The sequence below is a fragment of the Salvelinus fontinalis genome, chromosome 25 (genome assembly GCF_029448725.1).
Source record: "Salvelinus fontinalis isolate EN_2023a chromosome 25, ASM2944872v1, whole genome shotgun sequence".
NCBI lineage: Eukaryota > Metazoa > Chordata > Actinopteri > Salmoniformes > Salmonidae > Salvelinus > Salvelinus fontinalis.
Genome location: NC_074689.1, coordinates 19,778,752 through 19,922,930, shown reverse-complemented (window position 1 = coordinate 19,922,930; position 144,179 = coordinate 19,778,752). Strand labels below are relative to the sequence as shown.

General features: G+C 43.0%; 2 protein-coding genes across 3 annotated transcripts; one reads left to right on the top strand and one right to left on the bottom strand.

Annotated features, from left to right (window-relative positions):
* The first annotated feature begins 23,751 nt into the window (after nt 1-23,751).
* On the top strand, nt 23,752-118,679 carry pola1 (polymerase (DNA directed), alpha 1). Its single transcript, XM_055881541.1, has 37 exons — nt 23,752-23,904; nt 24,767-24,885; nt 25,060-25,156; nt 25,252-25,332; nt 25,410-25,525; nt 25,704-25,766; nt 26,087-26,185; nt 26,309-26,450; nt 36,329-36,488; nt 37,544-37,710; nt 37,922-38,034; nt 38,258-38,371; nt 38,658-38,732; nt 38,822-38,960; nt 39,075-39,229; nt 41,301-41,385; nt 41,507-41,568; nt 41,737-41,826; nt 46,279-46,395; nt 46,598-46,773; nt 46,867-46,996; nt 47,100-47,219; nt 47,579-47,666; nt 48,240-48,364; nt 48,463-48,612; nt 48,806-48,928; nt 82,620-82,652; nt 82,933-83,025; nt 83,208-83,413; nt 83,632-83,764; nt 83,892-84,023; nt 84,201-84,375; nt 87,601-87,782; nt 89,044-89,175; nt 92,269-92,385; nt 104,129-104,225; nt 117,446-118,679. The coding sequence occupies exons 1-37, from the start codon at nt 23,856-23,858 to the stop codon at nt 117,583-117,585; spliced, it is 4,395 nt and encodes a 1,464-aa protein (XP_055737516.1). The 5' UTR covers nt 23,752-23,855; the 3' UTR covers nt 117,586-118,679.
* Nucleotides 118,680-123,637: 4,958 nt separating this feature from the next.
* On the bottom strand, nt 123,638-135,239 carry arxa (aristaless related homeobox a). 2 transcript variants are annotated; one of them, XM_055881542.1, is made up of 5 exons: nt 134,781-135,239; nt 133,737-134,325; nt 131,440-131,485; nt 129,242-129,573; nt 123,638-124,497 (listed from the first exon to the last, which is right to left on the bottom strand). In XM_055881542.1, exons 1-5 carry the CDS (start codon nt 134,965-134,967, stop codon nt 124,236-124,238), a joined length of 1,416 nt encoding a protein of 471 aa, XP_055737517.1. In that variant the 5' UTR covers nt 134,968-135,239; the 3' UTR covers nt 123,638-124,235. The 2 variants fall into 2 exon arrangements, with proteins under 2 accessions (XP_055737517.1, XP_055737518.1); XM_055881543.1 differs by having other exon boundaries at nt 124,414-124,497; nt 129,230-129,573.
* Nucleotides 135,240-144,179: the final 8,940 nt, after the last annotated feature.

Genomic DNA, 144,179 nt, shown 5'->3' with positions numbered 1-144,179 from the left:
TCAAACGTTTTGGGTAGCCTTCCACAAGCTTCTCACAATAAGTTGGGGGAATTTTGGCCCATTCCTCCTGACAGAGCTGATGTAACTGAGTCAGGTTTGTAGACCTTGCTCACACGCGCTTTTTCAGTTCTGCCCACACATTTTGTATAGGATTAAGGTCAGGGCTTTGTGATGGCCACTTCAATACCTTGACTTTGTTGTCCTTAAGCCATTTTGCCACAACTTTGGAAGTATGCTTGGGGTCAATGTCCATTTGGAAGACCCATTTGCGACCAAGCTTTAACTTCCTGACTGATGTCTGGAGATGTTGCTTCAATATATCCACATAATTTTCCTCCCTCATGTAGCCATCAATTTTATGAAGTGCACTAGTCCCTCCTGCAGCAAAGCACCCCCACAACATGATGCTGCCACCCCCGTGCTTCACGGTTGGGATGGTGTCTTTGGCTTGCAAGCCTCCACCTTTTTCCTCCAAACATAACGATTATCATTATGGCCAAACAGTTCTATTTTTGTTTCATCAGAACAGAGGACATTTCTCCAAAAAGCATGATCGTTGTCCCTACGTGCAGTTGCAAACCGTAGTCTGGCTTTTTATGGAGGTTTTGGAGCAGTGGCTTCTTCCTTGCTGAGTGGCCTGTCAGGTTATGTCGATATAGGACTTGTTTTACTGTGGATATAGATACTTTTGTACCTGTTTCCTCCAGCATCTTCACAAGGTCCTTTGCGGTTGTTCTGGGATTGATTTGCACTTTTAGCACCAAAGTACGTTCATCTCTAGGAGACAGAATGCGTCTCCTTCCTGAGCGGTATGACGGATGCGTGGTCCCATGGTGTTTATATTTGCGTACTACTGTTTGTACAGATGAACCTGGTACCTTCAGGAGTTTGGAAATTGCTCCCAAGGATGAACCAGACTTCTGTTTGTGATACAATGAATTATAAGTGAAATAATCTGTCTGTAAACATTTGTTGGAAAAATTACTTGTCATGCACAAATTAGATGTCCTTACCGACTTGCCAAACTATAGTTTGTTAACAAGAAATTTGTGGAGTGGTTGAAAAACGAGTTTTAATGACTCCAACCTAAGTTTATGTAAACTTCCGACTTCAACTGTACTTCCATTTAAGAATGATAGAGGCCATTGTGTTCTTCGGGACCTTCAATGTTAGACATTTTTTGGTACCCTTCCCCAGATCTGTGCCTCGACACAATCCTGTCTCGGAGCTCTACGGACAATTCCTTCGACGTCATGGCTTGGTTTTTGCTCTGACATACACTGTCAACTGTGGGACCTTATATAGACAGGTGTGTGCCTTCCAAATCATGCCCAATAAATTACATTTACCACAGGTGGACTCCAATCAAGTTGCAGAAACATCTCAAGCATGATAAATGGAAACAGGATGCACCGGAGCAAAATTTGCAAAAATAAATCTAAAATGTTTTGTCATTATGGGGTATTGTGTGTAGATTGATGATGGGAAAAATGATTTAATCTATTTTAGAATAATGCTATAACATAACAAAATGTGGAAAAGGGAGGTGGTCTGAATATTTTAGAAGGAAGAAAAGGAAGAAAAGAGGCGACCCTCTGTGCTAATTAGCTTAGAACACTTGTGTGTAAGCATATCTCGGGAAATGCAGTGGGAGTGTAGTTGTGTCAGATGGAGGCTCCATAGCTGTATAGATCTGTGCAAAACTGCTACAGTTAAGTGTATGTTTTTCATTTGAAAGATTCTTTCCTGCTGATGAAAGATAAGGGCCATGTGTTTCGAAAGCCGTATCACAAGCGATGATTATTGGCGTTTCTAAACATTTAAACACAGCGTCGGCATTGTAGTTCACGTGAGGCAGTCGTGGGCGAAGCTAATGGCTGAGAACTGTAGGGAGAAAGCAGAATAGAGGGTGAGTTTCAAACAAACTTGTCTTAATGTCATTTGGTATTCCAATTAAACTTTACTTCATATTTGATTGTCAGATTTATTGTACAACATTTTTTGGGAAACATTTGATAAAAATCACTAACTAGCCTATAGCTAAAGTGGTTAGCTAGCTAGCTTGATTGACTCTTGCTCAATATTTTTCCCATGAAAGGCTTTTAGGCCAATGTCTGTGAGGGACATTATTAGCTAGCGAGCTAATGCTTATAAAATTATATGTAATTGATTTTGAGTGTTGTGCAGGTGTTCCATGCCAGCCACCACCTAGCGTTAGCTAGCTAGCTACTGTAGCTAGATGCTGTGCCGCCACGTACAGCTAGCTCTCGGCTGCTTAGCTAGCTAGCGGCTAACAACGACTGTGAACACCATTTTTTTGTGCTTAGCTAGCGAACAATTCCTGATACTAATGCTATGGGTTGTTCTTTCAATTTCATCTCCTTCTATGTGGCGGACTATTCTGATAAAGGAGAGTGAATAATTATAGACAACTTGCATAATGTTATCCTGCGATCACTGCGTCCAAAATACCAGAGTCGACTGCAGTTACTGCACTTTTACTGCAGTTTCAAAACGGCAATCTTTTTTTTTGTAAGGGGTTGGCTAATAATTCAGTTATTTTGGTCATTTTTCCCCATTTTTAGATTACTTGCATTTCATTGTTGGTGCGACAAAAGGTACATCAGCCAGCAAGCTTTTTAGGACTGGGGGTGAACTCATGGGGGTGTTTATTGACACATGGAACTGGTTGTTGGTTTGTTTGATACTACCCTCCTGCTTGAAGAGAATCAAAGCAATATCTGTAGCTACCAACAAGCGACAGCTGGGCGAATGGGAGAGCAAATGTTGAGTAGCTAGCGAGTTGTCACAGGTGTACCGGTAATCAATTGGATGGAAACGCAGCTGTGTCCGATTGATGCTCCATTTATATTACATCTGAGCAGTCAGTTGCGTTGCACCAGATGTCATTCATTTCAATTGGGACCGTCCGCAAAGGAGTGGTATCGCAGCTCCGTCGAAGGTTCCGTTTGAGAAATGGCTGACGCATACATTGCATTTCTTCAAACTTTGCGTCATCTTTAGTGCAGCCAGAGTCCATCAATTTTAACAGGAAGTTACCAAAGCACAGGACAAGTTGACAATTATGTGGTTTTCGGGATGGCTTTATGGGATAGCTTGCAACTTGTAAACAATTATCCATTCCTAAGTGAGAACTATTTTAATAGTAATGTTAAATAATAGACATTGGCTGTTTATAATTATATTATGACTGGTGCTTCCTTTTTTGTGATGGTAATGATGTTTGTTTTGATAAAAAATATTTGGTGGAGGTTGTAAAGGGTTGCGTCAATCAAATCTGGTATCAGGATAACATGTGATTCAGAGTCACCATATATACTTTAAGTATTTTTATTTAACACAAGCGATAAATGGTAAATGCAATTTTCGTATATACGGGTTCACTGTATCACCACGCAGGGTAAAGCAGAGAACTGACTGAAATAGTAGACATCTTCTTTTATACTGACATCTACTTTTATACTGGTAGTTCCAACTTTAGAGTTGGCCTGTCACAGTAGAGGCTTAGCGTGGTTTAAACTTGCTAGCCTATCGGTGGTGCCCAGGCAGGTCCCAGCCTCACAGCACACAGGATCCAGATATCCGGAAGTGTTTGTTGTGTAGATTGAGCTGAGTTGTCAGTTGCTACATTGCTCAGTTCCTGTTTTCTTGTTATTCATTAATTTTCCATCTTGCCTCAACCTTGTGATTAGCACAGTCGACACCCTAGATTAGCAACAGCTTTTCTGCAGTCCCGCTATGTTTCGTGATTAACATGTCCTATTTCTATAAGGCATATATTTTTGTTAAAAAGAGAACAAAACCATCATTCACAAGGTGGCTAACTAAAGTTACAGTACAGTATCTTCAACCTTGCTTTTAGCTCAGCCTGGTCACTAGAAAAAAAATCAATTTTGCCTTTATTCCAATGCACCACCCTGCATACCACTGCTGGCTTGCTTCTGAAGCTAAGCAGGGTTGGTCCTGGTCAGTCCCTGGATGGGAGACCAGATGCTGCTGGAAGTGGTGTTGGAGGGCCAGTAGGAGGCACTCTTTCCTCTGGTCTAAAAAAAATATCCCAATGCCCCACTGCAGTGATTGGGGACACTGCCCTGTGTAGGGTGCCGTCTTTCGGATGGGACGTTAAACGGGTGTCCTGACTCTCTGAGGTCATTAAAGATCCCATGGCACTTATCGTAAGAGTAGGGGTGTTAACCCCGGTGTCCTGGCTAAATTCCCAATCTGGCCCTCAAACCATCATGGTCACCTAGTAATCCCCAGTTTACAATTGGCTCATTCATCCCCCTCCTCTCCCCTGTAACTATTCCCCAGGTCGTTGCTGCAAATGAGAACGTGTTCTCAGTCAACTTACCTGGTAAAATAACGGTAAAATAAATAAAATAAAATAAAAATGCATTAGATTTATCTGTTGATTTATAATTATTTACTTGGCCAGAAAAAGTATACCATTTATTTAGCGTTATTGATCAGCTGATGATGGTCACCAATATCACTAGACAACTAGCCTACAGCTGACCAAACTGGAGAATACAGCCAACATTGTGCAGAGACTTGGAGAAGTTGCTGACACATTCGAAATCCCAGGGGGTAAAAGGGTCGCTGTGGTACATGAAAACACCGCAAACATGGTTTTGTGTGCAGATATACTGGGGCAGGAAGAGGAATGGGCAGATGTTAAAGGAGTCAGATATGCTGGGCAGCATAAATGGCAATCTTAAACAAGACCAAATCTGTCGCACTGTGGCTGCAGCCAGGCACCTTGTGGCACATTTTAAGAAGGGAGCAAAAGCCAGAAACAGGAACTACAAAAGTGGTTGAATATGCCTGGTATGGCAACTGGACCAAGCTTCCTGCCATCCAGGACCTCTATACCAGGCGGTGTCAGAGGAAGACCCTAAAAATTGTCAAAGACTCCAGCCACCCTAGTCATAGACTGCTCTCTCTGCTGCCACACGACAAACGGTACAGGAGCACCAAGTCTAGGTCCAAGAGGCTTCTAAACCGCTTCTACTCCCAAGCCATAAGACTCCTGAACATCTAGTCAAATGGCTACCCAGACTATTTGCATTGCACCTCTCCACAGCACTGCCACTCTCTGTTGTGTCACTTTGCATAGTCACTTTAATTAACTCTACCTACATGTACATACTACCTCAACTAACCGGTGCCCCTGCACATTGACTCTGTACCGGCACCCCCCTGTATACATTGTTATTTTTTTTACTGCTGCTCTTTAATTACTTGTTACTTTTATCTCTTATTCTTGTCCGTATTTTCTGAAACTGCACTGTTGGTTAGGGGCTCGTAAGTAAGCATTTTACTGTACGGTGTATTGTTGTATTCGGCGCGTGTGACTAATACGATTTGATATCTGATCCAACAGAAGTTTCCACATGGTGGAACTCTTCTCAGACCATGTTAGAGCGTCTGCTAGAACAGAGATGGCCCCTAACCCCAATCCTCTCTGACCCCAGCACTACACTGGGAAAAATGATGCATCCTTGGCAGAGGATATTTCGAATGTGCTGAAGCCTATGGTCACCCGGATTGAGCTGCATGCCGAGGAGGACCACGCATCCTTATCTGCAACCATGCCCATGCTGGCCAACCTCAAATGCCGTCACTTGGCCTCAGTGGAGGATGACAGCCCCACCACTAAGTCTTAAAACAAAGCTGGTGGAGGAAACTGACAAAAGATGGCAGCTCACCGCCGACTATTTTAGAATAGTCTATATGTCCAAGCAGCAGACGTAGACCCCCGCTTTTATGCTGCTTTAGTTCTTTGACGATGCAAAACGGTAGAAGCCTACATCAATGTTGACGCTGGACTGCTTGATGGGGGGAAATTAGGAGAGGTATCCGAAGCTGGCCAAAGCAGCAAGATACTTCCTCTCCATCCCGCCACCTCCACTCCATCAGAGCGGATCTTTTCCAAGGCAGCGTTTATAGTCAATAAAACGAGGAGCTGTCTTCTGCCGAAAATGTTGACAAGCTGATAATCCTGTCTCATAACTTGAAAAGATTGGGGAAGTAGGTGGCAGCCCAGGTCTATGTGAGTAAGCAGGCCAGTCCGATACAGTTGGCAGATAGAGAGAACATTAAGCTATAATGCAGGCTGCTGCTAAATGTGTGGAATGGTGCAATATGCATTGTTTCTTTTTGCCTAGGCCTATACAATACATTTTATGTTCAGCATTAGTTTCATAAGCTTCTTTAAATAGCCTAGTCTACTGTTGTCATAGGCTAAATCAAATAAAATGTATTTATATAGCCCTTCTTACATCAGCTGATATCTCAAAGTGCTGTACAGAAACCCAGCCTAAAACCCCAAACAGCAAGCAATGCAGGTGTAGAAGCACGGTGGCTAGGAAAAACTCCCAAGAAAGGCCAAAACCTAGAGAGGAACCAGGCTATGAGGGGTGGCCAGTCCTCTTCTGGCTGTGCCAGGTGGAGATTATAACAGAACATGGCCAAGATGTTCAAATGTTCATAAATGACCAGCATGGTCAAATAATAATAATCACAGTAGTTGTCGAGGGTGCAACAAGTCAGCACCTCAGGAGTAAATGTCAGTTGGCTTTTCATAGCCGATCATTAAGAGTATATCTACCGCTCCTGCTGTCTCTAGAGAGTTGAAAACAGCAGGTCTGGGACAGGTAGCACATCCGGTGAACAGGTCAGGGTTCCATAGCCGCAGGCAGAACAGTTAACTGGAGCAGCAGCACGGCCAGGTGGACTGGGGACAGCAAGGAGTCATCATGCCAGGTAGTCCTGAGGCATGGTCCTAGGGCTCAGGTCCTCCGAGAGAGAGAAAGAAAGAGAGAATTAGAGAGCATACTTAAATTCACACAGGACACCGGATAAGACAGGAGAAGTACTCCAGATATAACAGACTGACCCTAGCCCCCCGACACAAACTACTGCAGCATAAATACTGGAGGCTGAGACAGGAGGGGTCAGGAGACACTGTGGCCCCATCCGATGATACTCCCGGACAAGGCCAAACGGGAAGGATATAACCCCACCCACTTTGCCAAAGCACAGCCCCCACACCACTAGAGGGATATCTTCAACCACCAACTTACCATCCTGAGACAAGGCCGAGTATAGCCCACAAAGATCTCCGCCACGGCACAACCCAAGGGGGGGCGCCAACCCAGACAGGAAGGTCACGTCAGTGACTCAACCCACTCAAGTGACGCACCCCTCCTAGGGACGGCATGAAAGAGCACCAGTAAGCCAGTGACTCAGCACCTGTAATAGGGTTAGAGGCAGAGAATCCCAGTGGAGAGAGGGGAACCGGCCAGGCAGAGACAGCAAGGGCGGTTCGTTGCTCCAGAGCCTTTCCGTTCACCTTCACACTCCTGGGCCAGACTACACTCAATCATATGACCCACTGAAGAGACGAGGCTTCAGTAAAGACTTAAAAGTTGAGACCGAGTCTGCGTCTCTCACATAGGTAGGCAGACCATTCCATAAAAATGGAGCTCTATAGGAGAAAGCCCTGCCTCTAGCTGTTTGCTTAGAAATTCTAGGGACAATTAGGAGGCCTGCATCTTGTGACCGTAGCGTACGTGTAGGTATGTACGGCAGGACCAAATCGTAAAGATAGGTAGGAGCAAGCCCATGTAATGCTTTGTAGGTTAGCAGTAAAACCTTGAAATCAGCCCTTGCCTTAACAGGAAGCCTGTAGGGAGGCTAGCACTGGAGTAATATGATCAATTTTTTTTGTTCTAGTCAGGATTCTAGCAGCTGTATTTAGCACTAACTGAAGTTTATTTAGTGCTTTATCCGGGTAGCGGAAAAGTAGAGCATTGCAGTAGTCTAACCTAGAAGTAACAAAAGCATGGATTAATTTTTCTGCATCATTTTTGGACAGAACGTTTCTGATTTTTGCAATGTTACGTAGATGGAAAAAGCTGTCCTTGAAACAACTTCTTTCTTTTGTTATTCATTTATCCATTATTAAACACAATATATTTACTGTAATACTGTTCAACTATGTTGATTGAATACAAGGCCTACTGGCTGTAAGCCTACTGGCTGTAAATGCTATGTTCTTAATAAAAAAAATGTTTTTGTTGAAACTCCTCTTTATTTTTTAGCATATTGGATTTTTCCCATTCAGCAATATATCATATTTGAGAGACATTCGTGCTCGGGGTCAGTGATAAGCTTCGGCTGTTTTAGTTTAGGCTACTGTAGGTCTAATTCAGATTAACTACCACGATAAAGCGATTAGAAATTTGTTACCTGGTTGTTGTCAAATACAAGTATAGGCCTGTGGTGTATAATCAGCAGACTAGAAGCAAGATTGTGATGACAAAGTTTCGGGTTTATTCCCTATACATTTCCAATTACAACGTTTTGTGGAAATGGGAAGGGAACAAATCAGATGGCATTCTCTTGTCCGTCAGCCATCTCCTGCCACGCCAAACATCTCTGTCTCTGTAGCACACAGTTCCCCACTCTGCCACAGGTGTGTAGAACTGGCTCATTATGAGCGCTGCTGTAGGTGCGGAGTGCTGCTGCAGTGGCGCTCTCCAAGGTGCTAAACTGAATCTTGTGAGCACTTTCTCCCGCACTGGTTGCTGTCAGCGATTCTGAAACAATCTTCAGTGGTGCACTCTGCTGGTTTGCAGGTTAAACAACAATTCTTAATTTTTACTTAACCTTCTCAAATATAGTTACAAATATAATTACAACACTATTGTGAAGCCTATTACTGGCAACTTCAGGAGGTAATGGCAATCTGTGAAGGCCAGCCTGCAACGGGAGGAGGAGGGTCCGGTGGGGAAAAAAATGACTACAAAGTGTACATTGGATAATTATGGTTATAAAGTCAGTCACGCCCAAACTGAGTTTGTAAGTGAGTTGTTCACGACTTAGCCTACTGGGGGGTTGGGTATGGATTACTTACAGTACATGCCCACTTTTGGCAAAGATGCCCAATTGCACAGAGACAACACATTGTGATCTGCCATGTGGACATTTGTTGTCAAGTCTGCATATCGGTGCAATGCACATTTTGCTCGGCAAATGGAAGTGAAAATGGGCTTCATAAAGTTGGTGCAAAGTTCCAATGCATTTCAACAATTTTGCCAGGTGGCCAGGAATGTAACATCTGACCATAGAAATCCTAGAATTGACATGAACCTTCTTATGATGGTCCAAAGAACAGCCATATTGGTCAGGGAGTTGGTCAACCATGGTTTGACAGTGCTGTAATAAATTCATTGTTTTACACAATGTCTAATCTGCACTGTGTGTTAGCTATATAGCCAGACAGTTTAGGAAAGAATGAGTCCATTAAATTGTCAGATTAACTGCCAATTCAAACAATGCCATCAATCCACATCCATGCACTGGCTGAAATCATTTGATGACAGGACAGACAAGTGTAAATGCAACAAATACTGATGTATTGTATCACATAATGGCACTCACAGCTTTCCAAGAAAACAAAATCTGAGACATTTATTTTCTGTTTCCATATTTACATTTAAGTAATTTAGCAGACGCTCTTATCCAGAGCGACTTACAAATTGGAAAGTTCATACATATTCATCCTGGTCCCCCCGTGGGAATTGAACCCACAACCCTGGCGTTGCAAGCGCCATGCTCTACCAACTGAGCCACACGAGACCATATATTTTAGAGACTATTTATACAGAACATTGGCATAAAACCCGTATAAACTGTATTTATAATTATATGACATTATTTTAGGTCGACTATAATTCGATGACAAAATTTGTTACATCACATGCCTTACTTTTATTTTCCTGCATAAGTAAAAGCAGGAAATCTATCACCTATGCCTCTACTACCATTCATTCCAAATAGACTCATTTTGAATTTCTCCCTGACCAAGATGGCAGCCATTTTCTTCCTATTATGGAACTGAGGGTTTATGACAAAGTCCACTTTAGTAATTTCATAGGAGCTCTATGCATCTGACATGGTCACTCCTGCTGTATGTCAACCATCAAACCACTGGTGTTGGTGAGTATATTAGCTAAGTAGATAGCTGGTACTAGCTAGCTAGTAGCTACTTTTGGTTATACAACATAATATCATAATGCTAGCTAGCCAGGCTAGTTATGATAACACAGATGAAAGGGAAATAATACTGTAGCTAGCTTAATCAGGGAGAGTTCAAGATTGATGTAGGGAAATGCCTTAAACCGTCCATTGGGGCAACTGTGTGCATTATGTAGTGGAAATGTTTGTGTCCTCTGTGTCTCTGCAGATGCGTGACTACATGTAGCGTATTGTTTCTTGTAAATGTGTTCTGTGACTTTGCTCGTAAGAAGGGAACTGATAGAAAGAGAACAGAAAGAAGGGAACACATCACTGGTCACCATAGCAGTACCCACCCGCAGCATGCGCTCCAGCAGGTATATTTCACTGGTCACCCCCAAAGCCAATTCTTCCTTTGGCCGCCTTTCCTTCCAGTTCTCTGCTGCCAATGACTGGAACGAACTGCAAAAATCACTGAAGCTGGAGACTCATATCTCCCTCACTAACTTCAAGCACCAGCTGTCAGAGCAGCTCACAGATCATTGCACCTGTACATAGCCCATCTGTAAATAGCCCATCCAACTACCTCATCCCCATACTGTATTTATTTATTTATTTAGTTTGCTCCTTTGCACCCCAGTATCTCAACTTGCACATTCATCTTCTGCACATCTATCACTCCAGTGTTTAATTGCTATATTGTAATTACTTTGCCACTATGGCCTATGTTATTGCCTTACCTCCCTTATCTTACCTCATTTGCACACACTGTATATATACTTTTTCCCCTACTGTATGTTTGTTTATTCCATGTAACTCTGTGTTGTTATGTGTCGAACTGCTTTGCTTTATCTTGGCCAGGTCGCAGTTGTAAAGCTAGCGTACCTGGTTAAATAACGGCTAAATAAAATACAAAATAAAAAAGTAGTTCTGGGAACTACATGGAAGTTTTTGGAACTCTATGTTAAGGAATTTAAGAATATTAAGTGAGTGCAACGATTTTTGTATGATTGACAAATTTACTGAAAAGGGGAAATTAGTTCCCAGAATGATTGTGGTATGAGTGTGATAATTGTTAGAGCAAAGTAGATTGACAGGGTATAATCAAAATTTTATCATGGGGAAAGGGAACAGTAAAAGTAGATATGAAGACCCAGATTGGGCAACAAAGGGACCCAGTAAAGTGATGAAAAAAAGGTTTGTAAGGGTGTACTGTGCTAGACAGAAGATTGGACAGCATGAACTGGTGGTGATTTCCCTGAGGATGGCACCCTGAGCTCTGACAAACTGGATGGACTGATGGTGGTTTCCCTGAGGATGGCACCCTGAGCTCTGACAAACTGGATGGACTGATGGTGGTTTCCCTGAGGATGGCACCCTGAGCTCTGACAAACTGGATGGACTGATGGTGGTTTCCCTGAGGATGGCACCCTGAGCTCTGACAAACTGGATGGACTGATGGTATCACGTTTCAGGTATGACCCAGATGCAGACAGTGTCGAAGAAAAAAAGTTTATTTCTAATACAGGGGCAGGCAAACGGCAGGTCAAAGGCAGGCAGGGATTAGTAATCAAGAGAGGGTGCAAAAGGTCCAGAAGGCAGGCAGTCTCAGAATCAGGGCAGGCAAGGGTCAATAATCCAGTAAGGTGGGGCAAGGTATGGAACGGCAGGCCGGTTCAGGGTCAGGGCAGACAGAAAGGTCAAAACCGGGAAGGACTAGGAAACAGACAGGAGCAGGGGAACAAACGCTGGTAGGTTTCACAAACAAAATTAACTGGCAACAGACAGAACACAGGTATAAATACACAGGGGATAATGGTGAAGTTGTCTATCGATGAGACGGGTGGGTCTGGAAACAGGAGACAAAGGGATGTGAGACATGGTTTTAACTCTGGACACATGAAAGGTGGGATGTATACGGAGGGTACGGGGCAACAGAAGACAAACAGCAGAGGAGCTAATGACTTCGTAGATGGGAAAAGGGCCGATAAACTGGGGAGAGAGTTTGCGGGACTCCACCCGGGTGGACAACCATACCTTCTGCCCAAAACGATACCAGGGGAGCCGAGGTACGGTGCCGATCCTCTTGTCGTCGATATGTGGAGGTGGTCTTGAGGAGGGCCAACCGGGCTCTCCAGGTACGAAGACAGCAGTGGACAAATATCTGGGCCGAAGGTATGCTGACCTCTTCTTGCTCAGGGAAGAGTGGGGGCTGATACCACAGGGAATACTCAAAGGGTGATAGGCCCGTGGCAGAGCAGGGAAGGGTGTTGAGGGTGCAGAACGCCTTCCATGACCGGGACGAGAACTGAGGACCCCGGTCTGAGAAAATGTCTACTGGTAGTCCATGGATCTGGAAGACGTGCTGCACCCTGAGCTGGGCCGTCTCTTTGGCAGAGGGTAGCTTGGGGAGAGGAATGAAGTGGGCGGCTTTGGAAAACCGATACACCACGGTCAGGATGGCGGTGTTGCCATCAGACGGGGGGTGACCCTTGACAAAGTCCAGGGAGATATGAGACCAGGGACGGTGAGTGACAGGCAAAGGTTGGAGGAGATCAGCCGGAGCTTGCCGAGGAGTCTTGTTCTGTGCACAGACCATGCAAGCGGCGACAAATTCGGAGATGTCAGGAACCATGGTAGGCCACCAAAAGCGTTGTCGCACAAAAGCCAGGGTCCGACGGGAGCCTGGCAAGCCTGCCACAGGCAAGCCTGCCACTCCAGGACCGAGGAGCGAACCGCGTCAGGAACAAATATCCGGTTATCTTCCCCCACGCCCCGGCTGGGAACGCTGCGCCTCACGAACCTGCTTCCCTATCCCAGCTGAGTGCCATCGCCAGGCACGAGGTGGGTAGGATGGTCTCAGGTTCCGGGGTAGTAGCCATGGGGCTTTAGTGGCATGACAGCGCATCCGGCTTAACATTCTTGGATCCCGGCCGGTATGAGAGGGAGAAGTTGAACCGGGTGAACAGTAGGGCCCACCTAGCTTGCCTGGAATTGAGGCGCTTGGTGGTGCAGAGATATTCCAGGTTCTTGTGGTCGGTCCACACAATGAAAGGATGTTCCGCTCCCTCCATCCAGTGACTCCACTCCTCCAACGCTATCTTCACCGTGAGGAGCTTACGATTCCCCATATCGTAGTTCTCTCCGTGGCGTTGAGGCGGTGGGAGAAGAAGGCGCAGGGATGTAACTTGAGGTCGAGGGCAGACCGCTGGGACAGGACAGCCCCCACTCCGACATCCGAAGCATCGGCCTCCACCACGAACTGGCGGGATGGGTCAGGATGAACCAAGATGAGAGCTGTGTTGAAGCGGTGTTTGAGATCCCAGAACGCCTGGTCAGCTGCTGGGGACCACGTAAACAGACCTTGGGAGAGGTGAGTGCTGACAGGGGGGAAGCCAGGGTAGCTGTACTCAGCTGTACTCTGGACGTAGGCTGGGGCCAATCCACCACCGCTGTCACCTTCTCGGGATCAATCTGTATACTCCCTGCAGCGATGATGTAACCCAGAAGAGGGATGTGGAGAGATGGAATTCGCACTTCTCTGCTTTTACAAAAAGCTGGTTCTCCAGGAGGAGTTGGAGAACCTGTCGGACGTGGAGCACGTGTTCTTGGGTGGAGTGGGAGAAGACGAGGATGTCATTGAGGTAGACGAACCGGTTCAACAAGTCACGGAGAACATCATTAACCAGAGCCTGCCTGGAACACAGCTGGGGCATTGGTAAGGGGTCAGTAATCCAGAGAGGGTGCAAAAGGTCCAAAACGGCAGGCAGTTTCAGGGTCAGGGCAGGCAGGGGTCAATAATCCAGTGAGGTGCGGCAAGGTATAGAACGGTAGGCAGGCTCAGGGTCAGGGCAGGCAGAAGGGTCAAACCGGGAAGGACTAGGAAACAGGAGCAAGAAACAGACAGGAGCAGGGGAACAAACGCTGGTAGGTGTCACTAACAAAACGAAATGGCAACAGACAAACAGAGAACACAGGTATCAATACACAGGGGATAATGGGGAAGATGGGTGACACCTGGAGGGGGGTGGAGACAAGCAAAGACAGGTGAAACAGATCAGGGTGTGACAGATGGTGGTTTCCCTGAGGATGGCACCCTGAGCTCTGACAAACTGGATGGACTGATGGTGGTTTCCCTGAGGATGGCACCCCAAGCTCTGACAAATTGGTGGAAATAATAAAGCAGCTGGAAAAGCAAGAGAAAAGTAATAAGAAGATTAAAGTGAAGTGGGATGATTTTATAAAGCGGGAGAGAGAAGATTCACTGAAGGAGAAAACAGTAAAATGACTGATGGTAAAGCAAGTGGAAGACGAGAGAAGTAGAAGACTGACCTCTTGGTAATGGTAACCAACAGCCAGGCCCCGCCATCACCCCCTCCAGTTAACTCTGGGAAGACCTCTTGGAGGGGATGACCAACAGGCAGGCCAAAACCAACCCCTGGCTGCCGGACAAGTGAACCCTGGGTACGGGCCAGTTCCAGAACCATGGAACCTGCCGCACCGCAGCCACCCCCAGCCTATTATGGGCAGGGGGCGTGAGCCAAACTAAACCCAAAATAAGGCCAAAACCAAAGACTGACTTCGACCTTGGACAAAGATGAAGGGACAAAGCCGACATCCCTCCAGAATCCAGCTCTGATGATGATTAATACCGCAAAGGAGACGAGCGGACCCCACTCAAGAAGCTCTTCCTCCTGATATCATAACTAACCCTCAGGGGGGAGCTACTATGACTGTGGATTGACCCTGGGACGTGGATGAGATGAAAGCCATTGTAAAGGACGTGACTGACCCGCGAAAGATGCTGTGAAGTTTGAAGAAGAGGTGAGAGCAATCATTGCCATGTATAACCCCATCACCTGTGAAATTTAGGAAATACTCGTCAGTGTTTAAAGTTCAAGTGGAACCAGTGTAAGGGAGTTTGGAACAGTGATGCAACCAGAGCCAACCGTGCTGACCAACTCACTGCTGTGTTTGATAATGTAAAGACAACGTACCCAAAACACACAGACCGGCAGAAAATACACTGCTCAAAAAAATAAAGGGAACACTTAAACAACACAATGTAAGTCCAAGTCAATCACACTTCTGTGAAATCAAACTGTCCACTTAGGAAGCAACACTGATTGACAATAAATTTCACATGCTGTTGTGCAAATGGAAGAGACAAAAGGTGGAAATTATAGGCAATTAGCAAGACACCCCCCAAAACAGGAGTGATTCTGCAGGTGGTGACCACAGACCACTTCTCAGTTCCTATGCTTCCTGGCTGATGTATTGGTCACTTTTGAATGCTGGCGGTGCTCTCACTCTAGTGGTAGCATGAGACGGAGTCTACAACCCACACAAGTGGCTCAGGTAGTGCAGTTCATCCAGGATAGCACATCAATGCGAACTGTGGCAAAAAGGTTTGCTGTGTCTGTCAGCGTAGTGTCCAGAGCATGCAGGCGCTACCAGGAGACAGGCCAGTACATCAGGAGACGTGGAGGAGGCCGTAGGAGGGCAACAACCCAGCAGCAGGACCGGTACCTCCGCCTTAGTGCAAGGAGGTGCACTGCCAGAGCCCTGCAAAATGACCTCCAGCAGGCCACAAATGTGGTCTAATGATTTTTAGATTTTTCAAATTAACGTTACTACGACATACAGCGTGCGTTAAAGCGAGACTGCACCGAAATTAATGGCGGAATAGGAGTTTTACATTTTTCAACAGAACAACGAATTAACATCATAAATAGTTCTTACTTTTTGATAAGCTTTCATCAGAATCTTGGGCAAGTTGTCCTTTGGCCAAAAGAATCGTTGCTCGGTTGTAGATTGTCGCCTTCAACTTTGGAATTAGCAGTAAACATTAGCCATGTGGCCCAGACGTGCCCAACTCACTATAACGCAGCACAAAGAAATAACCCGAAAATCGCAATATACTGATATAAACTGATATAACTCGGTTTAAAATAACAACATTATGATGTCTTTAACACCTTTATCGAATAAAATCAGAGCCGGATATATCTAAGGCCTATAACGGGAGCTTTCCAGAACGCCATCCTGAGGTCTGTCTTGCGTCAAGGCGAATGTTGAAAAGAGTGCACCCCACGTTCCAAGCCCATTTATATGGCCTCAGATCTGCCTAGCAACTCCATTCCAATTCTCACTATTTGCTGACATCTAGGGGAAGGCGTATCCAGTGCATGTCGACCAATAGAAGACATGCAAATTAATAAACTGACCCCAGAACAGCCTGCCTGATTTCAGATTTCTCACTTCCTCACAGGAAGTTTGCTCCAACTTGAGTTCTGTTTTACTCACAGATATAATTCAAACGGTTTTAGAAACTAGAGAGTGTTTTCTATCCAATAGTAATAATAATATGCATATTGTACGAGCAAGAATTGAGTACGAGGCAGTTTAATTTGGGAACGAAATTTTTACAAAGTGAAAACAGCACCCCTCATCTGCTAACCATGTGTATGTGACAAATAAAATTTGATTTGAGCAGAGCAGAGCTACTGAGTTCGGACGTGACACATGTCCATATATGGCATTGCGTTGGTAGCCATATTGGATGGCGCAGGATAGTTGCTTGGCTTTGGAACGTTCTCAAGCACATTTAATTAAGGAACTTGACAACAACAAAAAAAATATATTTTAAAAGTTCAAACATGGTTACATTTTATTTAAATGTTGATAATGTTCAAATCAACACACATGTATTTTATAGTAGGCTAAGACTAATGAAAATAACAGAATAAAATACAAAATAATATTTTTCCCAAACAACTTGCGTCAAGGCAACGTGTGGAACTACTGTCATAAAAAAATGATAGGCTTAATTTGAAACTTTTTTCATTTCATCTCTTGTTAGGGAGCAGGGCCGGGGATTTTGGTAGTTTGAAGGCATGTATGGCAGAAAGAGTCCCTGGTTACCATGGAGATGACCTATTGCAACCAGAGGAAAGCAACATTCAACTCCACAAATGCTGTTTACATTGATATCCATACTGAATGAAGCACTTAAGGGAACTCATGGGGACCCTTAACTTTAAAATGTTTTGTGCAACTGACTTAAAGTTAAGGAAACTTTAAGGGAAAGATGCGGGGAAAATTGACTTAATATGTTTTATGCAACCAGGCCCAGGCTATAGTAACCAGGCGCTGCCTAGCAACAATCAATAGCCTATCCTATATTTGTATAGGTCACATTTTGAATGCGTTTGGATTTTGGATTGCATGTTACACAACTTGCAATTGTGGTCTGGGTAGGAGTGTTGAAATTTGTGAGCAAAATGTTGCTGTGACTTTTCCATTGTGTTTAGATTTGTTCTCCTTTTCTTCAAGGAACATTATTTTGACCCACGAACTGGAGATGGTTACTTGTCGTGGGAAATCAAAACCATCCAGAGGAATTCTGCTTCATCTGAGAAACAACCATCTAGCCAGTCATTCATTGGCGGTCCAACAACTGAGAGAGACTCCATCCAGTCCAGAGGTTACCCTGAGTAATGAACAGTGCAGGGAGGCCATTTTCCTAATGACGCCTTCTTTTGATCTGAGGTGGTAGGTGTTGTGAAGTTCTCGGAGTCAAAGACTTGCCCCGAGTCGGGTCAGGATAAAGATGGGTCTGTGACGGTAGGAGTGACATTTTGGGAAAATGTGGACTTTTGCCTTTTGGCTGATCCATTTGTGGTTTCAGGGTGAAAAAAAAGTTGAGTGCTGTGGAATCAGTGAAGGTAACCAGAAGTGGTCTGGTGATAATAGTTTGTGTTTCTGCTGGTTAGAGGGAGCAGCAGCTCCGCGTTAAATGAATGGGGACAGGAGAGGTGAATTGTTTTGCTCTCAAGAAAAGGGCTTCACTGAAAGGAATGATTACTGGGGTAGCAGTAAATGTGAAAGTTGACCAACTGAAGGGGAATATTTCTCGTGTTTGTGATGCTCGTCATTTGGTGCGATGCAGACAGGGTGGCATGAGTGCTGAAACAAAAGAGTTGTTCTGTTCTTTTGAGTCTTTGCCTGACAAAGTCATGTTAGGAGCTTTTGTGCCGTATACATTACGTTGTTACAGGTGTCAAGCTTATGGGCATGTGGCAGCAGTGTGTAGGAGGGAGATTCTTATGTCGGAGAAGTGTGCAGAAGGGCATGAGACAAAGGAATGTGTAGGATTGGGGAAAGTAGGGGTATAATGTTAATTGTAGGGGTGCCCATGGGGCTGGGGATTAGAAATGCCCGGTGCGAGAGAGACAGGTTGAGGTTTCCAGGGTTAGAGTAGTGCAGAAGTTGTCATATGCTGAGGCAGTGAAGAAAGTAGAGGACAATGGGTCAAGGGGGAGGGATCCTGAAAGGAGTGGTGTGAGTAGTAGATCTTTACTAGTGCAGAGGGATAGGCCAACAAGTGATATATGCTTCAGTAAGATTGGATTTTTAGCAATGGTTATTAACTGTACTGCAGGGATGGAACATAAGTCGCAGAAAATTGAGGCTGTGGTGGCAGCTGCAGAGGTATTTGGGTGTACGAGACTTGATATCAGAAGAGGTACAGGGTGTGTTGAGTGGTGGTGTTGAGTGGGATATCATATTCCAGAATCGATGTGTCTCTTGACATGACAGAATTCCTTATTACATTTATATTTAAGTCATTTAGCAGACGCTCTTATCCAGAGCGACTTACAAATTGGTGCATTCACCTAATGACATCCTTATGTTTTAAAATCTCAGCACATATACAAAACAATCTAATTTGATGTTTGAAGCATAGCACTGAAGAAATCATTTTTGGACATGATGCAACCGTTCTGTTTGAATTCATTGTAATTTTGTAATTCCAGGTGGCACTACATTTATACACCTGACAGAGTAACCAGAAATGTGAATGTTAAAAGTTTTGTTTAACACTAGGAGTTAACTCTAGATGAACACTAGTGTTGAATAGAAATAATTGTTAATCATCCCATAGTGTTAAATTTGAGTAACTCTGGCAAGTGTAATGCAGTGTTAATATATATATATATATTAATATACACTCAAAATGTAACACTATAATCAGAGTACTTCTTACACTCTAGAGTGGGACCATATGTTTTCTGAGGTAGTGCTAAAATGAACTCTAAGTATTTATTTAACACAAAATGTACTCTGTATCATGCCCTGAATATCTTGAAACAAAACTCTCACGCCCTAAATATATAAACTCTCAAGTAGCCATAGGCAAGATAAAATGTGCCACACCTCAGCTCTCTGACCATCTGTCCCTCATGAAAAAGCACTACTGAATTACTACACAAAACCTATTTGTGCAGTAGTGACTATGTAGAGATGTGTAGGGGTTGTGTATTGAATGTGTAGTTTATGCACTACTCAAGATAAACAAGTAGAGTTTTGTAGTGTTCAGTAGGAAACAGTGTTTCCAGTACTAATCAGGTAGAGCTTTTTACTACTTGACGTTGGTAGTAAATAAGTAGTCAAAACACTACAGCTTTACTGCACAGGCTTTTTGCAAGTGCAGAAAACAAAACAGGAAGTAGTTGGTTGTTGTTTGCTAGCTACTGTATTTGACAATACCGAATGTAATCATCTTCAATCCTTCGTCATCCTGTCTTTCATAGCCCTTATGCTGGCACCATCTGTAAGTTTAACTTTCCTTTATTGCTAGCCAAAAATTGTATTATGTTTAGCCTAACTGTTAATATGAGGCAATGTAGCCTCTGTTTTTGTCATGCTAGCTAGCTAATGCTAGCTAATGTTTGTTTGTATGCAAATGTACAGTAGCCTGTGTTCATATTGGTATACTTACCCATTCTACTTACCTATTTTGACCTGTTGCCAAAGAGGCCCTCGACATAAGAAAACTGGAGGCCACTGTTGGTAAGATTAACATTGTTTATCAAATGTTTTTGTCTTATGTGACCTCTGTTAGCAGATGATTGATAATGGCTTATAATTGGTTGTCACTTAAATGTTACATGGTGAAGAAATGTGGATCCAACAAAAAAAGAGGATCTGAAGATGGTTAAGTCAAAGCTGAATGAAGACCAGGCCTAAAAGAGATTAAAAAAATAATTTAAAAAAAAGTATAAATATGTAATTTTATAGGAGCAGATAGTGTGCTATAGGCTATTATTTTATTTTCTCAAGCTCAGATGGCCAGAAAGTGTCATCCTGGACCTGGACTTTGTTCTATAGAATAGGCCTAGGTGGCCCTATCAAACTTCTACAACTTTGTCTGTGTTACTTCCTTCAATAAGCCAAAAATAAGAACAAAGCTGGGCAGTAGAGTCTTGCATGGGCTACAATGGCAATTTTGTAGGATTGGTGGTTGAACGCACTGTAGTGTCACTGTGCCAATAATATTATGCGTTTGCGTGTCCCCCACGCCCAAGCACGCTTTCATCCTCCAATTTGGGACAGGAGAATCTTTGTGCGTGCCCAAGAGTCCAGCTAAGGTCACCCTGGAAACAAGCTTTATTGCGATAAAAAGGGGATACTTTCCGCAGTCAAATTATCTTTAGATAGGTTGTGACTAGAGGGAGTACAGATACGAGCTCAGTCAGAACCCTTTAGATAGGACTCGGCTCTCTTTTAGAAATGTGTCAGTAGCTCGCAGAGGTGGGACTAGTGGTCATGAACGGAGGTTGGACAGTGTGTGAATGAGTAATCTCCTGACAAATGTATGACCATATTAGAGACATAATTCCTTCAGATTACACAGACCCACAAAGAATTCAAAAATAAATAAAATTTTGATCAACTCCCATATAGAGGTCAACCGATTATGATTTTAACAACGATACGATTATTGGAGGACCAAAAAAGCCGATACCGATTAATCAGCCGATGTATATATATATATATGTTTCATTATTTATTTGAGACTAAATTGATTTTATTGATGTATTATATTAAGCTAAAATAAGTGTTCATTCAGTATTGTTGTAATTGTTAGTATTACAAACATATATATTTGTAATAATAACAATTACAACAATACTGAATGAACACTTATTTTAGCTTAATATAATACATCAATAAAATCAATTTAGTCTCAAATAAATAATGAAACATGTTCAATTTGGTTTAAATAATGCAAAAACAAAGTGTTGGAGAAGAAAGTAAAAGTGCCATGTAAAAAAGCTAACGTTTAAGTTCCTTGCTCAGAACATGAGAACATATGAAAGCTGGTGGTTCCTTTTAACACGAGTCTTCAATATTCCCAGGTAAGAAGTTTTAGGTTGTAGTTATTATAGAACTATTTCTCTCTATACCATTTGTATTTCATATACCTTTGATTATTGGATGTTCTAATAGGTACTTTAGTATTGCCAGCCTAATCTCGGGAGTTGATAGGCTTGAAGTCATAAACAGCGCAGTGCTTGATGCACAGCGAAGAGCTGCTGGCAAATGCAGGAAAGTGCTGTTTGAATGAATGCTTACGAGCCTGCTGCTGCCTTCCACCGCTCAGTCAGACTGCGCTATCGAATCATAGACTTAATTATAATATAATAACACACAGAAATACGAGCATTAATATGGTCAAATCCGGAAACTATCATTTCGAAAACAAAACGTTTATTCTTTCAGGGAAATACGGAACCGTTCCGTATTTTATCTAACGGGTGGCATCCATAAGTCTAAATATTGCTGTTACATTGCACAACCTTCAATGTTAAGTCCTAATTACCTAGAATTCTGGCAAATTAGTTCGCAACGAGCCAGGCGGCCCAAACTATTGCATATACCCTGACTCTGCATGCAATGGACTCAAGAGAAGTGACACAATTTCCCTAGTTTAATATTGCCTGCTAACATGAATTTCTTTGAACTAAATTTGCAGGTTTAAAAATATATACTTCTGTGTATTGATTTTAAGAAAGGCATTGATGTTTATGGTTAGGTACATTCGTGCAACATTTGTGCTTTTTTCGCAAATGTGCTTTTGTTAAATCATCACCTGTTTGGCGAAGTTGGCTTTCTTTGTTAGGAAGAAATAGTCTTCACACAGTTCGCAACGAGCCAGGCGGCCCAAACTGCTGCATATACCCTGACTCCGCTTGCACAGAACGCAAGAGAAGTGACACAATTTCCCTAGTTAAAAGAAATGCATGTTAGCAGGCAATATTAACTAAATATGCAGGTTTAAAAATATATACTTGTGTATTGATTTTAAGAAAGGTGTTGATGTTTATGGTTAGGTACACATTGGTGCAACGACAGTGCTTTTTTCACGAATGTCGAAGTAGACTGTGATTCAATGATAAATTAACAGGCACCGCATCGATTATATACAACGCAGGACAAGCTAGTTAACCTAGTAATATCATCAACCATGTGTAGTTAACTAGTGATTATGTTAAGATTGATTGTTTTTTATAAGATACGTTTAATGCTAGCTAGCACCTTACCTTAGCTCCTTGCTGCACTCGCATAACAGGTAGTCAGCCTGCCACGCAGTCTCCTCGTGGGAGTGCAATGTAATCGGCCATGATCGGTGTCCAAAAATGCAGATTACCGATTGTTATGAAAACTTGAAAGTGGCCCTAATTAATCGGCCATTCCGATTAATCAGTCAACTTCTACTCCCATATCTATTGGGTGAAATACCAGTGTGCCATCACAGCAGCAATTTTTGTGACCTGTTGCCACAAGAAAAGTGCAACCAGTGAAGAACAAACACCATTGTAAATACAACCCATATTTGTTTATTTATTTCCTCTTTTGTACTTTAACTATTTGCACATCATTACAACACTGTATATAGCCATAATATGACATGTGTAATGTCTCTATTCCTTTGGAACTTTTGTGAGTGTAATGTTTACTGTTCATTTATTGTTTAATTCACTTTTGTTTATCTATTTTATTTGCTTTGCCAATGTAAACATGTTTCCATGCCAATAAAGCCCTTTGAACTGAATTGAGAGACACCGAGAGCAGGAGTGTTCTTGATGAAGCAAGCAATAAACAAACTCACCATGAACAACATTCATTGGTGTAAAGTACTTAAGTAAACATACTTTAAAGTACTACTTAAGTCATTTCTGGGGGTATCTGTACCTTACATTGCTATTTATATTTTTGCCAACTTTTACTTCACTACATTCTATTATGTACTTTTTACTCCATACATTTTTCATGACACCCAAAAGTACTCGTTACATTTTGACAGAACAATGGTACAATTCACTCATTTATCAAGAGCACATCCCTGGTCATCCCTACTGCCTCTGAACTGGCGGACTCACTAAACACTTTGTTTGTAAATTATGTTGGAGAGTGCCCCTGGCTATCTATTTTATAAATTTGTGCCGTCTGGTTTGCTTAATATAAGGAATTTGAAATGATTTCTACTTTTGATACTTAACTATATTTTGGCAATTCTATTTATTTTTTATATTTAAAAGCAAACACTTTTAGACTTTTACTCAAGTAGTATTTTACTGGTTGACTTTCACTTTTACTTGAGTCATTTTCTATTAAGGTATCTTTACTTTTACTCAAGTATGACAATTGAGTACTTTTCCCACCATTGCTTATAGTCCCGACCCCAGCCCAGACTAATAACGTGATGAAGACATTGCAAACATTACTGTAGGCTACATGGACTATGAAACAACATCGCCATCAAGCGGACACTGAACCACATTTCCATGCCAAGACTCGAAACTCGGGCGATATTCTGATTGGCTAATTTCTTTTTGCGTCATTTCCTGCATATGACTTTCAACGGGAAGGAGCTTTGGCGCGAAATCTTCTGTTGTGTTGAACTGTGAAGCTAGCTACCAAAAGAGAGCTGAAGGTTATCAATACATTTGGAATAAATAGCAATGTCTCCGGTTTCTAAGCCAGAGAAGGACGTGGACAACACGGACGGCGGTGAGTCTGACCGGAATATAACTGCAAACAAGCTAGCTAGATAAACTAACTATCGCGCGCTAACAAAGCAAGCAACTAACGTTAATAGAATGACTGAATGTAGCTAGCTACATGCCATTAAATTAACACCGAATGTTTATAAATTGCATAATTACCCACAGTTAACTGGCCATTTAGCTACTGTGATGTTGACATTTTATACTTTAAGACATACTCCGCTGGTACTTTGGCGACTAAAAGTATTTTTTAAACCTCCCGCTTTGGGCTAAACGTGTCTCTGTAGTTCATACATGTATAATATATGCGCAGAACTACTGTTTTACCTCAATTAGCCACGAAATCCCTACTTTCCTTGGAGCTGTGTTGGACGCCATTTTCCCTTAATTCCCCACCCAGGTCAGCCCGTCCTCAGCAATTAAGAGTTCTAGCCAATGAGCTTCAGCCCCTCGCGTTTGACATCTAGCAAGAGGCCTACCCAGAGTAATCCACTGAGGTTGCAGAGCGGTCCCAACAGCTCAGTGGAAACAGCAGAGAGAGCGCAATGATGTGGTGTTCTTACTTTATCTGCAAATATGTGAAGTAGTAGACCATTTTCAGCGACCACTCCTGAGTGCTACTTTCTACTGGCAAAAAATATATACAACAGTACTAGAGAATCTCTTTAAAAGCTGTCAGTCGCTTGCCTGAAATGCCTGTAGGACATCAAGGAGAACAACTGGGTTTTGAACTCTCTTCTTTCTCTTTTTCTGCTTTCTCTCTCCCCCTTTCTTCCCCCAACTTTTATGCTCCCTCCATCTCAATCTCTCCCCTCACTCCATCTCTTTCTCTCACCCCTCACTCTCTTCCTGTTTTCTCTTTCCAGAGAATGACTGCGGCCTGGCAGTGGGTCGCTCCAGGAGGGAGAAGAAGGAGAAGACGGGGAGGAAGTCAGCTCTGGAACAGCTCAAGAGAGCCAAGAAGGGAGAGAAAGTGAAATATGAGGTGAGAGTTGTGTGTGTGTGTTGTCTAAGTCCTGATCTTACAGAGGTGTGTTTGTGTCCGCCCCTTTTAATCTGTGTGTTAAGTGAACAAGTTGTATAGTGTACGTTATAGTGTGGATGTTATAGCCAAGCCTTGTTTTAACTTGTGTGTTGAATCTGTGTGTGCTGTGTGTAGGTGGAGGATTTGACCAGTGTTTATGAGGAAGTGGACGAAGAGCAGTACTCTCGGATGGTGAGAGAAAGGCAGGATGATGACTGGATCATTGATGATGGTGAGTTGGTCTGAAATACTTTCAGAACCTTTCTGCTTCTCAGTCCCAAGTTATAGCAAGTTCTCTCTCTCTCTCTCTCTCTCTCTCTCTCTCAGATGGCACAGGGTATGTGGAGGATGGGAGAGAAATCTTTGATGAGGATTTGGCGGATGATGTGTTAGAGAAAGGTGCCAAAGGTAGGAACCCTGTGTGTGTCTGTGTGAAAACAAGCCTGTGTGTGTCTCCAGCCTAATTATTGTTTGTTTGTGTGTAGGTAAAGCGGGCGCTAAGGGAGCAGACTCTAAGAATAACATTAAGAAGGCAGCGGTGGCCAAACCCAACAGCATCAAAAATCTCTTCATGAACAGCAACGTCAAGAAACCTGCTGAGGTGAGTGTTTGTATTTGTGCACCTGTTTATCAAGAGTCGCTTCACTAATCATGGCTGTGTGTTTCTCACCCTCTGTGACCCTATACATGCAATCCAAAACACTCAATAGTTAGTGTTCTAGTCCATTTGTTTTTATTTTGAAATTGAACCAGGATTGTGTGTTTTGTGTCTCTTACAGAAAGATGTGGACCTGTCCAAAGATGACCTACTAGGGGACATTCTACAGGACCTGCACTCTGAGGTCAGTCTCTCCTGTCCTGTCAACCTCCACACCTTCTCACAGCGGTGAAAAAATAGTGCATGTCGGCTCACTCACACATGAAGTTTACTCCACAATTGGTTCAACAACGCTTCAGCCTTAATGTTTTTTTTGTCAGGTTGCTGTGTATGGTTTAGTCCAGCTCCTGTAATTCCCCTCTCTTAAACCAAATTCAGCTAGATTATTTGGAAGATGCTTAGATTTCAGCTTGTTGTTTGATTATTTTTCAACAAGACATGAACTCACTGGGGGAGAATACGATATCAGTGTGTCTGAGTGTCTCCATCTGCCCCCTCTTTCAGAGGCCGTCTCCCCTGACTCCTCCGGTCGTCACGCTGAAGAAGAAGAAGGCCCTCAGAACTACCATGAACCCCTTCTCCATCAAAACCCAACCCCCTAAGGTACACTTCTTCTCTCTCTCTCCATTGATCCCTGCCCCCTCTTATAATCCATTAAGGCCAAACGTTACTGAGTACACCCCTGGTCTTCTTCCTGTTGTAATCTGTCACTCGTCTCCATCGCAGGAGTCTCCCTCTGCCCAGGGTTCAAAGGTGAAACACCCTCCTCCTGGTGAGCTGACTCCCCGGGTGCCCTCCCGCCTCCCCACCTCCAGGCCCTCTGTCCTCGTGGAGAAGAAGAGAGTGAAGGTGGAAGAAATTGAGGAGGGTAAGAAATCAGACTAGGAGTTAATCTAGCACTCGCTGGGCTGGTTTCCTGGACCCAGATTAAGCCTAGTTCTAGACTAAAAATATAAATTGAAAGTGCTTTTTAATCAAGCATTAGGCTTTAAGCGGCAATCAAATCAAATTATATTTTATTTGTCACATGTGCCGAATACAACAGGTGTAGACCTTACTGTGAAATGCTTACTTACAAGCCCTTAACCAACAATGCAGTTTAAGAAATAAAGTTGAGAAAATATTTACTAAATAACATAGGTGGTGGTTGTCAATGTAAATAGTCCGGGTGGCCATTTGCTTAATTGTTCAGCAGTCTTATGTATAGTAGCTGTTAAGAAGTCTTTTGGGCCTAGACTTGGCGCTCCGGTACCGCTTTCCGTGCGGTAACAGAGAGAACAGTCTATGACTTGGGTGATTGGAGTCTGACAATTTCTGACACCGCCTCGTATATAGATCCTTCGATTGTTGAAGCTTGGCCCAGTGACTTACTAGGTTGTACGCAGTACCCTCTGTAGGGCCTTACGGTCGGTCGTATGATGAGCAGTTGCCATACCAGACGGTGATGCAACCGGTCAGGATGCTCTCGATGGTGCAGCTGTAGAACTGTTGAGGATCTGGGGACCCATGCCAAATCTTTTCAGTCTCCTGATGGTTAATGATAGTTTGTTGGTGATGTGGACACCAAGCAACTTGAAACTCGATGTGAATGGGGGTGTGTTCGTGTTCCCTCCTTTTCCTGATCTCCTCCTGTGTCTTGTTCACGTTGAGCTAGAGGTTGATGTCCTGGCACCACACTGCCAGGTCTGTGATCTCCTCCCTATAGGCTGTCTCATCGTTGTCGGTGATCAGGCCTACCACAATTGTCATCAGCAAACTTAATGATGGTGTTGGCATCGTGCTTGGCCGTGCAGTCGTGGGTGAATAGGGAGTACATGAGGGGACTAAGCACGCACCACTGAGGGGTCCGCGTGTTGAGGATCAGCATGGCAGATGTGTTGTTGCCTACCCTTATCACCTGGGGATGGCCCGCCAGGAAGTCCAGGATCCAGTTGCAGAGGGAGTTGTTTAGCCCCAGGGTCCTTAACTTAGTGATGAGCTTTGCGGGCACTATGGTGTTGAACGCTGAGCTGTAGTCAATGAACAGCATTCTCACGTAGGTGTTCTTTTTTTCAGGTGGGAAAGGGCAGTGTGGAGTGTGATTTGAGATTGTGTCATCTGTGGATATGTTGACGCGGTATTGGAGGGTTTCTGGGATGATGGTGTTGTGAGCCATGACCAGCCTTTCAAAGCACTTCATGTCTAACGACGTGTGTGCTACGGGGCGGTAGTCATTTAGGCAGGTTACCTTCGCTTTCTTGGCACAGGGACTATGGAGGTCTGCTTGAAATATGTAGGTATTCCAGACTCGGTCAGGGAGAGGTTGAAATTGTCAGTGAAGTCACTTGCCGGTTGGTCCGCCCGTGCTCTGAGTACACGTCCTGGTAATCTGTCTGGCCCTGCAGCCTTGTGAATGTTGACCTGTTTAAAGGTCTTGCTCACATCGGCTATGGAGAGCTTGATCACACAGTTGTCTGGAACAGCTGGTCCTCCCATGCATGCTTCAGTGTTGCTTGCCTCGAAGCGAGTATAAAAGGCATTTCGCTCGTCTGGTAGGCTCACGTCACTGGGCAGCTCGCAGCTGGGTTTCCCTTTAGTCCGTAATAGTTTTTAAGCCCTGCCACATCTGACGAGCGTCGGAGCCGGTGTAGTAGGAGTCAATCTTAGCCCTGCATTGATTCTTTGCCTGTTTGATGGTTCATCTGAGGGCATAAAGTGTCCTGAATAGTGTCCCACTCCTTGAAAGCGGCAGCTCTAGCCTTTAGCTCGATGCGTATGTTGCCTGTAATCCATGGCTTCTGGTTGGGATATGTACGTACGGTCACTGTGGGGACAACGTCGTTGATGCACTTATTGATGACGCCTGTGACTGAGGTGGTGTACTCCTCAATGCCATTGGATGTATTGAGCAAGTCACTGGTACATCCTGCTTTAGTTTTTGTTTGTAAGCAGGAATCAGGAGGATAGAATTATGGTCAGATTTTCCAAATGGGGGGCAAGGGAGCATTTTCTTGTTTGCTTATTTTTCGACTTCCGGCGCCGACCAAGATGGCCGCCTCGCTTCGCGTTCCTTGGAAAATATGCAGTATTTTGTTTTTTTATGTGTTATTCCTTACATTGGTACCCCAGGTAATCTTAGGTTTCATTACATACAGTCGGGAGGAACTACTGAATATAAGAGCAACGTCAACGCACCATCGTTCCAACCAGGAATATGACTTTCCCGAAACGGATCCAGTGTTTTGCCTTCCACCCAATACAATGGATCTGATCCCAGCCGGCGACCCTATGCGACGCCGTAAAAGGAGCAAACGTAGCGGTCTCCTGGTCAGGCTTCGGAGACGGGTACATCGCGCTCCACTCCCTAGCATACTACTCGCCAATGTCCAGTCTCTTGACAAAAAGGTTGATGAAATCCGAGCAAGGGTAGCTTTCCAGAGAGATATCAGAGACTGCAACGTTCTTTGCTTCACGGAAACATGGCTAACTCAAGAGACGCTAACGGAGTCGGTGCAGCCAGCTGGTTTCTTCACGCATCGCGCCGACAGAAACATACATCTTTCTGGTAAGAAGAGGGGCGGGGGGCTATGCCTTATGATTAACGAGACGTGGTGTGATCATAACAACATACAGGAACTCAAGTCATTCTGTTCACCTGATTTAGAATTCCTCACAATCAAATGTCGACCGCATTATCTACCAAGGGAATTCTCTTCGATTATAATCACAGCCGTATATATTCCCCCCCAAGCAGACACATCGATGGCCCTGAAAGAACTTTATCTGACTCTTTGTAAACAGGAAACCACACACCCTGAGGCTGCATTCATCGTAGCTGGGGATTTTAACAAAGCCAATCTGAAAACAAAACACCCTAAATTCTATCAAAATATCGATTGTGCTACCAGGGCTGGTAAAACCTTGGATCATTATTATACTAATTTCCGTGACGCATATAAGGCCCTCCCCCGCCCTCCTTTTGGAAAAGCTGACCACGACTCCATTTTGTTGCTTCCAGCCTACAAACAGAAACTAAAACAACAAGCTCGTGCGCTCAGGTCTGTTCAACGCTGGTCCGACCAATCTGATTCCACGCTTCAAGACTGCTTCGATCACGCGGATTGGAATATGTTCCGCATTGCGTCCAACAACAACATTGACGAATATGCTGATTCGGTGAGCGAGTTCATTAGAAAGTGCATTGACGATGTCGTACCCACAGCAACGATTAAAACATTCCCAAACCAGAAACCGTGGATTGACGGCAGCATTCGCGTGAAACTGAAAGCGCGAACCACTGCTTTTAACCAGGGCAAGGTGACCGGAAACATGACCGAATACAAACAGTGTAGCTATTCCCTCCGCAAGACAATCAAACAAGCTAAGTGCCAGTATAGAGACAAAGTAGAGTCGCAATTCAACAGCTCAGACACAAGAGGTATGTGTCAGGGTCTACAGTCAATCACGGATTACAAAAAGAAAACCAGCCCCGTCGCGGACCAGGATGTCTTGCTCCCAGACAGGCTTAATAACTTTTTTGCTCGCTTTGAGGACAATACAGTGCCACTGACACGGCCCGCTACCAAAACCTGCAGGCTCTCCTTCACTGCAGCCGGGGTGAGTAAAACATTTAAACGTGTTAACCCTCGCAAGGCTGCAGGCCCAGACAGCATTCCCAGCCGCGTCCTCAGAGCATGCGCAGACCAGCTGGCTGGTGTGTTTACGGACATATTCAATCAATCCTTATCCCAGTCTGCTGTTCCCACATGCTTCAAGAGGGCAACCATTGTTCCTGTTCCCAAGAAAGCTAAGGTAACTGAGCTAAACGACTACTTACTCACTTCCGTCATCATGAAGTGCTTTGAGAGACTAGTCAAGGACCATATCACCTCCACCCTACCGGACACCCTAGACCCACTCCAATTTGGTTACCGACCCAATAGGTCCACAGACGACGCAATCACAACCACACTTTATGTTTGTATACCCTACATTACTCATCTCATATGTATATACTGTTCTCTATACCATCTCCTGCATCTTGCCTATGCCGTTCTGTACCATCACTCATTCATATATCTTTATGCACATATTCTTTATCCCTTTACACTTGTGTGTGTATAAGGTAGTAGTTGTGGAATTGTTAGGTTAGATTACTTGTTGGTTATTACTGCATTGTCGGAACTACAAGCACAAGCATTTCGCTACACTCGCATTATCATCTGCTAACCAGGGCCTCCCGGGTGGCACAGTGGTCTAGGGCACTGCATCGCAGTGCTAACTGCGCCACCAGAGTCTCTGGGTTCGCCCCCAGGCTCTGTCGCAGCCGGCCGCGACCGGGAGGTCCGTGGGGCGACGCACAATTGGGCTAGCGTCGTCCGGGATAGGGAGGGTTTGGCCGGTAGGGATTTCCTTGTCTCATCGCACCTCCAGCGACTCCTGTGGCGGGCTGGGCGCAGTGCGCGCTAACCAAGGGGGCCAGGTGCACGGTGTTTCCTCCGACACATTGGTGTGGCTGGCTTCCGGGTTGGAGGCGCGCTGTGTCCTCGGAGGACGCATGGCTTTCGACCTTCGTCTCTCCCGAGCCCGTACGGGAGTTGTAGCGATGAGACAAGATAGTAATTACTAGCGATTGGATACCACGAAAATTGGGGAGAAAAGGGGATACAATAAAAAAAAAAAAACATCTGCTAACCATGTGTATGTGACAAATACGATTTGATTTGATTTTATGGCCTTATAGAGTAGGTTGAGAGCGGTCTTAGTGCCAGCATCGGTCTGTGGTGGTAAATAGACGGCTACAAATAATGTAGATGAGACCTCTCTTGGTAGATAGTGTGGTCTACAGCTTATCATGAAGTACTCTCCCTCAGGCGAGCAATACCTAGAGACTTCCTTTATATTAGGTATTGCACATCAGCTGTTGACAAATAGACACACACCCCCACCTCTCTTCTTACCAGACGTAGTTGATCTGTCCTGCCCATGCACGGAAAACCCAGCTAACTGTTTATTATCCGTGTCGTCGTTCAGCCACGACTCTGTGAAACATAAGATATTACATGTCTTGTTGGTAGGATACTCTCGAACGGAGATCATCCAGTTTATTCTCCAGTGATTGCATGTTGGCGAATAGAATGGATGGTAGAGGTGGATTGACCACTCGCCAACAAATTTTCACAAGGCACCTCGATCTCCGCCCCCTGTAGACAACATTTGGTGGATACAGATGCTTCTGAAGCTTAGAGAAATTGGTTGGCGTGTGGGATGAGTCTGACTTTCAGGAAATGTCAGTTAAAGATAAGTACACTGAATTAAGACTACCAAAAGCCTATTTAGACCCAATCACCGTCCCTTCAAAGTAAGTTACTAAATGTAGTCCAGTTTGTAACATTCTCTTTGAAATGGCCTTTGAAATTATGTAATTAAATGTAGTTAGCTTTGAAATGTTTGTATGTCCATTTTAAAGTGGTAAAAATTCATAACGTTGACAGTAGCATTTTAAACTAAAGTTTAAAATGAAATACTAATGTTAATGTACCAAAAATTGATAGGTAGATGCAAAACATTTGGGGACTGTATTAAGACCGGGTACCCCAGGCTGAAATTGCATTTTTGCATGTCAGTGAAATTTTCAAGAAGCAATGTGTCGCTTGCCACATCATGATGCATCTTTGATGTGGCATGTGACCCATTTTTGCTTCTTGAAAGTCCAATATCTTGAACACTTCACTGCTGACATGCAAAACATTTGGGACTGTATTAACAGTTTTCTAAGCAAGTAACTACTAAAATATAGTTTGTTTTTCCTTCAATCTCTTTGGTAAACTAGCTCTCGGCTAACCCTTTCAGTGTTTTCCCTATATTCTGCTAAATCGTGGATGCTACTCCAAAAGATATGATATAAAAACATTTTCAGTGTAAACTTAAACGACTAAAACCCAGATATAAAGTATGTAGAGAAGATAATGGAGCTATATATTTTTAAATAATATCACGTTTGAGATCTAACAACCATCAGAATAAAAACTTGACAGTCGGGAAAAATCGCAAATAAAAAAAATGGCATGGGTATTGATTTTATGTTTGAAACACTTGGATAGCATAGGAAAACGGCATAAGCAATGGAACAATGTGTAGATTTGTAGTAAATTAGTTTAAAGTAACTTTCCAGTGTTTCCAGGTTCCTATAAAATATGACCTATAATTACTTACAATATGAGTGAAATAGTTTTCCTTACAAAAAATTGTACACTGAACAAAAATATAAACGCAACGTGTAAATTGTTGGTCCCATGTTTCATGAGCTCAAATAAAAGATCCCAGAAATGTTCCATACCAGCCACCCTGACAGCTGATGAAACTGGGTTTGCACAACAGAAGAATTTCTGCACAAACTGTCAGAAACTGTATCAGGGAAGCTCATCGGCGTGTTCGTCGTCCTCACCAGGGTCTTGACCTGACTGCAGTTCTGTATCGAAATCGGCTTCAGTGGGCAAATGCTCACCTTCGATGGCCACTGGCACGTTGGAGAAGTGTGCTGTTCTCGGATGAATACGGTTTTCAACTGTACCGGGCAGATGGCAGACAACCTGTAAAGCGTTGTTGGTGAGCGGTTTGCTGATGTCAACGTTGTGAACAGAGTGCTTCGTGGTGGTGGGGTTATGGTGTGGGCAGGAAAAAGCTACGGACAACAAAGACAATTGCATTCAAATCTGTCAATTTGAAGGCACAGAGATAACGTGACGAGATCCTGAGGCCCGTTGTTGTGCCATTCATCCGTCGCCATCCCCTCATGTTTCAGCATGATAATGCACGGCCCCATGTCGCAAGGATCTATACACAATTATTGGACGCAGAAACTGTCCCAGTTCTTCTATGACCTGCATACTCACCAGACATGTCACCCATTGAGCATGTTTGGGATGCTCTGGATTAGAGGTCGACCGATTATGATTTTTCAATACCGATTATTGGAGGACAAAAAAAGCCGATACCGATTAATCGGACGATTTTATAAAAAATAAATATATATATATATCATACACACACACACATTTTTGTAATAATGACAATTGCAACAATACTGAATGAACAATGAACACTTTTTTTATTTTAACTTAATATAATACATAAATACACACACTGAAGCTCTGAAGTGACAATGATACTGAAGAGTCTGCTTAGGAGACAAATACTCTCAACTGTTTGAATAAAAATAGAGTTTAAGTTACCTGTGATGAATGTTGAAAACAAAAACTTTAATTTCTATATGCTGGAAATCCTATTCTAATAATGGGCATGGTAAGAATTGACAACCAAAGTGCGAGTCATAATTCCCATGACACCTAGCAAAATCTGAAAAGCGGTTCCTTCATTTATTCCATAGGATATTTTTAGATTCACTTAAAATAAGGTCTGTGTTTCGTGTGGGCTTACATCACCGTGACAATTTTATAACTGTGTAGATATCCATAGGACAAGGTAACTCTGATCAATATTGGCTAAATATAAGCGAAGATAAAAAAAAAAAATTGTAGAGTGGATTTATGAAAATATGTTGACAAACGTTACCTTATCCTAGTGAGATTTACACGGGTATCAAAACGTCAAGGTGGTTTAAGCCTGCACGAAACACAGGCCTTATTTGAAGTAGATCAAGACATTCTCTATGGAAGACATGAACGGTAAAATAACGAAGGAACCCCTTTCAAATTCAGCCGCAAGTTATTACAGGAATTATAACGCGTCGACTATTTCTCTCTAAACCATATACCTTTGACTAATCCTGAAACTATCACCTCGAAAACAAAACGTTTATTCAGTTCCGTATTTTATCTAACGGGTGGCATCCATGAGTCTAAATATTCCTGTTACATTGCACAACCTTCAATGTTGTCATAATTACGTAATGTTCTGGCAAATTAGTTCGCAAAGAGCCAGGCGGCCCAAACTGTTGCATATACCCTGACTCTGCATGCAATGAACGCAGAAGAAATGACACAATTTCACCTGGTTAATATTGCCTGCTAACCTGAATTTCTTTTAGCTAAATATGCAGGTTTAAAAATATATACTTGTGTATTGATTTTAAGAAAGGCATTGATGTTTATGGTTAAGTACACATTGGAGCAATGACAGTCATTGATAGATTTTTTTTTATAAGATAAGTTTAATGCTAGCTAGCAACTTACCTTAGCTTACAGCATTCGCTAACAGGCAGGCTCCTCGTGGAGTGCAATGTAATCAATGCAAGATCCTAGGCCGTCATTGAAAATAAGAATGTGTTCTTAACTGACTTGCCTAGTTAAATAAAGATTAAATAAAGGTGTAAAAAAAAAAAAAAAAAAAAAAAAAAAAAACGGCGCCCAAAAATACCGATTTCCGATTGTTATGAAAACTTGAAATCGGCCCCGATTTAATCGGCCATTCCGATTAATCGGTCGACCTCTACTCTGGATTGACGTGTAAGACAGCGTGTTCCAGTTCCCGCCAATATTCAGCAACTTCGCACAGCCATTGAAGAGGAGTGGGACAACATTCCACGGGCAACAATCAGCTGTCTGATCAACTCTTTACGAAGGAGATGTTGCGCTGCTTGAGTCAAATGGTAATCAATCAAATTTATTTAGAAAGCCCTTTTTTACATCAGCCGATGTCACAAAGTGCTGTACAGAAACCCAGCCTAAAACCCCAAACAGCAAGCAAAGCCAGGTGGCTAGGAAAAACTCAGTAGAAAGGCAGGAACCTAGGAAGAAACCTAGAGGAACCAGGCTCTGAGGGGTGGCCAGTCCTATTCTGGCTGTGCCGGGTTGAGATTATAACAGTACATGGCCTGGATGTTCAAACGTTCATAGATGACCAGCAGGGTCAAATAATAATAATAATAATCACAATGGTTGTAGAGGGTGCAACAGCTCAGCACCTCAGTAGTAATTGTCAGTTGGCTTTTCATAGTCGAGCATTCAGAGTTAGAGATAGCAGGTGCAGTAGAGAGTGATCACACCAGATACTGACTTGTTTTCTGATCCACGCCCCTACTTTAATTTTTTTATGTGACCAACCAATGCGTGTCTGTATTCCCAGTTGTGTGAAATCCATAGATTAGGGCCTGATTCATTTATTTAAATTGAGGGATTTCCTTAAAATCTTTAAAATTGTTGCATGTTGTGTTTATTTTTGTACAGTATAATTATATTAAAAAGCAGCCTTTTTTGTATGAATGGTGTGGGCGTAACCCTACAACAGAATATTGATATGAGTATATCGCTTATTGGCCAGCTCATCCTCTTCTAGACCGCAGATTTGCCAGCTCATCCTCCTCGGGAATTCTGTAAGGAAATAGCAAGTATTGAGATGGTCTGTTTAAGATACAAGTTTGTGGGGTTTTTAAGTGCTTTTTATTTTTTTCATCCCAATTTATGCATTGGCCACATACGGGTATAGGACAAAAACATTATTTGGGTTTGAGTTAACAGAATGTTAACTTTTAAAAGGGAAATTTTCACTGGACAGTTAATTTAAAACTGCACATTTTCTCTACGCCCCATGGCCAAATGTGTAGAATTGTGGGAAATTAGCTTTAAAACAGCCTAATTGTTTCCACAGCCAAGAGGAGGGCCAATATGAAGTCCCACCTAAAATGTTCAGTCGGAGAGTGCACCATTGGCCACACCAACGATCCAAGGGGAATCACTGCCTTTTCCCCAATGGCTGTCAGTCTGTCATCTCTCAATCAATCTCTCTCTCCATTCCCCTCTCTCCCAGAGGACAACTCTTTGCAGTTTGACGGGGTGGACTTTGATGAACCCATGGAGGTGGGGCTTGATCGGGAAAAGGAGGGGCCTGTAAATGAAGAGGAGGAGCCAGAGACCAAACCAGCTGTTAAAGTGGAACCCAAAGCAGAACCACAGGACCTGGTCCTACTGTGAGTGTGTGTCTGCTTGCTTGTCTTCTGTTAGTGGTTCTACCATAGACTTTTCTAGACATGGCATCATTTGTATCTGTCCCAATATGGTGTCTGTGAGAGCACAGGCAGTGCCATTGAGGCCATCTCCATTTTGAAGTAGTCAATTTTCTTCTCCTACTTTATGAGTTGGAAAACAAACTGAAAGGCTGCATACTGTTTGAACAGGTAAAAGTCACCGTTGGTGATTTACTGCCACCTGCATTTATGGAATGTTTGCTTACGTATAATTAATTGGCTGATCCCTCATGGTGAATTGAGTAGGAATTATGTGGTCCTTCCTTAACCCATATAAAGTCCCACCAAGTTGACTACTTTCGAAATGGTGAAAGTTCACAGTGGTGCTGCCAATGCTGAAATAGGCTTTTGGGCACTAGTCTTCTATCTCTATGGGTTATACTTTGAGTCAAGGCCAAATAACTTTGTGTGTGTGTTTACATCAGTGGTGGAAAAAGTACTCAATTGTCATACTTGAGTCATTTTCTATTAAGGTATCTTTACTTTTACTCAAGTAAAAGTGAGTCAACCAGTGAAATACTACTTGAGTAAAAGTATTTGGTTTTAAATATACTTAAGTATCAAAAGTAAATGTGATTTCTAAAATAAGTAAAAGTATAAATAATTTCAAAATCCTTATATTAGGCAAAACAGACTTTCTTTTATATTATGGATAGTCAGGGGAACACTCCAGCACTCAGACGTAATTGACCAATGAAGCATTGGTGTTTAGTGAGTCCGCCAGATCAGAGGCAGTAGGGATGACCATTTTCCTGTCCTGTTAAGCATTCAAAAAGTAACGAGTACTTTTGGGTATCAGGGGAAATGTATGGAGAAAAAAGTACATTATTTTCTTTAGGAATGTAGTGGAGTAAAAGTTGTCAAATATAAATAGTAAAGTACATATGCCCCAAAAAACTACTTAAGTAGTACTTTCAAGTATTTTTAGTACCACTGATTTACAGTAGGAACCATTGGATCTTGAGAACCTTTTTAGCCCCTCTATCCTGTTCCTCCAGGAGGGGCAAGCTGGGGGGGTCTTGGGGTCAGGAGGAGGGGGACAGTGAGGCCCCCGTGGAGGTGCAAGTCGACCCCAGCCGTCTCCCATTGACCGAGGGGCCAGAGGGAGAGCTCATGTTCCGCTTCTATTGGCTGGATGCCTTCGAGGACCAATACAGCCAACCAGGTGAGTTCTTACCAAACCCATGGACTAGAACAGCCAAACACGTGTGTTCTTACTTAACCCATAGACTATTACAGCCAACCGAGTTCATATTACCAATCAGATGTTCAGGAATCCTCACTAAAACAACCAAGAAAGTGAGCACTTCCTAAACAAAATGTGTCTAAACATGTTAAGATGTGGTCATTTTATGCTTATGTAATGTGTTTTCTAGGTGTGGTGTACCTATTTGGTAAGGTGTGGATCGAGTCAGCCAAGGCCCACGTCAGCTGCTGTGTGTCAGTGAAGAACATCGAGAGGACCATGCACTTCCTGCCCCGCGAACGCGTGAGTCCTGTTTCCTGTCACATGATCTACTCCAGAATATCCACGTTTTCACACCATGTTAGACTACTATTGGAATCAACTGTGACCCAAACTGTCTCTGATGAGCTTTATTATGGAAGGTTGACGTTTCCACTTAATACTGTCTTTTGTGTTTTGTGATTGCTCTTCTGGTAGGTTGTGTGTTTTATAATGGGTCTCCTTATTGGTTGTGTGTTATTGACAGAAGGTGAACCCAAAGACAGGCGAGGAGACAGACACTCCGGTGGGGATGATGGACGTCTACCAGGAGGTCAATGACCTCTCTGAGAAGTTTAAGATCATGAAGTTCAAGTCCAAGGTCTGTGCCGTCTCCCCTAGGACCAGATAGAGAAAGATTAGACTTACAGAATGATGTCAGAGGGGTTGGGTTAAATGCAGAAGACACATTTCAGTTGAATGCATTCAGTTGTACAACTGACTAGGTATCCTCCTTTCCCTTTCTTAGCAGAGACCAGGAATTAGCCTACACATGGGAACCAATGTTCATTTCATGACTTCCTGAGCATGTTTATTATGGACATGTTGACTGATTTGGTTGAATGATTAGTTGATAGACTGTCTGTGCTCTCTGTTTCCTTCTGTAGAAAGTGGAGAAGAGCTACGCCTTTGAGATCGCTGACGTCCCTACAGAGTCAGAGTACCTGGAAGTCAGATACTCTGTGAGTATTCTCGCTCACGCTCTCACCTCTCTCTCGCTCTCTCATACATATATATATCTTATCCATTGTTATTGTATTTTTTTGTGCAGGCTGAGTATCCGTCTCTGCCCTCGGACCTCAAGGGGACGACTTTCTCCAAGGTGTTTGGAACCAACACCTCCAGCATGGAACACTTCCTCCTCAGCAGGAAGATCAAAGGACCCTGCTGGCTGGACATCAAGACCCCACGTAAGACTACACACGTTCTGAGACACATAGAAGTTCACACGCACTCTCTCATAGTCACACACTCACACAAACAAGCAACACACACCTCTAACCCTCTCTCCTATCTCCCTGTAGAGTTGAGCAGCGTGCCTGTGAGCTGGTGTAAGGTGGAAGCAGTGGCGATGCGTAGTGACCTGGTCACCGTGGTCAAAGACCTGCCTCCTCCACCTCTCACTGTCATGTCCATCAGCCTGAAGACTGTACAGAACCCCAAGACACACCACAACGAGGTCTGTTTCTCTGTCATATGTTAAGATCAGGGGTTTTCAACCTTCTCTTGCCCAGGGACCCCCTCCCAGGCAAACCAGCGAGCCATAGACCCCCATCATACCTAAACGGGGGGGTGTAACGTCTTATCAGGTGAATGATAATGGCAAGGAGAAGTAATCATCATTTTTTAAATGAATAGATTTGGTAGATAGTTTTTCATTATTTTGACCCCTCCCACATTATAATTGGAAGAGGAAGTGTACACTCTAACATAGTCTTTTAGCTAGATAGGTAACTCCAAACACATTTTTGCAAAGAGCAGCTGTTTAGCTGGTAAACAAAGGTCAGACGTGTTGAATATTTTTTATTTCTGACAGTCCAAGTCAAGAAAGCTTACTTGCTGCACTGGTAGCCTATTCTCCTACTGTCGGTATGTCATTAAAAATGTATTTATTCTGTTCTTGTTGTATATATATTTTTGCGGACCCCCTGCAGTACCTCAGGGCCGCCAACCCCCGGTTGAACACCCCTGGTTTAGATATGTTAATGGCTGCACATCAAATCAAGTTTATTTTATATAGCCCTTCGTACATCAGCTAATATCTCGAAGTGCTGTACAGAAACCCAGCCTAAAACCCCAAACAGCAAGCAATGCAGGTGTAGAAGCACGGTGGCTAGGAAAAACTCCCTAGAAAGGATAGTCAGGGGATACAGTCCCCACATACAGTCCCCAACCTCAGCACTCTAGATGTGGCGTCACAGCCGTTTTTAGTCTAGGTGGAACTAGCAAGTGGAACAAGTACCCTTTAACTAATCCATAGAATTAGAATTCCGAGAACACATTCCCATTCAGACACTAGAACAGATATTCCCATTCTATGGCATTGACAAGGTCTGAGGAGACAATGTTCCCATTCTATGAGTTATATTGCTACACTCTCACTGTGAGTAATCTAGTAAATGACTAATTCTGTCATTCACTTGAACAATGGGCCCATCTCTTATCAACTCAATCAGCCCATAGATAGATAATGCACATTCCAATCAAAATGGATAGTGGATGTTATTGCATGTAGTGTAACACTTGTCTTAACAAGGTCACCTTTTTACTTTCCTTTTTATTGTAGGTAGGTAAATATGAAAGGATATGGCTTCAAATACGATAAGATAAAAAAAAAAAAATCAGATAGCAAATAATCCCTTTATTAGGATGCGACAACCCTGATGTTCTCCATTGGAATCCTGTTAGGGCTAGTGTAGGGATGGTTTGTTATGGTAGAAACCGTATGTTACTGTAATCTTTATATGTTTTTGGTGATCTGATGGCCTGTTAGGTTAGCTTTGGTTAGATCCTCTCCGTGGCACCACAGCCTTTACCTCTGTGTTTGCATGTTATTGTTCACATTTTCCAGCCACTGAGCAGCAAAAGAGCTGAAAAGCCATGGTTACACATTAACCCTACATGTCTGGAGTTTTCTGAAACCATCCACCTTCTCTCTCTTTCCAGGGTTTGCACAAAGTACTTCAATATGGCACTGTGAAATTCAAGTACTGGAATACCCTGAAAATCAGACATTTTCTCAAGTTGGTACTTGAAAAGTACTTGAATTAAATTGAGAGGAGAACAGATTATGAACAAATATGTTTATCAAAAATATTAGAAAAATGTATTGGTCTTGCAAATAAATTTCCAGGCAGACTACCGAGTTTTATTTCTTCATGTGTTTCGCGCTGTGGTTGCCAGGTGAGCTCGCTCATTCCACACACACTCGCACTCAGCCAGGCAGGTACAGAACTGAATGATTCTACGCCACCTAACGTCACCTTGAGCGCTAAAATGCTTGACAAATGTAGATTCAATCCTTCCTTTTGTGCGTATGGAAAATGTTGGATATTAGAATATTCGTGTTTAAGTCCTTAAATTTAACATGCCACTGTCTGTACGAACCCTGTTTCTCGCTCTCTCTCACTCTCTCTGTGTGGTGTGATTGCGTGTGATACTGACTCTGACTAATTAGACTTGGCTAAATAATTAGTGATGCAACTGGCTTGAACCTTACCTATTATTTCCTGCTTCTTGTCCATCCCTAGATTGTGTCCCTGGCTGCCCTGGTCCACCACATGTTCCACCTGGACAAGGCCCCCCCTCAACCCCCCTACCAGACACACTTCTGTGGTGAGTTGGCGTCACAACCTGCAAGGGAGGGAGGGATGGGAAGAGAGAGGAAGGATGTTGTGGCTTTTTTCACTGTCTCAAATGTTTGCTGACTCAGTGTTCTGTCCTTTGTGTGTTTTAGTGGTCAGTAAACCCAACGACTGTATCTTCCCCTATGACTTCATGGATGCCGTAAAGAAGAAGGTGAGTTATGACAGAACAACACCACACTGGTTTCTCTGAAATCCTGTCCGTTAGCAGGTGAACAGTCAGAGCCCTGTTCAAATACTTAAAAATGCGTCCCTCTCCTCCTTTGAATTGATCACTGACGCCCCCCCAACCCTCTCATTTCTCTCTCGCCCTCTCTGTCAGAATGGTAAGGTGGAGATAGCGGCCACTGAGAGAACTCTACTGGGATTCTTCCTGGCCAAGATGCACAAGCTTGACCCTGACATCGTGGTGGTGAGTAGGACGGGACATACCAGCTTCTTATGAGCTACATAGCAGAACCATAAAGATACAGACCAGCTTCATATGAGATACTTATGAGTGACGTAATAAGCTAATTGAGAATATGCGCTGCATAGGAGTTACTTTGATATGTCATTTTCATACATTGCATTCGGAAAGTATTCAGACCCCTTGACTTTTTCAAAATGTTACGTTACAGCCTTATTCTAAAATTGATTAAATTGTTTTTTTCCCCCCATCAATCCACACACAATACCCCATAATGAGAAAGCAAAAACAAGTTTTGCAAAATTTATACAAAAATAAGACATGGAAATTTCACATAAGAATTCAGACCCTTGACTCAGTACTTTGTTTTTTTATATATATATTTTTTTATTTACATTTTTTTTCTTTTTCCCCCTTTTTCTCCCCAATTTCGTGGTATCCAATTGTTAGTAGTTACTATCTTGTCTCATCGCTACAACTCCCGTACGGGCTCGGGAGAAAGCCATGGACGGTACTATGGTGTTAAATCCTGAGCTGTAGTCGATGAACAGCATTCTTACATAAGTATTCCTCTTGTCCAGATGGGTTAGGGCAGTGTGATTGCGATTGTGTTGTCTGTGGACCTATTGGGGCGGTAAGCAAATTGGAGTGGGTCTAGGGTGTCAGGTAGGGTGGAGGTGATATGATCTTTGACTAGTCTCTCAAAGCACTTCATGATGACGGCAGTGAGTGCTATGGGGTGATAGTCGTTTAGCTCAGTTACCTTAGCTTTCTTGGGAACAGGAACAATGGTGGCCCTCTTGAAGCATGTGGGAACAGCAGACTGGGATAGGGATTGATTGAATATGTCCATAAACACACCAGCCAGCTGGTCTGCGCATGCTCTGAGGACACTGCTAGGGATGCCGTCTGGGCCGGCAGCCTTGCGAGGGATAACACATTTAAATGTTTCACTCACGTTGGCTGCGGTGAAAGAGAGCCTGCAGGTTTTGGTAGCGGGCCGTATTGGTGGCACTGTATTGTTCTCAAAGCGAGCAAATAAGTTGTTTAGTTTGTCTGGGCGCAAGACCTCGGGGTCCGTGACGGGGCTGGTTTTCTTTTTGTAGACCCTGCCATATACCTCTCATGTCTGAGCCGTTGAATTGCGACTCTACTTTGTCTCTATACTGACGCTTGTCTTGTTTGATTGCCTTGCGGAGGGAATAGCTACACTGTTTGTTTGTATTCGGTCATGTTTCCGGTTGCCTTGCACTGATTAAAAGCAGGGGTTCGCGCTCTCGGTTTTGTGCGAATGCTGCCATCAATCCACGGTTTCTGGTTGCGGAAGGGGGGGGGGGGGGTGTACACGGCTGTGATTCTAATTGAAGAGAACTATCTTGGTAGATCATGTGGTCGGCATTTGATTGTAAGGAATTCTAGGTCAGGTGAACAAAAGGACTTGACTTCCTGTATGTTGTTATGATCACACCACGACTCGTTAATCATAAGGCACACACCCCCTTCTTCTTACCCTTGTATTTAATAACTGGTTGACCATCCTTTGGCAGCAATAACCTCAACCAAATGTTTTCCGTAGTTGCAGGAAGAATTTTGGACCTCTTTACAAAACTGTTTCAGTTCAGAAATATTCTTGGGATGTCTGGTGTGAACTGCTCTCTTGAGGTCATGCCACAGCATCTCAATCGGGTTGAGGTCAGGAGTCTGACTGGGCCTCTCCAGAAGGCGTATTTTCTTTTGTTGAAGCCATTCTGTTGTTGATTTACTTCTGTTTTGGGTCGTTGTCCTGTTGCATCACCCAACTTCTGTTGAGCTTCAATTGGGGGACAGATGGCCTAACCTTCTCCTGCAAAATTTCTTGATACACTTGGGAATTGATTTTTCCATCAATGATAGCAAGCTGTCCAGGCCCTGAGGCAGCAAAGCAGCCCCAAACCATGATGCTCCCTCCACCATGCTTTACAGTTGGGATGAGGTTTTGATGTTGGTGTGGTGTGCCTTTTTTTTCTCCATACATAGTGTTGTGTGTTCCTTCCAAACAACTCAACTGTAGTTTCATCTGTCCACAGAATATTGTGCCAATAGCACTGTGGAACATCCAGGTGCACTTTTGCAAACTTCAGATGTGCAGCAATGTTGTTGTTTTTTTAGACAGCAGTGGCTTCTTCCGTGGAGTCCTCCCATGAACACCATTCTTGTTTAGTGTTTTACGTATCGTAGACTCGTCAACAGAGATGTTAGCATGTTCCAGAGATTTCAGTAAGTCTTTAGCTGACACTCAAGGATTCTTCTTAACCTCAATGAGCATTCTGCGCTGTACTCTTGCAGTCATCTTTGCAGGACGGCCACTCTTAGGGAGAATAGCAACAGTGTTGAACTTCTCTCTATTTTATAGACAATTGGTCTTAATGTGGACTGATGAACAGAGATACTTTTGTAACCCTTTCCAGCTTTATGCAAGTCAACCATTCTTAATCTTCGGTCTTCTGAGATCTCTTTTGTTCGAGGCATGGTTCACATCAGGCAATGCTTCTTGTGAATAGCAAACTCGAATTTTGTTAGTTTTTTTTTATAGGGCAGGGCAGCTCTAACCAACATCTCTTATCTCGTCTCATTGATTGGACTCCAGGTGAGCTGACTCCTGACTCCAATTGGCTTTTGGAAAAGACATAAGCCTTGGGGTTCACATACTTTTCCCAACCTACACTGTGAATGTTTAAATTATGTATTCAGTATAGACAAGAAAAATACAATAGTTTGTGTGTTATTAGTTTAAGCACACTATATTGTCTATTGCTGTGACTTAGATGAAGATCAGATCAAATTTGATGACCAATTTATGCAGCAATCCAGGTAAGTCCAAACGGTTCACATACTGTTGACACTGTAGGGGTACAGAGGCCCATTATCAGCAACCATCACTCCTGTGTTCCAATGGCACATTGTTAGCTAATCCAAGTTTATAATTTTAAAAGGCTAATTGATCATTAGAAAACCCTTTTGCAATTGTTGGCACAGCTGAAAACTGTTGTACTGATTAAAGAATCAATAAAACTGGCCTTTGGACTTGTTGAGTATCTGGCGCATCAGCATTTGTGAGTTTGATTACAGGCTTAAAATGGCCAGAAACAAAGCACTTTCTTCTGAAACTCGTCAGTCTATTCTTGTTCTGAGAAATGAAGGCTATTCCATTCGAGAAATTGCCAAGAAGCTGACGATCTGGTACAACGCTGTGTACTACTCCCTTCACAGAACAGTGCAAATTGGCTCTAACCAGAATAGAAAGAGGAGTGGGAGGCCCCGGTGCACAACTAAACAAGAGGACAAGTACATTAGAGTGTCTAGTTTGAGAAACAGATGCCTCACAAGTCCTCAACTGGCAGCTTCATTAAATAGTACCCGCAAAACACCAGTCTCAATGTCAACAGTGAAGAGGCGACTCCGGGATTCTGGCCTTCTAGGCAGAGTTGCAAAGTAAAGCCATATCTCAGACTGGCCAATAAAAAGAAAAGATTAAGATGGGCAAAAGAACACAGACCCTGGACAGAGGAAAATTGGAAAAGGGTGTTATGGACAGACGAATCTAAATTTGAGGTGTTCGGTTTGTGAGACGCAGAAAAAATGAAAGGTGCTTGATGCCATCTGTCAAGCATGGTGGAGGCAATGTGATGGTCTGGGGGTGCTTTGGTGGTGTAAAGTGGGAGATTTGTACAAGGTAAAAGGGATCTTGAAGAAGGAAGGCCATCACTCCATTTTGCAACGCCATGCCATACCCTGTGGACGGCGCTTAATTTGAGCCAATTTCCTCCTTCAACAGGACAATGACCCAAAGCACAGCTCCAAACTATGCAATAACTATTTAGGGAAGAAGCAGTCAGCTGGTATTCTGTCTATAATTGAGTGGCCAGCACAGTCACTGGATCTCAACCCTATTGAGTTGTTGTGGGAGCAGCTTGACTGTATGGAACATAAGTGCCCATCAAGCCAATCCAACTTGTGGAAGGTGCTTCAGGAAGCATGGAGTGAAATCTCTTCAGATTAGAATGCCAAAGGTCTGCAAGGCTGTAATTGCTGAAAATTCTTTGACGGAAGCAAAGTTTGAAGGACACAATTTCAATTAAAAATCATTATTTCTAACCTTGTCAGTGTCTTGACTATATTTCCTATTCATTTTGCAACTCATTTAATGTATGTGTTGGAAATGTCTAAGTGACCCCAAACTTTTGTATAAGGTATTTTTATTTTATACATTTACAAAAAAAACGTCTTTTCACTTTGTTATTATTGGGTATTGTGTGTGTAGATTGAGTGAAAAATAATGTAATACAGTTTAGAATAAGGCTGTAACTTAAGAAAATGTGGAAGGGAAGGGGTCTAAATACTTTCAGAATCCACTGTGTATTACAGCTGTCTATGTTTACACCCCAGCTGACCTCTCTTCTCATCTATTTCCTGTAGGGTCATGATATATTTGGCTTTGACCTGGAAGTGCTCCTTCAGAGAATCACTGTGTGTAAGGTCCCCCACTGGTCCAAGATCGGACGCCTCAAGAGGTCCAACATGCCCAAACTAGGGGTGAGTATCAGGGACTCTAACCTGGGTCCTCAGAGCAACTCAATATCATGTTAGCCCACTGAGCTAAAGTCTCCTTCATTATGCTTGCACATGTCACATTCCTTTGCAGTGGCTTTGGTCCATATCTAGGCCTTACAGCAAAGGATAGTGGAGGTTAGAGTGGGTGTTAATGGTCTTCCTCTCTGGTGCCTGTGCTGCGTAGGGTCGCAGTGGCTTTGCAGAGAAGAGCGCCACCTGTGGCCGTCTGGTGTGTGACGTTGAGATCTCAGCCAAGGAGCTGATTCGCTGTAAGAGTTACCACCTGACTGAGCTGGCTGCTCAGGTGCTGAAGACTGAGCGAGCCACTATACCTGCTGAGAACATCAAAAACCTCTACAGGTGTGTGTGCCTCTACATATGAGTGCTTGGTCCCACAATAAAAATCTAAATTTCAGCTGTAAAGGTCCTGGTGTGTGTCTGTCCCTCCATCAGTGACTCCCCCCACCTGTTGTACCTGTTGGAGTTGACATGGACGGATGCCAAGCTGATCCTCCAGATCATGTGTGAGCTCAACGTGCTGCCTCTCGCCCTGCAGATCACAAACATAGCAGGCAACATATTGGTGAGAGAGACACACACACACGCACCGTTGAGTGAAATGCTGAGTAATTCTTAACACATGCACCCGCCCTCTCTTTTTCTCTCATCTCGTTCTCTCGCTCTAGTCTCGTACTCTGATGGGGGGTCGTTCTGAAAGGAATGAGTATCTACTGCTCCATGCCTTCCATGACAAGAACTACATCGTACCTGACAAACCCTCCTTCAAGAAGGCCCAACAAGAACTGGTATACACACTTGCATGAGGCCAATACTAGACACTTGATTGTATTTCCTTTGTGTCGTAGCCAGAGCCAGGGTAGAGAACTGCACTAAACTAAAGTCTAAACACACACATGTTTTTAGGGATTTTGAGGTCTGGCTTATTTAGGTTTTGGCACTGAAAGGAACAGGAAGCCCACCAATGTAATAAAACATTTTAGATTTGTCTCATCGCTCACTCACCGTATGGACCTACTGCAAGACGGACTTTCTTCCTTTCTCTCTTACGTCCACCTCTCCTTTTCTCACTTTCTCTGTTTCTCTCTACTTTTTTCTCGCTCTCCATCTCACTTTCTCCATTTTCCTCTCTCGTTCCCTCACTCAGGGAGAGGAGGAGGGGGATTCTGGGAAAGGGAAGAGTAGAAGAAAGAAAGCAGCATATGCAGGAGGACTGGTACTGGACCCCAAAGTGGGTGAGTCGGGGTGGGGGGGTCAATATGTGCATTATGAAGTCTCTGAAGTTTCTATTATGTTTTTGTAACATTCTGTGTGAAGTTCGCCCAAAAATGTCCATGCTGTAACAAAAGTAATATGTGGAGGCGTTCTCCTATCCTTACCTTAAGTGTTGTCTACACACCTCATCATTAGTACTGTAGCATGGATTGGATTGTTTTGAAGTGTTTTTAATCATTCCCGGAAATGTAATCCCCCTCCAAATAAAATGGTCTTTGTTTGAGGCTACTGTACTCGCTTCCTGCATACTGTCAGAAAAAGGTTTGTGTGTTCCATAAAACTGATAGTTCTGTTATGTTTCATATTGAACACGGTGTGTGTAGTAACTATTGTTTTGTTACAGACTTATTCGTATGATTCATATAAAACAATGTAAAAAAAAAATATTTACGCCATCAAAATGACAGACGTGTGTTTCTATGAAGTGCCCTGCTAGTCAGAATGCACCCTAGAGTGTGACATTCACCGGAGCAAAGATTTCTGAGTGGCACCGAGATGGTCTGTGAGGTGTAACTCCTATTCACTCCCCATAGGTTTCTATGATAAGTTTGTGTTGCTGCTGGACTTCAACAGTCTGTACCCGTCCATCATTCAAGAGTTCAACATCTGCTTCACCACCGTACAGAGAGAGGCTCACAGCACACGCAAGAAGACTGAGGTGTGTGTATGTGTGTCTTAGTCAGAGAGAGACTCACTGTGTGTGTGTGTGTGTGTGTGTTATTTGAACAGTACCATTTCTGGTTTCTGTACCAAAAGGAGCATGACCCTGATGAGATTCCAGAGGTTCCGGACGCTGACCTGGAGATGGGAATTCTGCCCAAAGAGATTCGCAAGCTGGTGGAACGACGTAAACAAGTGAAACAGCTGATGAAAGCACAAGACATCAACCCTGACCTTTACCTGCAGGTACATGCATAATGACTTCTACTGTCAGGTTTCTTTCTGTTGTGATTTTCAGTTTCAGAAACTGATTTGTTACTCATAACCCAGACCACACTTGCTTGAAGCTGAAATGCGTAGGTGGTGGTTTTTCTTGAATAACACAGGACTATTTGAACTCTATTTGCTTTTCTCTAAATCTCTCTGTCTCTTTGTGCAGTATGACATCCGTCAGAAGGCTCTGAAGCTGACGGCTAACAGTATGTACGGCTGTCTGGGCTTTAGTTTCAGCCGCTTCTACGCCAAGCCACTGGCCGCGCTCGTCACACACAAGGGCAGAGAGGTGAGTTACATCCTGCTGGGTATACTGTAGATGTGAACGACTGGTCAAGTATGAATGCTGGAGCAAATCCCACTAGAGGGCAGTCCAAGACCAGCCTCTCACACACCACTACTTTTACTTCCACATTTTTTTCTTCTTCTGTTGATATTGATAATCCCTTTTCATTTTTTGCATTGACAAATGTAATGTCTGATTCTGAATACATTTCGTCCATCTCGTTTCATCGTCTGTGGTTGGACTGTGAGGTAGCAACAGTGTGTACTTTTTCCTCTTAGCCTTAGGGACAGCAGGGGATGTTGAAGGGTGACATAAAGTTCTGATTTTAGTCAGGGGTTTACCTGTAGCTGGTCACCACACACACCACGCCTGTATTAATTTAATGAGCTCTAACAATACCCACACCTACCTCTGGTGTTCCAGTGATCCTCAGGGAGCTGTTTATTGGGATTCCCTTACAGCGCCATTGTGTTCCCTAATAGAGGTCAGGGCGTGTGCTTGTGTGTTTGGTTCAGCTCTGTGAGAGTGAGTGACTGATATCAACATTAACAGGTGTGCCATATCTGTATCTGTGTAGCCCTGAGCCTTGGGTTTGGTCTTAGCCCAGCTTAATTTCACACCTCATTCTGTGACAGTAGAATAGATAGGACTAGCATTAGCCCAGGGCTATCCTCCTGTATAGTACTGCTTCAGAGCTGAACTGCAACTTACTAAGTTATCAGTGATGTACACAGGATTCTCCCCATCTATAAAATTAGAGGAAGTTCTAATTCTATGGTTAATTCCATCCCTACTCAACGGTATAAACTCTGGAATAGAACACCTAAAATAAGCAGTTCTAAGAAGTCACTTTGAAAAGGAAAGACCTTGACTCAGATTAGACTTCTGACAGTTGAAAGCCAAGTAGCTCCAAGTTAGTTTCCAGTGATTGGGAGCCAAAAAGGGCAGCTGGGTGTTTGTAGTGTTTGTTTCTAGTGTATTTATACTTGTCTAAAACGGCATAGCTGTCCTGTATCACCATACACACTCACCGTACACGCACCTATCATTAATGGAATCTTCCCGTTTATGCTTTCCTTTTATGATCTGATTTTAGGGCTGTTTATAAATGAACATTACACGACACCACCACTGACCCAGAATGCTTTGCTTATAAAGGCCTTTTTGCGACTCCCTTTGTGGTCCCCTCTTTGTTTGTGTGTGGGATCTCGTCTTTCTCTCACTCTTGACTAAGCTGAGGCCTAACCCCTCTGGGAATAGCAGGTCAGGCCTGGGCCCACGGTGAGTTCTCAGTCCGGGGAGGGGTTAAGATGCCTGGGCTTAGGAGGTGATGACAGCCCCCTGGCTCTGGATGTTCTTGTCTGATTTACCAGGTTGGAAGGGAATTCTCCCTCCTTTATCTCCAGCCTTCTGCCAAGTTGCACCTGCATTAGTGTACACGTGTGTGAGGCAGAGAGACAACTCTACTGTTTGAACTCTGGCCTTTGTAGGGAAATATTTGTTGTGCACCTGTCTCCCCATCCCTGGTATGTGGGGTATTAGGGGATCGGGAGCATTAAGTGGAGGGTTTAGGGTTACACGGCTCAGGGTTCGGCACACATGAACCCAATGTGTTATTTTTGGTTCCTTTGTGTGGGAGCCAGGAGTAGAGGGGAGGGCATACACAGATGTAATGTACAATCACATTTGACACAATGGTTATTTTGAATAGGTTAGTGTTAAGGGGGTAACAAGGTGTGGTAGTGAGGAGATAACAGGCGCATGGTGTTATGTGAGTGCGCTTCTGCACTAATCGAGTGATGTTAATCACTTTAGTCTATGGGAGCTGTTGATGGTTGTGGAACGCTACTTAGTTTGAACTCTGACCCGTGTGTGTCAGGGTTTCCGGTAGTAGCTGGCTTTTGGCCAATTTAAAAAATAAATGAAACTGGCGCTGGACATTTGACCAGGAGAAGATGAAAAAATCCCATTGCAAAATAATGTTTTTTAGCCTATTCATTCAAGGAAATACATTTGACCGATCATGCTTATCGGTCTGTAGGATAATTTGCATCATTTAGTAGAATTAAATTGGCACGTGTATATTTTCCGTTAGTTATGTTTATCACATGCATTACAGATATAGAGCCTATGAGTGAAAATCGTTCAGATGGCAGGAGCTGCTGCTACAACTTCTCAAACATCCGCTCATTCGTTGCTGCTGGAGTGAAACGTGCGTTTATAAGCCCAATCGTTGCCTAACAATTCTAAATGCAATCCTGTGCTAACAGTTTTATGGCCACGATTTAAAAAGTGCTTCTATTTTTATTTCTCAACTGGTAGGCTAATTGAAGTGCTCTTCCCATTCGCCATTCAAGTGCATATGGGCAAAGGTCGGCAAGCTTCAGCGCGTCACACACCACTTTGCAATGAGCTGGAGGCAGTATGCATTTTGAAAACATATACTTAATTGTTTGAAACTTGAACATTTTACATTGAACAAAAATATAAATGCAACATGTAAAGTGTTGGTCCCATGTTTCATGAGCTGAAATAAAAGATCCCAGAAATGTATCATATACACAAAAAGCTTCTTTATCTTATTACATCCCTGTTACACGGAACCCAAACCGGCTGCGCGCGTGCGCTATCGTGCATATATTTATTTTGTCCCCCTACACCAAACGCGATCACGACACACAGGTTAAAATATCAAAACAAACTCTGAACCAATGACATTAATTTGGGGACAGGTCGAATAGCATTAAACATGTATGGCAATTTAGCTAGTTAGCTTGCACTTGCTAGCTAACGTTCATTTGTCCTATTTAGCTAGCATTGAGTTGTTATTTTACCTGAAATGCACAAGGACCTTTACTCCGACAATTAATCCACACATAAAACGGCGGCCAACCGAATCGTTTCTAGTCATCTCTGCTCCTTCCAGGCCTTTTCATTGTTTAACTTATATGGTGATCGCATCTAAACTCATTGTATTACCACGACTACCGGCAAAACAGTTTGTCTTTCAATCACCCACGTTGGTATAACCAATGAGGAGATGGCACGTGGGTACCTGCTTCTATAAAACAATGAGGAGATCTGCGTCAGAAATAGGAATGAGTTCTATTTTAGCCCTTGGCGTCACAGACACTTTTTAGCCCGCGCGAGCTGTGTGGGTGCAAAATTGAATAACATTGACTCCTAAATGTATTTTGCGACGCTCGTGCACGCGACGTGTCTGGTCTGGTCAGCATGTTAGTGAGCATTTCTCCTTTGCCAAGATAATCCATCCTGCTGACAGGTGTAGCATATCAAGAAACTGGGGACAATAAAAGGCCACTCTAAAATGTGCAGTTTTGTCACAACACGATGATGTCAAGTTTTGAGGGAGTGTGCAGTTGGCATGCAGACTGCAGGAATGTCCTCCAGAGCGGTTGCCTGATAATTTAATGTTAATTTCTCTACCATAAGCCGCCTCCCAAGGTTGTTTTAGAGAATTTAGCAGTACGTCCAACCGGCCTCACAACCGCAGACCACTTGTGTGGGTGAGCGGTTTGTTGATGTCAACGTTGTAAACAGAATGCCCCATGGTGACGGTATGGCTAAGCATAAGCTACGGACAACGAACACAGTTGCATTTTATCGATGTTAATTTAAATGCACCGAGATTTCCATTCATCATGGTTCAGCATGATAATGCACGACCCCATGTCACAAGGATCAGTACACATTTCCTGGAAGCTGAAAATGTCCCAATTCTTCCATGGTATGCATTCTCATCGACGTGTACGACTGCGTGTTCCAATTCCCGACAATATCCAGTTCCCGCCAATACCCACACAGCAGACATTGTGGGCTAGGATGGGTATGCAATGTTGCACGTGTAGCGCAAAATTTTATGTGCCGTCATTACGTAATTTACCTATGTTATATTGGTATGCACGTCAGCTTTGACATCGGTTTATCACATCGGCGTTAAACTAGACATCGGGCCAATACCAACGTTGGCATTTTTAGCTAATATCGTCCGATTCCGATATGTTCACCGACTATATCGTCCATCCCTAGTTAGAACTCAACCCTGCACCCACACTGGTCATCTGGATAAGAAGCAATGTAACGATGACCATAACACACACACAACTTTTAATGAATTATCTGAAATGTAATTTACATTTGCTGTACTGCTATTCTTGTTAATCTACTTGTCTCCCTAAATCCGATCTGAAGACAGTTTTTAATCTCTATGTATTAAAAAGATACCGGTGGTGGACCAAAAAAACAATCACCTGGATGAATGAAAGACAACAATAAGCCCCCACCCAAAAAGTGCATGAGTAGTCGCCCAATAGTCATCTTCTTGTCCCTCCATTTTGTTAGCATTTTTATCCACCACTTTATAGGTATTTTGTCCCTGATATCCCTCCAACCCTGATCTAGTTCTTCTCTCTCTGCATCAACGACTACTTGTTCACTCCAAACGTCTTGGAGAGGGTACAAATGTTTATAATTGATTCTAATCTTGGTAAAGGCACCATAGCTAGATGCACAATATGCATGACTAGTTTGTGTGTGTTTTAATCAGTTTAAATCTGAAAAAATATATATATATATTTTTGCTCATGTTTATTGATTATTAGGCATATCAACACACCTATCCCCATGTGTTTCAATGCCAACCGGGCTTATTAGGATCATACTGGCCTTAATTGTAACAAAAGTGATTTATGGTGAGAAAGATGTAATAGCAAAGTCTACTCATAACATAATGGAAACCAATGGTTTGGGGTATAAATATACTTTATAAACTACAATATTGTGATAAGGTAGTATTGAGGATATTGAACAATAATGCTTCATTGTCATTTACATTATGTACAGAGGGAGTGCTTTTTGTGCTACTGTACCCTTTAAGCCCACCTGAGATGAATGTCAAATTTACGAAAATGGAATCTACACTACATTACCAAAAGAATGTGGACACCTGCTCCTCAAACATCTCTGGTCTGAATACTTAGGTAAATAAGATATTTTTGTTTTTCATTTTTAATACATTTGCGAACATTTCTAAACCGGTTTTCGCTTTGTCATTATGGGGTATTGTGTGTACATTTATGAAAAAAATTATTGAATCAATTTTAGAATAAGGCTGGAACGTAACAAAATGTGAAAAGGGAAGGGGTCTAAGCATTTTCCGAATGCACTGTAAAACAATGCAAGGTTCATTTAACTGCAAAATAAGACAAAATGCATTGAAAAATGTAAGCTGTGAATACTTGGAAGTCTAACTTGTAGTTAGTTAATCAAGTTATGTTGCTACAGTGAGACTGTGACATACAGGCAGGCACAACTGCTAGCATGAAAAACCCATATATTCAATTGGTAAGAAATGGCAATGAATGCTCATGAAATAGGCTATCGTGCACATTAGTCTCAATTTTAGATAAAGTATGATCACTTTTCTGAAAACGTACTAAAAACATATTTTAAGTGTTTATCTGAGGGTAGCCTCAAAGCCAATGTTTTTTTTGTTTTTTTTTTCACCTTTGAGACTGGCCACGAGTGGGAACTTACACATTGTCAATAACTTAATAATAAAACATGTGAATTGGTTTATAATAAAATAATGAATATAACAACCAGATGAATTAGTTGAAACATTAAATAACAAAACATTTTTGATTTCAATCCACAGATGCAAGTTGGCTTAACGAGTATGCTTACCCTAAACTTTTTTACTATGGGGGATTTTAGATTGACATAGGCTAGTGATTTTGCTGTTTGTTACTCGTCTTCTTGGCTTCTTCTGAAGATGTGCTTTGGAATTTGGTTAGAAGGACGCACGCAGTTGCATGTTCTGTTAAGACAAAGAACCATAATATAAATGTGTTTTCTGTCGTTCTGAGCACCGTGGGTGGACACCTCAATCATGCACCCAATGCATATGGGTCCATTAAATTAAAATGCTGCTGGTCAAATGTCCGGTGCTGCGTGTGTGTGCGTGGTGAGGGTAGGGCCATATTTCAGGACTGCGGAGGACACCTCAAACACTTTGTTGTTATTGAGTCTCTGACTGTCCTTGTGTTTAAAACCCGACAGACACCTGTAACTAGATGATAGGCTATAAAGGCCTGGGTGAAGTTGTGCAATTTTAAATAAAACCTGAGAAAAATGTGAACTTTAGGCTACTTTCGTGAATTTGCGAGTCAAGACATTGAGAGATTCAGATGACCGAGACACGTGCGCATCATGTTTTTTTGTTGTTGCCTGCCCCCTCTCCCTCGCTCTGGCTCGCCTGGGGGCATATTCATATGTGACCGACCGGCTCGATTCGGTCTTATGTAGCAAAATTTAAAATTGTGGTTTTTACTTTTGATGAAAGTCGAGACTTAGACATAGAAAATGGTACAGTGCTTTTTGGAAACTATTCAGACCCCTTGACTTTTACGGCATTTAGTTACGTTGCAGCCTTATTCTGAAACTGATTTTTTCCCCTCAGCTATCTACACACAATACCCCATCATGACAAATCAAAAACAGGTTTTTAAGAACATTTTTCAAATGTATTAAAAATAAAAAACACACCTTATTTATATAAGTATTCAGACCCTTTGCTATGAGACTTGAAATTGAGATCAGGTGCATCCTGTTTCCATTGATCATCATTAAGATGTTATTACAACTAGATTGGAGTCCACCTGTGGTAAATTCAATTGATTGGACATGATTTGGGAAGGCACACACCTGTCTATATAAAATCCCACAGTTGACAGTGCATGTCAGAGCAAAAACATAGCCGTGAGGTTGGAGGAATTCCCCGTAGAACTCCGAGACAGGATTATGTTGAGGCACAGTTCTGGGGAAGGGTACCAAAACATTTCTGCAGCATTGAAGGTCCCCAAGAACACAGTGGCTTCCATCGTTTTTAAATGGATGAAGTTTGGAACCACCAAGACTCTTCCGAGATCGAGAGAAAGATGAACGGCGCAAATTACAGAGATCCTTGAAGGATCCTTGATGAAAACCTGCTTCGGAAAGTATTCAGACCCCTTGACTTTTTCCACATTTTGTTAAGTTACAGCCTTATTCTAAAACTGATTAAATGTTTTTTCCCCTCATCAATCTACTCTCAATACCCCATAATGACAGAGCAAAAAAAAAGAAGGGAAATCACATTTACGTAAGTATTCAGACCCTTTACGCAGTACTTTGTTGAAGCACCTTTGGAATCGATTACAGCGTCGAGTCTTCTTGGTATGATGCTACAAGCTTGGCATACCTGTATTTGGAGTTTCTCCCATTATTCTCTGCAGATCCTCTCAAGCGCTGTCAGGTTGGATGGGGAGCGTTGCTGAACAGTTATTTTCATGTCTCTCCAAAGATGTTTGATGGGGTTCAAGTCTTGCTCTTGCTGGGCCACTCAAGGACATTCAGAGACTTGTCTCGAAGCTACTTCTGCTTTGTCTTGGCTGTGGGCTTAGGGTCGTTGTCCTGTTGGGAGGTGAGCCTTCGCCTCAGCCTAAGGTCCTAAGCACTCTGGAGCAGGTTTTCATCAAGGATCTCTCTAATTTGTTCCGTTCATCTTTTCCTCCATCCTGACTAGTCTCCCAGTCCCTGCCCATGAAAAACATTCCCACAGCATGATGCTACCACCATCATGCTACACTGTAGGGATGGTGACAGATTTTCCTCAAAACGTGATGCTTAGCATTCACACCCGCTAATAACGTGGGTGTGCGTTCAGTCTTCAGTCTGTTGCATGTTGAAGGGCCCTGCTTTACTGAAGTTGCTAGATATTGTATGCCAAGAAATTGCCAGATACAGCATTCCATTGCCAGATACAGCTTTGATTGCTGATAGATTAACAGCTGAACCTAGATCCTTTACAAGAATGAAAGAAAAAAAACTGTTGGAGGTTGTCTTCTGCAGTGTTCAACAAATCCAGTAAAATTTGAGGAGTTAAGATGGAGTGTCTCCTTCGTTACCCTTTAGACCCCAATAGAATTCTATAGGTTACTGAGAATTTTCAAGATAAAGTACATTTCCTCACACATTTTCAAACAAACACAGCTCAAAACAGTGAATAAATGACTATTACAAGGTAACTTAAATTTAAAGAGCACAACCTCTTCTTTAACCCCCTAGAGTCGATGTCTGCTCCCCTGCGGAAATCAAATTAGCATAATAAAAAAATCCCCATTAAAAAAATCTCAGTTTAAGCCAGATGCATCTGTTTTTTCACTGCATCCGCCGATGTCGCACTTCCGCATCTGCGGTGAAAGGTGACAGAGCTAGAGCGGTGTTTGTCAGACCATGAGACATCCAGAAAATCGTTCTTCTCATACAATCATCTGGAGTGTTCGAACGGTTTGGCCTGCAAACTAGTATGACTAAAGAGACTCACGAACACGATGGTGTTATCTGTTTTGCTCTACGACCCCCACAAGCGTCTTGGGACTCGGCACAGCCAATCTGCCAACTTCTGACTGTAGCATCCAAACAGTTTGGCCTACACACTAATATGACCCCTCTGTGGAAAGGTGAAAACGTACAGTACCAGTCAAAAGTTTGGACACACCTGCTCATTCAAAGGTTTTTCTTAATTTTTACTTTTTTATATATTGTAGAATAATAGTGAAGACATCAAAACTATGAAATAACACATATGGAATCATGAAGTAACCAAAAAAAGTGTTAAACAAATCAAAATATATTTTGTGTTTGAGATTCTTCAAAGTAGCCACCTTTTGCCTTGACTAGAGGTCGACCGATTGTGATTTTTCAATGCCGATACCGATTATTGGAGGACCAAAAATGCCGCTACTGATTTAATCGAACGGTTTTTATTTTTTATGACAATTACAACAATACTGAATGAACACTTATTTTAACTTAATATAATACATCAATAAAATCATTTTAGCCTCAAATAAATAATGAAACATGTTCAATTTGGTTTAAATAATGCAAAAACAAAGTGTTGGAGACGAAAGTAAAAGTGCAATATGTGCCATGTAAGAAAGCTAACGTTTAAGTTCCTTGCTCAGAACATGAGAACATATGAAAGAAGATGGTGGTTCCTTTTAACATGAGTCTTCAATAGTCCCAGGTAAGAAGTTTTAGGTTGTAGTTATTATAGGAATTATAGGACTATTTCTCTCTATACCATTTGTATTTCATTCACCTTTGACTATTGATTATTGTTCTTATAGGCACTTTAGTATTGCCAGTGTCACAGTATAGCTTCAGTCCCTCTCTTTGCGCCTATCTGGGCTCAAACCAGGAACACAACGACAACAACCACCCTCGAAGCAGCGTTACCCATCGCTCCACAAAAGCCGCGGCCCTTGCAGAGCAAGGGGAACAACTACTCCAAGTCTCAGAGCGAGTGACGTTTGAAACGCTATTAGCGCGCACCCCGCTAACTAACTAGCCATTTCACATCGGTTACACCAGCCTAATCTCGGGAGTTGATAGGCTTGAATTCATAATCAGCAGAGCTGCTGGCAAAACGCACAAAAGTGCTGTTTGAATGAATGCTTACGAGCCTGCTGCTGCCTACCATCGCTCAGTCAGACTGCACAATCAAATCATAGACTTAATTATAACATAATAACACACAGAAATAGGAGCCTTAAGTCATTAATATGGTCGAATCCGGAAACTATCATCTCGAAAACAAGACGTTTATTCTTTCAGTGAAATACAGAAACATTACGTATTTTATCTAACGGGTGGCATCCCTAAGTCTAAATATTCCTGTTACATTGCACAACCTTCAATGTTATGTCATAATTACGTAAATTTCTGGCAAATTAGGCGGCCCAAACTGTTGCATATACACTGACTCTGCATGCAATGAACGCAAGAGAAGTGACACAATTTCACCTGGTTAATATTGCCTGCTAACCTGGATTTCCTTTAGCTAAATATGCAGGTTTAAAAATATATACTTCTGTGCATTGATGTTTATGGTTAGGTACACATTGGAGCAACCATACACACTGCATCGATTATATGCAACGCAGTACACGCTAGATGATAAACTAGTAATATCATCAACCATGTGTAGTTAACTAGTGATTATGATTGATTGTTTTTTGTAAGATAAGTTTAATGCTAGATAGCAACTTACCGTGGCTTACTGCATTCGCGTAACAGGCAGGCTCCTCGTGGAGTGCAATGTAATCAGGTGGTTAGAGCGTTGGACTAGTTAACTGTAAGGTTGCCAGATTGAATCCCCCGAGCTGACAAGGTAAAAATCTGTCGTTCTGCCCCTGAACGAGGCAGTTAACCCACCGTTCCTAGGCCGTCATTGAAAATAAGAATGTGTTCTTAACTGACTTGCCTAGTTAAATAAAGATTCAATAAAGGTGTAAAAAAGTGTTTAAAAATACAGATTGTTATGAAAACCTGAAATCGGCCCTAATAATCGGCCGACCTCTAGCCTTGACAGCTTTGCACATGCTTGGAACTATAGACTCCCCTCTGGTGTGCTCTCCCTCTCAATGTTCCTCTTCCTTTCCATGTTCCTTTCCCTCCACTCCTCCCTCTTCCTACTCACTCCACATCTCTATCCCTCCAATCATCTTAACTCTTCCTCCCTGCCTTCTGCTGCTGAGCCCTAACTCTCCACATCTCTTCCCTTTCTTTCACTGAACTAGAGGAACAGTAACAGAGGGGGGAACAGAGGAACAAATAGTGTTCCATTGTGGTAGGGTTGGGTGATATCCAGATTTTCATATCGTCATACTGTCCTCTCACCCCTGGAATTACGTTATTACCGGCTTAGTACACAAGGGAGCGCCAGAAAACCCATTGGGCGTCTAGTACCAGAATGCTAACACAATTTGCACAAGTAATTGTGAATTTCCATGTAGGCTGCTAATTAAATATGCTAACGAGCCAAACGGAAATAAACAAATTACAAAGACGGGCAATCGTGCCCATAAAGTTATACATACAGTGGGGAGAAGAAGTATTTCATACACTGCCGATTTTGCAATAAAATGCAAATGAATTACTTAAAAATCATACAATGTGATTTTCTGGATTTTTGTTTTAGATTCCGTCTCTCAGTTGAAGTGTACCTATGATAAAAAATTACAGACCTCTACATGCTTTGTAAGTAGGAAACACTGCCGATTTTTGCAGGTTATCAAATACTTGTTCTCCCCACTGTATATATGGGTAGGAGCTACCGAATGTCATTTTTGGTGAGTTTTGACATTTACAAGCAGATGTGAACGAGAGACATTGTGCAAATGAACCGTTTTGAGGCATGCTTGTCTGAAGAAAGAACGGTACTGGCTCTCTAGCTGCTTATCTACAGCTATGTCTGTGTGGAGTCCTGAAGTCGCTAGGGCAACAGGCCTGCCTACTCTGCTCGGAGAATTGGGGGAGGAGCAGACAGGCCTTAGAACTGAGAGGAGAAAAAATGCAAGGAAATCAAAATAGCAGCTGTACAAATAACTAATCCAAGGGGGCTTTGATTTCTCAAACACAGCAGAAAGCTAACACAATATGATGCCCCGTCACCTTATCAATTTAGCCGCTTAGATAACACAAACCCCTAAGTTTAACTTGCTAACGCAGAATTCTGCATTTTTCATGCAGGGAAAAACATAAAACGCATAAGAAGTATCTTGCTGCGTTTTGTAAACGCAGATCTAAAATTCTCATTGTAATTTCTGCTCGGCATCAGAATAATTTTGTGCTTCAGTTGCACTTCTAAACTCGGATGAGATTTCAAAAATGGCATTCTATCATCACCATCAGGCATTATATCAGCAGACAGCACTCTGACTGATGTGTAGCTACTTTTCCCCGGTACTTTTCTAGGTGTAGCCAGCCTATTTTTCTCTGGTAAAATGCAAGATCAACTTTAAGCAAAACATTAGGAAATGTAGCTGACTACATTCTTTCTATGATAGGCCTAAACATTAAAATATGGTGGCCATGCATCGTTTTGAAAAAGATACTTGGCTTTTTCATTGTGTGGCTCCCAGCCAAGTAGTGTTGGACTTCTGTCATCTGATGAAAATGAAGCTATTTACTGCCAAATGTGTTGCACTAATGTATTTCCTGTGAAGGAAAACTATAGTTGCATCTCCCTGATCACTTGATTGAACCAAAAAAAAACACGGACTTTCAATATAAAATGCGACCCCCGTCAATACACAGCTGGACTCACCTGCTCCTGCGTTTACAAACAAACACGTGACTGGCTCAACTGTTCTGGGGAACTACTTGAGCTTCATAATGTAAAATAGTGTGACCTGTGAAATGAAGAACGCGATCTGCTTCATCTCCTAACGCATTGCACAAGTTGACTGCAGATATTTACCCCCAAAAAATAGATACAAATATGACAATGTTTTGAAAAATGTCAAAGAAATTGTTTCGACGGTATTGAAACACCCTCCTGTGGCTATTTCCAAATACCCCGGTATATACGGAATACCGCCCAAGCCTAAATTGTGGTCAGGGTGATAATATCTCTCTTTCACTAACACACACACACTCTCCCTTCCTCACTTTTCCTCAGCAATACACATACTATTCTAACAATCACCTCAGGGGTTTCCATAATAAATTGTCATAGTTACAACACGCCTCCCATTTTACACACACACACACACAGTATAATCATGTGGTACCCCAGGAAGAGTAGCAGCTGCATGAGAAACATTTAATGAGAATTCTAATAAACTAAATCATGATGCTATACAGCACTTTCAATCAATCACATTACACACACACACACACATACAGTATCGTCATAAAGCTTAATAGCACTTGTATTCAATCAGTCATCAATCAAAATTATTTTATAAATCACTTAGTGGCCAGATTGTTCTTGTTCGTTTGTGTGCATATACAGAGTGCACAAAAGATTAAGGACACCTGCTCTTTCCATGACATAGCTTTCACCTGGTCAGTCTATGATCCCTTATTGATGTCACTTGTTAAATCCACTTTAATCAGTGTAGATTATTGGGAGGATGTTTAAGCCTTGAGACAATTGAGACCTAACTAGATTGTTTGTTTGCCATTCAGAGGGTGAATGGGCAAGACAAAATATTGCCTTTGAATGTGGTATGGTAGTAGGTGCCAGCCGCACCAGTTTGTCAAGAACTGCAACGCTGCTGGGTTTTTCACACTCAACAATTTCCTATGTGTATCAAGGATGGGCCACCACCCAAAGGACATCCAGCCATCTTGACACAACTGTGGGAAGCATTCGAGTCAACATGGGCCGGCATCCCTGTGGAATGCTTTTGACACCTTGTGGAGTCCATGTCCTGACGAATTGAGGCTGTTCTGAGGGTATAAGGGTGGGTGCGCAACTCAACATTAAGGACACCTTCCTAATATTTTGTATGTTTGTCAGACTGATGGCTAATCAAACAGGATAGATCTATGGCTCGGTGCTATAGACAAATGTAATCACTTTTTGATGGTATGGCGGTAGTTGGGGGTATTTTATGTTTTTATATGAAAGTTCTAAATATGCTTTGAGTAGTTCATAACACTAGGGTGGCAACACAAATAAGTGATTTCAATGGGGCATTCTCCGTTCATACTGTTTAATCCTACTCCAAACAATAAATATTTTCTGCATTTTGATCAATTTCTAAATGTACTGAACGCTTACTGTATTGTCATTTCCACACTGCCACGCAGTATGATATGGGCAACAAAATATAGGCCTAGTTAATTGGTGAACTGTTGGAATCATGGAAATATAATGATTATTCTAAATCTGTAGTTGCAATATAGTGGCCAGCACCTTGAATATATTCTTTGACATGACAACGAATGGATAAACCAGGGAGATTGACAGGGTAGGAACCAAAGTGTTGGTCAGTGTTTCCAGGTGAACCTAATTAGATGTTAGAGCTTACTTCATCTAGCTAGCCAACATTATTCATGCTTTGCCTATTCCTCTCTGATAAAATCTCGTCGTAGAAACTCATCTAGGCCTAAATTAGCACTCGTACCAGGTAATAATAGCTAGCTAGCTACGTTTGCTCTGACTCAAGCTAGCTACGAGCAATTATCATTAGCGGCTAACACTAAGTATTTTAGCAACACCTTGCTAAGAAAAAACAAACTAGCAGACACTAGTTTGCAGACAGTAAGAGTCACAAACTAATAGTATATAGAATGCTTGCTTAAAGCAGCATGTCACAAACATTGTTGCATCCATCTGACAATGCAGAGTGAATGGCAAGACGATACTCGTGACTTCATGGTCGAGCAACTGCTCTCTCCTTGAGTGACGGGCAGGGCTTGGTGTGGGTAGAGACATGCAGCTGCAGGAGAGGGCGAGAGATGACTCAAGTAGCAAACTGAGTGAACTATAAGAATGTACGTACGCGCTGGAGTTGTGGATCACATTTAACAAACCAAACATTGAAATATTGATATAGTAGGTAAAGTAAAAACTCAAACCGATCTGTGCATCAATACCAGTATATAGTCAAATACGGTATACCGTCCAGCCCTAGATAGAGCACACAAAAATACCTTCATAAAAATGTTCATAGATGGGTTAGATTATAAGCTTAACGGCTATATATGGTACACACACTTCAAGACCCAGGTTCAGATGACTTAGTTAGCTGGTTGTCTTTGTAGGGTGGGAGTGAGAGCGGCAGTGTGGCAGCGTCCAGAGCAAAGCACAATGTTCCCACTCAACTCTTGATTTCTTGCCTAACAGACAACTATAGTTAGATAATGTAAGCTGATTAGTTACAAAGCTGGGACTATCTATAGCAAACAGCTTGGGTCGTTTCCACATGAATTACTTAGGTAGAAACAAAACAATCAAATATATAGTTATGACTATACAGGACCTATAGCTAAACAGGGCTTCACCGATGATGTGCTCGCCTATATCAACCCGGTGATCATGACAGGACTGGCTTATCTGAGAGCTATTCCCCAAGTTTCCTCAAAGCCACACAAATAAGACAACAGGTTGTTAGTAAGTTAATTTTACAATATAAAGGCCGCTATGGTAATTTAAAGAACGGCCGTTGACGTCCGCTATTGTTTCTAAAGGGTTAACGTCCAAAAGTGGAAGCTGCGTCACAGGCTCTCTATCATTTCCCCTGAAAACCGTAACTTCCGGTTGTTGGCTACTCTGCTAATGCCACTGATAGATAGTTCTAGTGCACGGTTCTGTCTGTCTGCCTGGTGGCCGATCTGCCAATACTGTGCCCCTCCCTTCTCTCTGTCCCTCACTAGTTCACTATGAAAGATGCGAGTATTCTTTGAGAGATGGAATTGAGGTACAGAAATTAGAGGTCGACCAATTAATCGGCATGGCCGATTTAATTAGGGCCGATTTCAAGTTTTCATAACAATCGGTAATCGGCCTTTATGGAAGCCGATTACATTGCAATCCACGAGGAGACTGCGTGGCAGGCTAACCACCTGTTACGCGATTACAGCATCAAAAGGACCTTGTGGCTGCTAGGAGCAAAGGTGAGTTGCTAGCTAGCATTAATCTTATCTTATAAAAAACAATCAATCTTCACATAATCACTAGTTAACTACACATGGTTGATGGTATTACTAGTTTAACTAGCTTGTTCTGCGTTGCATATAATCAATCCGGTGCCTGTTAATTTATCATCGAATCACAGCCTACTTCAACTTGATGATTAAACAAAAGCGCATTCGCGAAAAAAGCACAATCGTTGCAATAACGTACCTAACCATAAACATCAATGCCTTTCTTAAAATCAATACACAGAAGTATATATTTTTTAAACCTGCATATTTAGTTAATATTGCCTGCTAACATGAATTTCTTTTAACTAGGGAAATTGTGTCACTTCTCTTGCGTTCAGTGCAAGCAGAGTCAGAGTATATGCAGCAGTTTGGGCTGCCTGGCTCGTTGCGAACTGTTGAAAGGCCATTTATTCCTATCAAAGACCGTCATTAATTTGTCAGAATTTTACATAATGATAACATTGAAGGTTGTGCAATGTAACAACGCACTAGATGACCAGTTTTGATGGCCTTTAGCCGTACCCTCATCCTACTCCTCCTCTGTTCCTCGGGTGATTTGGAGGTTAACCCAGGCCCTGCGTCTACCCAGGCACTCTCATTTGTTGACTTCTGTAACCGAAAAAGCCTTGGTTTCATGCATGTTAACATCAGAAGCCTCCTCCCTAAGTTTCTTTTACTCACTGCTTTAGCACACTCCGCCAACCCTGATGTCCTTGCCGTGTCCCCAACTACAACATTTTCCTTCAAGTTAGAACTGCCAAAGGGGGAGGAGTTGCAATCTACTGCAGAGATAGCCTGCAAAGTTCTGTCATACTTTCCAGGTCTATGCCCAAAATAGTTTGAGCTTCTAATTTTAAAATTAATCTCTCCAGTCTCACTGTTGCTGCCTGTTATAGACCCCCTTCAGCTCCCAGCTGTGCCCTGGACACCATATGTGAATTGATTGCCCCCCATCTATCTTCAGAGTCCGTTCTGTTAGGTGACCTAAACTGGGATATGCTTAACACCCCGGCAGTCCTAAAATCTAAGCTAGATGCCCTCAATCTCACACAAATCATCAACGAACCTACCAGGTACATCACCAAATCCGTAAACATTGGCACCCTCATAGATATTATCCTGACCACCTTGCCCTCCAAATACACCTCTGCTGTTTTCAATCAGGATCACTGCCTCATAGCCTGCATCCGCTATGGGTCCGAGGTCAAATGACCACCCCTCATCACTTAAACGCTCCCTAAAACACTTCTGCGAGCAGGCTTTTCTAATTGACCTGGCCCGGGTATCCTGGAAGGATATTGACATCATCCCGTCAGTCGAGGATGCCTGGTCGTTCTTTAAAAGTAATTTCCTCACCATCTTAAATAAGCATGCCCCTTTCAAAAAAAATCGAACTAAGAACAGATATAGCCCTTGGTTCACTCTAGACCTGACTGCCCTCGGCCAGCACAAAAACAACCTGTGGAGGACTGCACTAGCATCGAATAGTCCCCGCGATATGCAACTTTTCAGGGAAGTCAGGAACCAATACACGCAGTCAGTCAGGAAAGCAAAGGCTAGCTTTTTCAAACAGAAATGTGCATCCTGTAGCTCCAACTCCAAAAAGTGTTGGGACACTGTGTAAAGCCCATGGACAATAAGAGCACCTCCTCCCAACTGCCCACTGCACTGAGGCTAGGTAACACTGATTAACACCGATAAATCCACGTTAATCAAGAATTTCAATAAGCATTTCTCTACGGCTGGCCATGCTTTCATTCTGGCTACCCCAACCCCGGCCAACAGCTCCGCACCCCCTGCAGCTACTTGCCCAAGCCTCCCCAGCTTCTCCTTCACCCAAATCCAGATAGCAGATGTTCTGAAAGAGCTGCAAAACCTGGACCTGTACAAATCAGCTGGGCTAGACAACCTGGACCCTCTCTTTCTAAAATTATCCACCGCCCTTGTTGCAACCCCTATTACCAGTCTGTTCAACCTCTCTTTCGTATAGTCCGAGATCCCTAAAGATTGGAAAGCTGCCGCGGGCATCCCCCTCTTCAAAAGGGGTGACACTCTAGACCCAAACTGTTATAGACCTATATCCATCCTGCCCTGCCTTTCTAAAGTCTTCGAAAGCCAAGTTAATAAGCAGATCACTGACCATTTCGAATCCCACCGTATCTTCTCCGCTGTGCAATCCGGTTTCCGAGCTGGTCACGGGTGCACCTCTGCCACGCTCAAGGTACTAAACGATATCATAACCGCGATTGATAAAAGACAGTAACGTAAACTCGTACATCGCCTTGGTCTGTACAATTGCCCTTATTTTAGCGCACCAAAAACGTAATACTTCCAGATCAACTGTAATGTCAATACCATTGTAAAGCACAATTTCTCCCCTTTCCAACAGAATCAATTACATGACCTAAACACGGCCCGTTTCTGCATAATTCAAGCAGGCAATGAGCCTCGTTGGGTCTTTTCAAAAAATGGTGGGTGGGGAAAATAAATTAATGCGTGATAGTGAGAAGGAGAGATGTTGTGTGCGAAATTAGCTTTTTTCACCACTTGATCTGTCCAACTTATCACCTTATCGCCTCTAAAATGTAAATAAAAGACTAAAGAGTTTATATAATGTGTCATTACATACCTATTTGAAGGTTTGTGTCGAATTTGAATCGGGTTTTTAGGGTGGTGCTAAAGTGATCTTAGATGTAAACAACGGCTTTGAGAATGATGATCGCATGCAAGGATGACGCAAAAAATGACTAGGTATCCCCCCCTTACCCCCGCCACTGTCCATTTCTTGTTTTTAAACGATGAGAGAAGTGCTACACCTGGTGGAGAGAAATTGTAAGACAGAAATAGTTGCTTTATGCATGCTGTACGTTTTTTTCAACTTTTCTCCAATAGTATAGAGCCATTACCATGTCGATCAACGCTTGAATAGAAACCTAGTTCACACCCCCGATTTTGAAGTCAACACAGTCGCTACAGTCCCATTCGTTTTCTTTGTAGCCTCGTTTGATTGTTGCGGTTGCGCACATTTGTACGGAATGGGGTGAGTTTACGTTACTGTGCAGGCGTCTTCATCGACCTGGCCAAGGCTTTGTCTTCTTATCGGCAGACTCACCAGCCTTGGTTTCTCAAATGACAGCCTCGCCTGGTTCACCAACTACTTCTATGATGGAGTTCAGTGTGTCAAATCGGAGGGCCTGTTGTCAGGACCTCTGGCAGTCTCTATGGGGGTGCCACAGGGTTCAATTCTCGGGCCGACTCTTTTCTCTGTATATATCAACGATGTCGCTCTTGCTGCGGGTGATTCCCTGATCCACCTCTACGCAGACGACACCATTCTGTATACATCTGGCCCTTCTTTGGACACTGTGTTAATAAACCTCCAAATGAGCTTCAATGCCATACAATACTCCTTTTGTGGCCTCCAACTGATTTTAAACTCTAGTAAAACTAAATTCATACTATTCAACTGTTCGCTGCCTGCACCCGCCCGCCCGACTAGTATCACTACTCTGGACGGTTCTGACTTAGAATATGTGGACAACTACAGATACCTAGGTGTCTGGCTAGACTGTAAACTTCCAGACTCATATTAAACATCTCCATTCCAGAATAAAATCTAGAATCGGCGTCCTATTTCGCAACAAAACCTCCTTCACTCACGCCGCCAAACATACCCTCGTAAAACTGACTATCCTACTGATCCTCGACTTCGGCGATGTCATTTAGAAACTAGCCTCCAACACTCTACTCAGCAAACTGGATGCAGTCTATCACAGTGCCATCCATTTTGTCACCAAAGCCCCATATACCACCCACCACTGAGACCTGTATGCTCTAGTCGGCTGGCCCTCGCTACCTATTCGTCGCCAGACCCACTGGCTCCAGGTCATCTATAAGTCTATGCTAGGTAAAGCTTTATTTCAGCTCACTGGTCACGATAACAACACCCACCCGTAGCATGCATTCCAGCAGGTATATCTCACTGGTCATCCCCAAAGCCAACATCTGCTTTGGCCGCCTTTCCTTCCAGTTCTCTGCTGCCAATGACTGGAATGAATTGCAAAAATCGCTGAAGCTGGAAACGTATATTTCCCTCACTAACTTCAAGCATCAGCTTTCTGAGCAGCTAACCGATCGCTGCAGCTGTACATAGCCCATCTCTAAATAGCCCATCCAATCTACCTACCTCATCCCCATATTGTTTTTATTTACTTTTCTGCTCTTTTGCACACCAGTATTTCTACTTGCACATCCTCATCTGCACATCTATCACTCCAGTGTTAATTTGCTATATTGTAATTACTTTGCTACTATGGCCTATTTATTGCCTTACCTCCTCACACCAATTGCACACAATGTATATAGACTTTCTTTTTTTCTATTGTGTTATTGACTGTACGCTTGTTTATTCCATGTGTAACTCTGTGTTGTTGTTTGTGTTGCACTGCTTTGCTTTATCTTGGCCAGGTCGCAGTTGTAAATGAGAACTTGTTCTCAACTAGCCTACCTGGTTAAATAAAGGTGAAATAAAAAATAATAAATTAGACTTGGGGTTGCCACCCGTTCGATAAAGTACGGAGCGGTTCCGGATTTCACTGAAAGATGAAACGTTTCGTTTTCGAAATAAGAGTTTCTGGATTTGACCATATTAATGACCAAAGGCTCGTATTTCTGTGTGTTTATTATATTATAATTAAGTATGTGATTTGATAGAGCAGTCTGACTGAGCGGTGAAAGGCAGCAGCAGGCTCGTAAGCATTCATTCAAACAGCAGCTCTTAGCAATGCTGGGATGCACAACGCTGTTTATGACTTCAAGCCTATCAACTCCCGACATTAGGCTGGCAATACTATAGTGCCTATAAGAACATCCAGTAGTTAAAGGTATGTGAAATACAAATGGTATAGAGAGAAATAGTCCTATAATAACTACAACCTAAAACTTCTTACCTGGGAATATTGAAAACTCATGTTAAAAGGAACCACCAGCTTTCATATGTTCTCATGTCCTGAGCAAAGAACTTAACCGTTAGCTTTTTTACATGGCACATATTGCACTTTTACTTTCGTCTCCAACACTTTGTTTTTGCATTATTTAAACCAATTTGAACATGTTTCATTATTTATTTGAGACTAAATTGATTTTATTTATGTATTATATTAAGTTAAAATAAGTGTTCTTTGTTCATTCAGCATTGTTGTAATTGTAATTTATTACAAATAAATGAAAATCGTCCGATTTAATCGGTATCGGCTTATTTTGTTCCTCCAATCATCGGTATTGGCGTTGAAAAATCATAATCAGTTGACCTCTAACAGAAATGGTAGTACAGGTGCAATGCTTAACCATCTGGAAGGGATGCATCGTGATACCCAAACCGTTGCTGGCAGCAGCATTATGAATTCGAATGGATTTAAAAAAAAATATATTGTTTTAATGGAAAACCGATAAATGGCTGTTTAAACCTTAAGATTTGTTATGTATTTGTCACATCCCTAGTCGTTATGTCCCCCAGGGTAGAGTGGGCAGGATTAATCCTGTGTGTGTGATGAGATCTGGGTAAATACTATTACCTGTGCTCATAGGTATCTCCCTTTCCCCTACTCTCATTTGTTACAATCAATTAAGCCACTTTCAAGAATAAAAAATGGACATGTGTATCTTAGTACACCATACACTAGTTGAACCCATCTCTCCCTCATGGTGTGTGTGTTATAGTCTATATTGTTGCACACTGCCCCATCTTCCTAAAGAGTGGGATTGGCTGCTAATATGCCTGGACTTAACAAATAGTCACTTTGGGAGAGGTATAATATGGCCAAAAGTATGTGGACACCCCTTCAAATGAGTGGTTTCTGCTATTTCAGCCACACCTGTTACTGACAGTTATGTAAAATCCAGCACACAGCCATGCAACCTCCATAGAGAAACATTGGCAGTAGAATGGCCCGTACTGAGGGGCTTAGTGACTTTCAAACTGTCACCGTCATAGGTTGCCACCTTTCCAAAAAGTCAGTTGGTCAAATTTCTGCCCTGTTAATGCTGCCTCAGTCAACTGTAAGTGCTTTTATTGTGAAGTGGAAACATCTAGGAGGAAACAACGGCTCAGCCGCAAAGTGGTAGGTCACACAAGCTCACAAAATGGGACCGCCAAGTGCTGAAACATAGAGTCCTCGGTTGCAACACTCACTACTGAGTTCCAAACTGCCTCTGGAAGCAACATCGGCACAATAACTGTTTGTCGGGAGCTTCATGAAATGGGTTTCCATGGCTGAGCAGCCCCACACAAGCCTAAGATGATCATGCGCAATGCCAAGCATCGGCTGGAGTGGTTTAAAGCTCGCCGCCATTGGACTCTGGAGCAGTGGAAACGCGTTCTCTGGAGTGATGAATCACACTTGACCATCTGGTAGTCCAATAGACGAATCGGTGTTTGGCAGATGCCAGGAGAATGCTGCCTGTCCCAATGCATATTTCAAACTGTAAAGTTTTTGGTGGAGGAGGAATAATGATCTGGGGCTGTATTTCATGGTTTGGGCTAGTTTCTATGATATGTTCCAACATTGAGTGGAAAGCCTTCCCAGAAGAATGGAGGCTGTTATAACAGCAAAGGGGGGACCAACTCCAAATTAAGGCCCATGATTTTGGAGTAAGATGGTCGACAAGCAGGTGTTTACATACTTTTGGACATGTAGTGTATATTTCGATGGGTGTGAGTATCTACTTATCTCGTTGTCTAGACTGAAAATAATGTACTAAACTTATTTTCATAACATAAATATTTCCAAGGTTATTACTGTATAACCAACAGGTGGGAGGAATTTGTAAGTGTAATTTATGAAAATGGTAATGACTGTCTAACAGAGTTAGGTAAATCATATTTTTCTTAGTAGAGAGATTTAAGTTCACAGTATCTGATTGTAAAGTTATCGTTGTAGGTAATAATTGGGATCATTGTTGTTATGACAGTATATGTAATACTATAGAGCTGTGTGTGTAGAGAAAAGAACAACATTGTTGGGTAAGCTCATGGGGGGGATGTTTGTCGCTTTGTTAAAAACAGCTGGTGCACTATCTCTAATATTAAGTCTCGAGGTTCTGCTCTCCTGAGTTAGATTACCTCAAGCTGTAGACCATACTATTTACCAAGATTTGTTTGCATCTGTCTATTTACCACGACAAACCGACTCTGGCACTAAGATTGCACTTAACGAGCTGTATAAGACTGTAAGCAAACAAGAAAATGCTCATCCAGAAGCGGCACTCCTAGTGGCCAGTGATTTGAATGCAGGAAAACTGAAATCCGTTTTACCTACAATACCGGTCAAAAGTTGAAGGACACCTACTCATTCAAGGATGATTTCTTTATTTTTACTATTTTCTACATTGTAGAATAGTAAGGAAGATATCAAAACTATGAAATGAGTCATGTAGTAACCAAAATCGTGAGCCAATCAGTTGTGTTGTGACAAGGTAAGGGGGTATACAGAACATAGCCCTATTTGTCCATGTTATGGCAAGAACAGCTCATATAAGCAAAGAGAAAGGACAGTCCGTTACTTTAAGACATGAAGGTCAGTCAATACAGAACATTTCAAGAAGTTTGAAGTGCAGTTGCAAAAACCATCAAGTGCTATGATGAAACTGGCTCTCATGAGGACCGTCACAGGAAAGGAAGACCCAGAGTTACCTCTGCTGCAGAGGACAAGTTCATTAGTTACCAGTTTCAGAGTGCAGCCCAAATAAATGCGTCAGAATTCAAGTAACAGACACATCTCAACATCAACTGTTAAGAGGAGACTGCGTGAATCAGGCCTTCATGGTTGAATTGCTGCAGAAAAGCCACTACTAAAGGACACCAATAATAAGAAGAGACTTGCTTGAGCCAAGGAACACAAGCAATAGACGACAGACTGGTGGAAATGTGTCCTTTGGTCTGGCAGCGTCATTAAATAGTACCCGCAAAACACCAGTCTCAACATCAACAGTGAAGAGGCGACTCCGGGATGTCTGTGTTCTGTCTGTGTTCTTTTGCCCTTCATCTTTTCTTTTTATTGGCCAGTCTGAGATATGGCTTTTTCTTTGCAACCTTACCTAGAAGGCCAGAATCCCAGAGTCGCCTCTGCACTGTTCACGTGGAGACTGGTGTTTTGCTGATATTATTTAATGATGCTGCCATTTGAGGACTTGTGAGGTGTCTGTTTCTCAAACTAGACACTTTAATGTACTTATCCTCATGCTTAGTTTTGCACCACTTTCTATTCTGGTTAGAGCCAATTTGCGCTGTTCTGTGAAGGGAGTAGTACACAGCGTTGTACGAGATCTACAGTTTCTTGGCAATTTCTCGCATGGAATAGCCTTCATTTCTCAGAACAAGAATCGACTGACGAGTTTCAGAAGAAAGTTCTTTGTTTCTGGACATTTTGGGCCTGTAATCGAACCCACAAATGCTGATGCTCCAGATACTCAACTAGTCTAAAGAAGGACAGTTTTATTGCTTCTTTAATCAGATCAGACCAACAGTTTTCAGTGCTAACATAATTGCAAAATGGTTTTCTAATGATCAATTAGCCTTTTTTATCATGATAAACTTGGATTAGCTAACACAGCATGCCATTGAAACACAGGAGGGATGGTTGTTGATAATGGGCCTCTGTACGCCTATGTAGATATTCCATAAAAAATCTGCCGTTTCCAGCTACGATAGTCATTTACAACATTAACAATGTCTACACTGTATTTCTGATCAATTTGATGTTATTTTAATTGACAAAATGTGTTTTTCTTTCAAAAACAAGGACATTTCTAAGTGACCCCAAACTTTTGAAAGGTAGTGTACATATCCAACCAAAACCCGTGGATTACAGGCAACATCCGCTAAAGTCTAGAGCTGCAGTTTTCATGGAGTTTAACACTAATCCGGTCGCTTATAGGAAATTTATCTACATCCTCAGACTAACCATCAAACAGGCAAGGCGTCAATACAGGACTAAGATCAAATCCTACTACACCGTCTCTGACGCTTGTCAGATGTGTCAGGGCTTGTACTCCGTGTTAGTTTGAAAAGTGAAACCCAGCCGCAAGCTGACCAGTTACGTAAGCCTACCAGACGAGCTAAATGCTTTCTATGCTTGCTTCGAGGCAGGCAACACTGAACCACGCAGAGGAGCACCAGCTGTTCCGGACGGCTGTGTGATCACATTCTCTGTAGCTGATATGAGTAAGACCTTTAAACAGTTTAATATTGCAGACGACACAACGGTGGTAGGCCTGCTCACCGATGACGATGAGAAAGCCTATAGGGAGGGGATCAGACACCTGGCATTGTTGTGCCGGTACCACAACCTCCCTCAACATCAGCAAGACAAGGAGCTGATTGTGGAACACAGGAGAAGGAGGGCAGAGCACACCCCCCTTCATATCGAAGGGGCTGTAGTGGAGTGGGTCGAGAGCTTCAAGTTCTTCGGTGTCCACATCTCTAAGGACCTATAATGTTCCACACACAACAACACAGCCGTGAAGAGGGCACGACAACGCATCCACCCTCAGAAGGCTGAAAAGATTTGCCATGGGCCCACGGATCCTCAAAGTTCTACAGATACACCATTGAAAGCATCTTGACTGGCTACATCACTGCATGGTGTATGGCAATTGCTCGGCATCCGACCTCAAGGTGCTACAGATGGTAGTGCGCACGGCCCAGTACATCACTGGGGCTGAGCTCCCTGCCGTCCAGGACCTCTACTAGGCGGTGTCAGAGAAAGGACCTACAATTTTTCCAGACTCCAGCCACCCAAATCATAAACTGTTCTTTCTGCTGCTGCACGGCAAGCGGTACCGGTGCACCAAGTCTGGAACCAACAGGACCCTGAACAGCTTCTACCCCCAATCCATAAGACTCCTAAATAGTTAGTCCGGGTAGCTATTTGGTTAACTATTTAAACTGTCTGCATTGATTGTACAAAATTACACTTTTTTGACTCATCACATATGCTTCTGATACTGTTTATTATGCCACTTTATTCCTAGTTATATGTACATATCTGCATCATTTACCTCAAACCCCTGCACATCGACTCAATACTGGTACTCTGTGTATATAGCCAAGTTATCATTATTCATTGTGTATTTATTATTACGTGTTTTACTTTTCTATTTCTATTTTTTCTTTCTGTCTACGTTGTTGGGAAGGGCTCGTAAGTAAGCATTTCACTGTTAGTCTACAACCTGTTGTTTACGAAGCATGTGACAAATAACATTTGAGGTGAGGTGGTTGTATTAAATCGGACCTAGTTTTACAACAGATGTACCCTCCTGAGATTACACATGACTGCACTGCCAAGGAATCCACTAGGACTGTGTGTCACTCATGTAGAGTATGAAAGTCAGTGTGTGTCCGCTCTTTGACAGGAGTGTGGGTGTCCGCTCTTTGACAGGGCTTAACATACCACCTCTGATCTGGGCGGGCTGTGTGTGTGTTGGGGTAGAGGGTGCAGAATTCCCTTTCACTGAGCAAATATCTTTTTGGTGTCTTGAGTGAGGAAATGTGTTAAGGGGACATGCATATTTTGACTGCCAGTGCCTTGACTGTTGATCAATTAGGGCGTAGGCTTTATCCATCTGTTACTTCCTATCCTACCTTCCATACATTTTCTCCTCCTTTCATTGCATTCCTTTCTTCCCTCCCTTTGCATCTATTTGTCTTTCCTTCTTTTTGCCACTTCTTCTCTCCTTCCCCTGCCACCTCCTCCATCTCTACCTTACCACATTCTACCCATCTGTTTAGGACATAGACCTTTTTCACAGTCTGAACATCTCAAGTCTTTCCCTGGGTGTATCTGTATCATCTTGTGTGACAGTTTGAACTCTGACCTCCCGTTCAGTGATGGCCTGTAAAACCCAGCTTGACCCCTGTGGACGTCATTCTGTTACCCAGAGGTCTCAAGTCTGTGATCCTGCCCCTGGCACCGCAGGAGGGCCTGTCAGCCAGCCGCTAATTTACTGACCAGACTAATTATACACTGACAGGAGGGGAGGTGGAACGGATGGGGATAGGTAGAGTGAAGTGGAGACGGGAGGTGAGAGAGGGAGTCTAGAGGGTTAGAGAGCAATGGATACTGCAGTTTAGGGGAAGACGCAATGAAAATAAATATATAAGAGAGAAATGGTGAGGAAAACAAGGGAAAGAGAAGATTGAGTGTATGTAACTGGCTATAGTCGATCTTCACAAAACTACACTATCATAATTCATCTGTCCCTGTGGCACCACACCTAGTTGTTTATCTGTAACATGAGTGGCGTTGTTCAGTTGTGTGTGTGTGTGTGTGTGTGTGGACTACAGTGCCTTCAGAAAGTATTCATACCCCTTATTTCACATTTTGTTACACCCTGAATTAAAAATGGATGAAATACATACAAAATCTCACCCATCTACTCTACGGCTGACCCTATTTAGTCGACTGGTCGATAGGCTGTTGGTCGACCGAGATTTCTTTAGTCGAGCAGTCGCATTATATATATATATATATATTTTTCTTTCATGGTGCACAAGACACCTGTCTGATTCGATCCTGTCTCAGTGGATTAATCCGTTTGTGGAGGCCACAGGGATGGCACAGTCCGTCATTCTAAGACATGTGAAATTGAAATTGTATATGGTGCAACACTAATAAATCTAATATTATTTTATAATAAATGCGCTTTCTCCTGCGTTTGATAGGTCACTGTCCGCAGTTCTGAAACAAACCTCAGTGCGCCGTAGAATTGCGCCTTTCCCTATGTTGCTATGTGCTTAAGAGCAAAGTTAACCAGCGTATTGGGTTTGAGAAAAATGCGGCGGAGGCAGCAGAGATGAGTAAACACCCAGCCTTTGCCTTGATGACAGCTTTGCACACTCTTGGCATTCTCACAACCAGCTTCATGAGGTAATTTCCTGGAATGCATTTCAATTAACAGGTATGCCTTGTTAAAAGTTCATTTGTGAAATTTCTTTCCTTAATACGTTTGAGTCAATCAGTTGTGTTGTGACAAGGTAGGGGTGTTATACAGAAGATAGTCCATGTTATGACAAGAACAACTCAAATAATCAAAGAGAAACGACAGTCCATTACTTTAAGACATGAAGGTCAGTCAATCTGGAAAATTTCAATAACTTGGAAAGTTTCTTCAAGTGCAGTTGCAAAAACCATCAAGTGCTAGGATTTTAAACTGTCTCTCATGAGGACCGCCACAGGAAAGGAAGACCCAGAGTTACCTCTGCTGCAGAGGATAAATTCATTAGAGTTACCAGCCTTAGAAATAAGCAATTAACTGTACCTCAGAAATTGCAGCCCATTTAAATGCTTCACAGAGTTCAAGTAACAGATACATCTCATCAACTGTTCAGAGGAGACTGCATGAATCAGGCCTTCATGGTTGAATTTCTGCAAAGAAAAGCCACTACTAAAGGACACCAATAAGAAGAAGATACTTGCTTGGGCCAAGAAACACGAGCAATGGACATTAGACCGGTGGAAATATGTCCTTTGGTCTAATGAATCCAAATTTGAGATTTTTGTCTAACCGCCGTGTCTTTGTGAGACGCAGAGTAGGTGAACGGATGTTCTCTGCATGTGTGGTTCCCACCGTGAAGCATGGAGGAGGTGGTGTGGGGGTGCTTTGCTGTTGACACTGTCGGTGATTTATTTAGAATTAATGGTACACTTAACCAGCATGGCTACCACAGCATTCTGTGGAGATCGCCATCCCATCTGGTTTGTGCTTAGTGGGACAATATATATTTTTTCAGTAGGACAATGACCCAACACACCTCCGGGCTATTTTACCAAGAAGGAGAGTGATGGAGTGCTGCATCAGATGACCAGGCCTCCACAATCCCCCGACCTCAACCAAATTGAGATGGTTTGAAATTAGTTGGACAGCGGAGTGAAGGAAAAGCAGACAACAAGTGCTCAGCATATGTGGGTACTCCTTCAAGACTGTTGGAAAGGCATTCCAGGTTAAGCTGGTTGAGAGAATGCCATTAGTGTGCAAAACTGTCATCAAGGCAGAGGCTGGCTACTTTTGAATAATCTCAAATATAAATATATTTTGATTTGTTTAACACTTTTTTTTGGTTACTACATGATTCCATATTTGTTATTTCATAGTTTTGATGTCTTCACTATTATTCTATAATGTAGATTGGTACTGGTACTGTATATATCTACAGAAATTAGACCTCTTGCTTCTGTTGCCTGTTTGAGTGTTTGTTATATGCCTATTGATTCCGTGAGCACCAAGCCTCATGCAATGGCAGAATGTCGGATAAAGCCATTTCAGCTGTTTTTAATCTTTGCTATGCTGTAATAAAGGCTTTAAAAAATATATTTCATTAGAACAAACTGGTGTTACTTATAATTTATTTAGTGTATACACTGTTCCAAACAGGCAGAAAAAAATCCAAAAATTCAATCTCTTTCAAGATTATTGGTAGACAGCCATTTTAAAATATAGCTAGAGATTTTCAAGCTGATTTTAAGTGAAAACTGTAACTAGGCCACTCGGGAACATTCATTATTTTGGTAAGCAACTGCAGTGTATATTTGGACTTGTGTTTTAGGGTATTGTCCTGCTGAAAGGTGACTGTCTCCCAGTGTCTGTTTTAACTCTAGGATTTTGCCTATGCTTAGCTCTATTCCGTTTCTTTTTATCCTATAAAACTTACTAGTTGTTGCCGATGACGAGCATACCCATAACATGATGCAGCCACCACCATGCTTGAAAATATGAAGAGTTTTACTCAGTGTTGTGTTGGATTTGCCCCGAACATAACACTTTGTATTCAGGACATAAAGCAAATTTCTTAGCTGCATTTTTTGCAGGCTTACTTTAGTGCCTTATTCTAAATAGGAGACCTGTTCTGTTAATAGTTTTATTCTGTACAGGCATCCTTCTTTTCACAATGTCATTTAGGTTAGTATTGTGGAGTAACTACAATGTTGTTGATTGTGTAATTAATAGTATCACCATGCTCAGTTATATTCAAAGCCTGCTTTTTACATTTTTAACCATCTACCAATAGGTGCCTTTCGAGGCTTTGGAAAACCTCCCTGGTTTTTGTGGTTGAATCTGTTTGAATTTCACTGCTCGACTGAGGGACCTTACAGATAATTGTATGTGTGGGGTACAGAGATCAGGCAGTCATTCAGAATCATTTGAAACACTTATTGCACACAGTCCATGCAACTTATGTGACTTCTTAAGCAGATTTTTATTCCTGATCTTATTTAGGCCATAACAAAGGGATTGAATACTTATTGACTCGAGGCATTTCAGCTTTTCATTTTTAATGAATTGTTAAACATTTGTAAAAACATAATTCCACTTTGACATTGGGGTGTTGTGTGTAGGCCAATGACACACAATCTAAATGTTATATATTTTAAGTTCAGACTGTAACACCACAAAATTAAGAAAGTCGCCAGGTGTGAATATTTTCTGAAGGCTCTGTATGTGTGATATGTGCTGTGGTTAGTACAGTGCAGTCGTCGGTTTGGATACCACTCACAAATTCCGAAAGTCATGGTCAGATGACTAGTCTTTCAGTGGGGTGGCTCCTTGAGTGGTCCACCCTGTGGTCACTGACAGCAGATGGAAAACTGGCTAAATACGACCAGACCACGCATCAATTATATGAACACTACCTCACCTCCTCTCCCTCGCTCCACCTCCCTTTAATCTCAGCTGCTTTCTTTCCTAACGCTACTTTCTTTCCTTCCATCTCTTTCTTCCCTGTTTTGACATTTTTAGGCACAATATTACATTCTTAGGCATGTGTGTCTGCGTGTCCATGTGCCTGCGCGTGCATGTGATGTAGGATGACCTTGGTGGTAGTCTCTAATGGACGAGGCTGTGCTGTAATTACTCAAACTTCCCCTCCTCCCTCCCTTCTCCTCACATCTCCCTCCATCCTGTATCGGAGGTATGTAGCAGCCCATAAAGCTTAAGTCCCACTCTAATTTCAGGGAGGGGAAACCACTCGTAACCTTTCCTCTCCCCGCACTGTCGGTCTCAAATAGCCCTGTCCTTGTCTCTGCGGAGGGTTGTGTGTGTGTGTGTCAGGGTTTCAGATAAGAAAATGTGGCACCTGACATTTGACCTGCAGCATTTTAATTTACTGGACATTTGAGAAATTTACCAGACCCATATGCATTGGGTGCCTGATTTAGGGCGTCCACTCACGGTGCTCAGAATGACATATTATGATAATTCATCTTAACAGAACATGCATCTTGAGGAAGCATACTGCATACGTGCTCATTACTGAAATCCGATGCCAATTTGAATGTTAGAATAACTGTCCATTTACTTTTCCTCGAGTAAGACGAGTAACGAACAGCAAAATAACTACTCTGTCAATCTTTTATTCCCCGTAATAGAAAAGTTTACCTATTCTTTTGGTCAGCTTGTCATTCTTTGCGAGAAAGAAATAGCCTATTCCAAACAAATTGAGGACAGTTGTGGGACGATAGATCCCAAATTCATACAACCAGTAAGTGTAGGCTACATAAAAAAATAAAAAAATAGCAAAAGAGGCTGATGCAACATATATGAATGTTTAGCTTAAAATGCTGATAAACAATTTATTAACATTATAAGTGCAGCTATATGCACAAGGTAGTAGGCTACTCGTGAATGTGCATTCCATAATGCTATTAGGAGAATAACACCATTGTCAAAAGCGCTCCTCACCTGAGCGGTTTCATGAGACTAAGATGAAAATATTTGTTAGAAATGTAGAAAGAGGGGAGATCTAAAGATGCAACAAGTAGCATGGGTTGCTAATATGACTAGGATTGTGCATTTGGCTACAGGACAATGAAAGTTAATTTGAAAACAAATGGAACATAAGAGAAAAGCTACTGGTTTCATTAGCATATGGAAGTCTTTATAAAATAATTGCCTCCACGTTTGGTCGTATTTTGGCTGGGCTACTTTGAAGCCAGGTAAACATGCCTCATAATGTACTAAAACATTAATGTTTCAAGCCATTAAGTAAGTTTTCAAAATGCGTACTGCCTCCAGCTCATTGCAAAGTGGTATGTGACGCTCTGAAGCCTGCCTACCATTTATATGTACATGAATGGGAAGTGCGCTTCGATTACCAGTTGAGAAGGGAAAAAATGTTAGCTTTTTTTTTTTTTTCGTGGCTATCAAACTGTTTTTAACACGATTTAATTCATAATTGTTCCTCAATGATTGGGCATATAGAACTCATTTCACTCCAGCAGCAAGCTGTAGCTGCAACTCATGCGCTGTCTGACAGATTTTAAGCTGAAACTAGGCTGTATGCGCATGCGCCATTTTAATTCCACTAATTCATGCAAATTAACCCATAGATTGATAAGCATGTATTTACATTGACTGGTAACATTGACTGGTATTTTCATAAATGAATAGCATTATTTTGTGATGCGATTTATTATTATTTTTTTCGGGCAATTGCCCAGCAAAGATTTTATTTATCTCCTTTCGGGGTTTTTTGTCAGCTACTACCGGCTAACAAACCCTGGGGGGTGTGTGTGAAGGGACAGATTGCTGATGTCACGTCACACTGCACCCAGTCACTCTTACCCCACCCTCAGATTAGCATCCCTGATCCTTGCACTGTACACACACACTCAACCCCTACCTGTTAGGATCCCTCTGCTACAGAGGACACAGGCACTAGTGCCTTAGTGTCTGTCCATCTATCCCTCAAGCTCTCTCTCTTCCTTATTCTGTCCATTTTTCTCTTACACCTTTCCTTGATGCATTTGAACAGACAATTCACTCCTGGTTTCACTGTTTTTTCTCTTTGCCCGTCCCCATGTGAGCACAGCTCCATTCGTTCTCTCGCTCGCTTCATCTGTTTTCTCATTCCCACTCTCTGGTCCGTCACTCATTCTGTTGGCTATTGAGGCCATTAGGAGTCATTAGGCTCGCTGTGTGTGTGGGGGGGTTTGAAGGCCCGTTGCAGCGAGACTAATGGCCCTATTAGCCAATTATCCTCCATTTAATAGCAAATCACCAAGGCTTTACGCGTGCGTGCGCACACACATACGCACACACATACGCACACACAAAGATGCAAAAACAGCAGATTTTTCTGACATTGAAATCATTAGATGGGCCACAGTCCAAACGGTGGGGGGGGGGGGGGGGGGGGATAATAAAGAATATTAGTATATTTACACACACACACACACACACAGTGTATACAATACAAATTCACTATAATAGTAGACTAACTCTGTAAGCCACTCTACACAATCACTGAACCAACAGCATCGCCGAGGCCCTATGCGTTCTCTCCCAGACCCGTGCATAGAAAGTTTGGAGCGTAGCATAAGGTCCATCCAGTATGCATAATAATACAGTCCACACTCAAGGGAGATTACTATAATTGTTTTATTTTAGAGTATAGACTGGACATATGTGGTAGGATATTAGGCTAGGTATTGTATAACAGCACAATCATTATTTTAATATATTTTTATTATAATTTTTTTTAATGCTTGATCTCAAATAGGCATGTGCATAAGCTCTAATGTGCGTATGGGTGTTCTACATGCAACGTCTTAAATGCTTTGAATGAATCACCTTAAAGTGCTGTCCATTAGTGTTGTTTGCCTTTCAAACAACATCCACAACAACCATGTTTTCTACTGAGTTTCAACCTATTGTTCAACTTTTTTCTTCAAATTTATCATCACAGTGAGGTAAAAAAATAAAAAAATTGTAACGTCAGTTTTAAGAGCATGAGACTATCTTGATAAATGTTTGTGATTTTCCATTGCATTTGCATTGATGTCAGAGTGGGTAGAGGGACAATAGATCCCTGAGTACCAGGCCATTAGGACCTGATGGAGGGACAGTAGAGCCCTGAGTACCAGGCTATTAGGACCTGTTGGAGGGACAGTAGAGCCCTGAGTACCAGACCATTAGGACCTGGTGGTCGTTAGAGAGTTGAGTACTACCAACGCATGTACAGAGTACATAAGAGGAGGTTACCGTGACTCAACGGTCACGTGGAATTTGACAGCAGTCATGACTCATGAGTGCCAGTTTGACAGTAATACAGTCACCGCAACAGCCCTACTTGACAGTTCATTATGCTATTTGAGTGCTTTTGTATTCATGATGTTCTGTACTGTGTTTCCCTTAGATCCTGATGCACACCAAAGACATGGTTCAGAAGGTGAGTACTTGATGTACTCTAAACCTAAATGATCAATGGAATACCTCACCAGTAGTCACTACATGGTCATGTTAGAAAGAACAATGCAACAATATCCTTACTGATGACCAAGAGCTAGGTCGTGCGCACAAAATGTCACCCTATTTTCTATATAGTGCACTTCTTTTAGCCAGGGCCCAGGGCTCTGGTAAAAGAAGTACACTAGGGAATTTCCGTACCATTTCGAACGCAGTCCTACTTTAGACCCCACTCCTCACCTCTGACTTCCTGTGTGTGTCAGATGAACCTGGAAGTGATCTACGGCGACACAGACTCCATCATGATCAACACCAACAGCTCCAGTTTGGAGGAGGTCTACAAACTAGGAAACAAGGTAAGGAAAAAGAGGAGAGAGGGAGAAATAGAGGGGTTTAGAGCAAGAGACTCCATCGTAATCAAACTCCAACAGTTATATAGTGTGGGTTGGTGGTGAAATAAAGGCATGGAAAGTGGAATAGAGAGAACAGAATGCCAGATGGATAAAGAGAGATTGACCTTGCCTGTGTCTTCCCCCAGGTGAAAGCTGAGGTGAACAAGCTCTACAAGCTCCTGGAGATTGACATCGACGGGGTGTTCAAGTCTCTGCTGCTGCTGAAGAAGAAGAAGTACGCCGCCCTGGTGGTTGAGCCGCTGGGGGATGGCCGCTACAGCACCAAGCAGGAACTCAAGGGGCTGGACATCGTAAGAAGGGACTGGTGTGACCTCGCCAAGGAGTGTGGCAAGTAGGTGGACTCGTCAATTGGAGAACGCTATATACTGTACATCCACTCGTCCCCTTCCTCTTGTATAATGCCAAGATGTCTCAACCACTTTGGCACAGAAGGTAGTGTGTTTGCTGTTGCTGCAGGGTTGGCTGGTTCAAACCTTGCTCTGGCTGAGTCGCGGCAATGTTAATCAATGACCTGATTCTACCCATCTTCCTCCTCCACCTCTTTCTCAGCTATGTGATTGGTCAAATCCTGTCGGACCAGAACCGTGATGTCATCGTCGAGAACATCCAGCGTCACCTTGTGGAGTTGGGAGAGAAGGTTGCTAACGGAACCATCCCGCTCAACCAGTATGAGATACACAAGGTGTGTGTTTTTTCAACGTTCTTTGTGTTGGTATGCGTGCCTACAGTGTGAGTCTGTATCAATGCCCACTCTCCTCCCTTGCGCTCTCCCTCTTTTTCTCTCCCTCATCTCCCCTCCCTTCTCCCAGGCCCTGACTAAGGACCCCCAGGACTACCCAGACAAGAAGTCTCTTCCTCATGTTCACGTGGCTCTGTGGATCAACTCTCAGAGCGGACGAAGGGTTAAAGCTGGAGACACAGTCTCCTACATCATCTGCCAGGTAGGGATGGAAGAGTGTGTGTGTGTGATGGCAAGTGTATTATGAGTTTACAGGTGTGTCTTTTTGGAGAGGGACTTTCAGTCAGTGTATCTGTGGATGAAAGTGTGTGTGTGTCTGTGTTGTATAACAGAAGTGTTTTTGACCCTCTCTCCCTTCTCCCTCTCTCCTCTCCCCCAGGATGGCTCTACATTGGCAGCCAGTCAGAGGGCCTACGCGTTGGAGCAGCTTCAGAAGCAGGCCGGGCTGAGCCTGGACACCCAGTACTACCTTGCCCAGCAGGTGCACCCCGTGGTGGGCAGGATCTGTGAGCCCATCGAGGGTATCGACGGGGTCCTCATCGCTACATGGCTGGGTGGGTCTCAGTTCTCAGCACTGTTTCACTGTTATTAGAATAGATATGAATTGTAGAGGCTTTCCTGGCCTGGTGCCTGAAGTTTTCCCTGATACGGACACATGGTCTGGAAGAAATCCTGGTCTTAGAGATGAGGGCCAGTAGATATATAGTTCTTAACAGAAACCTGTGTCCTTGGTCTTCACATTCTGTCTGTAGATGGCACTGTGTATGTTGCTATGGGGGGGAAGTGGAGGTGGGGGGTTTTGTGGCCTAGTCCTCAAAACTGATTTACTAACACATTATTCACTTAGCCACGGAAAGTGTGTGTTTTCTCTGTGTGTCAGTGTTTAGGTTCACCTGGGAATACCAAATGGGTGTTCAGCTGCTCAGCTTCTAATGATATGATTATCTCAGCTGCTTGCACACACACAGGGATTTGATTGTTTTGGCATCCTTACAAAAATCTGATATTTCCGGTTTGTTTTTATCACACCTCCCTCACGATCTGCGCTCTCTCTGTCCTTTCTCTCTGCCTTTTCCTCTACAGTCTCCACCATACCATATGTTCGGGTTCTGTCCACCCATTCTCTCCCAGAGTGATTTGGTGATAAAATAGCACTTCCTTATGTTTTAAAATACATTTTACCAAGACAAATATGATTTATTAATGCTCGGAGTCGTTCAGTAGGGTTTTTCTAACTTTTGATTAACAGTATATCAACAGAGTCGGATTTCGTAACCTAATACATCCGATATCACCGAGCTCTGACAGCCGTGCCGCTTTCTCGCAGCAACTTTGAGGATTTTAGATATTGTGGTGGTCAAGTTTTTTCCACGGGTCGCTAAAAGCTAAATTGGCATGACACAAGCTGAATTAAATGTAATAAGCTTTGAAAATAGAAACAAAATTAATTGTACTCCCCTTACCACTCTTTTGAATCAAAAATACACTCTTTCAATATAAAATGCAGATTAAATCTTTTTCATCACAGATTTTTTGTATGTCTGCGTTTTGAAAATGCAGATTTCTGAAAGCTAATGCGACCCCATGTTTTGTGAAATCTTCAAAAAAGAACAGGAATTTTTCATTATTATGAACAGCATATGGTAAAATATAAAAAATACTACATGTCATGTCTCAAAATCTACATCTTACCTCCATATTGTTTTATGTCCTGTGGATTGAGAAGAAAGATGAGTTAGGCAGCCTTCATTCTGTCACAGCATCCAGCCTAGTTGACGTGATGCTGTGCAATATTCCTTACTTTTGAGCACTTTTTTTTGCTGGCCTTGATTTAGTCAGCCTAATTTTGGACATCCTACAAGGTAAGAACTCCAATAACTTTTGAACGTATTATGATAGAAACATGATGTTTGGACCATTTGGTTTTCAAAGAGGATTATCTACACAATAATATCATTGGACAAAATATGCATTTTTAATTTGACATTTTAATTGCATTCGGAAAGTATTCACATTTTCACATTTTGTTACTTTACAGCCTTATTCTAAAATTGATTAACAAAAAAATGTCCCTCATCAATCTACAGACAATATCCCATAATGACAAAGCGAAAACAGGTTTTTAGACATTTTTGCAAATGTATTAAAAATAAAAAACCGAAATGCCTTAATGTAAGTATTCAGACTCTTTGCTATGAGACTCGAAATTGAGCTCAGCTGCATCCTGTTTCCATTGATCATCCTTGAGATGTTTCTACAACTTGATTGTTGTCCACCTGTGTTAAATTCAATTGATTGGAAATTATTTGAAAAGGCACACACCTATGTAAGGTCCCACAGTTGACAGTGAGTGTCAAGAGCAAAAACCAAGCCATGAGGTCAAAGGAATGGTCCGTAGAGCTCTGAGACAGGATTGTGTCGAGGCACAGATCTAGGGAAGAGTACCAACAAATTTCTGCAGCATTGAAGGTCCCCAAGAACACAGTGGCCTCCATCATTCTTAAATGGAAGAAGTTTGGTCCCACCAAGACTCTTCTTAGAGCTGGCTGGCCGGCCAAACTGAGGAATTGTGGGAGAAGGGCCTTGGTCAGGGAGGTGACCAAGAACCTGATGGTCACTCTGACAGAGCTCTAGAGTTCCTCTGTGGAGATGGAAGAACCTTCCAGAAGGACAACCATCTCTGCAGCACTCTGCCAATCATGCCTTTATGATAGAGTGGCCAGACGGAAGCCACTCCTCAGTAAAAGGCACATGACAGCACGCTTGGAGTTTGCTAGAAGGCACCTAAAAGAATCTCAGGCCAAAAGGGGCCTAAAGGATTCAGACAATGAGAAACAAGATTCTCTGGTTTGATGAAACCATGATTGAACTATTTGGCCTGAATGCCAAGCGTCATGTCTGATGGAAACCTGGCACGATCCCTACAGTGAAGCATGGTGGTGGCAGAATCATGCTGTGGGTATGTTTTTCAGAGGCAGATACTGGGAGACTGCGCCGTTCATCTTTCCCTCAATCCTGACTAAAGTGCAGAGATTCTTGATGAAAATCTGCTCCAGAACGTTCAGGGCCTGAGACTGGGGCGAAGGTTCGCCTTCCAACAGGGCAATGACCCTAAGCACACAGCAAAGACAACGCAGGAGTGGCTTAGGGACAAGTCTCTGAATGTCCTTGAGTGACCCAGCCAGAGCCCGGACTTGAAGCCGATCGAACATCTCTGGAGAGACCTTAAAATAGCTGTGCAGCGACTATCGCCATCCTACCTAACGGAGCTTAAGAGGATCTGCAGAGAAGAATGGAAGAAACTCCCCAAATTCAGATAAGCTTGTAGCATCATACCCAAGAAGACTTGAGGCTGTAATCGCTGCCTAAGGTGCTTCAACAAAGTACTGAGTACAGGGTCTGAATACCTATGTAAATGTGATATTTCATTTTTTTTTTTTTTTTTGTAATACATTTGCAAAATGTTTTTTAAAAAAATCATTTTTTTCTCTGTCATTGTGGGGTATTTTGTGTAGATTTAGAAAAAAAATTATTTAATCAATTTTAGAATAAGGCTTTAACGTAACAAAATGTGGAAAAAGTAAAGGGGTCTGAATACTTTCCAAATGCACTGTATGTCAACTTCACCCTTCTGCATTGCCACACACATTCAGACAAAGTAGTCTTGATTGGTTCTGCCTCAGACTGGTTTTGTGTGTTTGTTCAGTAGCAGTGTGTTTATAACTGGTGCCAATAGCATCTGTGTAGATATTGTGATTGATTGTGTGTGTGTTCCCCAGGTCTGGACCCCAGTCAGTTCCGGGCCCAGCAGCAGGCGCAGAGAGAGGAGGAGGTAGATGGGTTCCTAGGAGCTCCGGTCCAACTCACTGATGAGGAGAAATATAAAGACTGTGAACGCTTCACATTCACCTGCCCTCTCTGTACCACTGATAATGTCTACGACAATGTGTTTGAGGGAGCGGTACGTACACGCACGTGCACGCACACACACACGTTTGATACTTCCTGTGAAGTATGCTATAGTCTTTCAGTGTTGTACCTCATGTCTTATTTTTAGACAGGACTGACTCATACACACAGTCTGTGTTCATTGACATAGTCTACACTCCTGTACTTAAAGGCTCCTAAACCCCTATACACACACTCTCCATCTCGATCTCTCTTTGTCTTTTGTGCTTTTTCACTCACTCACTCACTCACTCTCACACATCACACTCCTACCCACCTACTACAGCCATTCCTAGAACCGAGGTCACTGGAAAAGGGAGGTGTGTGTTTTCTTATCACTCAGTAATGAGTTAGACGGACACAGCTTTCTCTTGTCGCAGAGAAACTCTTGAAGCTGACACTTTCCCCTCCGTTTGTCCTCCCATGGTTCTGACATCACATACACTGATAAGGTGGTACGTTAATTAGTGGTAACATGGTCTAACAACTCAGGCGGGCCTTGACTTGAGATACAGGGGGAGTGAAGGAAAGAGGCCAGGGAGATTGAAAGGGGATGGCAAGAGAGGAGAAGAGCTGGAGGGAATGGGAAAGACAGACGGGGGAGAGGAAGAGAACATCAAATAGAGCGAGGTAGACGGCTGTTATCAAAACCAGAGAAGAAACAGAGAGCGAGGGAGGGAGGGAAAAAAGGAAAATCAATTGATGTTCTCTAGTCATCTCCTGGGGATGAAAACCCAACTTCAAACTTTTTGCTGTATGTGTACTCCCGGCTGTCCTGCCATCCATCTGTCAGTCCAGCTCCCCATCCACCATTTCTGTAAAAGCAGGGAAACCCTGTAGGAATATCACTACTATTATGTGGAAATGTGTGTATCAGTGCAATAAATGCATAGCCCTGTTGAGACACTCCCCAGTCCTGTCACTGACTAATTGAGAACATTGTTTAGGCCTCAGCAGATAGGAAGTAGTTAGCTACTAGTTGTGGGATTCCTGTTATCATAGCAGTCCAGGTAGGTGCCTATGAAAGCCTGTTTTGACAGGTGAATGAGTGGGGAGATTGGCTGGGGGTCTACTTGATCTGCCTATATGTGGTGCTGCATGATTCCTACAGTCCTGAGTTCTCCACTGCTAAACCTGGAGAGCAGGCTTTTACTGGTCCTCTGTGTGTGTGTGTGTGTGTGTGTGTGTGTGTGTGTGTGTGTGTGTGTGTGTGTGTGTGTGTGTGTATGCGCGCCAGCGCTGTGCTGACGAAGTCCCATCCTGTTTGTGTGTAGGGTACGATGGTGGAGGCGGCTCTGATGCGATGCTGCAACCCGACCTGTGGGGGGCGTCCTCTGGACTACTCCACACACATCACCAACAAGCTGCTACTGGACATCCGCAAGCATATCAGGAAATACTACAGCGTGAGTACCAACGGGGGTGTGTAAGAGGAGGGAGAGAGGTGTGTGTGGTTTATTGCAGGCAGTTTTATCCTGCTCAGATTGACTATTTATTGCTACTCTACTGAATGCCGAACACTGGCCTTTCCCTCTGCTACACACACATAAATACACACACCCCTCGCCCTTCTGCATTACTGCAAATGGACTTAATTTAGTTCTTTCAGGCTTTAGTGCTTTCCTGGAATACACTACACTGTAGTAGTCAGGCTCTGACTGGAGCTTGTATTTGGATATCTTTAGTTGGAGAAATAGTGTGGAGGGTTTTAGAACTGTTCTGGAACTCTCTGTATTGGTTTTAGAACTGTTCTGGAACTCTCTGTATTGGTTTTAGAACTGTTCTGGAACTCTCTGTATTGGTTTTAGAACTGTTCTGGAACTCTGTATTGGTTTTAGAACTTTTTGCTTAGTAGAACTTGTATGTTTTCTAGAACTAGCACTGATGCTGTCTTCAGGGTTGTGGAAGATTGGAGTGGCGTTGCCTGCTAGTCTTTTAGATTGAGCATTGTGTGGAGGTAGGGGAGGGGGTGTTACTCTCCCACAGTGCTGAGCAGAAATCAATTAGTGGGGCGAATGTGCCCCCAAAAACACGCACATACACTCTCTCAGGGAACAAGCCTCTCGCCCCCTTTGTAATGTGTGAAACAGCTGCTGCCACTGAATACTAACGCCACACACACACTCTAGGAACACACGTGTGTATAAACACACAGAGGGGGCGATGAAGAGTGGTAATTAAGGATTTCTTTCAGACGAAGGGAGAGCTCAAATGGAGCTGTTTGTCTGGCCAGATAGACTGAAAGCCCTGGCCTGCACCTCTGTGCGCGTGTGTTCCTTCAGAGACGTTAACCCCCCCACTATTATCAATAAACCTGCTCTGCTAGACTGGCCAAACACTGATCCCTTTCTCTTCTTCCTCTCCATCAATCTTCCTCTCCATCTATCTTTCTCTCCCCCCCCTCCCCTCCCGAGTGTCGTTGGTTCATTTTGTCATTCCGACCCCCCTCTTATTTACCCCTTTCAAACACCCGTTGCCATGGCGTTTAACAAATTATTGCAATTACTCTCGTCATGTGGGTCACCCCTGGAAACTGGCTGAGGGAGGGAATAAATAGAGAAGAAGGTGATAATCCTATTTTGAACAAAAGGTCAAATTGCTGAATGGAGCCGCTTTGATTAAGCGGAGGATGTACAAAGTGGACTGGTTTCAGCTCTATTCAGAGAGTGAGAGGTGAGTGCGTGTTTGTGTGCGTGCGTGTCCCTGCCTGCGTGGTTGTGTGCTTTGTCTACAAAAGTGGACTGGTTTCAGACCTATTCAACTCTGGAGCTGGCAGGATTGATTACCTTACACGCTAGAACCTCTGTCTCTTCTCTCTCTCTAGTCCTTTTATCCTGAGATCCACCAGTCAAAATAGTGTGTATGTGCGCGATTCCTGTGTGTTGAGTTCCACTGGTCTGAGATCACTGTGTGACACAGTAACCCCCCACAAAGTCAACTATCTGCCTCATTATCAAACCCTGGATGGAGGGAGAAAAGGCGGGAGAGAGTTGGACAGAGGAAGAAAGGGGAGCGTGTTAGAAAAGAGGGAGAGGAGAGAGAAAAATGGGATGAGGTGCAAATGAGAGAAAAGAAGAGAGGGTGAAAGGAGAACAGAAAGAAGGAGAGAGGAATATGGATGGAGAGGGAGGGAGTGTAGGCTAGTTTCTGTGTCTTGTCTCACTGCAGTTTAATCTGTTTAGTTAAATGGTGTGGAAGTCATCTGACGGCTGGATTCAGTGTGTCAGGTAGTGACTGCTGTAATTATGTCATTATCACCCCCCCATCTCCTTCTTGCTCTCTCTGGCTTAATGTTTTTCTCTCTTTCTCTCCTCTTGCTCAGTTTCACTCAAAGACCCACAGGACTTTATCAGTTAATATACCCTTTCTCATGTGTGTGTACGCATGCATCTCCAGCCCATGGGAACAGTGCTGTGTGTTTAGGCTTGTGTCCTCAGGAGACTCTGGGATCAGACAGTCAGGCAATAACATCCCTAATGAACACACACACAGCATCCCGCCAATCGCCTATAAACGAAAACCAAACACACACATATGTCCCAATTCAATTACAATCTCCCAGAGTTCACAGCATTACCCACAACCCCCTGGGCCAGAGACGTTATCTAAACATTGCCAACCGCCACAGACACGAGGATCATGAGACATTAAACTGCTCTGTTGGCTCTGATATAATATTCACCACAATGTTGTGTGTGTGGTTACAGCCAGGTTAATGAGATTGATAACAGTACAATAGACCCTTCAGTTTATCTGTCTGCTCTATGATTGTAATTGATACAGGGGAAAAGAGACCTCCATATTTCCTCCTTTTCTCTGTGGCCTAGTATATCTGGGAGAATTATGGGGTGAAGGGTGCATAGGGGTGTGTGGCTCACCCTTAGTGCTCAACTGGGTCGTTGTGTGTGGGATGATTTGGCATGTGAGGTGGTAGGACAGGTGCACTATGTAGTAAGGGGTTGGATGTCTTGGGAACTGTTATTAGTTGGGTAATAACCCCAACACGAAAGGGCAGGCCAGGGAGATATAGGGTATTAGATTAGGGATGAGGAGGAGGGGAACAGAGGGAGTAGGGTCTGCACCTGTCCAAGGCCACTGACTCACCCCAGGGGTCCTAACCACCTGCTGCCCTCTGCTCTGCCTGTCTGAAAAGGGAAGGACCCCCAGGCTCAAGCAGATGTGCCTTATTCACACAGAGGGGTTGTCTTGGAAAATTCGAGAATATACAATTTAGGGAGGAGGCAGAGAGAAGGCGGGAGAAAGTTGATCTATGTGTATTTAGGCAGATCATTATGTAATTGTTTCCAGCAAGTTAGCCTCGTATTTTAAATTTTCCTTGATATGAATACAATGTTGTATAATTATTGTATTTCCTCTGCTTCTCTCTCTCTGTCCTTTTCTGTCTGTCTGTCCCACGCCATCTCTCTTCACCCCCCAATCCCTCTTCACTTCCATCCCTCTCTCCTCTCTGTCTCTGTCTCCCTCTCTCTCCATGTCAGGGTTGGTTGGTGTGTGAGGACCAGGCCTGTCAGAACCGAACTAGGAGGCTGCCTATCTCCTTCTCCAGATCTGGACCCATCTGTCCTGCCTGCACCCGCTCTACACTCAAACCAGAGGTAACAGACACACACTAACACACCGCACACACATACACCCACAAGCATGAACACACCACACACATATAATCCACTTGCATAAACATACTGGATGTGTACACACACACACCCACACACTCACTGAATCGATGTTGGATGGTTTGTCCAGGTGATGGTGCTGTAGAGCCATTTTTAAAGCTACTGAGCTCTCATCCTCTTCTCTCGTCCCCTTCTCTTCTTGTCCCCTTCTCTTCTTGTCCCCTCCTCGTCTCAGCTCTCCTCCTCTTCACATCTCACGTCCTCTCCTCGCGTCCTCTCCTCTCGTCCTCTTCTCTCATACTCTCCTCCATTCACATGGTCTAAATTCTCTCTTCTCACGCCCCTCTCACACTCCCTTGTTTTTGCTCTCCTTTTTATTTACCTCCCCTCCATATTTCTCCTCTTTCACTCTCCCTCCCCCCCTCCCACCCTGTCCTTGCCTCAACTGTTGTGTTCATACTTTAATGAGATTCTTACACAGGCCATCCCAACACACACACACACACACACACACTTGTAATTCATGTTGAAGTACAACATACACACACTGATAAGGGTATCCTCTGTTCTCTACACAGACCTCTTACGGCCTTGAGTGTGTGTCTGTAGGAGGGTACTGGTAGTTTTAAACTGTCTCCTTTATGAAGACCAGGTTAGCCTGAAGGGTAGATGTTTTTCTTTCTGTGTTTTTCTGCCTTCACTTGATCTGACGTCTCTTTCCCTCTCATTTTATCCCTGACGTTTCAATGTATTTTTCTCCTGTAGTTCTCTCCCTTTTTCCGCTCTTTTTCACTGCCTCTCCACTTTCTTCCTCCTTCCCTACAAGCTTTCTCTCTCTCTTGATCCTCCCCCTCTTTCTCTCCCCAAGCTCCCTTTCCCCTCTTCCTCCCTCTTCTCTCTCCCCCTTCTTCCCCCTCTTTCTCCCCCCTCATCCTCTCTCCCTCCCCTTCTATCTCTCCCTCTATCTCTCTCTAGCAGTGTGTAGGGTTGTGTGGCGACAGGTTGAAACCCAAAAGGCCAATTTGTCTTGTCACCACGGCCACTTAGGCGTCCTTCTCTGTGCCTGAGGGCCCTGCCACTTTAAACTGCTGGCTGAATAAAACATTTAACTCACCCCTCTACCCTTAACCCACCTCTTCTCTCCTCCGCTCCCTCCATCTCTCCTGTTCTCCCCTGCTCCTTCCATTCCTCCTTCAGCCTTCCTCCTTTTCGCTCCTCTCCCACTCGCTCCCACCTTTCTGTTCTCTCTCCCTCTTTCTCCCCTCTTGTACTTTCATTCCTCCAGCCTTTTCTCGTTCTCTATCTCATTATACATCATCCCCTCTTTCTCCCCTTTGCCTCCATCCTTCTTCTCCTTTATCATCTTATCCCTCTATCTTCTTCTTACTCTTCATTCCACAGCCTCGTTCCTGTCTCTGTCAGTGATGTGTTTTCTGCTTGCTCTCTCTCCCCCTCCTGCTACCTCCCTCTCTCCCCTTCTCATATTCCCTCCCTTGCCCCCCCCCCCCTTATATGTCTCTCTCTCACCCTACTCTCTTCCTCACTCTCTGATCTCCATGTAATAGAGGAGTAATAGCCACTCTTGTTGATTGGTTAGTAATTTGAGGGAGTTATGCACAGGTGCAATTTGTAATATTTTCAGTAAATTAAATTTCTCTTTCTCTCTCCCTCTTTAACAATCTCCCCCTCCCTTGCTTTCGTTTTGTATCTGATGCGCTTTCTCTCTCTCATTTTCTGTTTCTCTATCGCTTCTTTTTTCCCTTTCGTTTTCAGTTTAGCCAATGCGCTCAGTCCCCTCCCACTCTTTTTCTCTCCCTGTCCCTCTCTCCCTCTCCTCCTCCCTCTTTCTTCCTCTCTCTCTCTCACTCCCTCCCTCTTTCTCCCTCCCTGTCTTTCTCCCTATCTATCTTTCTCTCCCTGCTTCCCTCTCTCTCTTTCTCCCTCAGTTTTATTGATGTACGTTCAGGCGCCCATTAAAGCTCTTTTTTCCTCTCTAGTGGAAATTGCAGCATGTTAATTTTCACACAAATTACGGCAATAGCAGGTATCTCTATTTGATACATTATAGCTGGAGCAATCAGAGATAATTGAGTGCCTTTCAGAGGGAGACGGCTGCATTCACTCCCGGCTCAAAGCCGCCCCATTATCGCCTAATCGCTCTTTAAACACTGAAATTCACCGAACAAAAATTCTTGTCATAATTTCGCTTAAGTGTATTTGGAAATCACAGGGCCTTTGAGCGAGGATAATTGAAATCAAATCCCTTTCACTGAAGCTGACATTTCTACATTTCCCCCCAATTGAAATTAATTTCAAAAATTGAGCATGAATATCTTCAAATAGCAGGCAATTATACCTTGTGAATGGGGAGAAATTACCCATTGGTGCAGGGCTGCGCTAGCAAGCGGGAGCGCCAGTTAAATGTCTTTGTTTCCTGCAGTGTTTGGCTAGTAAAGATTTACATATATTGACTCATTATGGAGGCTTGTGAAGCCGATCGCTGGGAGGACTCAACCCAACGCTACAACGTCTGAGTTAAACCCTATCAGATTTCATAACGCACAGCTACACAGTGATTTCTCTCTCCTCTCTCTCGCAGCTACAGTGGTGTGTGTGTGTGTGTGTGTGTGTGTGGTGTGTTTAAGGGGTCAACTGGATCTGCAGGTTAGCAGTGTCTAGGTGGAATATACACTGAGTGTACAAAACATTAGCAACACCTTCCTAATATTGAGTTGCACCCCCTTTTGCCCTCAAGAGCATGGACTCTACAAGGTGTCGAAAGCGTTCCACAGGGATGCTGGCCCATGTTGACTCCAATGTTTCCCACAGTTGTGTCAAGTTGGCTGGATGTCTTTTGGGTGGTGGACCATTCTTGATACACATGGGAAACTGTTGAGCATGAAAAACCCAGCCGATGCACCTGGCACCCACTACCATCTACCAGTCTGTTGTCTTGCCAATTCACCCTCTGGAGGGCACACAAACACAATGCCTCAAGGCTTAAAAATCATTCTTTAACCTGACACTGACTGAAGTGGATTTAACAAGTGATATCAATAAGGGATCATTTCTTTCACCTGGTCAGTCTATGTCATGGAAAGAGCAGGTGTGCTTAATGTTTGTATACTCAGTGTATGGCATGGAACCTTTCGATGTAGCTCCAGTGTTTATGGATTAGTACTAGTGATGGCTGACTGTGCTGTATTTACTGTATGAATCTCATACTGAGCAGGAGACTGTCACAGTTACACACTTATTTTGTCATGTGGTATGTAGTTATCCATGTAGTCATTGACCTCTCAGTACCTGTCTGAATAGAATACTAATTGTAGTTTTAGGGGGGTCATTTTACCGTGTTCAGTTTATTGTGTGGGCTTTTGTTGTCTGTTTTAGACAGTTGGCTGTGGTTTAGCTATTTAGACCCATTTTGTATGCTATCTCCCCCTTTTTCTCTCCCTTTCACTCTTCACTCACCCCTCTTTGCTCTCCCACAATTGTTTCCTCCCCCTGTTCTCTCTCTCCCCTTGTTTCTCTCCCTCTCAGCCCATACTTTACAGGTTCACTTGCATGAGAAAGGGAAGTGCACCTACTATATGGGTGTGTGTGCAGATTGAGTGAGGGGGGTAGTTAGCGAGGTTGTGTGTGGAGGGGAGGGGGGGGGTTGTTCCCTCCCTAGAGAGGCAATTTCACAGCTGGTTTGCTCTTTGGGCAGCCAGGCTGAAAATGCAGCAGATTTGTGGTGCAAATTGAAATGGTGTCAGTACAAGAACAAAGCACTGAGCCGAATGACGAGGCGTTTGTGCGTGTGTGGTTGTGTGTGCTCTAAATTCAATAACGACCTGTAACACCTTTAGCCACGCCTCTTCGACACCTGTCAGTCAAGTCCAGTGCGACTTTGTGTGTAGGGCTAGTTTGTGTGAGAGGGGAAGTGTGTGTGCTCAGCTCTGCGTTGGCAACGGTAACCAAGGATCCATTATGGAATTCATGGTTAGTTATTGACCAGGCAGTGCATCGTGGGTCAACAGCTGTGTGTCTCGCATGGCCATAGATGACCATTACATACATACATACATACATACATACATACATACATACATACATACATACATACATACATACATACATACATACATACATACATACATACATACATACATACATACATACATACAGTTGAAGTCGGAAGTTAACATACATCTAAGCCAAATACATTTAAACTCAGTTTTTCACAATTCCTGACATTTAATCCTAGTAAATTTTCCCTGTCTTAGGATCACCACTTTATTTGAAGAAGGTGAAATGTCAGAATAATAGTAGAGAGAATGATTTACTTCAGCTTTTATTTCTTTCATCACATTCCCAGTGGGTCAGAAGTTTACATACACTCAATTAGTATTTGGTAGCATTGCCTTTAAATTGTTTAACTTGGGTCAAACGTTTTGGGTAGACTTCCACAAGCTTCCCACAATAAGTTGGGTGAATGTTGTCTTGTTCCTCCTGACAGAGCTGGTGTAACTGAGTCAGGTTTGTAGGCCTCCTTGTAGGCCTCCTTACAACTTTGGAAGTCTGCTTGGGGTCATTGTCCATTTGGAAGACCCATTTGCAACCAAGCTTTAACTTCCTGACAGATGTCTTGATGTTGCTTCAATATATCCACATCATTTTCCAACTTCGTGATGCCATCTATTTTGTGAAGTGCACCAGTCCCTCCTGCAGCAAAGCACCCTCACAACATGATGCTGCCACCCCCGTGCGGATGGTGTTCTACGGCTTGCAATCCTCCCCCTTTTTCCTCCATGATGATGTATATTATGGCCAAACAGTTCTGTTTTTGTTTCATCAGACCAAAAAGTTTGATCTTTGTCGTCATGTGCAGTTGCAAACCGTCGTCTGGCTTTTATGGTGGTTTTGGAGCAGTGGCGTCTTCCTTTGCTGAGCGGCCTTTCAGGTTATGTCGATAAAGGACTCGTTTTACTGTGGATAAATATACTTTTGTACCTGTTTCCTCCAGCATCTTCACCATGTCCTTTGCTGTTGTTCTGGGATTGATTTGCACTTTTCGCACCAAAGTACGTTCATCTCTAGGAGACAGAACGCGCCTCCTTCCTGAGCGGTATGATGGCTGCGTGGTCCCATGGTGTTTATACTTGCATACTATTGTTTGTACAGATGAACGTGGTACCTTCAGGCGTTTGGAAATTGCACCCAAGAATAAACCAGACTTGTGGACGTCTACAATTTTTTTTTCTGGGGTCTTGGCTGATTTCTGTTGATATTCCAATGATGTCAGGCAAAGAGGCACTGAATTTGAAGGTAGGCCTTGAAATGCATCCACAGATACATGCATCCACAACTCAAATTGACTCAAATAATGCCAATTAGCCTATCAGAAGCTTCTAAAGCCAATCCGTCATTTTCTGGAATTTTCCAAGCTGTTTAAAGGCACAGTCAACTTAGTGTATGTAAACTTTTGACCCACTGGTATTGTGATACAGTGAATTATAAGTGAAATAATCTGTCTGTAAACAATTGTTGGAAAAATTACTTGTCATGCAGAAAGTAGATGTCCTAACTGACTTGCCAAAACTATAGTTTGTTAACAAGAAATGTGTAAAGTGGTTGAAAAACTAGTTTTAATGACTCCAACCTAAGTGTATGTAAACTTACGACTTCAATTGTACATATACACACCACCGTTCAAAAGTTTGGGGTCACTTAGAAATGTCCTTGTTTTTGAAACAAAAGCTAAACATTTTGTCTTTTAAAATAGCATCAAATTGATCAGAAATACAGTGTAGACATTGTTAATGTTGTAAATGACTATTGTAGCTGGAAACGGCAGATTTTTTTATGGAATATCTACACACTGTAGGCGTACAGAGGCCTATTATCAGCAACCATCACTCCTGTGCTCCAATGGCACATTGTGTTAGCTAATCCAAGTTTATCATTTTAAAAGGCTAATTGATCATTAGAAAACCCTTTTGCAATTATGGTAGCACAGCTGAAAACTAGTTCTGATTAGAGATGCAATAAAACTGTCCTTCTTTAGACTAGCTGAGTACCTGGAGCATCAGCGTTTGTGGGTTTGATTACAGGCTCAAAATGGCCAGAAACAAAGCACTTTCTTCTGAAACTCGTCAGTCTATTCTTGTTCAGAGAGATGATGGCTATTCCATGCGAGAAATTGCCAAGAAACTGAAGATCTCGTACAATGCTGTATACTACTCCCTTCAAAGAACAGCGCAAACTGTCTCTAACCAGAATAGAAAGAGGAGTGGGAGGCCCGGTGCACAACTGAGCAAGAGGACAAGTACATTACAGTGTCTAGTTTGAGAAACAGACTAGAGGTTGACCGATTATGATTTTTCAACACCGATACTGATTATTGGAGGACCCAAAAAAAGCCGATACCGATTAATCGGCCAATTTTATATTTATTTATTTATTTGTAATAATGACAATTACAACAATACTGAATGATCACTTTTATTTGAACATCAATAAAATCAATTTAGCCTCAAATAAATAATGAAACCTGTTAAATTTGTTTTAAATAATGCAAAAACAAAGTGTTAGAGAAGAAAGTAGAAGTGCAATATGTGCCATGTAAAAAAGCTAACGTTTAAGTTCCTTGCTCAGGACATGAGAACATATGAAAGCTGGTGGTTCCTTTTAACATGAGTCTTCAATATTCCCAGGTATGAAGTTTTAGGTTGTAGTTTATTATAGGAATTATAGGACTATTTCTCTCTATACCATTTGTATTTCATATACCTTTAACTATTGGATGTTCTTATAGGCACTTCAGTATTGCCAGTGTAACAGTATACCTTCCGTCCCTCTCCTTGCCCCTACCTGGGCTCGAACCAGGAACACATCGACAACCGCCACCCTCAAAACATTGTTATCCATCGCTCCACAAAAACCGCGGCCCTTACCCTTTGCAAGGGGAACAACTACTTCAAGGTCTCAGAGCGAGTGACGTCACCGATTGAAGCGCTATTAGCTCGCACCCCGCTAACTAGCTAGCCATTTCACATTACACCAGCCTAATCTCGGGAGTTGATAGGCTTGAAGTCATAAACAGTTCAATGCTTGAAGCACAGCGAAGCGCTGCTGGCAAATGCAGGAAAGTGCTGTTTGAATGAATGCTTACGAGCAATTTGCTGCCTACCACCGCTCAGCCAGACTGCTCTAAATATCAAATCATAGACTTAATTATAACATAATAACACACAGAAATACGAGCCTTAGGTCATTAATATGGTCAAATCCGGAAACTATCATTTCGAAAACAAAACGTTTATTCTTTCAGTGAAATACAGAACCGTTCCATATTTTATCTAAAGGGTGGCATCCCTAAGTCTAAATATTGCTGTTACATTGCACAACCTTCAAGGTTATGTCATAATTATGTACAAATCTAGCAAGTTAATTATGGTCTTTCTTAGGAAGAAATGGTCTTCACACAGTTCGCAACAAGCCAGGCGGCCCAAACTGCTGCATTATACCCTGACTCTGCTTGCAAGAGAAGTGACACAATTTCCGTAGTTAAAATAAATTCATGTTAGCAGGCAATATTAACGAAATATGCAGGTTTAAAAATATATACTTGTGTATTGATTTTAAGAAAGGCATTGATGTTTATGTTAGGTACACATTGGTGCAACGACAGTGCTTTTCCGTGAATGCGCTTGTTAAATCATCATCCGTTTGGCGAAGTAGGCTGTGATTCAATGATAAATGAACAGGCAGGCACCGCATCGATTATATGCAATGCAAGACAAGCTAGATAAACTAGTAATATCATTAACCATGTGTAGTTAACTAGTGATTATGTTAAGATTTATTGTTTTTTATAAGATACGTTTAATGCTAGCTAGCAACTTATCTTGGCTTCGTGCTGCACTCGCGTAACAGGTAGTCAGCCTGCCACGCAGTCTCCTCGTGGAGTGCAATGTAATCAACCACAATCGGTGTCCAAAAATACTGATTACCGATTGTTATGAAAACTTAACGGCTCTAATTAATCGGTCGACCTCTAAAAGAGACGCCTCACAAGTCCTCATCTGGTACTTTCATTAAATAGTACCCACAAAACACCAGTCTCAACGTCAACAGTGAAGAGGCGACTCCGGGATGCTGGCCTTCTAGGCAGAGTTGCAAGGAAAAAGCCATATCTCAGACTGCCAAATAAAATAAAAGATTAAGATGGGCAAAAGAACACAGACACTGGACAGAGGAACTCTGCCTAGAAGGCCAGCATCCCAAGAGTCGCCTCTTCACTGAGACTGGTGTTTTGCGGGTACTATTTAATGAATTTGCCAGTTGAGGATTTGTGAGTCGTCTGTTTCTCAAACTAAACACACTAATGTACTTGTCCTCTTGCTCAGATGTGCACCGGGTTCTCCCACTCCTCTTTCTATTCTGGTTAGAGGCAGTTTGCGCTGTTCTGTGAAGGGAGTCACACACAGCGTTGTACGAGATCTTCAGTTTCTTGGCACTTTGTCACACGGAATAGACTTCATTTCTCAGAACAAGAATAAACTGACGAGTTTCAGAAGAAAGTTCTATGTTTCTGGACATTTTGAGCCTGTAATCGAACCCACAAATGCTGATGCTCCAGATACTCAACTAGTCTAAAGGCCAGTTTTATTGCTTCTTGAATCAGAACTACAGTTTTCAGCTGTGCCAACATAATTGCAAAAGGGTTTTCTCGTGATCAATTAGCCTTTTTAAAATGATAAACTTGGATTAGCTAACACAACGTGCCATTGGAACACAGGAGTGATGGTTGCTGATAATGGGCCTCTGTACACCTATGTAGATATTCTATAAAAAATCTGTCATTGACAACATTAACAATGTCTACACTGTATTTCTGATCAATTTTATGTTATTTTAATGGACAAGAAATGTCCTTATTTTTTTCTCTTTTTTACAAGGAAATGTCTAAGTGACCCCAAACTTTTGGTAGTGTACATAAATACACAGACACACTTGTTAAACACTACACACACTCATTCGTAGACATTGAAACACAATCCATACGCGGACACAGGCATTACGGATGCTAACTCTGTCATACACGCATCATAATAATAACATACTACATACCCCTGATGCTAGTTGTGGGGGTGTCCTGTAGTTGAATGTAACAGTCAGTGTAATTAGTGTTGTGATAATGGCCTCATGCAGAAAAATGTCTAATCACATTGACGGAGGCTGTTGTTCAGCTGCCTCTCCTCGCTCTCAAAAACCTTATCACAACAAACTATCAGCCAGGTGATTTACACATGATCAGATCTCTTTCCTTTTCTCTTCCCTCTCCTCCCCCTCATTTCCCTCTCTACCTCCCTCTCTCTCTCTCCCACTACCTCATTATCTCAGCCTCTCTCTCTCTCAGGCGTGTGACTAGAGTTAATTGTTGCTGAAATTAACAAACCAAACTACGGCTTTATTGGTCATGCTCCCTGAGAGGAGGATGGCGAGATGGAAATAGATGAGAGATGGAAATAGGAGGATCAGGGATGTGAGAGCATGGTCTGAGAATGTGGGAGGAAAGTGAAAGAGGTGGAGGAGACAGTATATTTTATGTCATCTCATTAAATGCAGGAAAAACGCGAACCTAAAGTGTATTCTTACGGCTGAAATCCCGCTAACGGGATCAATACGACAACAGCCAGTGGAAGTGCAGGGCGCCAAATTCAAACAGCAGAAATCTCATTATTAAAATTCCTCAAACATACAAGTATTTTACACCATTTTGAAGATAAACTTGTTGTTAATACCACCACAGTGTCCGATTTCAAAAAGGCTTTACGACGAAAGCACACCAAACGATTATGTTAGGTCAGCAACTAGTCACAGAAAAACACAGTCAGTTTTCCAGCCAAAGAGAGGAGTCACAAAAAGCAGAAATAGAGATCAAATGAATTACTAACCTTTGATCTTCATCAGATGACACTCATAGGACTTCATGTTACGCAATACATGTATGTTTTGTTCGATAAAGTTCATATTTATATCAAAAAATCTTAGTTTACATTGGTGCGTTATGTTCAGTAATGTTTTGCCTCCAAAACATCCAGTGATTTTGCAGAGAGCCACATCAATTTACAGAAATACTCATCATAAATGTTGATGAAAATACAAATGTTATACATGGAATTATAGATCCACTTCTCCTTAATGCAACCGCTGTGTCAGATTTCAAAAAAACTTTACGGATAAAGCACACCATGCAATAATCTGAGTACGGCGCTCAGACACAAAAACAAGCCATACAGATACCCGCCATTTTGTGGAGTGAACAGAAGTCAGAAATAGCATTATAAATATTCACTTACCTTTGATCTTCATCAGAATGCACTCCCAGGAATCCCAGTTCCACAATAAATGTTTGTTTTGTTTGATAATGTCCATCAATTATGTCCAAATACTTCCTTTTTTGTTCACACGTTTAGGTCACAAATCCAAATTCATGAGGTGCGACCACTAGGTCCAGTCAAAGTTCTGTTACAGTTTGTAGAAACATGTCAAACGATGTATAGAATCAATCTTTAGGATGTTTTTGACATAAATCTTCAATAATGTTTTAACCGGAGAATTCCTTTGTCTTCAGAAATGCAATGGAACGCAGCTAACTCTCACGGGAGCGCGTGAGACTGAGCTCATGGCACTCTGCCAGACCTCTGGTTGAAACAGCTCTCATTCTCTCCTCCTTCACAGTAGAAGCCTCAAACAAGGTTCTAAAGACTGTTGACATCTAGTGGAAGCCTTAGGAAGTGCAATCGGACCAAATTTCCACTGTATCTTGGATAGGCAAAGAGTTGAAAAACTACAAACCTCAGATTTCCCACTTCCTGGCTGGATTTTTTCTCAGGTTTTTGCCTGCCATATGAGTTCTGTTATACTCACAGACATCATTCAAACAGTTTTAGAAACTTCAGAGTGTTTTCTATCCAAATCTACTAATAATATGCATATCTTAGCTTCTGGGCCTGAGTAGCAGGCAGTTTACTCTGGGCACTTTATTCATCCAAGCTACTCAATACTGCCCCCCCTATTAAGAAGTTAATAGGGCGTTGGGTCACCAATAGCCAGAACATCTTCAATGCACTTTGGCATCAATTCTACAAGTGTCTGGAACTCTATTGGAGGGATGCAACACCATTCTTCCACGAGAAATACCATAATTTGGTGTTTTGTTGATGGTAGTGGAAAACGCTGTTTCAGGCACCGCTCCAGAATATCCCATACAGTAAGTGTTCAATTGGGTTGAGTTCTGGTGACTGAGATGGCCATGGCATATGGTTTACATCGTTTTCATGCTCATCAAACCATTCAGTGACCACTCGTGCCCTGCGGATGGGGGTATTGTCATCCTATGGGGGCATAGCTATGGTAGCCAAAATAATGACCTGCCCAGCACTTTTATACATGACCCTAAGCATGATGGGATATTAATAGCTTAACTCAGGAACCACACCTGTGTGAAAGCACCTGCTTTCAAAACACTTCATATCCCTAATTTACTAGCATTTCCATTATTTTGGCAGTTGCCTGTATATTATCAGAGCACCTTGGGTGTAAGTAACACTGGGGTTGGATTAAGGGGCTTGGAACAGTCTTTTTTTCCTCTCTCATTGACAAACTACAAGTTTGACTGCTACAGTACCTGTTGATAAGTGTGTAGTAATGTGTGTTTTTCTCTCCACAGTACTCTGAGAAAGCCCTGTACACCCAGCTGTGCTACTACAGGTTCATCTTCGACTGGGAGTACGCTTTCACCAAAGTACTACAGAGCGACGAGAGAAGTAAAACTACACACACACTAGCATTCAATCAATATTACAATTGACACCCACTTATTGTACATACATCTTACAGAGGCCTATGTATTAAGACGCACATACAGTTTTTGTAGTGACTGTCACACTCACGTGTAGACACTAGTGATATGCGGGTTGACTCATAACCCACAGTTCCCGCGGTTAAATCCGCCTGGCGGGCAGGCTTAGGGACATTAAATATTGGGTGGGTGGATGAAAGGTGGGTTGAATAGAGAAAACAATGCATTAAAAATCCATATATATAATTCTTATCTATAGGCTACATTAAAAATGTTTATTATTGTTATTTGACATTAGTGCGTAGCCTAAGCCTACGCTTTAGGGCCTAACTGTACACTCGCCAAATACACACCAATTGCCAAATGCTTTGGGAACAGAAAAAGTTCATGTTGATCCACTGAGGCAGAAAAGACTATCGGAGTTTAATTTAATAAGAGGAAAGCTGCAAAATGGACAGATGAAAATAAATAGGAGGGCCAGAACAGTAGTTTAATGTTTGGGAAAGATTTGGTGAAGTGGTAAGAGGATAATAGCGGTGCCGGCTATGTTATATGTGATGATAGTGAGGCGCTATACAAATTCAAGTCACACGACGGGGACTTTAACATGGCATGTCGAGGGAACTGTAGGCTGATGTTCAGATAGTTAAATGGAACAGTCGTCTGAAATCTGGACACTGACTAGGTCTATAACCTCTCACATAGCCTAATATAACATTTACTCCTGCAGAATGATTTCTTTCTTTCAGCATCTTGAAAGAATGAATGCGTGGTTATGGTTAAAGGTGCTATCTTTATCAGTATCATAAAATATGCATCCAAGCCAAAACATGTTATGTAGTTTTCACAGCTTTTAATTTCCTTAAACCGGTCAAACTGATGTAATTTGGAAATTTTGCACATAAAATCATTTCCGTTTTACTTATTTTTATTGCATTTTCGCCCCGGTCCCTAGACGTCTTTGCTGTCCGAGTGAAGCAGTGAAGAAAGAACTTTACCTATGTCAACTAGATTGAAGCATTCATTCTATCGATTTATGGCATTATTCTGGTGAGCAAGGGTTTATTTAGTACTCGAAGGCAACAAGTAATGACTGAAGATAAGCTGCATGTATCTAATTATAGACAATTTGACTAACAAATAGACAACCAAAATGTTGAATTTTTTTTGCAGAAACACAGGCCTATCTAAAAGGCCTGTCAAAAAATTGCTCCGCCTCTGACTATACATCACATTTTCTATATTTGCGTGTTAGGTTCGGATGTGGGCCTCAGATTTGAACTATCACATAGTCAGTCGGGTGTGGATGAACAAACAGCTGACCAATGCATCACTAGTAGACACACACCCATGCGTTGGTGGATGGGCGTGGGCTATGAGGGGGTTGGGTTAAGGACGCTCAGCTCCTCGAGTCGACAGCCCTAATTTCGTAGACGGATTCAATCACACACACACACACACACACACACAGAGAATCTTACACAATCGTACACACACAGAATGCAAAACGCTCCAATCACGGAGAGAAAGAGGGAAAGAGCTCTCCATCTCTCTCTCTTTCCCGCTCTCTTCCTTTTCTCCGACAGCCACTCTGTTGCCAGTGTTGATTGAAAACAGGTTTTAGATTTGGGGAAATGATAGGGGGAGTAATAGGCAAGCGGATGAAAGGATAGCCCTTCTGCCTTAATAGGACATGGAGCGTATATTTCCTCCCGGACCCATTTAGCCGCGACACACCACGCTCTGGGCTCGCTCCGTAGGCCCCTTACCCACAGTCCTCTGATTGATGTCACTTGATTAGAAAGGGTCGCTCTGCGAATAGATTTATTTATTTGATTAAATATTTATGTATGCATGTGTAAGTGCGTGTGTCTGGACGTGTGTGTGTGTGTGTGTGTAGACGTATGTGTGAAAGCGAGGGCTGGAGAGGGAGCGAAAGAGCAAGGCAGCGGAGGTAAATATAAGTTGTAATCAATAGATGACCACTCTGGAGACGGATGGCGCAGGAATGGCAGGATGGGGATGGAGGAGAGGTGGAGGCGGCGAGGAGGGCTAACATGATTATAGCCTCTTTTCTTTTGTGTTTTTCCCCCTCTTTCTTTGATGTGAGAAATCAACGCCAATCCTTTCTTTCCCTCCCCTTTTCTGCCTTGCTTTCTTTACTTGCTTTTCATTATTTCCTTCTTTTGCGTCTGGCCTTGTCAGGTTCTTTGTTTGGTCAACTTTAGAAATAACCGTTTAACCCTTTACGATCGTGGGAATTGGCCTATATGGATAGGGCTACATTGAAATGTTTCTTACAGAAGAAATATGGAATGCATAACCATGGTAGCAATTAAAAGGAACTGGGAGATTATGGGGAAATTATTAGACTAAAGGTGAGGTACACAACAGTTCACATGACTGAATCTAACCATTACACTGTTTTGATTTTATGTGCATTTTACATTTACTGTACTTTCACTGAATTTGTTAACGAAATCTGAAAATATTCTGGATACATTCAGTAACATGATAAGAATGTTGGGTAGGTGCAATATAATACAAAATAATTACAAGGGCTTGAGTGAGAGGTCTAACTGGTGTTTCCAAGTAGCCACAAACCTCTCCAAAGTGTGCAGTGTTTACGTAATTTCAATGCACTTTTATGACTAAAAGAAGTGTCTTCAACTATACCGTGCTTTTTTGAGCTCTCCTAGCTGTGCCGTTGAGGAGCTAGAGCAAGCACACTTTTAGTTGTTTTGTTTGGAACACAGCACTGCTTCCCCGCCATCACACAATTACTGTTTGCGCAATCCAAAAAGTTCCCATTATAAATCGCAATCTGGGTCAGGTGGGCATAATTTGAATGCTTGTTCTATTGCCAACATGACTAGCTAAATTATAAGATACGATCTTACAGTGTTAGGCTTTCACAAGGCAATTCAGGGAACCCGATCATAATTCTGGTGCACATCGAAAGGAGTCATGAGTGCATTCTGATGTGTGGTCCGTGGCAAACTTTCTTCACAATACAACCAACAGGCTCATTGTGTTCAGGACGACCCAGGATATGAAGCCATGTCATCTTGTAACTGTACATCAAACATAGTGATCAGAAATGTTGACACTGTATATTACATGAGTCTTATGATCTGGAAATGTGAAGTGCACATTTGGACTCATGGGTATTTGGCTTGCTTGTATGACATCAAAGCGGTATTTATTATATAATCCTCAATGTCTCATCTTTCAAAATAAATTGAGTCCTCGTGGTTTACAGAATTTCCCTCACTCAGACGACAAAATAGTTGCAAAAGTTACCCAATTACCAGGAGGAATGGGGGGCAACTTCTAGTCGGGCGCGGTACTCAAGTTCAGAACGGCTGTCAGTCAAAACCCATACAGCGCTGTGAAGCACAGAGCCTGAGCTCTGACGTCATGTATAGCATGTTTCTGTACAGCCACTACGTTACAGTTTAGGCACTTACCAGTGTCCAAGTCTGCTTTTTTCAACCCTTATATGGGTACAAGTGTAAAGGGCTACACCTTTATTGTATAGTTTTTAACAACACACCGTGTTGAAACTATTCAGAAATGTATATTTCATCCCCCAGGCCTAAACACACGACTATGTGACTATCTCACTCACCCTCACAACACACACCCTGGCTTTGCTCAGACTGGGATAACTCTAGGTGTGACTGGATTAGTGGACTGACTGGGACGACACGCACACCCACACACACAGACCCGTGCAGCTGTAAAGTACATGTTGTGTGTGTTATCCTCTGGTCCCGGGGCAGTAATACCACATATTACTGTATTACACTCTGGGGAAGCTTTGCTAGGATTACAGGGCCAGACAACAGTGGCCCTACACACTCCTTAGCTGCTGGGTTACCACACCTTTAACCTAGTTTAGTTTCCTTAACCTTTTGCTTTCACGGGCACACTTTATTTGGTAGTATGAACATCTGCTGAGAATCTGTTGATAAGCAAATGCTTGCTGAACTTGTGGTAAGGGTTACGGTTAGTAGGTAATTAGTTGAAATGTTACTGATAGTCTGTAGAGCGTCTACAAATGGACTATCCAAATAGTGTTTCCGCTTTCACTGATATTTCTTCAATCTTTACCTCGATAGGCCTATATGGCTTGTGTTTGCTGCAGCAACTACTCTTCTGTTACCCGAGAGGAGACAGAAGGTGTCTGTCTGTCTGTCTGATCTACATATACCCTACATTATTGTGCCCGATTGCTGTGACTGAGTTAAACATGGAGGTAATTTCCTCCCCGGCAGGAGATCTCTAATAGAATACACAGACGTTCACACACCTAGCTACCAGCAGTGTTCCCTCATGATAAAACAATCTCATTCTTGGCAATAATTAAACATCTCATATCAATGACTTCCACAGCATTTACTTGCACGCTTCAGCTTTCTCTCCTCCCTCCTTCACTCCCTCTCTCTTTCCTCCTCTGTCTCGCTGTCTGTCTGTGGTGTACAGAATATGATTGTGTGTGTGAACCATAATTTAATTTCTCTGCATTGATCAGATATAAATTCTCCTCTCCTGATGCCTCAATCACACACAGAGCTCCTCTGCCCCTCTTCACAGCACTGTACCTTTCCCCCCTCCTTTCACTCTCTTTTCCTCCCTCCTCCCCCTCCTGCCCCCCCCCCCCCCCCCCCCCCTCTCTTCCTCTGCCACTGTCTTCTCTCCTGATCTCTCTCCCTCCTCCCTTAACCCTCCCTCCCTACCAGTCCATATAAGGACGGTAAATCCGTGGGTGCGATTGTCAAATCAATTATTCTTTCTGTGCAATTACCCTCACACAAAGAAGTTTCCCCGTCCTAACCGTGCTCCACCATGCTCCGACGGGTGATTAAATTAACTCCTGTCCCAGTTGCCCGCTACGCTAGCTGCTAACAGCCATGCGCTAATAGAATATTCATGTTAGCGTTAGCAAACACTATGGCCCGGCTCCATTATTTTTCATCACGTTAGTGTTGGTGCCAGGATCGCTTTGGCCCATCTCCATTAACTTCATCATGCACACTTAATTATACCCTTGTTATTGTATATCTAGATAAAGTGGAGCACCGCACAGCCCTGATACACTGCAGACAGGCCTTGTGTGCGTGGTGTCTCCTTCTCTCCGTCATGCCTTTTTCTCTAGTCTTTTCTCCTGTTCCTTTTCTTTATCCTGTTTCTCCTTTTGCTTTGTCTCTCTTCCTCTCATTCCTCCCTTTCTCTCCCTCCTATCTTTTTTATTTTTCTCCTTTCACTCGCTCTTTTAAAGGGAGGCCATTTATTTGAACTGCAACCCCTACTGAGAACTGGGCTCTATCTTTCTCTCCCTCCCTCCCTCCTTCCCTCTCTTTCTCACTCTGACTCTTAAATCATTCTTTTATCCATTCCACACACAGTGATTGAGGGGGAAAAGAGAAAGAATGAAGAAAAGCAGGAGGAAGACTAGAGAAAAAAAGAATTATTTTCTCCTACCTTTCAGAAATGATGACATGATTGCGTTCGCTTGATCATGCATCATCTTTTTTCTCCCCTCTCTCGCTCTATTCCTCAGATAAATAGTCCCCCCCTCTCGCTCTATTCCTCAGATAAATAGTCCCCCCCCTCTTGCTCTATTCCTCAGATAAATAGCCCCCCCCCTCCTCTCGCTCTATTCCTCAGATAAATAGTCCCCCCCCTCTCGCTCTATTCCTCAGATAAATAGTCCCCCCCCCTCTCGCTCTATTCCTTAGATAAATAGTCCCCCCCCCCTCCTCTCGCTCAATTCCTCAGATAAATAGTCCCCCCCCCCCTCCTCTTGCTCTATTCCTTAGATAAATAGTCCCCCTCCTTTTGCTCTATTCCTTAGATAAATAGTCCCCCCCCCTCTCGCTCTATTCCTCAGATAAATAGTCCCCCCCCCCCCTCTCGCTCTATTCCTTAGATAAATAGTCCCCCCCACTCCTCTCGCTCTATTCCTCAGATAGTCTCCCCCCTCTCGCTCTATTCCTCAGATAAATAGTCTCCCCCTCTATTCCTTAGATAAATAGTCCCCCCTCTCGCTCTATTCCTCAGATAAATAGTCCCCCCTCTCGCTCTATTCCTCAGATAAATAGTCCCCCCTCTCGCTCTATTCCTCAGATAAATAGTCCCCCACTCCTCTCGCTCTATTCCTTAGATAAATAGTCCCCCCCACTCCTCTCGCTCTATTCCTCAGATAAATAGTCCCCCCCCCCCCCTCTCGCTCTATTCCTCAGATAAATAGTCCCCCCCCCCCCCTCTCGCTCAATGACTCAGATAAATAGTCCCCCCCCTCTCGCTCTATTCCTCAGATAAATAGTCTCCCCCCCTCTCGCTCTATTCCTCAGATAAAGTCTCCCCCCTCTCGCTCTATTCCTCAGATAAATAGTCCTCCCTCTTCTCTCCCCCTTCCTGCCATTTTTCCTCCCTCCCTTTGTCTCACTTTCTCCTTCCGCTGAGGTGAGGATTATCTAGTAATGGTTGCTTGTGGTGGCTGGGTCAGCCTCACCAACCTGTGTGTGTGGAGCGAGCACATCATTCTTTTTCCATCTGTTCCCTTCTCAGTACCTGCACATGCCATCTTCTGTCGTGTGTGTGTGTGTGTTTAACCTTTGTTCCCTCTGGGCAGCCTGTCCCTGTGTATTTATACAACACCCACTAATGCACCACACAGAGAAGAAAACGAGAGAGAGAAAGAAGGGATGACAGAGAGAGGAGGATGGGTAATAGGAGTGTAGTAGAGGAGAGTGGAATCGAATAGAGGGATTAATATGTGCGAATTTAGAATATATACTGTATGTTTTGTATGAAAGTGGTAGGCTTAATTGGAGATTATAAACTGGATTGTATACCTCGGGTATGACAAAACATTTATTTTTACTGTTCTAATTATGTTTTTAACCAGTTCATAATAGCAATAAGGCACCTCGGGTTTGTGGTGTCGGGCATACGAACAGCCCTTAGCCATGTTATATTGACCGTATACCACACCCCCCCCAGGCCATAATGCTGAATGTTGAACTGGGCGGTTCGAGCCCTGAATGCTGATTGGCTGAAAACGGTGGTATATCAGACCCTATACCATAGGTATGAAAAAGAAAAATACTGTAATTACATTGGCATCCAGTTTATGATAGCAATCAGGCACCTCTGGGGTGTGTGTGGTATATGGCCAATGTACCGCGGCTAAGGGCTGTATACAGGCACCATATACCACACCCCCCCGGGCCTTTCTCAACATATCAGCCAATATCGGAATGACACTTTAGCGCATCTGTGTTTGCGAGCATCACCTCTGTGTGTGAGACTAGTAGGCCCGGTGCTCAAAGAGCGATGAGAGACAGTCGGGCAGGTAGGCCTGGCCCAAAGCTACAGGATGTAGGGATGCTGATAAATCGGGGGGGGATATACATACATACATACATACATACATACATACATACATACATACATACATACATACATACATACATACATACATACATACATGCAAGCATGCATGCATGCAAGCATGCATGCATGCATGCATGCATACATACATACATACATACATACATACATACATACATGCATACATACATGCATACATGCATACATGCATACATGCATACATGCATACATACATACATGCATACATGCATACATACATGCATGCATGCGGTCAGTACCAGTCAAGAGTTGACACACCTACTCATTCAAGGGTTTTTCTTTATTTTCTACATAGTAGAATAATAGTGAAGACATCAAAACTATGAAATAACACATATGGAATCATGTAGTAACCAAAAAAGTGTTAAACAAATCAAAATATATTTTATATTTAAGATTCTTTAAAGTAGCAACCCTTTGCCTTGATGACAGCTTTGCACACCCTTGGCATTCTCTCAACCAGCTTCATGAGTTAGTTCACAATTCCAGTGGGTCAGAAGTTTACATACACTAAGTTGACTGTGCCTTTAAACTGCTTGGAAAGTTCCAGAAAATGTCATGGATTTAGAAGCTTCTGATAGGCTAATTGACATCATTTGAGTCAATTGGAGGTGGGAAGGTGGATGTATTTCATGGCCTACCTTCAAACTCAGTGCCTCTTTGCTTGACATCATGGGACAATCTAAAGAAATCAGCCAAGACTTCAGAACAAATAATTGTAGACCTCCACAAGTCTGGTTCATCCTTGGGAGCAATTTCCAAACGCCTGAAGGTATCACGTTCATCTGTTCAAACAATAGTACGCAAGTATAAACACCATGGGACCACACAGCCGTCATACCGCTCAGGAAGGAGACGAGTTCAGTCTCCTAGAGATGAACGTACTTTGGTGCTATAAGTGCAAATCAATCACAGAACAACAGCAAAGGACATGGTGAAGACGCTGGAGGAAACGGGTACAAAAGTATCTATATCCACAGTAAAATGAGTCCTATATCGAGATAACCTGAAAGGCCACTCAGCAAGGAAGAAGCCACTGCTCCAAAACCTCCATAAAAAGCCAGACTACGGTTTGCAACTGCACGTAGGGACAACGATCATGCTTTTTGGAGAAATGTCCTCTGTTCTGATGAAACAAAAATAGAACTGTTTGGCCATAATGACCATCTTTATGTTTTGGAGGAAAAGGGGGGGTTTGCAAGCCGAAGAACACCATCCCAACCGTGAAACACGGGGGTGGCAGCATCATGTTGTGGGGGTGCTTTGCTGCAGGAGGGACTGGTGCACTTCACAAAATTGATGGCATCATGAGGGAGGGAAATGATGTGGATATATTGAAGCAACATCTCAAGACATCAGTCAGGAAGTTAAAGCTTGGTCGCAAATGGGTCTTCCAAATGCACAATGACCCCAAGCATACTTCCAAAGTTGTGGCAAAATGGCTTAAGGACAACAAAGTCAAGGTATTGGAGTGGCCATCACAAAGCCCTGACCTCAATCCCATAGAAAATGTGTGGGCAGAACTGAAAAAGCAGCTCTGTCAGGAGGAATGGGACAAAATTCACCCAACTTATTGTGGGAAGCTTGTGGAAGGCTACCCGAAACGTTTGACCCAAGTTAAACCATTCAAAGGCAATGCTACCAAATACTAATTAAGTGTATGTAAACTTCTGGGAATGTGATGAAAGAAATAAAAGCTGAAATAACTCATTCTCTCAACTATTATTCTGACATTTCACATTCTTAAAATAATGTGGTGATCCTAACTGACCTAAGACAGGGAATTTTTACTAGGATTAAATGTCATGAATTGTGAAACTGAGTTTAAATGTATTTGGCTAAGGTGTATGTAAACTTCCGACTTCAACTGTACATACATACAGTGCATTCGGAAAATATTCAGACCCCTTGACTTGGCGACCCTTGGCTATTTTGTTCGATCGTGTCGTCCAGGCTCTGGTTGGGCCACTCAAGGACATTGAGAGACTTGTCCTGAAGCCACTCCTGCGTTGTCTTGGCTGTGTGCTTAGGGTCATTGTCCTGTTGGAATATGAACCATTTATTTATTTGACCCCCCCCCCCAATTGTGGTATCCAATTGGTAGTTAGTTTTGTATCATCGCTGCAACTCCCGTACGGTCTCGAGAGGCGAAGGTCGAGAGCCGTGCGTCTTCCGAAACAACCCAACCAAGCCACACTGCTTCTTGACACAATTCCCACTTAACCCGGAAGCCAGCCGCACCAATGTATCAGAGGAAACACTGTGCATCTGGCGACCGTGTCAGCGTGCACTGCGCCCGGCCCGCCGCAGGAGTCGCTAGTGTGCGATGGTACAAGGACTTCCCTGCCGGCCAAACCCTCTCCTAACCCGGACGACGCTGGGCCAATTGGCTGCGACAAAGCCTGGACTCTAACCCAGAATCTCTAGTGGTCTAAGACCTCTACGCAACTCGGGAGGCCCCGAGGAAGGTAAACCTTCGCCCCAGTCTGAGGTCCTGAGCAGGTTTTCATCAAGGATCTCTCCGTACTTTGCTCCGTTCATGTTTCCCTCAATCCTGACTAGTCTCCCAGTCCCTGACGCTTATAAACATCCCCACAGCATGATGCTGCCACCACCATGCTTCACCGTAGTGATGGTGCCAGGTTTCCTCCAGACGTGACGCTTGGCATTCAGGACAAACAGTTCAATCATGGTTTCATCAGACATGATAATCTTTCTCGTGGTCTGTCCTTTTTGGTTCTTTTTGGCAAACTCCAAGCGTGCTGTCGTGACTTTTACTGAGAAGTGACTTCCGTTGGCCACTCTACTGTAAAGGCCTGATTGGTGGCGTGCTGCAGAGATGGGTGTCCTTCTGGAAGGTTCTCCCATCTCCACAGAGGAACTCTGGAGCTCTGTCAGAGTGGCCATCGGGTTTTTGGTCACCACCCTGACCAAGGCCCTTCTCCCCCACGATTGCTCAGTTTGGCCGGGCGGCCAGCTCTAGGAAGAGTCTTGGTGGTTCCGAACTTTTTCCATTTTTAAGAATGATGTTGGCCAATGTGTTCTTGGGAACCTTCAATGCTGCAGAGATGTTTTGGTTCCCTTCCCCAGATCTGTGCCTCGACACAATCCTGTCTCGGAGCTCTATGGACAATTCCTTCGACCTCATGGCTTGGTTTTTGCCCTGACATTCACTGTCAACTGTAGGACCTTTACATTGACAGCTTGTATGCCTTTCCAATTCATGTCCAATCAATTGAATTTACCATAAGTGGACTCCAAGTTGTAGAAACATCTCAATGATGATAAATGGAAACAGGATGCACCTGAACTCCGTTTCGAGTATCATAGCAAAGGGTTTGAGTACTTATGTAAATAAGGTGTTTCTGTTTTTTTTTTAAACAAATTTACATTTGCAAAAAATTCTAAAAACCTGTGTTCGCTTTGCCAATATGGAGTATTGTGTGTAGATTGATGAAAATGTATTCAATTAATTTTAGAATAAGACTGATGTAACAAAATGTGGAAAAAGTGACTATATATATTTTAAGAAGCTGAGAAAAATACTTGTCAGCAGAGCGGAGAGAAGTAATACTCATCCCTCTGTGAATCGCAAACAGTAATTTTAGGAACAATTATTTGATAAAGCATTTATTTTGGATTATGTTGCTTCAACTTTTGTAGGTACTTCCAGTTGATTTGAGCATCCACATGTATGGGACTTTGCAACTCAATAGATGCTAGTCAGCCTGCAGAGTAAACACTTCTATGGTAGCTTCGATAAATAGAGCTAAACTAGAAGAGGTACATTTGTGGGCTTGCTTCAGCGGAATACAAGGATCTGTAGCCTACCATAACCATTTGATCTTTTGAGATATTCTTTTTTTGAATATTAAAGCATACAATCTACCTGCATAGAAGCCGCTCAACGTTTACATTACATTCAGTCATCTTACAGACTCCCATCCAGAGTTGCTTCTGTCCCACAGAAGCAATGAGGGTCAACACCCTGCCCAAGAGCACATCCACAGGTCTCCCACCAAGTCAAAACTGGGACCCAAACCAGCAACCTATCGGCCACCAGCCCAAGCTCCCAACCGCTAGGCCACCAACCCTCCAAGATCCCCCCACAATTCCCCGAGAGCTGCCCCTCAACCATCCAAGAAAATACATAATAATAAAATACCTCTCCCAAACAGGCATTGGATGTAACAGCGTTGCCCCTCAGTGTCATTCCAACACAAATTTTTGCTTTGTTTATTTTGACTTATCTTTGACCATCATTCTATCCCCTGCCCAGCAACTCCACTCCCAATTGTCTCCAATTCCACATCCCAACCCTCTGCTTCCATCAGCCCATCCCACCCATCTCTGCTGGCCACCCTCTTTGGATTTCTACATGCAAGACTTAGTTCAACGATGCTGTGATGTTTAACATACAATTTGAATCTATCTAATCAAATAGAATCCACAGATTGCGAGTTGAAGATAAATACTTTTACTTTGAATATTAGTATGTTATTAACTGACTCACCAGATCTCCCAACAATGCTATTTCTAGGGTCAATTTTAGATTATGCTTTTTCAGCTATTCCTGAACCTGAGACCAGAAACAGGATACCTAATGTAAAACCAGACCAAATAGTCTATTGATTCAGTGTCCTCAGAACAAAATCTGCATAGCTGCGACGAGTGTATGCCACCAAATATTCAACATTTTGTTGGTAGCAAGAATTCTATACGATCATTTTAACTGATTTGCACCAAGTCTTGAATCTTGCGTTGTTTTATATATCAACTCATTCACACTGTACCATGGAATCAGTACATCAAAAATCTCTTCCCAGCTATTTTGCGGTCTGTATGGCACAGCTGTCAACATCCTGGTCCTCAAGTTAAACTGCCGTACTTTCCTATTTATGCTATTCTTATTCCTCCGCCAGTTTTGATCATTTATATTGGGCAGATAGACCAGTTCCCTACCACCTCCCGTTGCCACCTGTCTCCATTTTTTGTGGCTATCTTTTGATGTATTGAATAAATACATTATTTACAAAGACAAATGTATTTGGTTGCAATGTTATCCATCAAGGGTGGCCAACCATTCTCCAGGAGAGCTAATACCTTTGTGCAGGCTTTTATTCCAGTCCCCCTCTAACAAACCACGTTTTAGAAATGAGCTGCTCAGCCAGACCTTGATAAACTGGCTCTGATGTGTTTGATCAGGGCTTGATCAAGAGCCTGCACACCCAATAGCTCTATAGACTGAGAGTTGACCGTATGTGTTTTATACAGTTGCCTAACAGGTATTCCACGTTGTCAGGGGTTAAGTGCCTTGCACAACGACAGGAGATGGTACATGGGATCAGAGAGCAGCCTCAGTGTCGACACCACATTATGCTTACTTTTTTTATATGTACATCGACGCCGCCAATTGTTGGTCATGGAAATGTAGTTAAGTCATGGAAAAGTCATGAAATTCCATCTGACACAAAATGTGTCGACCCCATAGCCCAACTTGAAGTGATAGTATCACTGCTCCACTATAGATCCCTCAACTTTCCAGTTAAGAGTGATATAAATCCCAAAGCCTCTATTTCTACCAGAGAGAATATTGTCATAGTGCAACATTTGACACTGTTGTGCTTCTGAACACTGTCTTAGACTGACCAAGTTCTTCGATTATTTATCTCTTCTCCCCCTCTTTCCCTCTTCTCCCTTTCCCTCTCTCCACCTCTCTTCTCTCTTTCTCATCCTCCTCTCCAGTAAGGGTTAAGAAATTATGGAAGACAGAGATGGAGGTCTACAGGAAGTTAAAAGATGTTCCAGACCGCTCCCTCCTTGCCAGCGGTTACTCTGAGGTCAACCTCTCCAAACTCTTCCAAGCCTTCACTTCCCTCAAGTAAATCCTGCGTCAACTCCTTCACAGTTATTGGCCAGTGGGGATTTAATGACTTACAGCTGTGGAGTCCTATAAGCATGCACGTTTGGGCAGTGAAGGCCCCCACCTCCTCTGGATGTGACTATCATTATGGATGTGACTTGGTTTACCGAAAAGAAATTGGTTTTCTTAGACAACATATTTCTTGGTGACTGTCATCCCTCATGTTGCATGGGTGTTAAGGCATAGAATGATTCTGGTAATGCTTGTTGTACATGTTGCTTGTGTGTTTGATGAAGTTGCGTTGACCCTTGGCTCTTGATGCCTTTGTATGTATGATAATTTTACTACATTTGAGTGAGATTAGGAGGACGGAGTTTATAGGGTCTTTGTATGAAATTAGGCCTTGATTTACATAGTGAGGTGTGTGAAAGATTACAGCCAGTCGGTGTGACCCTTGCGCTCATATCAGCACATCTGTCTCTTATCAACCCATTATGATTGGCTGCTGAGATGGGGCTAAAGACCCTCTACTCCCCCCACACACTGTGAAACACACACTCTGTGACCTAGTCACACTTTTTTGGGGGGGGGTGGTGGGTGACAATCAGCTAAACGAGACACCAGAGGATGGCTGGGTGAGGGGGGCAGATGACTTCTCACCACACACACAGTCTCACACACACGGAATTAGCCAATGATACAAGCCCTGGCCAGTGAGTATACTGGACTCCTGCCGTGATTGGACACTTGTTAAAATTACCCCCATTCATTTTTTTTGTGTGTGTGTGCGAGCGGGATGGACTGAGTGAGAGAGGATGGGTGGTGAAATAGATGGGGTGAGGGAGGGCAGGAGTTGTGTTCTTTAATGTCTGTATTGAACAGGTGTTGTCGCTCTCCAACCTTCCTCTTTAAGTGATGTCATTGGAATGGCCTCCTTCACACGTTCCTTTTCTGTTGCTATGAAAATTGGCTTTTTAATGTGTGTAATTGTCCACTATTTCTCATTCTGAATGTTGTATTTTTTTAAGATTCATAATCTTCTGTTTAGATACGGAAAGTGTTTTGTACAACATTTGATACTGAAGCTTAAATAAAAGTGAAATAACTAAATGAAAATCTCTTTGGTACTGTATGTTGATACATGTGTTTGTATGGACTGGCCTTTTCAATTAGCTGTTTGGTGGCTTAGAGATGTGTGTGTGTGTGTGTGACAGTAGGAATGTGTGTGTGTGTGTTCTAGTGTGTCTAAGGGCCTCTTAAATTAGTATATTAGGGAATATCCGCTGTGTGTTCTCCATCCTTCACTGTAGTTGTGTATGTATAATGACAGACTGATCATTTTTTACTAGGTCTCATCATCATTGCAGGAACCATTTCCATAAACGCCGCTTCAGAAATCACTACACGCCAGCCTCAGACTCCTAGAACAGACCTTAAGTAGGCTCAACACTTAAACCACCATTCCCTATTGTGTGTGTGTGTGCATATAGTGGCATTACATTTATATATATATACTGAACAAAAATATAAGCACAACATTTAAAGTGTTGGTCTCATGTTTCATGAGCTGAAATAAAAGATCCCATAAATGTTCCATGCTCACAAAAAGCTTAATTCTCAATTTTATGCACAAATATTACATCCCTGTGAGCCTTTCTCCTTTGCCAGGATACCTGAAGGTGTGGCATAACAAGAAGCTGATTTAAACAGCATGATCATTACACAGTTGCACCTTGTGATGGGGACAGTAAAAGCCCACTCTAAAATGTGCTGTTTTGTCACACAACGCAATGACACAGATGTCTCAAGTTTTGATGGAGTGTGCAATTGGCATGCTGACTGCAGGAATGTCCAACAGAGCTGTTGCCAGATAACTGAATGTTAATTTCTCTATCAATGTAATTTTTGAGAATTTGGCCATACATCCACCTGGCCTCACAACCATAGACCAGACCACGTGTAACCATGCCAGCCCAGGACCTCCACATCTGTCTGACTGGGTTCTCAATAGTATTTATGTCTAATAAAGCCCTTTTGTGTGGAATAACTCATTCTGATTGGCTGGGCCTGTCTCCCCAATGGGTGGCCCACGCATGGCTGTGGCACTGACCAGTTATGTCAAATCCATAGATTAGGGCCTAATGAATTAATTTTAATTGAATGATTTCCTTCTATGAACTGTAAATCAGTATCTTTGAAATTGTTGCATGTTGCGTTTTGTTTTTGAGTATATTTATTAAATCACATCATGAAGGTGGGTTTAAAACTTAATGGCAGTTTTTGTTCTACTTTTACCAGATTAAATCATCAGTGGCGCGGCTTTTGTATTTATGCGTTCCTTTCCTCGAGCTCTGCGGAAGGAAAAAGCATCATATTCACATCAGCAACAGCAGCGATGTGCACGTCAATCCACGTGCGTTCCTGCATGGGCGAATAACTGGGTTTTTCAATAAGACTGTGATTCCCGAATCACCTCCCAAACAAGACTTCGCATTAATTCGACGTTGTCCTAGACTAATAAAGAGCGAACGAGTCGTATTGTGTGCGTGATGTTAAGCTTTATTGCCTGTCCTATTTGACCAGAATGGCGGCGTTGAGCAAAGCGTCGGACAAGGCCTTCTTTGATGAGGTAATTAGCGGCCTATTCTATCCCTATTATTCATAGCGCGGTGGAACATGTAAGTACTAGGAAGGGTGTCAAAGGGAGAGCCGGTCCTATTGCTGTGTGCCTCTTGTTCGTCCTGAAAGGACAGCTATGAGACGATAAACCGCTTAATACAGCCAGCTAATTGGATGAGAGCGAAGGGGAGCGTAGGGAATTAAGGGAGAGAAGGAAAAAGGGACTAGAGTGCCAGAGGCCTACCTATTCACTCCTTTTATTCACCTCCATCTCCTCTCTCTCCCCAACTCCTCTCATCAGTCTGCGTCACTAGTCCGAGGGGAGGCGAGATGGCTCCTCATCAAAACAGCTTTTAGAGCGCCTCACGGAAACGGGGAGAGGAGTGATTGGGGCTATTCTGTTGGAAGGGTTCGGTGGGAGAGAGGGTCCTGGAGAGTCGGAAATCAGCGGTCAAATCGGTCTCGCGCAGACCAGGGATGTAAGCTATATGATGAAATGGGTGCGTCATTGTGGAGAGCAATTTTAGACATCTCTAATAGGCAACCTTTATAAGAAGATTGTGGTCGTGTTGGCCATAGGTCTATATATTCTCATTTTTACTCAAAATGTTCCCTATTTGAAAATGTTATATTATTATATTCAGAACCTATTCATAGATATATCTTAAAAGGGAACTTTCATTATTTGATGTATAGACCTACATTATGGCGTTTTCAAAGTCGTTTGAAACCGAGAGCCTATCCATTCTACAGGCCATTCTATGTCAAAGAATGTTCAGTATTCTCTAATGTGCGCGCACCTAACAAGTGAGAATTAGTAGAACCATGAACAAGGGCCCCCGTGGCCACGACAACTCATTTCAATCTTCTCGTCTTTTTCTCACTCTGGAAAGAAAGTTTAAGCCTCGAGCGCAGCGGGTCACCTGCCTCCTGCGAAGCTCCAGGCATTCCCCAGATATTAGGGGCAAATGGGTTTGCCATTCATTAGTAATGTTCACAATAAGACCTCATATACAATCCTATACATAAAAACACGCTCTAATGGTCTTTTTTCCCCATAGAATGAGAATTTTGAAAACACTCAGAGTTCACATAGAAGGGGAGGGTTTGGGTACAAGAGAATTATTTGGGTTTTTTTGTGTCTTTATTTTGCGTAATAGTCCTTTGAGCGAGTGTGCAGTTGTGTGTGCATAGCAGGTCAGATTGTCGCGTAATGCAGGCTCGAGGTGGGTGGCAAGGGGGGTCTTTAGTACGCGGTATTTATGGAAATATTAAGTGTCAAATTAGGACTGATCCAGCCGGAGAAAGTTGAGTTTGCCACCCCACCCTTCCCCCTCTCTCTCTCTCTCTTTCTCTATCTGTCTCTCTCTCCGACACGCACATAATTTCCATCTTTGATTGCGTTATCATTACATCCATCTGATCTGATGTCATTCTGTCTTGGATTAGCAGGTGTATAAAACAAGGCCGATGAAAGAAACGGGTTTCCACCAGAGCGAGACTATAAAAACGGACTAAATTAATCCGAAAGGTAATTTCACGCGGTTTGGTCCGAGACCATGGACGGGTCAAACGGGCGAGAATAACTTAGGTGAAAGGAAGCGCATTGATGGCGGGTAATAGAACCGCTTCTTAGGGATTTGGGGAATTAAGTCGTGGGTAGAGGGATGGATGAAAGCAGGGAGGGTAGAAGAGGGGGACTCGAGAGAAAGACGTTTTGATAAAGTGGTTTGTTACTTCATTAATGACAAAGGGACTCGCTTCCATCGACATGGCATTACCGATGTTAACACCAATTTAGCGCCTTTAAAAGTTTTTAAAGCGCGTTTTGTAGAGGGCCCCTAATAAAGTGGGCGATCTAATTGAAAACCCCTCGCCTTTGTCGCCCGTTTCACATGTGGGGATTTAGCTCATGAATATATGGGTCTGTATTTTGTCAACTCGGCTGGAGAGACCAGACGCACACAGCGGCCTAGAATTATATCTGTCATTGCTGAACTAATCTATTTTCTCTTTCAGTTAGCCTATCCAAGGTGACCAGCTACCATAGTGCATATGAAAATAGGACTCTACTCCCGTTCTCAGCTCCTCACACTCACAACTGAATTATTTTCATTTCTGGTGAGCCTCTCCTTTTAAATTAAACTTGAAAACAATTTAGATCCGTTTTGGACCTATTTCCAAACGACTTTTCAATTGTTACATTAATGTTAAAGAATATTACCATAATTTAAGTTCTGCAATTTAATAAGCAATTACTTATAATAAAGGTTATTTTGATATAGACCTATATTATATGAAATTCTTTGATAGTGGGTCTGAATATTTCGCATAATTAAAGGAAATGTGATTAATGTAATTCCACGTTTAAATCATTAAAACAACCTCATTGGAACTAACTATTTATGCTATAATTTTACTATTCCTTTTCAAACATAGAATGGATTCACAAAATAATTTTGTTTTGAGGCATTCATTATAATATTATTTATAAATATGCAAGACAACATCAGTTTATTCATAACAATTTTATTAATAGTTCTATAATTCTATTTCACCATTTTTTAATTCCTGGCAATTTGTCAGTTCTATAAGGGGTTTAAATAATAATCTAAAGCATATTTAATTTCACCACTTTCATTTATTCATTTCTCTTTTTTCCATCTATTATTAAACCAGGAAATGTAGACAATCACTTTAAACAATTAAAAATAAATCCTGCCCTGCACTCAATCTGTTGTGGAACAGTTTTGACATAAATAATCATCTAAAAACCTATGATATTCCATAAACACAGGGGAATTTTACACAGGGACACATTCATACTCATAAAACACTACACCAAGTGCAACTTCTCAAAACATTGTCTTTTTCAAATATACAAGGCTCTGTTTTGAAAATCATCCTTTTTTGTTTTGTTTTTCATTTTTACAATAATATTTACAGCAGTTTACTTTCTTTCTCACACAGTTCAGATATAAGAGACACTGGATAGAATCTAAACTTCACTTGATTTGTCCTTTAGTCAAACTCAATTAGCTGAACATTTGTAGATTTTCTTCCAATAACTCTTCCAGATGATAATGTAAGTATCAATGAAGACAAAAGAACAAACTCGATGCAGGTTATTGAGCCAGCAACAGGTTGGGTTGCAGAGGAGGACAGAAAGGTCTATGGACAGGTTGGTTGCTTTGGCTTGGATGGAGACCCCCTCAGACTGCTATGGCACTGGGTTCATGTGGTCCAGACAAATGCCACAGTCTCCACTGTTCCTTTCCTAGTTCTGGTTCATTCTTTCTCTCTCCCCAGAGTCGAGTGAGCGAGCACGTGTGTGTGTGTGTGTGTGTGTGTGTGTGTGTGTGTGTGTGTGTGTGTGTGTGTGTGTGTGTGTGTGTGTGTGTGTGTGTGTGTGTGTGTGTGTGTGTGTGTGTGTGTGTGTGTGTGTGTGTGTGTGTGTGTGTGTGTGTGTGTGTGTGTGTGTGTGTGTGTGTGTGTGTGTGTGTGTGTGTGTGTGTGTGTGTGTGTGTGTGTGTGTGTGTCCAACCAGCAGGTAGTCATGGGAGTTTACCCCGCTGAGATCGTAGTTTATATCTGTCACAGAGAAGAAAGTGGACTTTGTGAACCAGGAAGCATGAGCTAGAGATGGGTTAACACAATATGGAGGTGTTTGTGTGTCAGATTCTGGACGAAAGGGCTCTACAGCTAAAGGTTATGCTCATCCAGGAGACCTGGAAGAGTGGGGGGGGGGGGGGGGGGGGGGGTGATGCTCTCACACACACACACACACACACAGCGCTTCGGTTTGCCAGTGCTATTTGAATTTGGTCGTGCTTTTTGTTTGAGGGTAAGAGGTATGGGTAAGGTGGGGGGGGCTGTTGGGAAAGGAGTCTTCAGCCCAGAGAGGATCAGGGTTTAGGAGACAGAGATCAGGGGTCAGGGTTGGATCCATCCACCACTCCTTTCCCAGATCTGCAGGGATATGAGAGGTGGAGAGGGGGAACAGGTGATGGACAGAAGCCTAGGAAAGAGAGTGCTGGGTGGGGTAACAGCTATTCAGCACACCTCCTTCCCTGGAGCTCCGCTTGGCAGGATGTTGAGCTGGGTGATCTGAGCAGAGTGCTCTTTAGCCTTCAGCCTCAGAGCTGCAATACTGGAGGCCCTGCGATCCGCTGCAGCTAAGGAGGAGGGAGAGGAGGAGGAAGGTTCGGAGAGGACTGGCGGAGGGATGGAGGGAGTCTCGACGGGCGGGGCAGGCTGGCGGAGGAGTGCGGCGGCGGTGGAAGCACTGGTCAGAGGGCCCATACCGGAGAAGAGCCTGAAAGAGAAGCAGGGATGACCGATGAAGGGATGGGAGAAAGAAGAGAGTATTAGACCAGAATGTGAATGGCTTCTCCAGGTATTTGCAATCACCAGCATTTTTACACCAGTGCAGAAAAAAAAGGATATAAGAAGAGGAAGCCACTTTAGATTATTGAGATACATGCCATGTGTTTGGAGTGTGTGTGTCTGTTTTGGCACCTCCGCTAACAGCTTGGTTGTCAGCATCACACTGTCAGCTAATTACTATCAACACTGACATGAATGCACACCAACATAGTCTCATGAGCAAAACACCCCAAGCAACATTCAGGGCTGAAAACTAACATCCTACGACCAACAAAGGTAGAGGTCAGGGGGGCCTGCTCTGTCTACGTAATAGTACTGAGGATGATGGATGATGTTGGTCACCAGTGTGAGGTGGTGTTATAGGGTACAGTACAGGTGTGAGGTGGTGTTATATGGTACAGTACAGGTGTAAGGTGGTGTTATAGGGTACAGTACAGGTGGTGTTATAGGGTACAGTACAGGTGTAAGGTGGTGTTATAGGGTACAGTACAGGTGTAAGGTGGTGTTATAGGGTACAGTACAGGTGGTGTTATAGGGTACAGTACAGGTGTAAGGTGGTGTTATAGGGTACAGTACAGGTGTAAGGTGGTGTTATAGGGTACAGTACAGGTGTGAGGTGGTGTTATAGGGTACAGTACAGGTGTGAGGTGGTGTTATAGGGTACAGTACAGGTGTAAGGTGGTGTTATAGGGTACAGTACAGGTGGTGTTATAGGGTACAGTACAGGTGTAAGGTGGTGTTATAGGGTACAGTACAGGTGGTGTTATAGGGTACAGTACAGGTGTGAGGTGGTGTTATAGGGTACAGTACAGGTGTGAGGTGGTGTTATAGGGTACAGTACAGGTGTAAGGTGGTGTTATAGGGTACAGTACAGGTGTGAGGTGGTGTTTTAGGGTACAGTATAGGTGGTGTTATAGGGTACAGTACAGGTGTGAGGTGGTGTTATAGGGTACAGTACAGGTGTGAGGTGGTGTTATAGGGTACAGTATAGGTGTGAGGTGGTGTTTTAGGGTACAGTACAGGTGTGAGGTGGTGTTATGTGTTATAGGGTACAGTACAGGTGTGAGGTGGTGTTATAGGGTACAGTACAGGTGTGAGGTGGTATTATAGGGTACAGTATAGGTGTAAGGTGGTGTTATAGGGTACAGTACAGGTGTAAGGTGGTGTTATAGGGTACAGTATAGGTGTGAGGTGGTGTTATAGGGTACAGTACAGGTGTGAGGTGGTATTATAGGGTACAGTACAGGTGTGAGGTGGTGTTATAGGGTACAGTACAGGTGTGAGGTGGTATTATAGGGTACAGTATAGGTGTAAGGTGGTGTTATAGGGTACAGTACAGGTGTAAGGTGGTGTTATAGGGTACAGTATGGGTGTGAGGTGGTGTTATAGGGTACAGTACAGATGTAAGGTGGTGTTATAGGGTACAGTACAGGTGTGAGGTGGTGTTATAGGGTACAGTACAGGTGTGAGGTGGTGTTATAGGGTACAGTACAGGTGTGAGGTGGTGTTATAGGGTACAGTACAGGTGTGAGGTGGTGTTATAGGGTACAGTACAGGTGTGAGGTGGTGTTATGTGTTATAGGGTACAGTACAGGTGTAAGGTGGTGTTATAGGGTACAGTACAGGTGTAAGGTGGTGTTATAGGGTACAGTACAGGTGTAAGGTGGTGTTATAGGGTACAGTACAGGTGTGAGGTGGTGTTATAGGGTACAGTATAGGTGGTGTTATAGGGTACAGTATAGGTGTGAGGTGGTGTTATAGGGTACAGTACAGGTGTGAGGTGGTGTTATAGGGTACAGTATAGGTGTGAGGTGGTGTTATAGGGTACAGTATAGGTGTGAGGTGGTGTTATAGGGTACAGTACAGGTGTGAGGTGGTGTTATAGGGTACAGTATAGGTGTGAGGTGGTGTTATAGGGTACAGTACAGGTGTGAGGTGGTGTTATGTGTTATAGAGTACAGTACAGGTGTAAGGTGGTGTTATAGGGTACAGTACAGGTGTAAGGTGGTGTTATACGGTACAGTACAGGTGTGAGGTGGTGTTATAGGGTACAGTACAGGTGTGAGGTGGTGTTATGTGTTATAGGGTACAGTACAGGTGTGAGGTGGTGTTATAGGGTACAGTACAGGTGTGAGGTGGTATTATAGGGTACAGTACAGGTGTGAGGTGGTGTTATAGGGTACAGTACAGGTGTGAGGTGGTATTATAGGGTACAGTATAGGTGTAAGGTGGTGTTATAGGGTACAGTACAGGTGTAAGGTGGTGTTATAGGGTACAGTATGGGTGTGAGGTGGTGTTATAGGGTACAGTATGGGTGTGAGGTGGTGTTATAGGGTACAGTACAGATGTAAGGTGGTGTTATAGGGTACAGTACAGGTGTGAGGTGGTGTTATAGGGTACAGTACAGGTGTGAGGTGGTGTTATAGGGTACAGTACAGGTGTGAGGTGGTGTTATGTGTTATAGGGTACAGTACAGGTGTAAGGTGGTGTTATAGGGTACAGTACAGGTGTAAGGTGGTGTTATAGGGTACAGTACAGGTGTAAGGTGGTGTTATAGGGTACAGTACAGGTGTGAGGTGGTGTTATAGGGTACAGTATAGGTGGTGTTATAGGGTACAGTATAGGTGTGAGGTGGTGTTATAGGGTACAGTACAGGTGTGAGGTGGTGTTATAGGGTACAGTATAGGTGTGAGGTGGTGTTATAGGGTACAGTATAGGTGTGAGGTGGTGTTATAGGGTACAGTACAGGTGTGAGGTGGTGTTATAGGGTACAGTATAGGTGTGAGGTGGTGTTATAGGGTACAGTACAGGTGTGAGGTGGTGTTATGTGTTATAGAGTACAGTACAGGTGTAAGGTGGTGTTATAGGGTACAGTACAGGTGTAAGGTGGTGTTATACGGTACAGTACAGGTGTGAGGTGGTGTTATAGGGTACAGTACAGGTGTGAGGTGGTGTTATGTGTTATAGGGTACAGTACAGGTGTGAGGTGGTGTTATGTGTTATAGGGTACAGTACAGGTGTGAGGTGGTGTTATGTGTTATAGGGTACAGTACAGGTGTGAGGTGGTGTTATAGGGTACAGTATAGGTGTGAGGTGGTGTTATGTGTTATAGGGTACAGTACAGGTGTGAGGTGGTGTTATAGGGTACAGTACAGGTGTGAGGTGGTGTTATAGGGTACAGTATAGGTGGTGTTATAGGATACAGTATAGGTGTGAGGTGGTGTTATAGGGTACAGTACAGGTGTGAGGTGGTGTTATAGGGTACAGTATAGGTGTGAGGTGGTGTTATAGGGTACAGTATAGGTGTGAGGTGGTGTTATAGGGTACAGTACAGGTGTGAGGTGGTGTTATAGGGTACAGTACAGGTGTGAGGTGGTGTTATAGGGTACAGTACAGGTGTGAGGTGGTGTTATGTGTTATAGGGTACAGTACTGGTGTGAGGTGGTGTTATAGGGTACAGTATAGGTGGTGTTATAGGGTACAGTACAGGTGTGAGGTGGTGTTATAGGGTACAGTACAGGTGTGAGGTGGTGTTATAGGGTACAGTACAGGTGTGAGGTGGTGTTATGTGTTATAGGGTACAGTACTGGTGTGAGTAGGTGTTATAGGGTACAGTATAGGTGGTGTTATAGGATACAGTATAGGTGTGAGATGGTGTTATAGGGTACAGTATAGGTGTGAGGTGGTGTTATGTGTTATAGGGTACAGTACTGGTGTGAGGTGGTTTTATAGGGTACAGTATAGGTGGTGTTATAGGGTACAGTACAGGTGTGAGGTGGTGTTATAGGGTACAGTACAGGTGTGAAGTGGTGTTATAGGGTACAGTACAGGTGTGAGTTGGTGTTATAGGGTACAGTATAGGTGTGAGGTGGTGTTATAGGGTACAGTATAGGTGTGAGGTGGTGTTATAGGGTACAGTATAGGTGGTGTTATAGGGTACAGTACAGGTGTGAGGTGGTGTTATAGGGTACAGTACAGGTGTGAGGTGGTGTTATAGGATACAGTATAGGTGTGAGGTGGTGTTATGTGTTATAGGGTACAGTACAGGTGTGAGGTGGTGTTATGTGTTATAGAGTACAGTACAGGTGTGAGGTGGTGTTATGTGTTATAGGGTACAGTACAGGTGTGAGGTGGTGTTATAGGGTACAGTATAGGTGTGAGGTGGTGTTATGTGTTATAGGGTACAGTACAGGTGTGAGGTGGTATTATAGGGTACAGTATAGGTGTGAGGTGGTGTTATAGGGTACAGTACAGGTGTGAGGTGGTGTTATAGGGTACAGTACAGGTGTGAGGTGGTGTTATGTGTTATAGGGTACAGTACAGGTGTGAGGTGGTGTTATAGGGTACAGTACAGGTGTAAGGTGGTGTTATAGGGTACAGTACAGGTGTGAGGTGGTGTTATAGGGTACAGTACGGGTGTGAGGTGGTGTTATAGGGTACAGTACAGGTGTGAGGTGGTGTTATAGGGTACAGTACAGGTGTGAGGTGGTGTTATAGGGTACAGTACAGGTGTGATGTGGTGTTATAGGATACAGTATAGGTGGTGTTATAGGGTACAGTACAGGTGTGAGGTGGTGTTATATGGTACAGTACAGGTGTGAGGTGGTGTTATAGGGTACAGTACAGGTGTTAAATATACAAGTTTATGAAAGTAGAGGTACCTATTGTCTCACCTGCCGAAGGTGGGTCCCATGAAGGCGGGGTGACGGAACATAGCGGCTGTACCCAGGAATGTTCCGAGGCCCAGCGGTGTCCCTAGGTGCTGGCCTGAGTGGTTGCTATGGGGATGAGCCAGACCAGGAAATGCAGCGGCTGCGGCAGCAGCAGCTGTCCAGGCAGACTCTAGAACAGGGTGAGGGTGTGGGGGAAAGGGACCCCCATCCAGGTAGTGGCTGAGGGGGTGGGCGGCTGACAGGGGGCCAGGGAAAGGGAGTCCAGACGGGTGTGTCTGGACACCTGCCTTTTCACGCTTACGCCACTTAGCACGACGATTCTGAAACCATACCTATAGAGAGAGTGGGAGAGAGGTCAGAGGTTAGCTAAGATAGATATAGGTAGGCTACATTTCATTTTGTATAGGTTTATTAGATTGCGTGAATAGATACAATTTAGTAGAATAAAACAAAGTTGTCTGCCCATGCTGGCTTCCTACAAATTGATATTGAGAAACATGAACAACTTTGGAGCAATATAAGGTGCCATAAGGTTATTTAGGCAGCGGCCTATATTTGGAAGACCGGGAAACCCTTGCTGTGCCACATCGAACCTGCTCGAGCACAAGCTCTTGTGTAAACGGAAGATCCCATCGCTCTGGTTCATGAGGTGACAAACAGGCGGAAAGTCAGCGGTAATTACACAAGCACTAAAACCCGCGCTCCTTCATGGTCCGGTAGTCTAAAGTTAGCTAATTAAAATCAGTTCCCCCTGCAGTCTGACTGATAGACTGAGATCGGTGTGGCGCGCCGTAATTAAGAACCGTGTTAACAAAAGATGGGGAGAATAGCAGCTGAACAGAGTCCAATAACAATTAATGCGCTTTAAATTAAATTCTTAAAAATGTTGAACAAGTCATTTCCAAAGGGTATTTAACTTTCCCACCCCCCCCCCCCCCCCCCCCCTTGCCTATTGCGCTGCTGAAACAGGGGCTCTAACAATGGAAGAAAATGTCAACAGTAAGAGAAAGTGAACGATATTAGCCCTGCACACACACACACACTATTCCGTTGGAAGCTGTTAAGCATTACACGGCCCTTCGGGAATGTATGAGTTTTATCACCTCCCGATGGAGCCCGTTAAGTGATTTTTTCACCTACGGTCCGGCGAAGGGACATCTGTTGTTTTATACCGGCCGTAACCCCGGATGGAGCATCGCTGTGTTTGAACTGTCTCTTTGGTTATGAGCCCTGGGCTAATACATGCAAGCCACGCTCTCTATGGAGAGATAGGAGAGGAGAGGAGAGTAGATGGGGGGGAGCAAACACCTTTAATGGTCCCTCATTCGCTCCAAGTGCAAAGCATCGGATCAATGCGGCTCTATTGCAATCACAAAATGAGAAATCAAATAGCATTATTCTGCAGCCACCCCTTTCTCCCCCTCCCCTCTCCTCTCTTTCTCTCCATCTCCATCTCCCCCCTCCCTCTCTCTCTTCCTCACTCTCCACCTCATACACCTTCTCTCTCTCTCTCTCTCTCTCTCTCTCTCTCCCTTTCTCGTTCCGGCGATGGTAATTCAAACACCATTTTCTCCCTGAGAATAGCTCGTGTTTGCTCTTGGACTAAGTGCGCTTTTATGAATCGTCCGCGTCCGCTTAATTACCGTTAAAACGTCCCTCGGTGCATGTAATAACTTCCAATAACAGGATGGAGCTTCGCTACGCAGCGATTGGGGTCATTTAACACATTTCAGGGTAGTAAATCACTCAGACCCTCATAAAGACTTTTATCCATAGGCTATTGCTCAAGGCCTGATTTTGTGCCAACTTTATTGTATGCGTCATGTCAACACAAAAAAACACCAAATAACGTAGGCATATTGGGAAATACAAATAATTATAGACTTAGTAAAATTATGATTCTATGAAGGTGTACATCTGAAGATGCTTGGAAATTATGTTAGGCCTACATTGTATAAATATGCATTTGACGTGTTTGATTATTATAACAAGACAAAGGCCTAATAATAATAAAATAGGAATTGTTTCATTACATACTCTAAGCCTAAGTGGTACTGGCCTTTATATTCGTTTCTAATTTGGTAGCCTATTTATTTCAATAACCTATTTGAAATGTTTAAGTGTCATTATATAACCATTTTAGTTGAAAGCGACAGTCAGCCGTAATTGCAGCAATAAAACGTTAAAAAGCCACTTACTTGGACGCGCGCCTCGGTCAGATCCAGCCGCATCGCAAGCTCTTCTCTGAAAAGGTAAGAAAAGAGGTTACCGTTTTTGACCGAGAACTCGAATGTTTTATATCTCTCCCGCACCCGTAACAATACAAGAAAATAGTTATTTTTCAGACACCGAAAACCCACAGAGAAACGACAGTCCTTTATGCTATTTTCCTTACCATGGTTTGAGGGAAATTGTCAGGGTGATTGTATTGTAATCTGTCTTTTTTTCCCCCATAATAGCTGCCTTATACAATGGCTTTCTTTCGAGTCAGTGGAACAACATAATGGTGGAATTTGGAAATAATGACATCCAAACTATTACAAAGACATCGTGCGCTTGGCTGAAATAGAAGTCTATACATGCACAAATTGATTACCACAATTTCGCCTTAGAAATAATAAAAGCACAAAAACATCGATCAACAATAGCATATTTATTATTTGGCTCATGTTGCCATTGTTAAATAATATTTTCCAAATCCCCGTTTAAAACACTATATTTTCTATTCCTTATCTTGAACGTGTCCTATAGATGATTTACCTTACTGAAAATGATAGGCTAGCCCGTCTGGCTGCTGCATGCATGAAAAATAATGACATTCTGAAGCCTGTTGTACATTTCATTATGCATAGTAATATTCCATTCTGTAATAGTACAATTATAATAAGATAATAGGCTAATGAGAAAAATCTAATCTCAAATCTAAATATTCAACTCTACATGCGGGGTCCTGAAAACACATAGGCCTAGCTAGAATACATTTGCTTTTAGAATAATATTAGGTTTTCATTCATGGTTGAAAAAAAGACTTACATTTGAAATTCCCTTAAAGGCCTACATTTTGTAGTCTATTGCATCAAAAAAAGAAGTAGGACCTACTCGTGTATAAAAAATGTTTAAAAAAATAAAAATAAAAAATAACTCTTATCTAGAGGCAGGTAGCCTTGTGGTTAGAGCGTTGGGTCAGTAACCGAAAGGTTGCTGAATCGAATCCCCGATCTGACAAGATAAATATCTGTTGTTCTTCCCCTGAACAAGGCAGTTAACCCACTGTTCCCCGGTAGGCCGTCATTGTAAATAAGAATGTATTCTTAACTGACTTGTCTAGTTAAATAAAGGTTACATTTAAACATTTATTTTTATTTAGAGCAGCCTTAGCAGTGACTTACTCTCAATTTATCAGTAAGAAGAAAAACTATTGCATTCCATGACGTGATTGAGGAGCAAAACATAATGAGTCTGAAATAGAATTATATGCCAGTAGCCTATGTGTAGCCTTAACAAAAATGAAAAAATAGACACGATTTAATATGATTGAATTCATTTGACACTGCCTAAAACATGATTTGCCTTTAATTGTCAGGAACAGATGATTTGTGTGAAATGCTGTTTTCACGTTCTCTGTTCTCTCGAGATGCGTAGCCTAGACCTTCAGCTAATGAATGAATAAAGAAAGAGTTGACGTGCGCGTCATCGTGTGTGTGCATGTGTGTGGGTGTATGTGTGTGTGCGCGTTTTATACTCTTGAGCTTGGGCAGGCCCAGAAACCTACATTTCGTTGAATAGATCAGCAGTACGCACGGACGAGCTGCCACCAGCTAATTTTCCAAATGAGAATAATATCCATATCGCCGATAACAATGAGATGAGGTAAATGTGTCAAAACGGATTGGTTCTCCCACTTTAAGCTATTGTTCTGCCTTATGTAAGGCACTGGTTCGGCTACATGGTAGGTGTCAACTCACCAGTCTCGAATTATAGCGGGGATGAATTACCTAAGTGGATAAAAAGTGGACTGTTTTCTAGGCCTACTATTTTTTACATAAATAAATAGTGATGATAAAGGGATTTAATGTTGTTACCACATACATCACAATTAAAATATAGGCATCATAAATGACAAGGATTATGCATGTTTGACCTCATGTTATAAAAGTTGTTACACCATTGTATGAAATAGCAGATTTGTGACATTCTTTCACATTATTCTGAGTTATATGTTTGTCTCTGGTAGTTGTATCTCAGGCTCTGTAAAGATAAAATAATGTTATATTTTGCTACTTATTGTTCGTGATGTAGCATACAACTAATGTAGCTTAGACGAAAAAAGTGTAACGTGAAATAGAAACGTCTATCCAAAACGTGCATTTAACGAAATGTTATCATGGTTGGGTGACATTGTTGTAGGTGTTGCAACAATGATGGCGTTAATGTTAGGGATGTTGCATATGAATGAATACCTGAGTCTGTGCTGTAACTGTAGCCTATACTGTACCTGGTGAAAACATCGGGGTAGTGTGTCTTCTGGAAAGCCCTCTCCAGCTCCTCCAGCTGATAGCTGGTGAATGTAGTCCTGTATCTTCTTTGCTTGCGTTTTAGCATTCCTTCCTCCGAATCACTGCCTGCGGACAGACACACGCTGTCCTCGCCGTCCCTCACGTCTCCATCCCCGGCGTGGAGGCTATCCCTCTCGTCGTCCTTCGGGGAGAGACCCATCGCCTCCCCGCAGCTCTCCTCCTCTTTTCCCGCGTCCTCGTCAAACTTCATTGACCCTAACTCGCCCAGCCTTAGTCCAGGCCCATCTTCCGGCCCTTCAGTGGGACTCTGGCCTCCCTCTCCCCGGATCAGGGACGCGTTCTCCCGGTACGATTTGCTCCGGCTGATGCTCACCTGTGGAGCCTGGATGATTTTGAGGCTCTCGCAGGCTTGGTCCACCAGGAGCCTCTCCTTGTCCAATTTCTCCCCTAGGTCGTGAACTAAACCCCGGCCGTGGTCCAGGTACTTCCCCCCTGGTCCGTAGAGCCGGCGCATCTTTGATGGAAGGTGCATGTCTGTGTCTAGTGATAGGGGATCTTTAGTCGAGCCTATAGTGAGGGTGTCAAAGGTATGGAGAGGATGACGAGACATGTGTAAGTGCAGGAAAAGCAAATGGAGTCCGGAGCGCAACAAGGCGCAAAGTTATGCACAATGCATTAAAGTGATAATGCTTGAATAAACTTGAAAATGTATTGTTTCTGTCTACAATTGCATGCACATTTGAGTAGCCTATGTATCGTATCGACGATAAGTTGACAAATATCTTATTTTCCACTATCGCACAACCTCAGACACTTTTAAATCTGATGGACCATTATTAGCAAATGTTTACTTCCATTCTGCAGTCAGCTGTAGCCAATGCTTTATGTTGATGGTTTATTATCATGTTATAAACACACACCGTTTTATTGCCTATATTCAACAACCAAAACATGTCATTGGAGCATGCAGCAACCCTTTCCCAAGTTGGAGAGCCATGTCTTCATGAGCGGGGTTGTCTTACCTTCGGTCTGCTTGTCGTGCTCCTGTCTCCCGGGTAGAGCTGTCAAACTTTGCGCCCCTATCAGCCTGACTTTACAGGGGCTCCGTCGGCCCAGAATACTGTCTATACAATAGGAGGAGAGCAGAGTGGGCGATTTACTCTTACATTCTCCCCGGTCGTGGATATCTTCTTTGAACTGACTAGTCATTTTGATCTGTTTAGTGAAGCGCTTATTTGACAGGAGAGCGGCAGTAGCCTAAATATGATCCTCACTCACCCTCCCTCACTCTCTTTCTTTCTCTCTCTTTCCCTCACTCTCTCTCTTTCCCCCTCTCTCTCTCTCTCTCTCTCTCTCTCTCTTTCCCTCTCTCTCTCTCTCTCTGACGTTCCGAGATTGTTCCTCTCACTATCCCTCCCTACCCACGGTTAATGACAGACACTGTTGGCTGGCTCAAGCTCCGCTCTCCGCGTGCTCGTATTGACGTGTGTTACATCCCCTGATTGGCTCGCGTCGGGGAAAGAGAAGCTTTATATATTTTAGATGTTAAAGTTAATTTTGGAGAAACGGAAAAAAACAAAGCTTGCGGTGGAACCCGGTTCCGATGGATTGAACTCAGTATTCGATGTTCCTTTTGGATTTCAAAAGGATATTGTAGGCCTACAAATAATATGCTGCTAATAATAATTATAATAGCCCAACAATAGTAATTATAATAATAATAATAACAACAACAACAATAATAATAAAGACATTATATTGGCCTATCCAAATATGGATTATTTTGTTGAGTTAAATAATCATGCATCATAGTTCAGCCCTTCAGTTAAAGGAAAATTCCACCCAAAAACTATCTTTTGGTATTTGTTTCATTAGTTCATTGTTGATATAGTCCCAAATGTTTTGCATGTCAGCAATCAAGTTTTCAATATATACTGTATATAACTTTCAAAATACAAAAATACAGCAGGTATGATGCAAAACGCATATTTCTGTATTTTGAAGGTTATATACTGTATCTGATTACAGTCTTGTCCCATTGCTGCAACTCCCGTACGGACTCGGGAAAGGCGAAGGTCGAGAGCCATGTGTCCTCAGAAATACGACCCGCCAAGCCGCACTGCTTCTTGACACACTGCCCGCTTAACCTGGAAGCCAGTCGCACCAAATGTGTCGGAGGAAACACCGTACAGCTGGCAACCGAAGTCATCATGCATACGCCCGGCCGCCACAAGGAGTCGCTAGAGTGCGATGGGACAAGGACATCCCAGCCGGCCAAACCCTCCCCTAACCCGGACTACGCTGTGCCAATTTCGTGTGCCGGCTCATGGGTTAGATCGAACCCGGATCTGTACAGACACATCTAGCACTGCGATGCAGTGCCTTAGACCGCTGTACCACTCGGGAGGCCCCTGTTGAAAGTAGCACATGGCAATGTGTGAAACTTTCTCAGCCTGAAGTGTCCCTCTTGTGTTGCCTCATTAGTTAGCTTTTGAGGTGGTACGATCGGGTTAAACGGTTAAGGGAAGACGGTCACGTGTGCTAGCAAGACAGAGGTCCCGAGTTTGTGTATGGGCCGAATTGGGAGGAGCTGGTTCTCGCTAAACAAGCAGCGTGACATTTTTCACACTAACATGCAAAACATTTTGGGAGTATATCAACAATGGACTAAACAAATATCAAAAGATAGTTTTGAGGTGGAGTTTTCCTTTAACGGAAGGGCTGAACTGATGCATGATTGCTGGGCTGCACCCATGATACAAGTCAGTATTTGATGTGCATCCATGTCTGAGGAAGTTAGATGTGGAAACTGGCCACTAGGAGCAACAAATTAGCTCTTTTGCTAGGGTGTTGTGCCAACAGTTGCATGTTCAAATCCAATGATTGAAAGTAGTTTTTTATATTTTTGTTTTAAGCAGTTGCATGCCGAAACTTAACCATCTGGTGCCAAAAGTAAAAAAATAAAATAAATTGCCCCTTTTTCGTGGTATCCAATTGTTAGTAGCTCGGGAGAGACAAAGGCCATGCGTCCTCCGAAACACAACCCAACCCAACCAAGCCGCACTGCTTCTTAACACAGCACGCATCCAACCCGGAAGCCAGCCGCACCAATGTGTTGGAGGAAACGCCGTACACCTAGTGACCTGGTCAGCATGCACTGCGCCCAGCCCGCCACAGGAGTCGCTAGTGCGCGATGAGACAAGGATATCCCTACCGGCCAAACCCTCCCTAACCCGGACGACGCTAGACCAATTGTGCGTCGCCCTCCCGGTCATGGCCGGCTGCGACAGAGCCTGGGCTCAAACCCAGAGTCTCTGGTGGCACAGCTAGCACTGCCTTAGACCACTGCTCCAACCGGGAGGCCCGATATTTTTATTTTAAAGCTATCGCAGATCTTAACACTTAACTTAACCATTCAGAGTTAATTAATGCCTAACCCAGGGTTTCCCAAACTCGGTCCTCGGGACCCCAAGGGGTGCACGTTTTCGTTTTTTGGCCTAGCACTACACAGCCGATTCAAATAATCAACTAATCATCAAGCTTTGACAATTTGAATCAGCTGTGTAGTGTTAGGGCAAAAAATTAAATGGGCACCCCTTGAGGTCCCGAGGACTGAGTTTGGGAAACGCTGGACCTTAAGATTTCGGCGTTAATGGCTAAACTTAACCCTAACCTTAAAAATTCGGAATTAATGCCTAAACATCACCTTAAACACTTCGAAATTTGACGTTCGGAACAACAACAAAAAATTGACATTTGACAAACATGGAGGAATGTCTAATTCTGATGTGAGATTGGGAGAGCTTCACGGTTGACCTGGCTGGATTATTTAACTCAACTAAATAATCCATATTTCGATAGGCCGTTTGGCAAGGTCAGAACTTGTCCAAAGTTTACTGTGAGCCTTGTCACCCTCGTTGTATTGCCTACTTTAATTCCATCAAGTCCCTCGGATCAATAGCCTATCTAATAAGAGAGAAAATAAAAAATACCAAACTGTCGGCCTATGTAATCTTAGAAATATTCCGAATAATAGTGACATACTTTATCCTGTAGGCCTAAGGTAAACTAGGACTTTAATATTGTGTATTCCCAGGACAAATTAGAAAAACACGGGACAAATGTAAGATTACAGGCTAGATGTTTTATAATAGAATAAGGATTTTTACAGTAGAGCACTTTCATACACTCCTTTTCAACGAACAATTGCATTATATTAGCTGTAAATATAATCAAACATTTACTGCAATAACTACCAAATTATCATGACAATTTGATAAATTGATTGCTATTGATTACACAGAACACTCTCAAAAGCCACAGAAACGTTCTCAAAAGCCCTGTCACCTTCCATCTCTCACTCCACGCACGCACGCACGCACGCACGCACGCGCACACACACACACACACACACACACACACACACACACACACACTGTTACAGGCGAACACGAAACACTAATTGCGTAGCCTCTCTCCGGCAATTGCAGAGGCGATCAGATGGTCCGCTTGCCGGATGATTGACTTAAAAAGTGAAGGTGCATGGCGATGATGAGAAGGCGCGTGGGGAGCCGGGACGCCTTGCAGGCTAGCGCCAGAGAGGGGGAGATGGATCGAGAATGTAATTTTAAATGAAAGTCTTTTTAACCCGCTGAAAATGGCGTGACCCTATCCTTCGCCTCGCAAGCCCATCACTTTTAAAAGGATCATTTTCAGAATTCAATCCCAAAACTTCAACAAGCTACAATTGACTCTTTCTTTCTTTATTCTGCTTCTCTCCCTTTATGTGGCTGCCAAGTTACTAAGATTCAGAAGAACATGAAAAATAACAATAAAACATATCTTCAGAAAATTGTAAAACTTTAAAAAAGTGATATAACCTTCTGATTGTTTGAGCTCTCGTTCATGGATTTCCAAGAACGGCATTGTTATTTTGTGAAAATAAATGAATTAGGTTTTCTGGTTAGAGCGCACGATAGATCCATGGCCAAGAGATGTCCAATATTCAGTTCTGTCATAGACAATATTCAATAGGATATTGAATTCATTGAATTGAATGCATTTTAAGGATGACACATTATTTGTATTCCAGATCTTATTTCAAAACGATTCTCTCATCTTGGTGCAAATTGCAGGCAGGATTTAATTCATTCATTCTAATCAGGCCTCTAACGCGTGTCCATAACAAAATGTTCCTCGTTACTGACAATTACAAACAATTCACCGCGTTTATTGAGTCAGAAACTTCAGGCCTCGTTTTCTGCTCTCAGATCAGCAAAGTAATGAGATTTAATAACAATATAAAATGTTCAGTTTTTTCTCCTCTGCGGTCACAAACAGATGCATGTAATACAGACGGGTATTTAGCGTCGCTATGTAATTTGGGGGCCACGATTTGATTCATTTATCCGCGCTCTGTTATTAACCCGTGAAAAGAGAGATGTCAGCCGCGGTTTGAGCCAGCAGGACATCCGCGCTTTGTTTAAACGCACTAATTATGCCAGCACACATTAGCGAGGGACGAAATAAGCGCAATTTTCACATTTTAAATTTTCGCTCTATTTAGCGCGCCGCATGCGGGTGGCAGAAGTTGGGGGAGGAGGGGAGGCAGTGCCCGACTGTGGCTCGAGCTCTTTCCGTTCCCCCTCTCTTTTACCCTTTGCCAAAGTGTGTTTTGTATTTTCATAACACCCTAACTTGATAATTTTTTACACCCGATGCAGTTATGTAGTGTATTGTGTTGCTTTGCTGTTAAAGTCACAATTTGAATTCGTGCAAGTGTAGCCTAATGTGCAACAGAATAGGCACTAGAAACCATTTTCACCACAGGGTCAATTTCAAGAACATTTCTCGGTGTGTTGGCATATGCATACTAGGCTAAGTATTGGGGGTCACTTTCAGCAGACTACTGATTTAGGGTCAGTTCTTCCACACCCCATCTCTAGTATGAGTTAAACAGCAACAGGTCCCGGGGCAGTGGTTAAGGACATGGCCTAACCACAGGTGTGTCGTTCAAAATGCTTAGATCTAGGAACGTTTCCAGCTAGTGTTCCATGGATCACCGCTTTGCAATGTGATATTGTGTGTGTGTGTGTGTGTGTGTGTGTGTGTGTGTGTGTGTGTGTGTGTGTGTGTGTGTGTGTGTGTGTGTGTGTGTGTGTGTGTGTGTGTGTGTGTGTGTGTGTGTGTGTGTGTGTGTGTGTGTGTGTGTGTGTGTGTGTGTGTGTGTGCATGCCTCTGTCTCTTTTCGTGTCCATAGCCTACTCTGCATGTGTCCACACAGATGCGTAAAACGCTGGACCAACGATCTCCATATTATTTCCATCCATTCCACGCGCGCCATCTTCTGGACTAATCAACCTGTCTGTCATTGCATCTGGAGAGAGATCTGCTTAATAACCCATTAATAGCCTAATAATCAGAGACTTGTGAACTGGAGTAACATTAACTGACAGCAAGTGCTCATTACAAAATGTAAGGGTTTACGTCTTGATTTTAATTAATTAACATATTTTATTCCGTTGGTTAAGGCTGATTTTCGACAATTACGCATAATTGCATAATTAATCAACAAGCCGATCTCGGGATTGTTTTGCTTGAGAGTAAATGTGGTTTATCTTCTGACATCACATCACGTGGTGATTTACATGATGCGATTATTCATATAGCCTTCTATGCATATTATGTTGGGGAAGCAGGGTTGTAGAATGTCTCCGATGCAAGTCTCATGTTCATTATATGCACTGTGAATATCTGGCATATGCTACTAGGCCCAAGTTTTACATATATATTTGGTGGTCAACACAGGTTCCAGGTCTATCAGGTCAGGCACCATTGTAATCAACCAACATCTCTCTCGCTCTCTCGTTCTCTCTCTGCGTTGACTGACCTAACCATAACCCTTACCTAATCCTGGAGCGGCAGGTAGTCTAGCCTAGTGGTTAGAGCGTTGGACTAGTAACCGGAAGGTTGCTAGATCGAATTCCCGAGCTGACAAGGTAAAAATCTGTTGTTCTGCACCTGAACAAAGCAGTTAACCTAGGCCATCATTGTAAATAAAAATGTGTTCTTAACTGACTTGCCTAGTTAAATAAAAAACGTACTCTTAGTTTATCCCTATTAAATGTCACCTTCAATGGTGGGTATGGACGTTCCAAGGATACTTTATATCAAAGACCCTGGCAGCTGATATCTGTTCTACTAATCTGTCTTTTGACCAATCACATCGATATCTTTCAGAGCTGATCTGATTGGTCAAAAGACAGATTAGTAGAACAGACATCAGATATAGGCTGCCTGTGTAAACGCAGTCATAGTGACAAGTTGTTAAAGCCTGTGTTCAGACAGAATCTGACAGAATATGCAACACGAATTTGAGCCAGTGAGGTTATCCACGCGCATGAGGTTCCAGTGTCGTGGCCCCACTGCCGGTGTCTTGTCTTCATTCTTTCGCTGTTAAGTAATTGGATGCTGCTCTGCCTGGGAAGGCTAGCAGGAGGAGAGAAAGAGAGAGAGAGATACGGATGGGGCTTGGGGCTTTTAAAGGCGCATGTAAGCAACGTTAATTAGCGGTTATTAACAGCCCCGCATAATGAAAGCGCGAGGGAGTCAATTTAATGACTTTGTTAGCGAGAGGTTCAGAATGACAGGCGATGATCGGAACAACAAAGTCGTCGGCACATGCAGTCATCATCGGTAATTTCCAACCATAATGTGGTCTGATAAAAAACAAAGGGCTCTAATTTCACTCAACTGACTGGATAATTAGTCCCTTATGTAAGGAAAATAATTAATGACTTAAATATTTCAACCCCAAGATTAGGCTTCATTCTCCTCAATGATTAAGTAAAAATAAACTCAGGGCCCATCACTCTGCTTAAGAAAAGCCTGTTAGCAGAAGTGCCCATGCATGCTGGCCTTTATGTTACAAATGTTACAAATGTGTTTTGGCCCATGCATATACAACGTTAAGCTCATGAAATATGTTGCAAACAACCATTCTCCAATATCACAGAATATGATGACAATAAAAAATACACTTTGTGGTCATCAAGCGTATCTACAGCGATATGTGTGGTCGCCTATTTATGGGGTACTGTTTTGAGAAGCCCAAGGAGCACATGTAGACCTCGTTGTGTGCATGGTTTCGTTCTATGTTCTATAGGGCGTTCTAAGCCTACATTCTACAGATGACCAGGAAAGATGTCTGCGGGGTCTACCCAGGGCCCTTCGCGATTCCAAGGAATTATAAATGAACACGAGATAGGTCAGGCACGTTCACTGCAGCAATCTGACGGCCCCATTTTCTCCGCTCAGCTTTGATCGCAGGGATCAAGGCACTCGAGCCACTTGCTGTTATAAGTCCATCGACGGTGTTTGCTGATACCGTTGTGTCTCCACTACTAGGCAAGCTCGAAACGGGTGGCTCGAAGGTGACAGAACTCATGAACTTGTGTGCATTTGCCCTTTTATTGATTGCAGCCGTTCAGTTAATAGAGTTCCAAAAAATTGTGCAGAAGTATCACCTCTCCCCCTTTATGAGATAATCAAAGTAATGTATGCAAATTAATTATCTTGTGAGCTTATCAAAATGTACCTGTCCCACTCAAGTCTGAAGAAGTCCATTTATTCAGTTAGCAGCAATAATGTGGTGGATGGCATGATGCAAATGATGGTTGATTAGGAAAAATTAAGGACCTCACTGGTATCTGACCTTGTCTCAGTTTTATGTAAATTATAGAAACAATCGGTGTGATAGGATAAACTGCATTATAATGTGATAAAAATGCATTTATAAGTAAATGGCTAATCAGTTGATAGGCTATTTTGGAGATGTGTTAATAGGCCTAGACCCTTGGAGATTTATCCCAGTATTCAGCTGCTTTGATTCAAGTTAAACGGTCTCTCAGAGTTGGCACTGCAGATGCCAAAAGATAAAACATTTGAGGTTCTTTTGAATCTGGATTGAGCAGAGTGTGTGGTGTAAACAAGGTGGTCAGACTCGGTAATAATGGGCCATTTCCACTGCTGCGATTTCCACTGATACTTGACCTAAAGCCTCAGACTTTTGTGCGCTTTCCATGGATGAGGCCAGGGCCAAACAAAACCTCTACTTTAACTCATTGAGACCAGATTGAAGATGTTTGGAGGGCTTTGGAGGTGGGACAGATTTGTAGCTGGAGCTGCATGGGGACAAGGGCCCCGGGTGTTTTGATGTGTTCCTGTGCGGTCATGGGTTCAAGGCCCTCAGAACCTGATTGAATTGGGTGATTTTAGCACCTTGTGGCCGAGGTTGGTAGCATATCAGGCAGATGAGTGAACTTGATGTTGAAGAGACTTGATTTCCAACCGTACGAAGCCTAGTAGCAGCATGAGTCAAATTATCGCCTATAGTTCTAGGATGTCTTTGAAGCTGCCATTATGATAAACGAGATAAAGTTGGAAACATTTAAGTGGATCACTCTTACATGTATGTATTTACTTCAGTAACCTCAGGCATCTTATTACCCTCCAGAGGGAAACTGGGTAGCAGACACTCTGCGGTTGGTACAAAATGGCCACCACAGTGAGCCTTGTGAGCCTTGTGAGCTGGTAATGAAGCATGTAGAGCCGCAATGTCCTCCTGAGGGGCATTCAGTGTTGCTGGATTTGGATCCTGATCACGGCAGCTACCCAGTGGCTTGTCAGACACTTCATCTCAGATGGAATTAGCTCCCCGGGCCGCCACAAAATGGCCGGAGTGGGTGGGACACGTAAAGACACAGTCTGGGCTGTGTGTGTGTGGAGGGTGGTCAGACACTGTGCCCAGCGATGTGGCATGATGCCAGTCATTCTATTACTCTTCTCCTCTCTTTCTCTCTTCACCCGTTCCCCATCTTCCTTTTCAGCATTCGACAGTTATCATATTGTTACATTTTGATGGAAAATAGAGTGGTCAGGGGTGCATGGCTGTCAGAGGGAAGTGTGTGTTTGTGTGTGTGCAAAACTTTTTTTGTGTGTGTGTGTGTGTGTGTGTGTGTGTGTGTGTGTGTGTGTGTGTGTGTGTGTGTGTGTGTGTGTGTGTGAGAGAGAGTGCAGTGCATTGTATTGGTATCGTTTGCGTCAGAGGTTTTGAGTGGCATGAAGTGGGATGAAGACTTGAGGAGAGTCAGTCATTTTCTGTGGGTTTGGGTGTGCTTGTGTGTTGTGTGTGAGTATATCTGTGTGTGTATCAAAGTGTGTGTGTGTGTGTGTGTCTGTAGCATCATCATTAGGTCGTAGGCAGCCCCAGTGTGTGGGGTGGTGGTTCGGTCGGCTCTGCAGCCCCTCTGAACCATTTAGTGGGAGAACAGCTCTTGGATCCCGGCCTGCAGGTCTGGTGGTGCCCAGTGGGAGGCAGCGTAGCCCTGCAATCTCTATTGGGATTTATTCCTCTCCCATCG

Bases quoted from the DNA above. Each gene is read 5' to 3' on its own strand.
- pola1 (XM_055881541.1), top strand. From the start codon at position 23,856: ATGTCTCCGGTTTCTAAGCCAGAGAAGGACGTGGACAACACGGACGGC. The intron at 38,733-38,821 runs GTGAGTATTCTC...TTTTTTGTGCAG, and splicing joins ACCTGGAAGTCAGATACTCT to GCTGAGTATCCGTCTCTGCC. The intron at 48,929-82,619 runs GTGAGTTACATC...TGTTTCCCTTAG, and splicing joins TCACACACAAGGGCAGAGAG to ATCCTGATGCACACCAAAGA.
- arxa (XM_055881542.1), bottom strand. From the start codon at position 134,967: ATGACTAGTCAGTTCAAAGAAGATATCCACGACCGGGGAGAATGTAAG. The intron at 131,486-133,736 runs GTACAGTATAGG...TTACCTTTTCAG, and splicing joins TACCCCGATGTTTTCACCAG to AGAAGAGCTTGCGATGCGGC. The intron at 129,574-131,439 runs GTAAGTGGCTTT...CTCTCTCTATAG, and splicing joins TGACCGAGGCGCGCGTCCAA to GTATGGTTTCAGAATCGTCG.